A 144,179-nucleotide genomic window follows, 5' to 3' on the forward strand; every position below is an offset into this window, starting at 1 on the left:
GCACCTATAAACAGTCTTGCCACAACATTCTGGACTAGTTACAGCTTCCAGATAAGATGCAATTACAGCCCCACATAAGACTCAGCTACATTAGTAAAAATGAAACGTCATAAATGTATTATAACACCGTGACACCAGATGGCACTATAGAGATGGAAATGGGAAATCAGTGGAATTTTCCATTGTGAGGTTTAAAACATTTTTTCCGAGAATCTTCAGAGCATTTTTTTTTATAGTTGTGTAGATTCAGCCTTAAAGTGTGCCCATACCTTCCAACATTTCTCCCATGAAAATAGGGATGTCCTATTCCATACCCTCCAACATTTCTCCAATGGACATTGGGATGTCCTAAGGAAAAGTGGGACATTCCAGGATCAAATCAGAAACTGGGATGCCTTCTGTAAATCGGGGACTGTCCCTGGAAAATTGAAGAAACATAAAAATGGGTGGCATGATGAATCAGCATACAGTGTTCTGGGCCTCCCCTCCCCCCAAAATACAGTGTTCTGAGCCCCCAAAATTCCTCTTGGGGCACCCCTGCTCCCCCTCCTGCAATATATGAATGCATGCATCTCGGAGGCCAAAGGCACAGTTGTGCATCAGGGAACCTTGTAAAAGAAAGGTTGTGTGAAGTGCTGCCAACTCATGCATACACATTGCAGATATTCCCACAAACATCACTATTTCTAAAACTTAGTTTCTGACTAATGGATTTCTCAACTTTTAGGTGTTCAACTCCAAAAACAAATGAAGTTTCTAAGTCCATTTAGTTCCTTCTGATTGTATCAGCACTGATATAAAAGGTTGCTCTGTATTTTATCTTCCTGGTTGTTCTAAAGATTTTTTTCCCCTCTGCTGCTTGAACAGATGAAACTACATTTATATAGGGGATCATTTCAAGGATATATGAATTGCTTTGGAAACGTGTTATATGGATGTAAAAGCCAAATTACACCATGGTATTCTCACCTGGAACAAACTGAAGCTTATAGTCTGTGAATCTCCTGGCAAATCACCAGTTCTTCAATGTTAAAATGTTAACAATTGTTTCTGTTGTACATTTAATTTTGTTCCTCTACTCCTGAGCAGTTTTTATTTAGAATGGACAGGTTTTAGTTTCCTATCAGGTAGAAACTCACATGCCTTCCAACATTTCTTTGATGAAAACAGGGACAGCCTATTCCATCATCATCATCATCATCATCATCATCATCATCATCATTATTATTATTATTTTATTATTTATACCACACCTATCTGACTGGATTACCCCAGCCACTCTGGGCAGCTTCCAACATATCTAAAAACTTAATAAAACATCAAAAAACCTCCATATACAGGGCTGCTTTCAGATGTCTCCTATAGGTTTTAAAGTTCCTTATCTCCTTGACTCAGGGGTCACATAACTTCATACCCACCAACATTGCTCTGATAAAAAATAGGGATATCCTATTTGCACCCCCAGTTGCAAGTATTTACATTTGAGCAAATCTAGGTGTGATTGTTGGAGCTAGAAGCAGTTAACTATATGTACCAAAATACACATTTTAAATAAGTTAATACAAACTGATTTGTTTGAGGGAAGGCTATACAACGTTGCATCAAGCAATTTGACCCCACATTTCCCAGTGCAATTCCACATCACTTTGGTTATTGCAAGAAATCCTTTGGGGGAGGGGTGTGGTGTGTGTGTGTGTGTGTGTGTGTGTGTGTGTGTGTAGTGGGTTTTTTGCCCATCGGCATCAAATCAACTTTAATCATGCAACATAAATCTGCCAGTCAATGAGTAAATCTGTCAGTCAATGAGTAAATCCCATCCGAAAACAGTGACGGTCTGGAAGCACTCTCAGTTTTCTTCAGAGACCACAGGTGGGATCACATGCTGATCACAAGCTTGCAGACAGTGGATTTTGTTTCTGGACCGATCTTTAAACAAAATACTTGCAATTAGTGACTGACCTTTTTTTGTACCTGGCTGAGTTGCCAACTTCATTGCCAATGTTCTCACCTTGAATCATCAGGAATGGAGAACCACGGTGTCCCTTCCATTTGTCTATTGTTTTTAGCCCTCCAGATGTTACTGGAGCAATTTCCATAAGTTCTAGCCCGAATGGCCAATGGCCTGGTGTGATGGATGTTATAGTCAGCAACATCCACAGGGCCACAGGTTAGCTACCTCCAACTTAATTTGTTTTCCCATTGCAGGCAGGTCTCTAATCCTGTTGCTATCAGATCCTTCATAGGACTCAGTTAAATTCGTAAAGAAAAAATGTTTTATGTGTGTTGTACATGCAGGATAACACTATGACACCAGATAGCACTGTGGAGTCCCATCTTTCCCTACTGGATTTCCCTGTATCAGTTTACAATGCTCTTCACTGAATCGCTTCTTTGGCGTGTCTAGATCCAGCTATAGTTTGGCTTGGATACAATCTTAAAATGCTAATCTATCACAATGGACAGCAAACTGTGCATTAACCTTTATCAGTTGTTTGAGATAAGGTACGTGGAGGTCTATCCTTCACAGTATTCCTTTGGCAATCACTGCTGTTGCATGAGCTCATACTGATCTTCTAGGAATTCATCCCACAGTTTGAATGTTTACAACAGCTCGAGTCAAGGTGAAATAAGATGTGCCCTAAAAACTAAGAGCATCTCACAGAGTTACAACAGAAGAAAGCTGTCAGGGTTTTGTCTGTGCACATGCTCGAAATAGTAATAGGCGCTGCCAAGCCTGCTTCTTCTCTGAAATACAGCCATATGATTCAGAAATATGGAAACTGTTAAAGGCAAGTAAAAACTCTAATGATGCTAAGGGAATTGTGATGGTTGCATAAACAATATGGGTCTACATTTGTTGTTTTTTTTTAAAAAAAACGCACAGAGAATGGCATATGAGGAGTTGTCTGTATTAGCTGAATCTTGCTGAGGATTGAAGTACAGTGGTACCTCAGGTTAAGTACTTAATTCGTTCTGGAGGTCCGTTCTTAACCTGAAACTGTTCTTAACCTGAAGCACCACTTTAGCTAACGGGGCCTCCCGCTGCCGCCGTGCCGCCGGAGCACAATTTCTGTTCTCATCCTGAAGCAAAGTTCTTAACCTGAAGCACTATTTCTGGGTTAGCGGAGTCTGTAACCTGAAGCGTATGTAACCTGAAGCATATGCAACCCGAGGTACGGTTGTACTTCAAAACTTGGCAACTGGCAATGGTGTAAAAGTCTTGGGAAACAAGTAGCCAGGGGTGCCAACATGAATAAAATATTTTGGGGGGTGGGGCAGGCAAGCGCCGCCCTGCATAATCAATCACAAGTCATGGTGCACACACACAATTTGAATGGCAATGCCCATCAACTTGGGGGGAGCCTGACTCCCTAAAAAAATATATTGGGGGGGGCTGAAGGGACCTCAGTCCCTAGGAGTTGGCTCCTATGCAAGTAGCTGTAGGGTGCCATTTCAGATTTGGATTCAGGGTGGCTTGAGAGCACCTTTTTTGGGGGAGCAAAGGCAGCACAACATCTGAAGCAAAATCCTATAGTCAGAGTTCTGTGCATTAAAGTCCTTTACCTGGGCAATTCAATGTTTGCAGCAAGAGAAGTTGGCATCTGAAACCTGTCCACATCATGCCAGTGTGGGGAATTTGCATACTATAATAATAATAATAATAATAATAATAATAATAATAATAATAATAATAATTTATTTATACCCCACCCATCTGGGCATATACTTTGTTCTTTAGCATAAGTTGTTTTGATTTTATACTATTTTGCATGACTGTTACAAGAGGACAAACTCCCTCATCATATGAAACTTAAAACTCCATAACCGAAAAGGAGAAGATCTGATGCAGAAAGGGCATATATAAGCGGAGAAAAGGAGGAAGAATAAAAAGAAGGGAAAGCTGGAATGGAAAGATGAGGCAAGTATAGAGAAGGATAACATGGTCATTAATGTGGTTACCGATGTACAAAATACATTTATCGACAGCTTTGGGTTCATTTATTCTAGACATGTGTAGGATTAGATATAAGGATTTTGTCCGAAGCTCTTTCAACATTTTTGAGAAATGTAACTTGAAATGAATGTAACTTTACCAGGTGGTGGTGTATGTCTACATTTAAAGTACTTGCTACATTCGAATCCATTGAGCAATTTTGCTTAGGGACAGACAGCTGCTGCTCAACTTGTCTCATGGGAAGGGCCAACCCTGGCCCTGAAACGACTACTAGGACCTCTCTCTGGTGTGAGGCTGAAATGGCAGCAAAATGTTTTTTGCCACTGCTGAAGTTCGTCTAATATTAACATAAGCCTCTTCTGCCTTTGCATCACCATCATCATCAGAATACGTTCAGCTTGGAGTTCTTTTCTTCAAACTTGAAACGCTCTCCATTGGTACAGTTAGAATGGCCATAAATGTATGTCATAGATCAGATATGACCAGTGCTATTCTTCTAGAAAAGGAGGTGCTGAAACTCACCATGAATGCCTCCTTCTTTCTCTTAGAATGGCAATGGCACCCACCTGAGAACTGCTGGAACTCACCTGAAAGGTTCCAGAACCCACCTGAGAGGTGCCGGAACTGAGTTCTGGTGAGTTCCCTCTGAAAAAAAGCCCTGGGTATGATCTGTTTCTCCTGCCAACCTAGCAGTTCGAAAGCACGTCAAAGTGCAAGTAGATAAATAGGTACCGCTCCGGCGGGAAGGTAAAAGGTGTTTCCGTGTGCTGCTCTGGTTCGCCAGAAGCGGCTTAGTCATGCTGGCCACATGACCTGGAAGCTGTACATCGCCTCAGCCAATAAAGTGAGATGAGTGCCACAACCCCAGAGTCGGTCACGACTGGACCTAATGGTCAGGGGTCCCTTTACCTTTTATTCTCCAACTGGAGCACTCGCAAGTCAGTGTTTCCCAGTTGTAAGGGTTTATACTACAGATTTGCCCACTATACACTGGACCAAGGAGGTGATTTCTTACCCTACCACCTGTACAGGAAAGATGCCTTTTCCTGGCAGAGAAGGCCCTATGGCTTCTTAGTGATGTAAACATTTCAGTGATTCACAAATTAGCCCTTTTTTGCTCTGGCAGCCGAAAAGATCAGAAAGAAGACCCTGGACAAAATAGCATTGAACTGCAAGGGAGATGCAGAGATCTACTACAGAGGTGAGTAGAAACCAACTCAAACCCTCAATTTCAGGGTATTAGCACTCATCCACCCCATGATTGTATTTGGCGTTTTGAATCTTATTTGGCCTTTTATGATCTGTTTATCATCATTGGGTCATATACTAGAACAGGGTTTGTGATGGCCATCTTTCCATGACATTTGTTGGAGAGGTTTGAGGCAAAATGGGGCAAAGCGATAACTGTAGGTTTTACCTTTTGTACAGTAATAATAATAATAATAATAATAATAATAATAATAATAATATATTATTTATACCCCATCCATCTGGCTGGGTTTCCCCAGCTACTCTGAGTGGCTTCCAGCAGAATATTAAAATACAATGATTCATCCAGTATTAAAAGCTTCCCTAAACAGGGCTGCCTTCTGGTTAATTTCTACACACATGGAGAAACACAAGCACATCTTCATCTTCCAAGCAAGCAAGATGCATTGCCAGAGTTCAAGTACACCTTCCCTCCAGGCAAGTTGGGGCATGAAGCAGCAGGACCAGTGAGAGATGTAGGAGAGGGAAAGTTTTGAGGGCCAGAAAGAAAGACATGGAGGATAACATTTTAGTCCCTGGGCAGAGGTTTGCCATCCCTGCTCTAGCTTATCAGTCTATCCAACTTCCCCCCTTTCCTCAACCCAAGCTAGTTTACAATATCAAACCATTAACAATCTAACCATCTGGTTTTAAAGCAGTGAATCCATAACAACAGGTGACTAAGGCTGGATCTACACTGATGTATTTAACATTATTTCCCTCTATTAGAACAATACTACATATGTCATTCGGGACACAGGTGGCGCTGTGGGTTAAACCACAGAGCCTAGGACTTGCCGATCAGAGGGTCGGCGGTTCGAATCCCTGCGACAGGGTGAGCTCGGTCCCTGCTCCTGCCAACCTAGCAGTTTGAAAGCATGTCAAAGTGCAAGTAGATAAATAGGTACCGCTCCGGCGGGAAGGTAAACGGCGTTTCTGTGTGCTGCTCTGGTTCGCCAGAAGCAGCTTGGTCATGCTGGCCACATGACCCGGAAGCTGTATGCCGGCTCCCTCGGCCAATAAAGCGATATGAGCGCCGCAACCCCAGAGTCGGTCACGACTGGACCTAATGGTCAGGGGTCCCTTTACCTTTTTACATATATCATTCTAAAATGTCACAGGGCATACTTGTTAATGAAAACTTTTTTACCTTGGTTTCTTTCATCAAATGTAAGCAATACCCAGCCACGCCATTTTCCAAAATGCTGTTTCTTTCCCTGCTGCAGTTCACTGGAGTCAGCATGGTTTAGTGGTTAAGAGCGGTGGACTTGTAATCTGGTGAACCGGGTTCGCTTCCCCGCTCCTCCACATGCAGTTGCTGGGTGACCTTGGGCTAGTCACACTGCTCTGAAGTCTCTCAGCCTCACTCACCTGACAGTGTTTGTTCTGAGGGAGGAAGGGAAAAGGAGATTGTTAGCCACTTTCAGACTCCTTAAGGGGAGTGAAAGGCGGGATATCAAGTCCAAACTCCTCTTCTTCTGGTTGTTCTGCTCTTTCCTCTGGTGTCATGTTTTAATTCTTCCTCCCTCCCTCCCTGAACACTACCCCTTGAATACCATTGGAGTTTGAATGCAGTAAAAAAAAGTAAAACACTACATAGGGACATATGAGCAGTGGTTCACCTATATAGTAGCATAAAACGATTAAAAATTAATTGGGAAAAATGACAGGGTAATAACGCATTATGGACGTAAAAAGTAGGATGTTATGTGTCCATCTACTTTGACGTTAAAAACCATGAGTGTATATCGGCCCCAAGTAAAACAAAGAAATCTTAATAACAACTCTAGATCTCAACCATCAGATTGTGCATACCCGCTTTACAGATGATATCTTTCATTGGAGCCAATCCAGTGCTCTTTTGCTTGAAAAGCAGCTTTAAAATGCAAAGTTTCTCCTGAAGAATAGCCAGTGCTGTTTCACAGGTTTAAGGGAGGGGTAAATATTGTATTACATGTGAATTATTCATTCTTTCAATTTTGCATTCTCATAGATGGCTACCATCTCCTTGCTATGAAAACAAAATGTGGTTTCTGGGCAGAAGGCATGCATTGGATTAGAGTTCAATTAATAAATAGCTTCTCTGGGCTCATTTAGCGGTTGCTAGAAGCAACTTTTAATAAGTAAAGAATGGTTTGTCGATTAGTCCTGGGCAGAGGCTTTGGAAACCTGCAATGCAAATGTGAATTAAATGACTGTGGTGTTGATCAAGAACGTGAGAGACTTGGGCTTAGCAAAGGCTTAGCAACTTGGGACCAGTTTTAGAACATCTGAATATTGGCTCTGGAAAAGGTCCATTTGTTAAGTCCAAAACTGGCCGAAACACACGAGCCAAGGTGGAAGAGATTGGCTTCCATAATAAAATGGCATAGAAATGAAGTTATACTTGGCATAGTACACCTAACATTTAGGTTAATAACATTTTTGTAATAGTGAGGATACCATGCAAATAGATTTTGCATTCCCCTGCCAGCTTGTCCAAACACCATTAGAGCCAGTGATTTTAATGGATTTTGGTTCAAATCCTAATTAAACATAAAACTTATACCAGTAATTAGTCTGCATGTTTTTCATATTAGTGAAGCCGTTTGCAGCAATGAGGAGATAAAGCATTTTAACTTCAGCAGCTTAGACATTAGGTGGAAGTATAAAGAAATAATTTAGGAGAGCTCAATTATAACTTTTGGTTACAAACTTTCCTGAAGTTTCATTATAATCCTGCTTTTGAAAAGTTGATTCAGAGCCCCTCCGGATTGGTGCTAGTTAATAATAATGATGATGATGATGATGATGATGATGATGATGATGATGATGATAGGTGTTATTCTGCAACATGATGCAATAATATGCATCAATGGTAGATTTATCCTAGACAGTCCTCAGCCTTATAAGTTGTTCTGTGATGCTTCCCATGTTATTGCCATCTTCAGGGATCTTGTATATCCAAGGTTAAGGGGTGGCCAAGAATGCTTTCTATCAGCTCCACTGGACAAAAAGACTTTTAAATCTCATATGCAGACTGCTTGCCATTTATTAATTCAAGTCTGCATTACTAGAACACACTTTAGGAGAGGCTGTCATTGCTTGGTGTTCTACAAAAATGCAAACGCAACACGCTGGCTGATCTGGCTGATCGGCGAAGAATTGATGCTTTTGAATTATGATGCTGCAGGAGACTCTTGAGAGTCCCATGGACTGCAAGGAGATCAAACGTATCCATTCTTAAGGAAATCAGCCCTGAGTGCTCACTGGAAGGACAGATTGTGAAGCTGAGGCTCCAATACTTTGGCCACCTTATGAGAAGAGAAGACTCCCTGGAAAAGACCCTGATATTGGGAAAGATTGAGGGCACAAGAAGAAGGGGGTGACAGAGGATGAGAAGGTTGGACAGTGTTCTCGAAGCTACAAACATGAGTCTGACCAAACTGCGGGAGGTAGTGGAAGACAGGAGTGCCTGGCGTGCTCTGGTCCATGAGGTCATGAAGAGTCGGACACGACTAAATGACTAAACAACAACAACATGCTGGCTAATAACTGCCAGTCAATATATAATCGATTATGATGTCATTCAAAATATATGAATAAGCCACTTCAAAATAATGTATATATCATACAACACATCTCACAAAATATACAAGTAACTACAAATTGTTATATGCATCAGAGTCAAACAAAGAATCAAATCAATGAATAGCGAGGAACGCCAAGCCGTCTCTCAAAGGAAGACGTCTCACAAAAGTCGCAAAAGAAGACGTCTCTCCCTGAAGAAGTCTCAAAAGGACAGCATTTACTGTATTTATATTCAGTGTTAGCCGCCCCGAGCCTGGTCTTGGCCGGGGAGGGCGGGGTATAAATAATAATAATAATAATAATAATAATAATAATAATAATATAATAATATAATAATAATAATAATAATAATAATAATAATAATAATAATTGGTGTTCAGCAGCTTCCACTCACTTGACAACATTGACCCTATGAGAAGTGGGTCAATGGGAATGCTTTATATTTTGCACTCAGAAAAAGAGTGTTTCCTGAATTTCAGGGGGTCATACTAGATGTCCCTTCGGGTGTCTTCCAACTCTACAATTCTGTGAATCTGTGTCATCCATTTTGTCCACATGATCAGAATTATCTGGATCTACTGGAGTGGCCTTAGATGCAGCCAGAAGCAAGCAACAACTGAGTAACATAATTAAAAACAGCCCAAAGCCCAATGAATTATGTATGAATTTTGAAAGCTTTCTCCCAGTATTTTAAATAGTTTGTTCAATAAAGGATCTTACTTGATCTCTGCTTCTTCTTCTCTGGGACCAACACAGCTATCAATACTTTCATGCAAGAATGGCTAATGACAGATTAATTTACTTTAAACATGAAAACACTCTTGACAAGAGATGTTACCATATCCTGTAGCTTTAGATGAATGGGATGTAACAAAGTACTGTTTGGAAGGGGGAAAGAGGTGAGGAGTTCTTAATTTTATTGAAGTCTTTAGTAATTAATTAGGAGGCACATAATGAGTACAATTCTTAAGTTGTAACGGAATAATAGACTTGCCTTTTCATCTTGGAACATCAGAAATCTGTAAGCAGAGACAAGTAAGCATAGAGTAACTAGCTGAATCTCTGGGAGGCAGAGGGAGGGGGAATGACTGGCTGAATCAGTGCCTGCGTTCTTTCAAGATATTTTGACAATACTTAAGATGAAGGCTTTGAACAATTCTGCATTCAAAGCACAAAATGCCTTTTACAAGACTAGGTGCGACGCCTTTACCATCTGGGCAGAATTCTAATGCTATCTTACATTCTTGTTCCATGGGACCCTCACATTTCTGTCATTTCAGTTGTCAGCGGCAGTCCTTATTATTGGAAAACATTCACACTTGTCATACAATTGCCAGTGGAATTCCATAATAGTAGACAAACTCAAACATGGTCTCCTTGACCTAGTGAAGTGGTTTATACTATGGTTTTGTGGTTTGGATAGCTTTTGACAACCGCATGCTTCATCAAAAGCCGTTGTTGCTATGGTGGCGGTGGTATGTTCTTCAGTTGGTTAGTTAGTTTCGCAAGGCCATGCCTTACGGAAGGCAGTATCAGGTGATGGTGAACAGGACAATCCAAGGAAAAGCGTCTTGCTTCTCATCAGTAGGATTGCTGTGCTTACAGGGAGGACAATGTGGCAGGAATGTCCACGTGGCGCAGGAGCGGTGGTAGGAGCACAGAAATGGCTCTGCCACTGAACTTGTGCTGATCTCCCTGCCATTGTACTTCTCCTCCTTCTACTAAGTGCGGTGGGAAGCCAGCTGACCATGGAAAAAATTACGGAGAAGGAAATGGGGAGTAAGCATAAAGGCTCTGAGTTCGGCTGGTAGGAGAATCAATTTTTGAACCAGCCCTTGCATTGTCATAGTGTAATTGCCATAGTTCCCCCTTCTATGAAAATTGTTACATAACACTTTCGGCAGGCCAAGCTGCCCTTAAAGGACATGGCACAGCAAATGGAGGTTAATCAGACACTCCGCTGATCTGCCTTTCAATCTTCAGGTGCCTCTTGTGCTGATGTATCCACAATTCTCTATGCTGGGCACTTGTCGTGATGAGGCAATCAGTGATGGGGGAGTCATTTGTTGGTTTATATTTTAATGTGGCCTTATAAATTTTCACTTTCTGAACCAGTAATGAATGGAAACACAGCTCTTCTTTGAAATCCACCTCTTTGAATTTTGCAGTGCAGTCCTCCAACCAAAGTGTGCATATTAGGGTTTTTTTAAAAAAAAAAAGAAAAAGAAAAAGAAAAAAAATGCCCAGAGATTTATTTTCACTAATAAACATATCTTCACTAAATTAAGCGTTTTCACTATTATACTTTTTTGCACTAATATATACTTATTTGCACTAATATGCATACAGAAGTCCATTCTATAAGGCGGCGGGGGGGGGGGGATTGCCTGTGCAGGAAAACTGTATAAAGAAATGTGCATTTTAGGAGAAATGCATACAAAAAAATAAGTCCAATTTCCTGAGCAGGCTTTACGAAAGAAAAAGGTTGGACCAAACTGGAAACTATGAGAAACTAAAATTGACAGATTAGCCCATCCTTAAGAGAAGATGGGGACTGGTGTCCTTTTTCTACAATGCACTTAAACATTCACTTAAAGTTAGTTACGGAATTGAAGCAGCCCGCTGAGTGTTTTAAAACATCATTCACTGTTAACAGTTATTGGAGCAACAGAGTTAGAATCATAGAATCATAGAATCATAGAATCATAGAGTTGGAAGAGACCACAAGGGTCATCGAGTCCAACCCCCTGCCAAGCAGGAAACACCATCAGAGCACTCCTGACATATGGTTGTCAAGCCTCTGCTTAAAGACCTCCAAAGAAGGAGACTCCACCACACTCCTTGGCAGCAAATTCCACTGTCAAACAGCTCTTACTGTCAGGAAGTTCTTCCTAATGTTTAGGTGGAATCTTCTTTCTTGTAGTTTGGATCCATTGCTCCGTGTCCGCTTCTCTGGAGCAGCAGAAAACAACCTTTCTCCCTCCTCTATGTGACATCCTTTTATATATTTGAACATGGCTATCGTATCACCCCTTAACCTCCTCTTCTCCAGGCTAAACATGCCCAGCTCCCTTAGCCGTTCCTCATAAGGCATCGTTTCCAGGCCTTTGACCATTTTGGTTGCCCTCCTCTGGACACGTTCCAGTTTGTCAGTGTCCTTCTTGAACTGTGGTGCCCAGAACTGGACACAGTACTCCAGGTGAGGTCTGACCAGAGCAGAATACAGTGGCACTATTACTTCCCTTGATCTAGATGCTATACTCCTATTGATGCAGCCCAGAATTGCATTGGCTTTTTTAGCTGCCGCGTCACACTGTTGGCTCATGTCAAGTTTGTGGTCAACCAAGACTCCTAGATCCTTTTCACATGTACTGCTTTTCACATGTACTGAGTTGGGGCAAAGCAATGCTGCTCGTCATTTATTCTTTCCATGAAGGCCAGATCCTTTTGAGCGATGACTGAAAGATTGTTAACTGTGAGAACCGTGCTACTCAGGGCCAAGGAAATGTCCATAGTCCTGTTGCTTCAGAACACTGAAGTCTCCAGGAAACAGGCCTTTGGACCAGCAGTTCCAGCACTGGTCCTGCCCATGTAATGTCCCAGTTTGAAGCCATACTATGGTTACTGCTGATGAAAACACCATCGGTGGCTGTATCTGCTCCATACTTTCAACAGTCACAGTGGGGTCCTGAGTATCAGCAGAGTCATTCTCCCCCTCTTTTGGTGGAGTCCGGTGGAAGGACTGCTCCACAGGGTCCTAACCTCCCACCAACATCACATACTGGAGATTAGGATGGCTCTGTGTGTGCTGTGTTTTAAAGTAGATGTCAGCTTTAGGTAATTGATATTGTAAAAGGAAAGGAGATTCATATTTAGGAGATGTGTCACCATGGTTGATTTCTAATGGTGGCTGTGTCCATTACTTGCCATTGTTATTTATCCCAAAATATAGGAAAGTGTTTATACTAATTTGCAGTTACTTATTTGTCCTTTGTGCCATTTGCAGGAAAGTCTCTAGAGTAGTATTCCAAACTATATATGCACGCAAATCGGTCGCAAAGTTTGCATTCCAAACTATAAAGATTTGCAGACAACTACCGAATTGTTAAGGGGTGCTGCTTGTTTAATTTTTGTTCTATCTCTGCTTTCTTTTTAAATAACGAAAATGCATTGTTTGTGAATTTTCTTGATTTTGGAGTTCTCTGCTTCATTGTGTGGAATCAAATATATGTGTGAGGAATCTGAAGGTCTTTGGACAATTAATAAATCTAAAGCAAAGAAACTGTCCTTGCTATTGTCCCAGAACATTTGTCCTTTGCTTCCTACTCCTGCCAATAGAGAAAAAAATAATTTATTAAATTTAAAGCGAATGACCATTTCTTCACTGGCAAAGATTCTCTCTATCAACTTATTTCAACACACTCCTATATGAGGATATTGCCAAGAGGTTTTCAAGGGCATTTTTGGTGCTGTCTACCATTTCCTTTTATTCCTACTGCCAACTCCAAATACTACTACTACTACTACTACTACTACTAATAATAATAATAATAATAATTTATTTGTATGCCGCCCATCTGACTGGGTTACCACAGCCCTCTGGGCAGCTCTCAACAAAGAACAGTAAAAACACAACTTCCCTGAACAGGGCTGCCTTCAAATGTCTTTTAAAAATCACCTAGCTGAATATAATTATATAAATATGGTTATAAAATGATAATCGCATATGGAAAGACATATTGACGCAGTTTGTGTGTTCAAATATACATGCTTGCTTGCATGTATGTGCAAAAACAGCACTAGAATTTGCACATGCATTTCAACATAGCTTCTCCAGTGTGGTGGAAGCCAGAAGTAGAACGTGGAAATGCAAGGGGGAGAGAGAAGGTCTGAGACTAAACCTGCTTTGTCACCTGAGACTCATATCAGCCACTTTCACACCTTACCCCAAGCTACACGTACATTACTCATTTCTTCAATACAACTATTTTGTATTACAATTGGAAAACTGCTTAGATGCAACAATAAAAGAGGATTATTTTCCCCAACCCAGCAATGATATTATTTCCAGGTTATCAGGACAAATTAGTAAGGAAGACTTTCATAAGTAGTTTTTTGTCCATTTTCCAATCAGGTAGAGGAAGACCTGGAGGGAATTTTAGCATTTGTGGAACATCACATTGGTGGACTAAGATCATGGTCCTGAAAGAACGTCAACACTGAAAGTATGCACTGTTTGGCATGGAGGTCAAAGAAATCCCACTCCTAGTATAAAATCAATATTTTAACCATAACATTTAGAAATAAGAATCAGCCATGAAATTCAACCATGACATTATGGTGCAGGAAGAGCAACACCTGCATATATTATCTCCACTGTGATAGAACAAGCCTTGCAATTCTGCTGATGAGGCATTTAAAGAAAGTCCAGCTCTAAGGTAACTCTTCTAATTAGCCTCCCGCAGGCAGAGTGTTACAAGGCAATGCAGGATACTTTTAACTATTTCTCAGAAGTGCATGTGTGTGACCCATACCTTGTGGCAGATGAGGTACTTTAAGCATTGCTTTTGATCTGTATGTCACTCTTCCCTACATAATTGTGTCTCTAGAGGAACTCTGGGGGGAAATGAAGATGCAGTGAAAGATAATGATGATATCAGATAAAGAGAATACAGTTGCTTCAACCTTTCTATGCATGACAGATTTGTCTTGGTTCGTATAAAGCTTCTCAACTTTCCTCTACCCCTGTAGGTTAAACTTTTTTTTCCCCTCCAGAGGGTTCTGACAACTTCCTGTGGATTTTCTTCAGTACTGTGTGTGAGGATGTGATTTAGCCAAAGTTAAGCACTTGAAAGCCTGGCTGATTTAAGCAGGGGAACTCAGCATATTCTGATGACACTCAGCTCTCCTTCTCCTTTAGGTGAGGCAGTAGAAAAGCTGGATCGGCGTCTTGCCTCAATAATGGACTGGATGAGAGCCAACAAACTGAAACACAATCTACATTAGATTGAGGCACTGTTAGTGGGTGGTTCCCTAGACCAGATAGCTGGGAGGTTGCCTGCTCTTGGTGGGGTTCCACTTCCTCTGACGGAGCAGGTTCGTAGCTTGGGGATAATCCTGGATCCTTTACTGTCACTGGAGTGCCTTCCATCAGCTTCAGCTGCTGGCCCAGCTGTGCCCTTATCTGGACAGGGATAGCCTAACTTCTGTCATCTATGCTTTGGCAACCTCAAGTTTAGATTACTTCGATGGGTTGCTTAGGATACAAGCTGCCTCTGAAGACAGTTCAGAAATTTCAGCTAGTGCAAAATTCAGTGGCCAGGTTGCTCACCAGGGCAAGACGGTTTGAGCATGTTACACCGATCCTATTCTGGCTGCACTGGCTACCAAGTAGTTTCCAGGCCCAATTCAAAGTGCTGGTTTTGACCTCTAAAGTCTTAAATGGCTCAGGACTGCAATACCCGAAGGACCGCCACTCATATTGGGGAGCAAAGATAGTGAACAGCAAGTAAGAAAATGCTCAGAAATGAGAGCGGCTGGGGGAAAGTGAAAGAGGAGAGTGGCTGATGGATGGATGGATGGATGGATGGATGGATGGATGGATGGAGGGATGGATGGATGGGTGTGTACATGAAAAAATGTGCTGAGCATGAATGGGATGGATGAATGGATCAGTGTGAATGGCCTTGCCCATCACTGTCTTTGGTCCTGACCTCTCCTGGCATGCAGCACTGAAATTATGACCCAAATCAGAATGTGGGCCTCTGACTGGAAAAAGTTCCCCACTTCGGCCCTAACCTTTGAAAGTTATTTAAAACCAGAACTTTGAGTTGAGTCCAGTAGCAGTTCTGCTTGCTTCATTTTTCATGTTCTTAAAAAATAAAAAATAAAATCAAACACACTTCACTTAAATTGAGACAGGAACATTTTTTGCAGGACAAAGCAGAAACCTCAGCAACGGGAAATGTTTTTTCTTAGAACGGGTATTCAGCCACCAGCCAGCCTAAAAAGGCAAGGTAAAAGAAGACTGAGTAGCTTAGGTTAAAGCACTTCCCTTTGGCTGCTATTTCAGTGCACACCAAGTCTCGCAACAGAAGCTAACAGACAGGATAAAGCCCCCTGAGGCTCTTAAACAGCATCCAAATCAGTGTCCAGAATGAAGATAAATACCACACAATTTAACATTAGCTTCTCTCCCCACCAGCACCCCAGTCTCCTGCATCAAAACATTGCAGTACACAGTGCAATATAAGCGCTTAGCATATCCCAGGGCATTTTCTTGCAATAAAATCATTATGGAAAGATCGACCTTAAAAGGACAATTGAAAGTCAGCAATAGGGTAAATTAAAAGGGTAAAAAATTAGCCTTGCACATAAATATACCAAGGGGGAGCCGGAGCGCCTCAGGCAGAGTGAACAAAATAGCATAGAATTAAAATAAGAAGGCCTTGCAGTCTTGGAATTTGAATAGATATATGAAACCAGCAGAGAATACTAGTACCTCGGCAAGCTTTTACAAATCCCGAAAAGTAGCTTTAAACAAATAAAAAGATCTTCAAGCAAACTTTTGTTAAAAGTAGCAATTTTATATATGTATGTATCCATCTGAGATTTACAGCCCATGAAAAGGCTAATAGGATTAAGCTAATAGGACTTATTTATCTCATCTAAAACAGTCAATAGTCTTCTCTTCCTTGTTCCTGAAAAAGAAAATTTGGGGATGAAACGGCTGTAAATGAGTTCAACTGAGATGTTACAAATTTGTGTCCGGTTTTCTAAGAAGAGCTGCAACCAAAATGTTCAGCCATTGAAGAGAATGTAAGATTTCCTGCACAGGTAGAGATGGAAGCTTCTTTCAATACGAGTTCTTTCTGTTTCTCATTTTTCTGTTCTTAATAGAATATATACTATATAATAAGAGAATGCATTTTTGTATGCTGTTTTCATGCATACTTTCCCCTAAAATGTGCATTTTTGTAAATATTATTAGGTTGGAAAATCGCACTGCCAGATTTGGGTGTGTGAGTTTCAAAGGTTAGTCCATGTGTGTTCGGGGCAGTTTGCCCCTAGCAAGCTTCCCACTTATGCATACTGGTGCAAATGGCGTTGGGCAGGATCAACGTAGCAAAGGAGGCCCCCATGGGAAGGCTGGCAGGGAGAGAGATTGGCCATGGCATGCCTTAAACATGGATTAAGATTTCTGCATGGTTGATAACCTTCACCACAGACACCCAATGGCACCCTGTGTGCCTAGCTTGAACCACACCAGGGCTCAAGACAGGGTAATCCCCATGGGGTTGGGGCATTTTCCAACCCTCAGCATTTTCCAACCCAACAGCAAGAGCTGTTGGAATGTGCAATGGGACCTTTGTCCTACTGCTATGCCAACCCTGCTTTCAAAAAGATTTGGCTTGATTTTTTACCCAACGCTGCGTGTTCTCTGACCGTTTCACCACTGCCCCGAGACCCCAAATTGTCCCTGCCTGTCAGGCAGCAGAGGAACCAACCCCCACGGCAGGTTGCCAGGAATGGATAAGACAAGGAAAAGTCCTAATCATCTGCTTTTTATTCAACATTCACAGAGAGAGGCTTGGGAATGCAGACTTTAAACAATAGACTAGAATAATGGCGTTGTCCCGAGTGAGTTTCCACCCCCTCTGTCTCTCCCACTTTTTCATGCGTCATTGCTACAGGTGCTGAAAAGTGCCCTCTGCCTTTGAGCTTTTTGCTCTGTTACTTTCAAGGCTCGTCGGGTTCCGGGAGAGGAGGGTTCTGGAATGCTTTCTAAAGACACTGTGTCCATCAGCTGTCTCTCCCCTGATGCTTCTTTTTCTTCCTCCTCCTCTCCCATTATTTTCCAGCTTTCCCCCTCATCTGCCTCTGAGCTGTGATCTCCTTCCAACCCCTGTTGTAATTCTGAACTGTCCTCTTCTTCCCTGGAAGAGTCAGGCTGGGGAGGTGCTCTCCACAATTCCTCCTCTGCCAGTCCCTGACATCGCCAGGGCAAAGCTTCTTTTCCTTCCTTCTTTATTTGTTTGCTCTTATCACTCTGAATGTAGGGACACGGGTGGCGCTGTGGTCTAAACCACTGAGCCTCATGGGCTTGCAGATCAGAAGGTTGGCGGTTCGAATCCCCGCGGCAGTGTGCGCTCCCGTTGCTCAGTCCCAGCTCCTGCTAACATAGCACTTCGAAAGCATGCCAAAAAGTGCAACTTGATAAATAGATACCGCTCCGTCAGGAAGGTAAACGGCGTTTCCGTGCGCTGCTCTGGTTTTGGTGTTCCATTGCGCCAGAAGTGGCTTAGTCATGCTGGCTACATGACCTGGAAAAACTGTCTGTGGACAAATGCCAGCTCCCTCAGTCTGTAAAGCAAGATGACGCTGCAACCCCAGAGTCATCTGCGACTGGACTTAACTGTCAGGGGTCCTTTACCTTTTTATCACTCTGAATAATTTGGCATCCACAGCAAACTTGTCCATCTTACTACTCCAGCTCATTTATGAACAAATTAAACACACACAAACACACAAACATTTCCCAACAGGGACCCTGGAGGCAGAAGGCGAGTGGAGTGCAGCTGCTTTGCTAGTGTGCTGGTCCCGGGGGGCTACTGTGTGGCGTGGTCCAAGTCCAGTCCGAGGTCAAGGGTGTGGTATGGAGGCTGTCTGTCAAGGCTGAAGTGGGGTCCAAGGCAAGGAGTCGGGTGTGGTCAGGAACTCTGGAAGAAGAGCAGGACAGGGTGCCAGCAGGAACAGGTTACCAACAATGTTGCTCCCGCAACCTGGGACTGGGCTGGCTGGCTTTTATCTGACCCAAGGCATAGGGCGGTCCCAGTCCACAGGTGACTTGCCTCTCCTGGCCTGGAGGCGAGCACTCCTCCTGCGAGAACTTAGTTCCCTCCGCCTCTCTGCCCTGAGCCTCTGCAGCTCAGGAGAGGCTGGAGGGTTACTGGACTCAGAGGCAACCTCTCCTTCCCCTGATGGGGCTGAGAGTGGAGCACCTGCAGGCAATGGGTCCTCAATCACCTCCGGAGCCAGAGCAGATTCAGCTGGTGTCTGCTCCTGAGGATCCAGCACAGGTGAGGACCCTTCAGGCTCATGCCCCAGTCCCAGCTCAGCTGGTCCTGGAGGCAGGGACTCCTGTGCAGGCTGGGATTCCTCAGGTTCAGCCACTGAATCCGATTCCCAGGCTATCACAGCTAGCTTCCCAGTAGCTGAGTCACTGCGGTTCTGGGAGAGGGGTCAGGAATGCTTTCAAGGGACACTGAGTCTGTTAGCTGTCTCTCCCCTGGTGCTTCTTCTTCCTGCTGCTCTCCCAATATTTCCCAGCTTCTACCCTCTGAACTATGACCTTCTGCAAACCACTGTTCTTACTCTATACTGTCCATTCCTCCTCAGTCCAGCCCCTGACGCTTGATAAACAGTAGGAGCCCACTTCCTGAGAAGCTAACACAGTGGCTCCACCCCAAATGGTGAGCCACCTCAGTAACCTCACTTCTTGCAAGCTTCCATTGTGAGAACTGTCTATTTATTATTTTCTCTGCTTACTGGCTGGGAAAGGTTCTGGAGAGGCACTTCTGGATAAATAAAATGGCACCAGAACAGATAAACAATGTGCTGAGTATACAAAGCAGCTTCATTTATTCATGTGGTGGGGAGAATTGCTCTTGACACTTTGCTGCTTGAGAAATGTTGTTGAAATGAGCATAAACAGCAATTAATGCATATGTGGCTCAAGGGGGATGTCACCTCACCCAATCCTTGGGGAATTTTTTTTTAAATTTTTTTTTAAGCTCTGATCTTTTTCATGTGACTAAACAGCAGGAATGCTAACTGCATAATACTTGGGGTCATTTTTGCTTGGAAATTAATTATATGAGTGTATAAACTATGCTAAAATGTAGGTGAGTAATTTCTCTCAATTAAATGGAAGATTATTCAGGGACATGTGAGAACTTGGACCAAGTCCTACATTCTATATTTTTGCAAGATACCAAGATACATTTAAAGTTTCACTATATTTGTTTCTCTAGCAGGCAACAGTGGAGAGCTTTAACTTTGGAAAACTTACAGCGCATTGCAGAAGTCTTATAAAGCTAAATGCAAGCATATGTATTTCAAAGTTCACATAGCTCTAGGGTAATATGTTATGCAGTTCTATTTACTGCCATAAGATAGTAGTTTATTATGGGTGATTGCTTTTTTCATTTCGTTCAGTTGTTATGAAACAGAACGACAGCCGTATAAACTTCCCATAAATCTTCACAATCTGTTTCTTAAGGGAATGTCTGAAGGGAGCGTCACTTACCCAGATGTAAGTGAAGGGGGGGGGGGCACGAAAGAAGAGAACGTTTTGTGTGAGTGACTACTTGAGGAATGCTTTCACCACACAATGCAAAACTTGTGAATAGCAAATATAGACTTTAAACAATAGACCAGAAAGATGTGGAAGTAGAACAGTCGCAAAATGTTATTTTGTAAGAAAGGTAAACATTGCTGTCTTTATTTTTTCCTAGGCAGATAACATTTCCTGAATACAAAATCAATTCTGCCGAATTTCTGGTTTTTTTATGGGAAGCTTGAAGTCATTAGGATTCCACACTTCAGAATGCTGGAATGTTATGCTGAATCTTTTGATAATACAATATGTTATATTGTATTGTATTTCAAACATTAGCTACTTTGCTGTAATTAAAGCTGCTCCTCCCACAATGATTTAGTGCAGAAATTTGGTAAGGAAAGCACAGGGGATCTGCAGAAATAATGCAAGCTGCATGGGAACTATCACAAACAGGAGTCACCTAGAACCCACCCCTACTTAATGGGAAGAGAAATCCAATCTCCCAATTCAACATACTGGAGGGGGCTTGGATAAGGCAGATGTGTCCCTCCCCCCAGTTCTGCAGGGGAAGATCCTACTTCTATGGAGGTTCTCACTTCATGCACTGAAAATGTGGACAGGAAGAAGCTGCTACCAGAACTATCTTAACCCATGGCATCCAGTGTAAAATGCTGAAACAGGGCATTTTGAAAGTGGAGAGGAGGCAGAACTGGGGTGGCCAAGCATCTGCTAGGTCACGGTAGCTCAGCATATGGCCCAAGAGCTGCATGTGGCTCTCAAGATATTTTTGGTGGCCCTCAGCAACATTTGAACACTCCAGAAGGCAGGCAAGGGCCCACAGCCTAGCTCACTAGCTGGCCAGGTCGGGCTCGCTAGTTCTGGGAGGAGGTATATGATTCCCCAGCTGGAATAGGCTGGGAGCAGGTGTGGGTCACATGCATCATCAATCCCAGCAGGCATAGCATAAGAGGGCAGCAGAGCTGAGGTGATGTGTTTGTTCACTTGCCCATGTCGAAGGACCTTAACGTGGATAGTCAAGGACCTCCATGCAACTGTACTTTGGGCTTAAAGCTGGACTGCATCCTGACTTCAGACTTGGATTGACCCTGAACCTCATTTCCTGACCTTTGGCCTCTGGAGTTTGAATTTTGGACTTTGCTGGTGCTGATTGACCCTTGAATTTTGAACTTGGACTTGGCACAGTGTCTGGTTACCAGGTTGGCCAGGATCAGGACATTCAGCAAGAATGGCTACAGTTGAAATAGTAATACATTACATCACATTATTTTGAGTAAGATTGTGATTAGGGGACTTGTGTGGCTGCTCTGCTACTGATGAGCAACTTTGTTTAGAACATACAGATGTGGACCAGACAGACCTTCAAGTAGAGGACTCATTCAAACAGAACTAGCTGTACCTTCTGGTGTTGTAGGAGGCCCCAACTGAGAAACCTTCCCCAAGCCCCAAGGCTTTTGGTATGTGAACCAGACACGCATCAAATCAGCTCCTTCCCCTGCTATCTGGCCATTCAACAACTGGATAAACCTACAGTGAAACACAGAATGGGTAGGTAGGTGCCATAACCAGAAGCCAAGATGCTAGCACGTATGCCAAACGTATGGTGGCTCTGACATTAATATACAATTGACTCTTAACTTGAGCCACATTATGTTCCAACAAGGGCCTAAGGAGGCAGAGAATCTCTGGGATTTCCTTTTCAGAAGCTTTCTGAAAACTCAGAAAAGACACTGCAGAAATAGAGTATTATTAAATTAATCAGCTTATACTTAATTTAATCATGCTAGTAAATTTTAACGTGTGTTTTATTGTGGGGAAAATTATTTGACTGCGTTCTTGGCAGCCAATATAATTAAAACTAAAAGTATATCATTGAGACACAGCTCAGACCAGAGACGAGTGGTTCCTAAAATAAAACCAAGGGCATTTTGTTTCCACGTCTCATTGCAAATGCATTGGCAAATTTATAGTCACAGGCACACAAAAATGTTATACTCAGGACTTTAACTTCCTTAAAAAAAAAAAAAAGCCCCATTAGTTCTGGTTTTTTAACTCAGAAGCTGGGAGATGGGAAAATAAAATTAGATTCCATCTTCTTCAAATTACCTATTGATTTAATGTGTCACATTATCAAAAGGAACTAAAAATAAAAGTGCATTGCAAAAATTACTGCACTGAGTACATAAGGGGGGGAAGCCTAGGCTGTTCCAAAAAGGGGTTCACAGCAACTCCAGAACTGAAGTCGCGGCTTCCAAATATTCCTTCTGTTCTGAGTTGATAAGGCACATCTACTAATTCATAGAAGTTCCTGTAGTCTTGCCTCCTCCTTCCCCTCTGTTTTCTCCCCTGCAACCCCTCTTAATAGAATCTTTCATCACACACAGCAGCTGTAGGGACTTCTTCAAAACCCCAACATTTAAAAATTAGATTACATGCCAAAATCTTATTTCAGCATTGTTTTTCTTGCCAGAATTCCTGGGTCTTATACCAGCAGGAACACTTCAAGAAATGAATGGCTGTTATAACAGGCAAATATGGCAAGAAAAACCCATGCTCATTTTTAAAAGCCCCCAAAAGAGATGTATAAAATAATTGCCCCAATCCAGCTAAGGAGATTTACAGGTTAAAAGCAGGCTTTTAGGAGCATATCATTCCTGGATTGAGAAGTATAGATATTAAGTAAATGGGCACTGAGATACACTGCCAAATGTGCATCCAAGTAGAGATTGATCCTGAGGAAAATTCCAGTGGGCACCTCCTATTCACATTCTTGCACATTGAGTCACACGCCCATGCCATATTTACAGATGACTAGATTCAGATGACTAGATTCATTTGTGAAATCTATTAGGGGATGCAAGAATGCCCCTTTAGTTAAGGCGAATAGCAGCTGCATGCTTCGGCTGTTCTAAGTTTCAAACTTCTGTTGCTTTATAAAAAATGGCACCTGCTGAGAAAAAACACACACATTTGGAATGCATGACGTATACCCGGACAAAAAATCTCAACGTTTGTTTCCGGATTTTCACTTTTTGAAATGTGGCAACCCTATCTGAGGGAGAGCTATGAATGTGCCAAATTTCAAATACAGTCGTACCTTGGGTTAAGTACTTAATTTGTTCCGGAGGTCCGTTCTTAACCTGAAGCTGTTCTTAACCTGAAGCACCACTTTAGCTAATGGGGCCGCCAGAGCACAATTTCTGTTCTCACCCTGAAGCAAAGTTCTTAACCCGAGGTACTATTTCTGGGTTAGCGGAGTCTGTAACCTGAAGCGAATGTAACCCGAGGTACCAGTGTATATGCAGTAAAAATTGCCACAATTAAAGCAATTAAACGGCCTCAGCCTAGTATACCCGAAGGAGCATCTCCACCCCCATCATTTAAGGAACCACAGAAAGAGGGGGAAGGAAGACAAGTTTTGAAATGTCAAAATGATTGTAAACTTTGTGAAATGTATAAACTTGAAAAGTAGAAATAAAAAAAGAGAAACTCAAAAAGGAAGGAAGGAAGGAAGGAAGGAAGGAAGGAAGGAAGGAAGGAAGGAAGGAAGGAAGAAATGGGTGTGGATCAAATCACCAGATAATTCCTCTAGTAATACCATAAGGCTCACATGCTTCATAAGGCAATACAAGCCCAGGATAATGTGTGGCATATTTGCTGGTCCCAAGCCCTCCATCCTCCCCATGTGGATTTGGGCTTCAAATATGAAAGGTGGGAGTGCTTGGAGGCTTACAACTTAGCTTACATGCACCCACACTTTCCCTCCATCTTTCAGACCCACTTCCTCTGCCTGGGACCAGCACATATGTCCCATCTTTCCTGGGCTTCTTGCATTGCCTTATGAAATGTTGACAGACACAATTTGTGACATTGACATTGTGCATTATCAGCGCTGATCACAAAGCATGTCTATTAAGGCATCAGTCTTATCTTCCAGTTTCCTGGCTTTGTGGTTCGTCATACAATACTAGAAAGCCTAACTCTGATCTTAAATTGGCTTCTTCTCCTTCTCCTTCTCCATTGAATTTAGTGGACAACCCTATGCCTACTCAGTTGGAAACAAGAGTCATTGAACACAATGGGCCAACTAGATGGAGGGACGGGTGGACAGAGGGAGCATTTTTTTCTTTTAGTTTCGTGAAATGCAATCGGAGAAGGACAGATAATTGGAAACTTGACAATGCTAACCATCTATTTAGCAAAAGATATGGAGCAGGAGGCAGTATCCTTTCCCCAGGGCATTTTTAGAACAGCAGTCCATGCACTTAAGCCTTCTTCTGCACAGGAAATATCCTTACTAGAATACCTGAATTAGCCCAACTGCTTTCCAAGATAACCTCTCTATATGCAAATATTTTGTCATTACTACTTTCCGTGAAAGCGGCGTTCCTTGATATTTCTTCCATCAAAGCACAGAAGAGGAGAGCTGGGCTTCATAATTCTAACCATGTACTCTGAGATACTCACCATTTAATAACCACTGGATTTAAGGGGCTTTTGAGCATGCAGCTATTTGAAATGTTGTCGATGTTTACACGCAGAATAGTTTGTGAAAAGGTGATGTGAAAATTCATTGAGCATTGGAGAGTGGCGCTGAATAGCAATATGTTTGTTAGCACACATACAAAGACGTATGATGGAAACAAACACAAGCTATTAGTATTTGCATTGTATTAACTCCCCCCCCCCCATAATGATATATAGGTATGTAAATCAGGATAGTCTCTCATACTGATTTTGAGGTAAAAAGTAGTGCTTCTGTGTAAGTGATTTCCCCTTCCCTAAAAAATATATATGCTTATTTGGCACAATAGTTATAATTTTATAGCACTACTTCCTTCTATTGCCCCCCTTTTAATGCCTTTGTACTATGTTTGTTCTAATTGCTAATTATTTATTTACTTAAGGTAAAGGTAAAGGGACCCCTGACCATTAGTCCAGTCGTGGCTGACTCTGGGCTTGCGGCGCTCATCTCACTTTATTCGCCGAGAGAGCTGGCGTACAGCTTCCGGGTCATGTGGCCAGCATGACTAAGCCGCTTCTAGCGAACCAGAGCAGTGCACGAAAACGCCGTTTACCTTCCTGCCAGAGCGGTACCTATTTATCTACTTGCACTTTGATGTGCTTTCGAACTGCTAGGTTGGCAGGAGCAGGGACCGAGCAACGGGAACTCACCCTATCGCGGGGATTCAAACCGCCGACCTTCTGATTGACAAGTCCTAGGCTCTGTGGTTTAACCCACAGGGCCACCCACGTCCCTTATTTATTTACTTATTTTACAGCTAATTTCACATAGCAAATAAGGTGATGTCACAACACAATGTGGTCAGCTGGTTTTAGCTACATTTTAATATCACTGAGGGCAAATTCAAAAGCAGTGCTTACTGACTAGACAATTACTTTAGCCGCAATCTCACAGAATCTGCAAAAAAGGAGAGTGCTTTTTTGAAGCTGTCAGAAGCGTTCATGAAAAACAATGCATACTTTCAATCCTAAGAATAAACATGTCAAAACCTACCGTACCTCTTATTACCTAATGACTTTTTCCAATATTTTCAAAATGTGAATAATGTTCCAAATCTAATTGGGTTAACAAAAACTCAGTTTTGTTATTGTGTGTGTGTGTGCATGTTCAATCTAAAACCCCTTTCCGAGAAATATAAGGATCGGAGCACAATCCCACAAAATGGGCATGATCCAACCCAAACGAAGAATGTTTGCATCCAGTAAAAGTCAAATAAATCTCTCTCAGATCAACAGGACTGAAATGTGCTTACCTTTGGCTGGTTTGTGCCCATGTTGTGTACAGTTAAGGACATTTGAGCTCCAAAGAAGTCATCTTTTCACTGGGAAGAAAGAACATTTGTCCATTTAGAAGGAGAAGTTTCTCTTTCTTTGAGGATACCTTTGCCAGCTTAAATGAGTAATCTATTTGTTCTTCCATTGTTGGAAGTAAATTCAATATGCATTTGAATGATTAAATGCTATAATGGGAGTAAACATAATTCATGCTGATCTTATTTACATACAAGTTTCAAACTAGTCTCAGGTCCAGGAGATAAAAGGGTTCCCATTAAAGATTTATTGAAGATTTAAACAAATGTGACTACCTTGAGGCCAGTCAGAAAATCTATTAAAACAATGCAAATTAAAATATGGAACCACGCAGATTGAAAGGAATAATTGAGGAGCAATGCAACTGCTAAAGAATATTTGCTGCACATTGGGTGTGGCAACAACTTCCCAAGCCAATATGATCCTACAACAACAACAACAACAACAGTCTTTCCTCAGACACTGGGTTACAATATTTAAGTTCAAAAGGGCATAAGTGTACAGTTGGATTAAAAAAAAATCATTAGTAAAGAAGGGGACAGAAAAAGAAAGAAATCCATTAATGCACCTTGGATTTCACCATTAATAATAACAGTACAGTTCATACAGCTCCTTGTGAAGTACAGTGCAATTCTATATATGTCTTCTTAGAAGTAAGCCCTATTTTGTTCACTGCCAGGTAGGTGAGCATAGGACTGCAGAGCAGTGGCGTAGCGTGGGTTGTCAGCACCCGGGGCAAGGCAAGTAATTTGCGCCCCCTAACCCGTGGATTTGCGCCCCCTAACCCATGGATTTGCCCTAACCCCAGATGTTGCGCCCGGTGCGGCCGGCCCCCCCTGCACCCCCCACGCTACGCCACTGCTGCAGAGTTAGTGACAGAGGAAGCGGAACAAAAGTAATAAATCATAATGAATTACAGGAAAAACCTGTATGACCACAGAAATTGTATATGAATTGGTTAACCCCATTTCAATGTACATATCAGAAGGGCCAAAAAAGTGGAGGTGCCTCATTTTAATGCCTTACTGATGAGCTTCCAGCCAATTCCTTTTAGATTGGATTAGCACCTTTGAGTCCAAATCTATCTTGAAGACCTTGGGTGGTGCGGCAGACATATTTGTCCATCCTACTTATGATAGCGTTGAATGAAATGATATGGAAAACCAATTTTGAGTGAAATGATACAGAAAACTTATTAAAGTGAATCTGTGAATAATAATGCCACTTTCATGTTATATTTCAATATTTAGTCCGATATATTTAGCAACAGAAAATGCATGCTTTCATAGCTCAGGATGAAGAGCATGAGACTCTTAATCTCAGGGTTGTGGGTTTGAGCTCCACATTGGGCAAAAATATCCCTGCATTGGAGGGAGTTGGACTAGGTGACGCTCATGGTCCCTTCCAACTCTATGATTCTATGATTTGCATTCTGATACCTTCCTAATGCTGGAACATAGATGGTGAAATGATGTGGACAGCATTTGGAGACAAATTTATTTATGGCATGAGAAGTTCAAGTCTCATATCTGCATCTTTTTCTTCCCATGCACTTATTCATTGGATATACCATTGTATTACAATGGATGGAACTCACTGAAGTGAGTTAGGTTTCAGGGAATCCGTTGTGCAGCTGATCAGGAAGGTTCTGTAGTTCCTCAAAGTCCAATGAAACACATACTTCTGTGGGATATAATCCATTGGTACAGTCAACGTTCCTTATTTGCCTAGAGTCGGCACATGCAGGGGGACATCCAGTTCGTTTTCCACTGCTCTGGAGCTTCCTCCCCCTGCATGTGATCTGGGAGATGGGCGTGGCTCTGGCTGACTCCATAAAAGAGCTGATTCATGCAGCCATTTTCTCAGTTCGTCTTGATAATGTTATTGTCTTGTTGCTGTTCTTTTGCAGCCATTTTGTATTCTTAATGCAATTTTGCTGTCTGCTGGCTCTCAGCTAGTAGCACATGAGTTCATTCTCCCTATGAGATGAACTTACAGTTTCTTTGTGTAACTACCAAGTAAAGTCTGCCTTTCAGGGATCAAATCGCAAACTGAAATATGAGTAAACTTTTTGTTACTTTGCTCAGAAAGACTCTTGTGTCTTTATTCTTTTAGGAGGGATCAAAGGGGACACCAGGAATAAACTTAACTAAGAGAGTCAAATGAATCTGAAAACTAACTTCCAGCTATATTGAGGGGAATCTGCTCTGCTGTATCGCATACTAGCGTGAGTGAAGGAAGGATAATACTTATTCAGTATATCCTTTCCTACTATCCTTAACATTCCCACAACTGCAATGAATCAACAAGTAAGGAGGAAGGTTTAGATAGCAGACTTCAGCAAGGGCATGTAATATTGCAGAGCCACGAGACAGAAATAGATTTATGTATGCACAAAGGACAGCCAGCTGCAGGAGCAGCACCTTAGAGACAGTGATCTCATCTTATTGTCTAGATACAGCCTGGGCAGGAAAGAACTGGGAATTCAGCTCCTTAGCTTGGGATCACTTACTGCAGGGAAGAATTAGAAGTTCACACCTGTTTGGAGCACCATTTTCTACAACAGGTAACATGGGTTGTCTTCCTCCTGCAGCCCCTTCCTCTGGCACTCTTTTTCTTGCCAATAATGGGAGTCTATATCAAGAGAAATGACGCTCTGGGGTTGAAAATTAGTTCTATAGAAGAGCAGATGTCCAGTTCCTATCACCTCCATCTCCATTTGGCTCCTAATATCACAACCTTGCCAATACCTTGCTATTGGGGCCACAGGGTCTTTCACCATCAGAGACAAAGCAACCTGCTCTGGTACCTGGAGTGGAGCTCGTCCCAGGGGGCATGGCGTGCATCCCAGGGGGCATGGTGTGCTGCCCACAGGGGCCATGGTGCATGTCCTGGGGGCATGGCACCCCCCTTTGGAATGGCACCTGGAGCAGCCCATCCCCCGCCCCCCTTGGAATGCCCCTTGTCCCCATCATTAGTAGTTTGAGTCTCATGTGTTACTAGAGTGTTTCAGTTTTGTTTTCTCTCCACTTCTCATTCATCCAGGCTCCAATCCGGTTTGCCACATTTCTGCATTGCTTTGTGAATTGTTTTAAGAAGTCAGCATACATGTTAGCATCTATAGACATTACACTGTTCACATGAGTTGAGCTGTGTGAGAAGCGATTTGCACATATTGGAACCAATTCGTAGTATATGTATCAGTCTTCCTCCCAGTTACAGACAGAAGGTACCTATGCACAGAAGTTACTGCCTCTGTGGTTTCTCCCATAGTGGTCTAGGTCAGGGGTCTGCAACCCGTGGCTCCGGAGCAGCATGTGGCTCTTTTACACCTTTGCCGCGGCTCCGGGGCGGATACTAGCGAGGGGAGGAGGCGCATTGTGTGCCCTGACACTCCCCACTGTGGCGGGCGCTGTACTGGCTGTGACGTCGCATGGGGGCGGTGCGTGCGTTAGTCATGCACCGTCCCAACGTCACCTTCCCGCCCACCCACCTGCTACATTGTAAGGGGCATGTACGCTGGTCACTGCACTGAAAGGGGGCATGTACGCTGGTCACTGTTTTGAAGGGGAGTGAAGAACACACACACAAAAAAGGTAACTTGTTAATTTAACGTTTATTTCTATGAGGAGGAGTAATTCTGAGGGGTCAAACAAAGAAATAATAAAAAAGTGACAAAAAAGTTATTTTTATAATGACGAGTTTTGCAGCTCCCAGTTTTTTTTTCTTCGGAAACGGGTCCAAGTGGCTCTTTTTGTCTTAAAGGTTGCAGACCCCTGGTCTAGGTATATATATATTAAAGCTTGCACTTGTGCTTTTCATTCTGATATCATGAAAGCAAGGCTTTTTGGAGCTCCACCACTTGTGAGATATGCAAGCAACATGTCAAAATAAGTCACCAGGAAGATTTTGCTTATGAGTTGTATGCAACTTGGTGCTAAGGTGGATGTGTTTTCTTGTACAAAGGAATATTCTCCCCTTCTCCTTCCCCAGGCTTAATCTGTGCTGGGGCTTCTCCCACCCTCCAGAATGCTAGTGCTGATCTTTGTGTTAGTGCAATTATTTAGTTGCATTCTGCCCTATATTTGGATTAGCAAATATACCCACTTCACGTTCACGAGGTCCTCTTTGTGGTACTGGGTCTTCAACACTGAAAGTACAGTGGGTGGGTGTGAGAGAGAGCCTTTTCAGCTGAGAGGTCCAAATTGTTAAATTGCCCTCAAAGGGAATTTCATCATTTGTCCCCACCTTTTAACTGCTTCTAAATGGGCTCTCAAGCCTGTTTTATTCATGCAGGCATTCATTATTGTTATTTTTGCTTAGAGCCTATAATGTTTTAGCTGCACACTGAGATGCTTTGTGATGTTGATGCTGCTATTATATTTGTGTTTTTCATGGTTATGATTGTATTATAATTTGCATTGTATTGTGCATTGTTTTGCTTTGAAAGCCACTGTTGTGTGCATTTGTCACAGAAAGGCAGGGTGAAAATGCTAGTATAAATAAAGAAAACAACAGCAGAGACACTTGTGCAACCAAAGGTAGATGAAAAGGATGGTCTAAAATGCTAGAAAAGCTGCTAGTTAGATTTTAATCAACTTCAGCTTTTGGCCATGTTATATCCTCTGTTGTTGTTTAGTCTCCGCCCCCATCGTTCTGCCCGGATGCTGAGGTCCAGCGCCGAGGGCCTTCTGGCGGTTCCCTCATTGCGAGAAGCAAAGCTACAGGGAACCAGGCAGAGGGCCTTCTCGGTAGTGGCGCCCGCCCTGTGGAATGCCTTTCCAGCAGATGTCAAAGCGATAAACAACTACCTGGCATTCAGAAGACATCTTAAGGCAGCCCTGTTCAGGGAAGTTTTTAACGTGTGATATTTTAGTGTATTTTTGGTTTCTATGGAAGCTGCCCAGAGTGGCTGGGGAGGCCCAGCCAGATGGGCGGGGTATAAATAATAAATTATATTATTATTATTATTATTATTATAGTCGTTTAGTAGTGTCCAACTCTTTGTGACCCCATGGCCCAGAGCACGCCAGGCACTCCTGTCTTCCACTGCCTCCCACAGTTTGGTCAGACTCATGTTTGTAGCTTCGAGAACACTGTCCAACCGCCTCGTCCTCTGCCGTCCCCTTCTCCTTGTGCCCTCCATCTTTCCCAACATCAGGGTCTTTTCCAGGGAGTCTTCTCTTCTCATGAGGTGGCCAAAGTACTGGAGCCTCAGCTTCAGGGTCTGTCCTTCCAGTGAGCACTCAGGGCTGAATTCCTTAAGAATGGATCAGTTTGATCTTCTTGCAGTCCATGGGACTCTCAAGAGTCTCCTCCAGCACCATAATTCAAAAGCATCAATTCTTCGGCGATCAGCCTTCTTCATGGTCCAGCTCTCACTTCCATACATCACTACTGGGAAAACCATAGCTTTAACTATACCTCTAGCTCCAAACAATAGAAACATAAAATTGTAGAGTTGGAAAAGACGTTGAGGGTCATCTAGTCCTGCAATGCAGGAATCTCAACTAAAGCATCTATGACAGACGGTCGTCCAACCTCTGCTTAAAAACATCCAAAGAAGGAGAGTCCACCACCTTCCAAAGGAGTCCATTCCACTGAATTAAAATCTATTACATACTTTTCTTTCCTCTTGGTGTGTTAATGAGCAATCTATTTCCCCAAACCAATTTGTGCAACACAGTGCCCTCTTTTTACAGAATAAAAACAACAACACAGCACAGGTATATCCCCAGAGGACTAGTACATGCATTCCCTTCATTGATTACATTGTACTGTATTGATAATTACATCGTGTTACATCACTTAGCAGAATGATAACATTAACAGCAGAATGAGAATACATCATACACTGGATAAAAAGGCAACGAATCCAGTAATTAAGAGCAGGACACTTTATCAGAGGAAAAAACGCAATCAAACTTGATTACCTGACCAGCTTAAGAATTCCAAAACTATGTACCATCTTTCAACCCAAAGATGTATCAGAAACCAAGTTTCTGTTTCACCCAGCAACATTGACTGTCAAAGTTACATGTTCTTAATGTGAGCCCCCCAACACACTGTATTTGCTTATTTAGTGACAAATTAGAAAAGATACTGTGAGATCAAAGCTGTTGTCCATCCTCCCATCATGTACATCTGGAGGGGATTAGAGCTGGTGGAATCTGTCTATCCCTTATCCTCTGTACTGTTTTGCTGAAAGAGTGCCCCACGCTCAAAACAATACAAATGGCAGCTTCAATGATTATTGGGAGAATGGGTGGTATTGAGGAATGATCCAACGTCCCCATTCCCAGCACCATTCTTCCAACTCTACCCTTCCTGATAGTTGGATCTGCTTTGAATTTATAGATATATATGAAGCAGCTGACCATGTAAAATTAACAGCTGATCACACTGGCTGTTGTACTTTATCATGTCATGTTATATTCCGATAGCATGTGTTCAGCTATTGTAATGGGTTCATTTCATGGATGAATCTGCCAGTTTTGGTTTCTCCAGGATTCTCATTTTTTTCCAGTCTTAAGTTCAGTCTGCTATGATTCCTTGCCAGTTTGTGCAAGTCCTCACCCAGTTTGTGCAAGTCCTCACCCAAAACTGCAAGCCTTTCAGTGGTACCTTGGTTCTCAAACTTAATCTGTTCTGGAAGTCTGTTCCAAAACCAAAGCGTTCCAAAACCAAAGCACACTTTCCCATAGAAAATAATGCAGAATGGATTAATCTGCTCCAGACTTTTAAAAACAACCCCTAAAACAGCAATTTAACATGAATTTTACTATCTAACAAGACCATTGATCCATAAAATGAAAGCAATAATCAATGTAGTGTACTATAAAATAAATAAAACAGTATTGTAGATGATAAAAATAAAAATAATTATTTTTTCTTACCTGCACTGATGATAGTCATTGTTTGCATGGGGGGCTTTTATCCATTTCCGCAGTCACACAATCAATCAATCAATCAATCAATCAGTAGTTGAACTAGGATCCACACAGTCACAAAAACAAATTAACTGAAAAAGCCTCAAAACAAAAAACGCAAAATAAATAGCAAAAACCAAAGCAGCAAATATAACCTGCAAATATCACCTCAGAACACTGCAGTCGGAAACGGAAGGCTTGAATTACAATGAGGGGGCGCAAATTAGCAGCGTAACAGGAAACACAGGGGGACTGAAAATGGAGCACGTTCGGCTTCCGAAAAATGTTCAAAAACCAGAACACCTACTTCTGGTTTTGCAGCGTTCGTGTTCCAAGTTGTTCGTGAACTAAGCTGTTCGAAAACTGAGGTACCACTGTATTATTGTACACATATTTTGTCTGACTGTGCTGGTCCCGGGGGGAGGTTACCATGAGGCATGGTCAGAGTCTGGTCCTGGGTCGAGGGTCTGGAGACTGCCCACCAAGGACGAAGCGGGGTCCAAAGCGAGGAGCCGGGCAAGGTCGGGAACTCTGGAAGAACAGGTCTGGGTGCTGGCAGAAACAGGTTTCCAACGATGTTGTTCCCGCAACCTGGGACCGGGCTGACTGGCCTTTATCTTCTCTGAGGCCAGGGGCGGTCCCGGCCCACAGGTGACCCGCCTCTCCTGGCCTTAAGGCGAGCACTCCTCTTGAGAGAACCCAGTTCCCTCCGCCTCTCTGCCCTGAGCCTCTGCAGCTCAGGAGAGGCTGGAGGGTTACTGGACCCAGGGGGAGGCTCACCCTCCCCTGACAGGGCTGGGAGAGGTGCACCTGTAGGCAATGGGTCCTCAATCACCTCCGGAGCCAGAGTGGATTCATCTGGTGTCTGCTCCTGAGGATCCGGCATAGGTGCAGGCACTTCAGATTCAAGGCCCTGCCCCGGCTCAGCCGGCCCTGGAGGCGGGGACTCCTGTGCAGGCTGGGATTCCTCCGGTTCAGCCTCTGAATCAGATTCCCAGGCCATCACACTGACGAACTTAACCACAAAATTGGGAGAAGTGTGAATTTTGAAGGATAGTTGTGTTTTGGCTCATGTTATTTTGGGTAGGTTCATATTGAAATGCAAACCAAACCAAACCTCTCTCTGATCCCATCCTCCTGTCCTTGGCTTGCCAATCGCAAAATTGCAAACCATTGCAAATACAAAAAACAGCCATCTGTGAGAATGTAGGGAAGTACCAGAACAACCCAAAGGTCTGTCTAGCATTTCACCACCATTCAAATAACACCCACCCAGCGAGATTTCTCTAGAAGCTCATCAGCAGTGTGTGATGAACCCCTATCCCTTCTGGTTTGTTACAAACATCTCATATACTCCATGCAAACCTGGAGCGTCCAAGCAACTACCATGGATTATAGTAACTAGTAAATGGTAGACCATTTTTTCCTGATTTTATCTAGCAGTTTTTAAAAAGTCACAAAAGCTCATAGTCATCACCACAGCTTTTGAAAGTGGATTCCATACATTCACTGTTTGTATGTATTTCCTTTCGCATCAAATAAATTCAACATTGAGTTATGTCTGGTGGGAGAAATGTTCTCCTTTTCTTCCTCACATTCAAGAGAAGCCATTGTTTTGTCTGTATAACAGTAATTACACGAGTAGGTGACATTGTCTGTGCTTCAACCAGAAGAAGATGAAACTTTAAAAATTTCTAATTAAGCCCCAGGCCTACACAGTTTGGTAGAAATTAGAGGAGAGAGCCTTTTAACTAGTTCTGAAAGATGCTCTGAGTTTCTGAAGAGAACTCCGAAAGTAGGATAATGAGCTATCGGAATCTGAATTGGTACTTTTATAAATAAACTTTCCCATTTTGAAGAATATTTCCCAGCCTACTGTAATGTTGGAGAATTATAACACTCTTGTTTAAACTAGAGGAAAACTTATCAAAAGCTTTCTCACACTGAGAGGGAAATGACATTTTTTGTGTTATTAAAATGTAATGTATGCTAATAATTAGGTTTGAATTATTTAAAATCACAAAACTACTCATAGACCAAAGCCACAATGAAAATTCTGTAGGAATCAACATAAACAACTTTGATTAGTCAAACAATCATGTGTTGTCAATACATTAATTAAATGCAATTTTTATAACTGGGTGCCCAGAAATGTGGCTTATATTTAAGCAGTATCAGCACAGTGTGATAAATTAAGCATTTGCAGTGGGATGGAAAAGAAAGGAGACAAAGACAGAGGTGATGGCTGGAAATGGGATTAAAAAGAAGACCATCGGTTTATAAAAAGGACAGGGTATAGTACCCAGGGCCATCTTAAGCATATCCGGTGCTGTGGTGCAAAGATCCCTCCGGCGCCCCTTTCCCAGCATTTTCGACCTTTTTTTAGGGCTGGAGGAGGCGGGCAGCAGCTGGAGGGTGGCTCCTCTGGCGGGGAAGAGGCGGAGGCTGGACGTGGCACCTCCTGGCTCAGCTGGCCGCTTTGTGCTGCGGTGACCACGGCAGGCAGCAAACCGAGCAAGCGGGCCTGTGTCGAGTGAGCGAGGGCGCATGCGCCGCTCCCGCCAAGTGTCGGCTCGGTTTTTTCCCTTTTAGCCTTCTGGCACCCTGCAGAATTCGGTGCCTTCAGCGTAAAGGGAAAAAATCAAGCCGGCGCTCGGTGGGAGCAGCGCACGCACCGTCGTTCACACAGCCTGCTAGTTCGGTGTTCCCCGGACTCTCGCCTGGTGCCCTCCAGAACTTGGCGCCATGGCGGCCAGCACCACTAGCATCTATGGGTAAGACGGGCCTGATAGTACCATAGATAATAAGATAATAAGACAGGTCTGGAGGGGTTGATCCCATCTGTAACACCTAAGGGAACTAGAGAAGTCCCCTTGGCGTAACTCTATGAACCAAGGAGCTAACTAGGGGAAAACAACTATTGTGTCATGCCTTTGGTATCATAGATCAGAGGTTTTCAACTAGTGTACTGTGGCAGCCTGGGGTACCTTGAATGATGGTCAAGGGTGCTGCAGGCAACACTGGCCTCTTTCATTGTGGTTCCTGCGCAATGTTTGCCATCTTGCCAAAGGTTGCAGGCAGCTTTACCTGCAGCAATTGCATGTTGATTGCCCTCTTAAAAGACAAAGTCCAGCAACTGGAGGAACGTGTAGCTACGCTCCAAAGAATTAGAGAGTTGGAGCTCTTCTTGGAAGCAACAGAGCACACCGTCTCCACCAAGGAGGAGACAGGGGACTCCCCTGAGAAGGAGGCTAGTTCACCAACACAGGAGCCAGATATATGGAGAAACGTGACTCAAAGAAGTAGGAGGCCCAGGGTTCGCTCTGATTGTTTAGAAATACACAATCGCTTTGAGGTCCTCTCCCCTAGCATGGAAGACGAAGAGCAGACTCCATTTGAGGATCTCTCCCTCATTACAGTCGATCAGGTATATGAAGACGAGCAGCAAAGTCAGCCCTCAGGGAATGTGCAGGCGACCTTGGAACGGACAGCTCACGGAAGAACCCCGACCAGACCTAAGAGGAGGCGTGTAGTGGTGATAGGGGATTCCCTACTGAGGGGAACAGAAGCAGTGATCTGTGGGCCTGACAAGATGTCTCGGGAAGTGTGCTGTCTCCCCGGGGCTAAGATCCAAGATGTAACTGAACGACTGCAAGGAATCATAAAACCCACTGACAAATACCCCTTCCTCTTGGTTCATGTGGGAACCAATGACACTGCAAGCAATAGCCTCCAGAAGATCAAAAGAGATTACGAGGCTCTGGGCAGGAAATTGAAGCAATTAAATGCACAAATTGTCATCTCATCTGTCCTCCCAGTTGAACGACGTGGCCCAGGGAGAGAGGGAAAAATAGTGGAAGTGAACAACTGGCTTCGCAAATGGTGTAAACAGGAACGGTTTGGATTCTTAGATCACGGAATGCAGTTTCTTGAAGATGGACTTCTGGCAAGCGATGGGCTGCACCTCACAACGGTTGGGAGGAATGTTTTTGCAAAAAATCTCAGAAACCTCATCAGGAGGGCTTTAAACTGACTAATGTGGGGGAGGGAGACAGTGGTCCTGAAGGTAGGAGTCTATCAATTGATGAAGATGATCATCCAAATGTCATAGACCGAATGGAGCAAACAGCACGCAGACCTAGTGGTGGGAGGAAAAAATCCTTAAATAAGAGACACGGGGGAATGATTAATGGACTTCAATGTCTGTACACTAATGCGCAAAGCATGGGAAATAAACAAGATGAGCTTGAGCTCTTGGTGCAGCAAACTAAATATGACATAATAGGAATCACTGAAACCTGGTGGGATAAGTCCCACGATTGGAATGTAATAATGGAGGGATACAATCTATTTCAGAGAAACAGACCAGACAAGAAAGGAGGAGGAGTGGCGTTATATGTCAGGGATGTGTATACCTGTGAAGAGATCCAAGATTTAGAACCTCAAAGCCAAAGTGAGAGCATTTGGGTCAAAATTAAGGGAGAGAAGAATAACAGTGACCTCATTGTGGGAGTTTACTATAGATCCCCAAGCCAAACGGAGGACATAGATGATGCCTTCCTGGAACAGATGGCCAAGCATGCAAAAGGAAGGGAGATAGTAGTAATGGGGGACTTCAATTACCCGGATATTTGTTGGATGTCAAACTCAGCCAAGAGCATAAGGTCAAACAGATTCCTCACTGGCCTTGCAGACAACTTCATTGTCCAGAAAGTGGGAGAAGCAACAAGAGGAACAGCCATTTTAGATCTGGTCCTAACCAATGTTGATGACCTGGTTAGTGGGGTAGAAGTGGAAGGATCATTAGGCGCGAGTGATCATGCTCTTCTGAAGTTTACTATACAGCGGAAAGGAGCAGCCAAGCATACTAGGACACAATTTCTCGACTTTAAGAAAGCCGACTTCATAAAACTTAGGGAAATGCTGGGTGAGATCCCATGGACAGTAATACTAAAAGGAAAGGGAGTTCATGATGGTTGGGAGTTTGTTAAGAGGGAGATAGTAAAAGCACAACTTCAGGCAATACCAATGAGACGGAAACATGGAAGGTACCTAAAGAAGCCAGGGTGGCTATCTAAAGAACTTTTAACTGAGTTAAGATTAAAAAAGGATGTGTACAAAAAATGGAAAAGGGGGGAAACCACCAAAGAGGAATTCAAACAAATAGCCAGCACGTGTAGACACAAAGTCAGAAAAGCTAAAGCACAGAATGAACTCAGGCTTGCTAGAGAGGTTAAAAGCAACAAAAAAGGCTTTTATGGGTATGTTCGTAGCAAAAGGAAGAACAAAGAAACAGTGGGGTCACTCAGAGGAGAAGATGGTGAAATGCAAACAGGGGACACAGAAAGGGCTGAACTCCTCAATGCCTTCTTTGCCTCAGTCTTCTCCGATAAAGAAAACAATGCCCGACCTGAAGAATTTGGAGCAAATGATTCAGCAGAGGAAACACAGCCCAGAATAACTAAGGAGATAGTACAAGAATACTTGGCTAGTCTAGATGTACTCAAGTCTCCAGGGCCAGATGAACTGCATCCAAGAGTATTAAAAGAACTGGCAGATGTGATTTCAGAACCACTGGCAGTCATCTTTGAGAATTCCTGGAGAACAGGCGAAGTCCCGGCAGACTGGAGGAGGGCAAATGTTGTCCCTATTTTCAAAAAGGGGAAAAGAGAGGACCCAAATAATTACCGCCCAGTCAGTCTGACATCAATACCAGGGAAGATTCTGGAGCAGATCATTAAGCAAACAGTCTGTGAGCACCTAGAAAGGAATGCTGTGATCACCAATAGTCAGCATGGATTTCTGAAAAATAAGTCATGTCAGACGAACCTGATTTCGTTTTTTGACAGAATTACAAGCCTGGTAGATGAAGGGAACGCAGTGGATGTAGCCTACCTTGATTTCAGCAAGGCATTTGACAAGGTGCCCCATGATATTCTTGTAAAGAAGCTGGTAAAATGCGGTCTTGACTATGCTACCACTCAGTGGATTTGTAACTGGCTGACTGACCGAACCCAAAGGGTGCTCATCAATGGTTCCTCTTCATCCTGGAGAAGAGTGACTAGTGGGGTGCCACAGGGTTCTGTCTTGGGCCCTGTCTTATTCAACATCTTTATCAACGACTTGGATGATGGACTCAAGGGCATCCTGATCAAATTTGCAGATGACACCAAACTGGGAGGGGTGGCTAACACCCCAGAGGACAGGATCACACTTCAAAACGACCTTGACAGATTAGAGAACTGGGCCAAAACAAACAAGATGAATTTTAACAGGGAGAAATGTAAAGTATTGCACTTGGGCAAAAAAAATGAGAGGCACAAATACAAGATGGGTGACACCTGGCTTGAGAGCAGTACATGTGAAAAGGATCTAGGAGTCTTGGTTGACCACAAACTTGACATGAGCCAACAGTGTGACGCGGCAGCTAAAAAAGCCAATGCAATTCTGGGCTGCATCAATAGGAGTATAGCATCTAGATCAAGGGAAGTAATAGTGCCACTGTATTCTGCTCTGGTCAGACCTCACCTGGAGTACTGTGTCCAGTTCTGGGCACCACAGTTCAAGAAGGACACTGACAAACTGGAACGTGTCCAGAGGAGGGCAACCAAAATGGTCAAAGGCCTGGAAACGATGCCTTATGAGGAACGGCTAAGGGAGCTGGGCATGTTTAGCCTGGAGAAGAGGAGGTTAAGGGGTGATATGATAGCCATGTTCAAATATATAAAAGGATGTCACATAGAGGAGGGAGAAAGGTTGTTTTCTGCTGCTCCAGAGAAGCGGACACGGAGCAATGGATCCAAACTACAAGAAAGAAGATTCCACCTAAACATTAGGAAGAACTTCCTGACAGTAAGAGCTGTTCGACAGTGGAATTTGCTGCCAAGGAGTGTGGTGGAGTCTCCTTCTTTGGAGGTCTTTAAGCAGAGGCTTGACAACCATATGTCAGGAGTGCTCTGATGGTGTTTCCTGCTTGGCAGGGGGTTGGACTCGATGGCCCTTGTGGTCTCTTCCAACTCTATGATTCTATGATTCTATGATTGTCTCCCTCCTCTGATACCTTTTCATTTCTCAGACTCCCAAAGGCTTGCACGGCTGCTTGTTACAATAGCTTTGGCTACAAGCTCTGCAGGCGAATGGTGCCTCTGGGGCTGCCCAGAAGACTCCCAAGGAGAGGGGAGAGGAGACTAAGGGAACACTTCATAAGGGAAGGTGTTTGAAAAGGAGTGAGGGGCTGTTGGCTCTGCAAACAAAGGGTGATATAACTGGGATATGAGGTTCGGAGCACATTTCCCCACAGGGGAACCACAGAAGGAATGTAGTTGGTCAAGGGAGCCATGGACTCAAAAAGGTCGAAAGCCTCTGTCGTAGATAGCAGTTCCATTATTGACTGCTTAGACTTCTGAATCCCCTGCCACCAGCCATCTTGGCTGTCAGGACACCTTCACATCAATTCATGAACTCTGAAGTCACAGGATTAGCCTTGTATCTGTAGCCTTGTTTCTGGATCCAATTTGACTTGTTTCCAATTTGACTTGTTATTTGGGTCCAAATCAGGTTAAACTCAAAGTAACCAAATAATTAAATTTTGCTTCACACCCCCTAATTTCAGGTATTCTTAACCTGCTAAAATGAGCCAAATATACCTGGAAAATAGAACATCAGATTACACCCAGTAAAACAGCTCTTACCAAGCAGTGTGACCCTAGCAAATGGTTTCCTCTACAACTGATCTCCAAGTCCCAAGGCATGCTTACTATTTGGCCATTTAAGGAGCTTTCCTAGAGAAAGCTCCATGCTTGACACAGGGAAAACCAGTGGGGACAACAAAATACACATGAGCACCTAATAAGAGTCATCAAGGTGAGGACCCCCTTGCAAATTGTACACACAGAATCCCATTAGCAGCCCAGCACCTTGCACTCAACACTCATGATAGAAAAGCTCAGATCCAACTAGTGACTTAAATTTAGCTTCTTCATCGTTTGATCCCAGCTCTTAGTCTGACACTCCCTTCTTCTTCTTCTTCTTCTTCTTCTTCTTCTTCTTCTTCTTCTTCTTCTTCTTCTTCTTCTTCTACTATCACTTGTAGCCAAGTAAGATTGTCTTCCACGAACATGGTTTTAACAATGAGTCTGTAAGTGACTGTGGAGGCCAATTCTGGATCCACATGTCCTTTCATAGTGGGGACATATGTTTCTGGGCAGGAATTGATCATGGTGAGAGTTTGCCATGTGTGCCTTCCTCTCAGCACATTTCTCCCTTTCGTCCTGAGTTTGAGCATCTTCAAAGCCCATGACACTTTTGGTAAAGGCTGTTCTCCAATTGAAGCACTTGCAGGCCAGTGTCACCCTGTTTATACTACTTTGGTTTTTTTTTTAGATTTGCCTTGAGAGATTCTTTAAACCTCTTTTGTTGACCACCAGCATTGTGCTTTCCATTTTTTAAGTTTGGAATAGAGTAGTTGCTTTGGAAGACAATAATCAGGCATCCACACAACATGACCAGTCCAACAAAGTTGATGTTGAAGAATCATTGCTTCAACACTGGTGATCTTTGCTTCTTCCAGTACCCTGGCATTAGTTCGCCTGTCTTCCCAAGTGATGCGTAAAATTTTTTTGAAGACACCGTTGATCAAATTTTTTGAGGAATTGGAGATGGTGTTTATAAGTGGTCCATGTTTAGTGGTTAGATGTTAAGTGGTTAGAGTCTGACACTCTAACCGCTACACTACAATGGCCCTCAAACTGGTTTATGAAAGTGAGTGAATGAATGGAAGAGATAATGAATGGATGAATGATGACTGAAGATGGGGAGGGAAAAGGGGGTATCCCCATTCATTGCTTTTGGCTTTGCCCCCACTACCCATTGTCAGCATTTGATCCCCTTACTAAAAGGTAAAGGTTAAGGACCCCTGGAAGGTTAAGTCCAGTCGCAGACAACTCTGGGGTTGTGGCGCTCATCTCGCTTTACAGGCCGATGGAGACTGTGTATGTCTGCAGACAGTTTTTCCGGGTCATGTGGCCAGCATGACTAAGCCGCTTCTAGTACAACGGAAAACCGAAACCAGAGCAGCACATGGAAACACTGTTTACCTTCCCACCGGAGTGGTACCTATTTATCTACTTGCAGTTTTTGGCATGCTTTTGAACTGCTAGGTTGGCAGGAGCTGGGACTGAGCAACAGGAGCTCACCCCATCATGAGGATTCGAACCGCCAACCTTCTGATCGGCAAGCCCAAGAGGCTCAGTGGTTTAGACCACAGTGCCACCTGCGTCCTAATCCCCTAACTACTAGCCACCAAAGGAATGTGGCTTTCAGTTTCAAAAAAATATTTGCTCACATCTGCCATAAGGGAAGCCTTCATGTATATGTGAAGGACTCCAATTCTGCAAATACCCACATCAGTGAGCTATGGAATTTCAGGAAGTTCTAGCTGTTAGGTGCTTGCTGGTTCAGCATACATGCCAGATTACTTCTGAGTAGAGATTAAGCCGATGATGAATACTACAGGTTTTTTTATATATATTTTTTCATATTTTTTTTAGTTATTTGATTACCTCACATTCATGAACAGTTGAACAACATGTTGCTTGTGGCATGGTGACAAATTGGCAAACTCTTGATGAATGCACTTGTTATTGAGAACCTCACTATTTAAAAATTAATCTGTAAAAGGTCCAAGATTAAACATCTGTTCATCCAACTCCTCCCTAAGAGAATAAGGTTGAAGAGGGATAAGGAAGCAATCCCTTTCCATCTGTGGGTTTTTGTTTTGTTTTGTTTTGTTTTTGCAACGATAAGCTCCTATAACAGATTTCCTTTCTACAAAAGATTTGCATTTGTCGCTTTGGCGAGGAATAAAATTTAATATGCTTGCAACAAATATTGAACTGATGGAAATGTTCAGTCCAATCCTTCAGAAGCCGAATATGTTGCACGGCTGTTAAAGAAACAATCTAAATAAAGAACCATTAAGATGAAATATTATCATTCCTGCTGTGGAAGAAGGAAAATCAGGTAGCTCAAGGCATGAAATGGGGAGTGAGGAATCCAGACTGAGATAGCAGAAGGAGTAATTAGCAACAGTTTGTGTAACAGAGGGGATATTATGTTGGTTTTTAATCCTTGCAGTTCCATGGTATTCCTAAGAGAAGCTTCCCACATTTTGGTCAATACCTTTGACAATAGCTTTATCCCAACACTTTCAGATTTTAGGGACACTCCTGCCAGGCATCAAAGGTGTGTGGAATTATCTGTCTTACTGGTACAATTATGGAACACTAATTTAGATTTTATATTATTAATATGAAAGTTCCCCTCACAGTTGGTTGGGACACTCACATTGCAGACCTTTTCACAAAGCTCTCCATGTGTACACAACGTGCGTATTGATTGATGCACAATCTAGGGAATAATTTCATAGGTGAAGTTGTGCCTCAGTTCCCCATCACTCCCTTTAAACCCAAATTCTGAGAACACAGACGTAGATTGTTCCTTGAATTTCTTTCAAGGGAAAGAAAGAACCAATAATTAAGGACTAATCTGCAACCACTCCAACAATATAAGTGGTCATATTAACTTACAGTTTGGTCCACAGTTGTGACTTGTTTATAAACCTGCTTTGCATAATTATAAGGATTAGTGTGCATAACGAGAGCGATGCAACAAACTGGATTTTGTGTGTACAAATTTTTTGATTACTCGGTTTGCCCAGGGCCGAGGGAGAGCTATGCTGTGTCTGCTGTAGCCCAGAGCAAGATAACCTCAAATAATAATTATTATAAATACATTGCTCACATAGAAGTTAGGAAATAGTGTGGGACTTGATAATCCTGTACACGTGTTATGTGGTGGCTGGAAAGCAAAACTGGAAGTTTAGAACATCATCTCTTTCTCTCCAATGCATTTTATTTCTCTGTAGGATTTTTAAATAGAAGTGGCTAAAAATGTGCCTGTGTGATAATTAGAATTATGCTGATTAGCTCAAAAGGATGAGTAATCTCATTTGCTTCCAGTGAGTGGAAGATAAACCACATAATATTTCTGCTGGCTCGAGTCCTGAACAGGCTTGTATGATTACCCAAAGTGTAGTTACACTAAAAAAATAAAAAAGTGAGAGATTGTGAGCTTCATAGTTGGAGCTAAACCGATCTCCATAATATGGAAAATAATGGTAAAGCCAGAAACAACAACAAAGTTATTTTGCCAGCTTGCATATTTGAAATATGAGCTTTGCAAGGAAAAATATTTGGAGCATACTGAACAGGATGTTGGTACTGGTTATTAAAACCATCATTAGAAGACATGACTCTTCTGAGGTAACATGTTTGACTACTAGGGATAAGGTCTTCTTGGTGGGGTTGCCTAAGGAACTCCCTTCTCTCTTCTTAGATCAGCTTACACCTGGGATAGGGAACCCGTGGCCCTTGAGATATTCCTGAACATAAACTTGCATCAGCTCCAGCCTGCATGGGTAATGGTTAAGTATGACAGGAGTTGTCAGGACTCAGACAAACCTAGCCAATTTGTCACCCATATTGCTAACTTTAGTTCAACCAATTTATAGACTGTGGCAGCTTTATGCGATTGGGGGGAAGTGTTTTATCTTAAATCCTCAAATTGCTGTTCAGCACTTCTGTGTTGTGGAGTTGTGGGCAGTAGTGGACAGTGTAATGGGATGGTATTGCTCACCTGATCTCCCATTGGTCACACTGCTGCTGATTAGCAGGAGGTAGAGAGGGAGGGGCAAGACAGCAGGGAGGTCACCATGGAGCAAATGAACCATGGTGCATTAACTTCCCTCCTTCCCTTCTCTCCCTCTGAGTATAAGGAACAGGAACATGAGTGACCAGAGGTCAGGTGAACAGCGGGGCTACACCAGGCTGTCTACTACTGGCTATTGGGCCATAGCACTGTGCCCTTACCATGAGATGAAAATGATTGGATATTGAAGGACACAGGACAGGAGAAAGTACCAAGCCAGCATTCTGAAAAAAAATAGAGATGAGAACAGGCTACAGTTTTGCTTGTTGACAAACAAGGAGAGAAATAATTATGAATGAATGAGGGAGAAGATTCAAGCTCCACACACTTTTGGGCAATGTAACATATGTTGGAGAAGCTGCTGGGTTCTTACTTCCTAGGAATCTTGGACGTCAAAAATCATCATTGGCTGGATTCAACCTGGGCCATAGCAGACCCAACGGGACTTCAGTTTGATCAGTAGCGACTGGTAGGGTGGAATGTGTGGGGCTCTGCTGCTCTCCTGGCTTCCCAACATCATGGGTTGCTGTCGCTTACCAAAAGGGAGAGGAGAGGAGCAAGGCACAGGGAACATAGCATGGTGTGGACTGTGGGGGCAGGAGACCAGGTAGACTTCATCTCACTTCACTGAGCTTCCTGCACATTGTGCCCCCTCCCTTTTGATAAGTAGCATCAATCTTCACAGCTGGGAAGCTGAGAATGCAAAAGAATCCCACCTGTGCTGCCTCACCAACTGCTACTGAACTAGGTTGTGACAAACAGGCTCCATTGAATTCAATGGGTATACTCTGCTTGAAGAATGTCTTAGTCCAAATGCATCCCAGTGCTTTGACTCAAGTTACAAGACTAAACATCAGGAAGAGCTTTCTGACAGTAAGATAATAATAATAATAATAATAATAATAATAATAATAATAATAATAATAATTTATTTATACCCTGCCCATCTGGCTGGGCTTCCCCAGCCACTCTGGGCAGCTTCCAAAAAAATATTAAAATACCGTAATACATCAAACATTAAAAGCTTCCCTAAACAGGGCTGCCTTCAGATGTCTTCTAAAAGTCTGGTAGTTGTTGTTCTCTTTGACATCTGGTGGGAGGGCGTTCCGCAGGGAGGGCGCCACTACCGAGAAGGCCCTCTGCCTGGTTCCCTGTAACTTGGCTTCTCGCAGTGAGGGTGCTGGACCTCAGTGTCTGGGTAGAATGATGGGGGTGGAGACGCTCCTTCAGATATACTGGTCCGAGGCCGTTTAGGGCTTTAAAGGTCAGCACCAACACTTTGAATTGTGCTTGGAAACGTACTGGGAGCCAATGTAGGTCTTTCAAGACCGGTGTTATTTTGTCTCGGCGGACACTCCCAGTCACCAATCTGGCTGCCGCGTTCTAGATTAGTTGTAGTTTCCGGGTCACCTTCAAAGGTAGCCCCACGTAGAGCGCATTGCAGTAGTCCAAGTGAGAGATAACTAGAGCATGCACCACTCTGGCGAGGCAGTCTGCAGGCAGATAGGGTCTCTGCCTGCGTACCAGATGGAGCTGGTAAACAATAAGAGCTGTTTAACAGTGGAATGGTCTCCCTCAGGAGACCGTGGGCTCTCCATCTTTGGATGTTTTTAAGCAGAGGTTGGACGGCCACCTGTCATGGATGCTTTAGCCGAGATTCCTGCATTGTGGTGGTTTGGACTAGATGAACCTTGGGGTCCCTTCCAACTCTCCAATTCTGTGATTCTATACATAAGAGTCATTGCAACTCACAGCCTTATCTAGAGTTATATGTGGCAGATAAACACACCTCACAGATATCTTACCCAAATATCAGAGCAAAGGTTGTCATTATAAATAGTGAAGGACTGGAGCCATTCAGCCTGTCAAGAGTCAGACTTTGATGTAAAGGCCTACAATTTATACTTCAAAATATGCCTTTTCCAAGTCACTTTAAAATTTATGGGCTTATGTAATAGTGGGCTGGTTTAAAAGGAATTTCTATTAATACCTGCCACCTTCATTCAAGGCTTTGTGTTAGGTCCTGAAAGCTGGAGCGCAGAAAGTGAAGTGGGTGTGCATATTGATGCCACCTTTGGTGGGAGGAATGATTTAATATTAAGTTTTCCTAATTGCGTGCTGAGGTCCCCCAAAACACCCCTACCCCAATAACTCACACATCACTCATAAATTTTTGTTTAAGGTTTTTGGCATAGTTTTGGCCACAACTTTATTAAACATACAAATTGTGAGTGGTTGCTTAGGCATTGGTTATGACTAGCTGTCCCCCCCGCCTTGGGGGACAGCACTGACTCCCGGATTCCAGCGAGAGCCAGTGTGGAGGAACAAGATCAGGGATAACTGGAGCTGCGACACAGACCCTCAGCTTCTCCCCGCATGCTCCCAGGAGCTTACGCGGCCCGCACCCGATTCCAGGGGTTTGGACGAGAGGATGGTAAGCCCCTGAATTCCTTTAACAGAATTTCCATGCAGCAGCAGCATTGGAGGGGCAGGCACAGCCAATCCATACCCCTCCACCAACCAATTTAAACCAATGCCTAACCGCCTTGCTTAGGCATTGGTTATGACTAGCTGTCCCCCCCGCCTTGGGGGACAGCACTGACTCCCGGATTCCAGCGAGAGCCAGTGTGGAGGAACAAGATCAGGGATAACTGGAGCTGCGACACAGACCCTCAGCTTCTCCCCGCATGCTCCCAGGAGCTTACGCGGCCCGCACCCGATTCCAGGGGTTTGGACGAGAGGATGGTAAGCCCCTGAATTCCTTTAACAGAATTTCCATGCAGCAGCAGCATTGGAGGGGCAGGCACAGCCAATCCATACCCCTCCACCAACCAATTTAAACCAATGCCTAACCGCCAACCTTACAAGTTGTGACGATTTGCTACGCAGTAGGCAAAAACCAAATGGCACACACTAATCAGCCAAATGGAAAAATTCCTACCAGGCCCCCGCACCAAGGCGGACGACCCCATGATAGGCATAGCAAGGTCAAAGCACAAGCCCAAAAGGGAGGGCGGGCGGGTGATCCGGTTCCCACATTGAAAGAGAAAGCAGCTTGCTGTAAACCTTGTTTAAATAACCTGTTCCCACCCCCAAATTGGCAACATCCATTTTATCCCAGCAACTCAAACAGCCAATCCTTGCCAGGCCCCTCTATCTTATACTGCCTGGCAACTATGGGGTGTCTTGCTAGGCCCCATCCGCAACACGTGCTCTCCTTTAGTGAGAACACGCTTTGCGTGCTGAGGTCCCCCAAAACACCCCTACCCCAATAACTCACACATCACTCATAAATTTTTGTTTAAGGTTTTTGGCATAGTTTTGGCCACAACTTTATTAAACATACAAATTGTGAGTGGTTGCTTAGGCATTGGTTATGACTAGCTGTCCCCCCCGCCTTGGGGGACAGCACTGACTCCCGGATTCCAGCGAGAGCCAGTGTGGAGGAACAAGATCAGGGATAACTGGAGCTGCGACACAGACCCTCAGCTTCTCCCCGCATGCTCCCAGGAGCTTACGCGGCCCGCACCCGATTCCAGGGGTTTGGACGAGAGGATGGTAAGCCCCTGAATTCCTTTAACAGAATTTCCATGCAGCAGCAGCATTGGAGGGGCAGGCACAGCCAATCCATACCCCTCCACCAACCAATTTAAACCAATGCCTAACCGCCTTGCTTAGGCATTGGTTATGACTAGCTGTCCCCCCCGCCTTGGGGGACAGCACTGACTCCCGGATTCCAGCGAGAGCCAGTGTGGAGGAACAAGATCAGGGATAACTGGAGCTGCGACACAGACCCTCAGCTTCTCCCCGCATGCTCCCAGGAGCTTACGCGGCCCGCACCCGATTCCAGGGGTTTGGACGAGAGGATGGTAAGCCCCTGAATTCCTTTAACAGAATTTCCATGCAGCAGCAGCATTGGAGGGGCAGGCACAGCCAATCCATACCCCTCCACCAACCAATTTAAACCAATGCCTAACCGCCACAGAGCCTTAGCTCACCGCCAAACCACTCACAAATGCAACCCTTCCTTCAATCCCAAAGCAACCGTAGCCAACCAGGTGTCGTTCCCCATAGGGGAAAGATGTACCCTAAAGGGGGCAGCAGCCTTGAAGGCAATCACAGGGTGCAAAATCACGGAACCACCTGAAGCAAGGACCTATTTTATTTTACTTTATTATTTATTTTATTTTATTTTATTTTCCACTGCCTTATTAACATGCTTTCCGGCCTCTTCGGTGGTAGTTTGTCTAGGCATTGGTTCCCGACTAGCTGCACCTGACCTCAGCAGGGCAGCACTGACGACTGGGCCCCACCATATCGTCAGTACAAGCAAACATTGTGGGGGAGCAATGAATCCCAAAGCAACCGCATCCAGCCAGGTGTTGTACCCCATAGGGGAAAGATGCACCCCATCTGCCCTAAAGAGGGCAACAGCCTTGAAGAAAAACAGCAGGGTGCAATATCACAGAGCCACCTAAAGCAAGGACCTATTTTATTTTATTTGTTATTTTATTTTATTTACTTTATTTATTTTATTTTATTTTCCACCGCCATATTAACATGCTTTCTGGCCTGCTCGGTGGTAGTTTGTTTTGGCATTGGTTCCCGACTAGCTGCACCTGACCTCAGCAGGGCAGCACTGACGACTGGGCCCCACCATATCGTCAGTACAAGCAAACATCGTTGGGGAGCAATGAACCAGGATCAGACTCAAGCTCACCCCAAATGCTCCCAAGGACTCTTGCGTGGCCCTACCCCTCGAAAGGGGTTGACAAAAGCATGGCAAATCCTTGGATTCCTTTAATGGAATATCTTTGCACATTGGAGGGGACAGGTGCTCAAACCCCCCCTCCAGATCACCTTGAACCAATGCCTTAAATTATTTTGAGTCCAGGGAGAGCTGCCATCAACTCGAACCAAGCCCTCTTGCATGCAGGAATGCAAACTTATGCTGGAGGAAGACGGCAAATCATTCTCGCCTAGCTGTACCACCAGCACTGCGGGAGGACCTGCACAGGTCACACTTGACCGCACCAAAGGAAGGATCTCCTCCCAAAGCATTCCCCATCTGGACATCCAGTATATGTTCACATGGGCAGGAAGACTGAGATGGCGCCCCAGTCCAGACTCGTCAGCGCGCTTGCCAGCCGAGTGTATGCTATGGCCCAAATGCGCACAGCTGCTCCTATGAAAAAAGGAAGTAACAGACAAGCATCAGCACAGACATCATTGTGACACTTCCTGATATAACCCTTGTCAGCGTCAGACTTCCAATGACCCGTATTCACAATCCTGTCTACTGACAGGCCCCCAGTGTGCAGCCTTTGCAGCAGCCCTATTCAGAAGGAATGAGGCGTGTTCAGCGGTAGGCAAGCCGCAGGCCGTAATAACTGGTGCACGACGTAAGCACATTGATGCCTGGCTAACAGGAACCCATTTTCATGCACTAGGAGCGGGCCAGCCCCCAGGGGAATGAAAAGCCAAATATTTCTGGTATCCATAACTGGGCAAGGGCCCTCCTCACCTGTAACGGGAAGCCTGATTGTGGCACTCCTGCCCACTAAGTCTGTTTTAGAGTTCCCAACTCTAATGACAAGCTCCAAAGCAGATAAGGAAAAGTCCTGAAGCAATAAGCCTCCAGACTCTCAGCCCCGTGCTGGCTCCAACAACCATTTCCCCAACCCTCAGTGCACCAAAATGCAATGGAATACTGAAAGGAATCTCGCCTTGATCTTTTACCAGCAGATAAGCTTTAGCTTGTTGCAGATACTGCATAGGTAAAATTGACCGACTTCCTGCCCACTGTCCTATGAGGTTGGAGCCTATTCCAACCTTCCAAGGCCCTGCGCACTACAAACTTTATACAAGGGTCTCTGAAAATTAAAGCTTCAGTATAACAGACATTGCAGCGGACTGAATTCTTATAGTTATAACAGCATGCCCAATCTGCAGCAGGTGGACCAAATACTGCAGGATCTGCTCAGAGGATGGGGGCCAGTTCATCGGAATGGCCAAGGACTGCCAGCTTAGGGCTAAGAAATCCATCCAGGCCTTCCCATAAGAGCTAAAAGCAGAAAGGGAAATGGAAGCTGCTGCTCTCTGTAATTACTAATTGTTGTCAAAATGCCACAGGTGGTCTGGAAAAGTCTGGCAGTAGCTGAGTGTCTGGAGCCCAGGATCCGAAGCACTCCATCTGAAAATGGGATAGAGTGTCAGTGACATCATTAGAGGATCCCGTAATCAGGAGAGCAGAAAGCACAATATTAAACCTTAAGCGGCGCAGCTCAAAAGCGTGAGCGGAGGGGCGGAGACTCTGCTGGAGCGTGAGGACTGTTTTGCCAAGACGCTCACCACTACCTGGTTATCAGACCAAAAGCAGATCTGATGTTCACTGAACTCCTCGGGCCACATGTGAACTGCTACTACAATGGGGAAAACTCAAGAAAAGTTAGGTCACATGATTGCCTCACCATACCGGGCTTGAGGCCATGGCTTTGCACACCAGCAGCCCCTGAAATAAAAACCAAAGGGCAAAGATCCAGCAGCATCAGCATGAACCTGAAAATCCCTGTGCAAGTTCCAGGTATCCTGCCATGGCCAACTACTATTGCATACATTTAGGAATTGCAACCATTGCATGAGATCCCATTGCATGTATGAGAAAGGTAAGGGGACCTCAGGCCGCAGGCAGCCTGGCCTAGTGGAAAGGGAAGGGGCGGCCTGGGGCAACCACTCTGCATGCAAGATTAATTAAGTGACCCAGCAAGATCGGATCTGATGAAGCATCACTTGCTACAGAGGAAGTATTACAAAATAACTTCCTTCAAGGCAGACAGCTTCTCCATAGGCAAGTGGTATGTTTTAGCAAACGATATCCATCTGGATCCCTAAATAAAATGGGAATATGGGCAAAAGGTATTGAGGTATTGCTTGCCAGCTTCCAGCCCCTGCTTGGGCAGGGGGCATCTTGTGCTGCCATCATAATACGTAAATTTACAGGGCTGACGCTGGCCAGAACCCCTAAAGAAGTCCCGACAAAGCTGCTGCCGAGCCAGCTTCCTTTTCAGACACACACTCCGTTCAATGCAACTACACACTCCATGCAATGCAACTACACACTCCGTTCAATGCAACTACACACTCCGTGCAATGCAAAAACGCACTCTGTGCAATGCAACTACCCTCCATGCAATGCAACTATACTCCCTGCAATGCAACTACACGCTCCGTGCAATGGAACTACATACTCCGTTCAATGCAACTACACACTCCGTGCAATGCAACTACACACTCCGTTCAATGCAACTACACACTCTGTGCAATGCAACTACACACTCCGTGCAATGCACACACACTCTGTGCAATGCAAAAAACACACTCTGTGCAATGCAACTACACCCTCCGTGCAATGCACACACACTCTGTGCAATGCACACACACTCTGTGCAATGCAACTACACACTCCTTGCAATGCGCCCACAACCACACTCCGTGCAATGCAACAACACACTCCGTGCAATGCAACTACACTCCGTGCAATGCAACTACACTCCGTGCAATGCACACACACCCTTCATACAATGCGCACAACCTCCGTGCAATGCAAATGCAAATCTCTCATGCAATGCAATGCAAATGCAGCCCGTGCAGCGCTGTGCCCTGCAACGCACAGAGCAAACTGCAATGCGGGCACGCAAAGGTGCTTTCTCCCGCTTGCATATTGCAAACATGGCGCCTGTTACATCCCTCGCAGTGAGGGAACCACCAAAAGACCCTCGACACTGGACCTAAGTGTCCAGGTAGAGCAATGGGGGAGCATGCAGCTGTCCCATATAGGGACCAATCCTGCAACCTAGGCATTACCGGCAAAAGCCCTGTCATAGTCCGCAAAAACTAAACAATGTAAGGAACCGGTGAAACCAATGCTTCATGGACCACATGGGGACACTATTCAGGCCGGAAACGCTTCCAGGCCATCGAATTCTAGGGCAAAGCCCTAGGATCACGTGCTAGGCCAGGCATGAATGTGTCCATCGGAGACTTAAAAATTAACTGCTACCTGTAGCAGACTTAGGCTTGGAAGTTATGTGCAGGCCAAATAGGCCTCCCTGCCTCTGCTCTTGAGAATCTTAGTCTCATAGCAATATTAAAGGAACTCAATATAGTGCTCCCGCCCAAGGCTAGATTAAAATTTGGCCAACAGCGCTGCACACACTCAAATAAAGCCAACCTTCGGGGGTGCTATAAACGAAAGCGATTCCAGCTAAGCTGGGAACAGCCCTGACTAGCCCCACAATTTACAACAGGAGAAATGGGGGAAACCTTTTTTGCGAAAGAAAGCCCCTAACGGGGACTCTCTCCCTATTGGGAAAGGCAAGCCACAGATACAGGGAGAATCTTCCCACAGGGCAGGGTAAGGGATGGGGTGGGAAATCGAATAGGAAAGGGGAATTAAATTATTTAAGGGACTAAAGAGGATTAAAAGAAGGGGGAAATAAAGAAATGTAACCAGACAATGAGAAGATTGCATCACTGTCCTCCAGACAGTCCAAGTGCTCCACGTGATCCGGTTCCCACATTGAAAGAGAAAGCAGCTTGCTGTAAACCTTGTTTAAATAACCTGTTCCCACCCCCAAATTGGCAACATCCATTTTATCCCAGCAACTCAAACAGCCAATCCTTGCCAGGCCCCTCTATCTTATACTGCCTGGCAACTATGGGGTGTCTTGCTAGGCCCCATCCGCAACACGTGCTCTCCTTTAGTGAGAACACGCTTTATGAAAATACACCCACACACCTGTACAAAATTGCTTGGAACAAATCATTGCCTAAGGCCAAACTAGGAGTCCTACCTGGAGTGTTTATATTATCTTTCTCCCTCACTCCCTTGGTAAAAGTGCCACAAAAGCCTCTTAAAAACAGACTACAGAAAGCAGATGTTTATCCTGGAGGTAAAAAATCCACATATTCCATAAATTCCGAGTATGAAAAATGTAAGGTAAATATTAATCAAGGCGGAACTCCCCACAGACTCTCACAATACAATCCTACACATGTCAGCTCAGGCTGCTAACACACCATACTTTTAAAGCATGTGACCTCCCCCAGCAAATCCTTGGAACCATATTTCATTAAGGGTGCTGGGAATTACAGCTCTGTGAGGAGTGAACTGCAGTTCGAAGGATTCTTTGGGAAAAGCCATGTGCTTTAAATGTGTGGTTTGTTTGAAGCCTGTGACTCAAGGGACTCCTGAGTGGCAGGCTGAGTCCTGGTGTCACGGCCTGACTCTGAAGCACCTCTGCTATTTTCACTGCTTGTCTTTCTGACGCAGCTGATCCCTTCTCTCCTTGCATCGGAATCCTGCCTGCAAGTGCAATGCCTTTGATGCTCAAATATGCATTCTTTGCCTTGAAAATAAGTGCACTGGAAAACAGCCAGTATAGTCTTCAGACCACTTTCCCCACACTTCCTTAAAAGAAAGCCCAACAACCTCAAATTATTTATTTGTAACTAAATTTATAACTTGGGAAGCCATTTTATTTATTTATTTATTTATTATTGATACACCAAAAGAAAAGAAAAAACAAGAAAAACAAGAATACAAATGAAAATAGAGATAAACACAATATTAATTACAAGATTATAAAGCAAAAAATGGTCTTTGGACTATAGACCCGACCTCCTGTCTATTCTCTGTTTCAATTATATGTTGCCAGTACACACTTTTATCATAGATTGACTAATTCTTAGTTTATCTTAGATCTCGTATCTTTCTTAAAGCTACTACTGAATTTATTCAAATGCCATTTTTAATCAATCTCATTTATTTTTATTCAACAAGTTTTATATACAATTTAATCAACAAAACAATATGAAACTTTCATTAGAAAATACCTATAAAATTAAACGTTAAAAACAAATTGGTATATGATTGCTCAAAATATAATGAAACCAAGGGTTTTAAATTAAATGTGCATCGTTTAGTTTCACATTCAAAGGACATGTCTGAGTAGGTTGTTTCAACAAAATGCTTTTAATAGGTACCAAATAAAATACAGTGAAAATGCCTGCCTAATGTTAATGAGTGGCCACCACACTGAGTGGCTGATTCCTTACAAATAAAGAACTGATATTATGTGGTACATATAAAAGTCCCAGTTGTGCGGTTTGAAGCAGTCAAATAGGTAGAATAATAGAATTGTAGAGTTGGAAGGGACCCCAAGTTTCACCGAGTCCAACCTCCTACAATGCAGGAATCTCCACTAGCACATCCATGACAGATGGCCATCTGACCTCTGCTTAAAAAGATGAACTCACTACCTCCCAAGTCCCAAGGGAGTCTATTCCACTGTGTAACAGCTCTTACAGTCAGATAAGTGCTTCTTGATGTTTAGTTGGAATCTCCTTTCTTGTAACTTGAAGTCGTTTCTCCAAGGCAGGAGAAAATAAGCTTGCTCCATCTTCCATGTGACAGTTCTTTAGATTTTGGAGGTGGCTATCATATTTCCTCTCAGTCTCCTCTTTCCCAGGCTAAACATATCAAACTCCCTCAACTGTTGCTCATAAGGCTGGGTTTCCAGACTCTTTATCATGTTGGTTACCCTCACTTGTCTTCCCTCTCACTTATACTGATGGTTATATCTAAGTCACAAAGTGTATTATGATTCTGTATCTGTTGGTGAATAAGTTTTTGTGTGACAAACTTTCTCGTACGTGTTTGACTTAGAAGGAGCATTTCATGGGAAATAAGGCCACGGTATTCAAGACATCAGGAGTGTTCAGTGTGCTGAAGCAAGTGTGGGAAACTTTGGCTTTCCAAATGTTGCTGAACTACAACTCCCATCAGCCCCAGCAAGCATTGCCAATATCCAGGGGTTATAGAAGTTGTAGTTCAGCAAGATCTGGTAGGCTAAAGGTTCCCCACAACTGTGCTAAAGCAATATGGACATATTCATCTGCCCCTATCATGTAATTGTCATACATAACCTGTCTTTCAATGAACTCCAGAGATTAGCAATGCTTTCAATAGATTCTCCTCCATTGAACTAATTTTAAAGATAGTTCATTCTAGGAAGAGCAGGCAAGAAAGTAGAAGAGTTGGCTTGCTTCAGACACTCCAGATTCTGGTCTACTTACTATTTCTTCTTCTTGAGCAAGGAAGACACCTCCAACTCAGAATCTAAACATTAATTAGCCTGAAGCAGTCGATTCCGCCAACAGAGAAGGGATACAATTTTCCTGCCTCAAGCTCAAGTTCTCTGTATCCGTAGACAGGTAGATAGATATGAGCACTTGTCCACAAGGGGTAAATATTCTTGACCTTTCACCTCAGGTGTAAACACACACAAACACACACACACAAACACACCAGTTGGCTCAGCTTAACATTAAATACCACACATAGTAGTGCAAGAGAAAATAAATACACAAAGTAGCATTCCAGAAAATAAATGCGATGTGTGTGTCTCTGTGAAGTAACTTAGGGCAAAGAACTGAATATGGAATGAAGAGTTGAAGACATAAATAAAAGCAAGCTTAGCAATGTGGTCTATTTCAGTATGCACAGCAATCATATATAGGTCATAACAGATTCTGCATATAACCAAAAGATACATTTAAAATGAGGGCAACATTTTCTCTCACAAAAAGTTGCTGTAATTTTATTTTAGAGTTTATAAAATGTGCTGGTGGGGAGCATTTTGTAACAGAAGGTCATTATAGCAACCTGGGGCAACATGCCATAGTCTCTAACTGGTCCCCAAATGCTGGGACTCTCCCAAAAACCCGTATGCCACCACAGTTTCTCACATTGCCACATTAATTTACTCTTAAAAACATTGCACCAAAGAGCACCTATACCACTATAAATGGTGGGCAATAGCTCAGTGGGAGGGTATTGGGTTTGCATGCCAAACATCCAAGGTTCAATTTCCAGAATTTCCAAGTAGAAGAGGGGCCAGTCTGAACACCTGGAAAGCTGTTATTAGTCAGTATAAATAGAGACCTAGGTGGATCAAGGCTCTTACTCTGTATACATCAGCTTCTTGTGTTCCTATGGTCAGCCATCTCTCCTTGCCCTCCCAGCCCCTGCAGCCCATGTTCATTGTGAGATACCTCAAAGCATCCTTCCATGGTGGCGTTGATGGGGGCAAATGGTCCTTTCTGGAAATGCTGCCATGACCTGGAGCAACAGCAAAACTGTACTTGGTATTTTAATTCTTTTTAGAAGGAAAGGAAGGGAGAAAATCATCTGCCACCAGCAGTTTGGAATGTATGTTTCCCAGCCAACCCCAACAATGAAGATGGTTTGTGATGGTGCAGAATCACTTCAGGCTTAGCTTTGTAAAATGGACACTTGTAAGAAAAAAGGCTGGCCTTGCCCTTCAGTTTAGAAGTATGCATATCTGCCGAAAGCTTTCCTGGTGTTGCAACAGTATGCTCTTTGCAGAAACAAGGTTGTTCCAAATTCTATCTGGAAGCATTTTAAATTATCCTCATCCACTTGCCTTCTGAGGACTGTGCATAGGGTGGAATACCAAATCGCCGGCAAATGAACTGAACTGTTAAACAAGTATTGTGTTTCCCTTGCATTTGTATTCCTCACTGCAAACAGGGGCTAAAATGTATTGCTCCCGTTTAAACGTATCAGCTTGGATCTCCTTGACGTCTTTCATAGCTGCTGCTTCTATACCAGAAGTGGCTTGCGGAGTGGGGTGCAGCAGCTGCACTTGCTTCCCAGAAGGTATGTTGCTGTTGCCTATTGGGAGGGAAGCCATGAGGTGGTCAGCTTGGTGAAAGCATGCAAGGAGCTAATCCAGAGTCCCAAGTAGAGGTGGTCTCTTTGAAGGTATTGTCAGAGGCAGAGGCATAGCAACCTGCTCCGGTACCCACAGTGGCACTCATCCCAGGGAACATGGCACATGTCCCAGAGGGCATGGCACGTGTCCTAGGGGGGGTGTGGCTAGCAGCGCATGCCCCGGGGGTGCCGCCAATCAGGGATCAGCATTTTGTCACCCCCCTTTGGTATGGTACCCAGGGCGGACCATGCCTCACCCGCCTCAGAACGCCCCTGGTCAGAGGCAGGGATGAGGAACATGTGGCGCTCCAGATGTTGCTGGATGCAAACTCCCATCTGCTCTACTAGCCAGTATGGCCTGTGGTAAAGGAATTATGGGAGTTGTAGTCCAAAACCATCTTTGGAAGGTCACAGGTTCTTCAACCCTGGTCTGTGGCAAAACAGCATTTGTAAGAGGCATCCTGAAGTGAAGCAGAGACCCTTGCAAGGTTTTGTGTTGGCCTGGCATTTCAGACATCCAAAAATGATGCAGACATGTGTCTTCAAAAGTACAGCTAATGTCTCTAAGCTTACCAGATAAGGAAATTGCCAGATTGGGGAAGAGAAGGGACAGCAAATTCCAGGGTGGTGAAAGGAGGGGAAGAAGAGCTCTGTTATGACTGACATGTCAAGCTTGTAATAAGAAGAAATGGTGTTTCTCTCCAATCCCAGTGCTTTGGGAGAAAGATGTTGTAATACAGTGGTACCTCGGGTTACATATGCTTCAGGTTACAAACGCTTCAGGTTACAGACTCCGCTAAACCAGAAATATTACCTCAGGTTAAGAACTTTGCTTCAGGATGAGAACAGAAATCGCGCAGCAGCGGCGCAGCAGCAGGCCCCATTAGCTAAAGTGGTGCTTCAGGTTAAGAACAGTTTCAGGTTAAGTATGGACCTCCGGAACGAATTAAGTTCTTAACCCGAGGTACCATTGTAAACTGCAGGGCACTTACAATGCAATTGAATGGAGGAGGTGTATTCATGTACATTTGTATCATGTATGCCCCCATCACATTAATGTCAAATGCATGGCTACTTGGGAAATGGTCAATAGACGCAGTGGGATTCCCTCCCACATGGGTTTGCTAAACGCATGGAGTTAACACACCTATACATGAATTAACCTTCTAACACATTGCCCATTCTTTGAGCTCCCTCTGGATCTGATTTACCCAATTCCAATAAGGGTCTAATTCTTACCATAATGTCGAGTGTCTTTTGAAAATGGGAAAATATTGTTGAAGAGTCATTGTTTTGACACTGAGAGTAGACTATATCGGAAAGAATAAATATTATTGACTCAACAGTGGCATTTTTATCCTTATATAGGGTGTTATATAAATTCAATTAATAATAATAATAATAATAATAATAATAATAATAATAATAATAATAATTTCAAGTAATTGTGTGGACATTAAACCAGGAGTAGCTGACACATTGCCTGCCAGATGTTCTTGGTCTACAACTCCTGTCATTCCTGACTATTAATCATGCTGGCTGAGGTTGATGGACATTATGGTCCAAAAACATCTGGAGGGCAGCAGATTGGTTATCTCTGCTTTAAACTATCAAGGCTTAAAGAGGTCAGCCATTTTAGTTGGGAAAACTCTTTGCATTTTCTGAATCTAGAACAGGGATGGGATGCAGGCAACTAAACTTTCAAAAGAAGAGTAAGGTTTTGCCAGTTATGGGAAAGTTAAGGGCCTCTCTACTAGGACTGCCAGCTTTAAGATTAATCACAATGATTAATCAGGGAAAAAATGTAGCAACTTTCTAAAAATTTGTCCTCAGTTAATTAGTGGGGCTGACAATAAGAGAAGATGCCAGGAGGTTGTCTCTTGAATGGTCTGTCACATTGTCAGCTGCAAAGAAACAGCAGTTTCCGGCTGCATTGCTAGGCTGAAAGCCCACCAAGCAAAATGTTTAAACTGCTCTATCAGGGGCATGCAAGTGCAAAGGGCCTGGATGGCAGACCAGAGTAGCAAAGATAGGCCATAAAGCTTTCAGCAGAGGTCTTGGGATTGCCACTTTGATAGATTACAATCTTAGGGAGGCCTTCATCCTTGGCACTACCCTGTTGAAATTTCAGCTGTCCATTAGGAGCCTGAATACACCCAGTGCTTGAGCCAAAGTCCACCTACAGTTGTAATCAACATAGTTGTGGCCAATGTTTACCCCAGATTGTCTGTTCCTCTACTCCTAACTATTGCTCTCTTACCTTCGGACTGGGGAGGGGGCGCTGTGACTGGGTCTGCAACACCATCTGGCATGGATTTAACACGCCTTTCTTTCTGTTAAGCTTATTGTTTTACATTCTCAGCCATATCCAGGGCTGTTTTTCAACTGGAACTCACTGGAACTCAGTTCTGGCACCTCTCAGGTGGACACCATTGCCATTCTAGGACAATGAGGGAGGCGTTCATGGTGAAATCCAGCACCTCTTTTTTTTATTATTTAATAGAAAAATAGCACTGGTATCCATACAAAAAAAAAAAAAAAAAAGGAATAAAAAACCAACAATGTGGATAGCTATATTTCTGGCATACCCTTCTTTTATCTAGACTTTTTAAAATAAATAAATAAAACCTTCTTAATCAATAATTAAAGATATGTGATGCTCCCTCTAAGCGATGTGCACCACACATCTTTAGCGCTGAGTGCTTTGACACCCAACTGTGTCTCTCTGAGGGAATTGTCCTTTTCTGTCCCCTTTTTTGATTAATGTTATGCTCTGCAGAAATGATGCATGGTGATAATGGTCGCTAAATAATCAGCCGTCAATACTGCATGGAAACTGGGGGGTGGGGACAGCAGAAGTATGCTTATCGCTATTGTTGCGAAACAATTAACAATGCAACATAACTGGAAGAATAAGTCATCTTCTGGCTGGAAGAGAAAGCAGAATGTGTAAGCACATGTGTCATGTGTGGTCCTGAGTATTGTCCAGGAAGGTTTGCCTCATCTATATAGGAGTTGGGCCACATGGTTCAATCGTGGTTCTTTTTTATAGTGGAAAGAGACAAAAGCTGCCTGGGTAGCTGAAAACTAGAGATTCACATGCACCCATGAACTGATCAGAGAGGTTCTGGGAACCTGGTGGAGGTGGGACAAAAGAGAGGGGACTTAGGCCGGATCCTAAGCTTGTTCATTTTGGTCACATGGCTTGGTATAAAACACAGTGTAAAGGCTTATTTTCTTTCTGCCAGGATTAGATAGAGCAGCAGCAGCAGCAGCAGCAGCAGCCCCATTGCTGAACTGGATTTGAATCTTTGACTGGACTTAACTGCCCAGTGTTCCTTTACCTTTACCTTTTACCTGTCTATACAACCCCTACGGCAGGAGTAGGAAACCTTTTACATTCTGAGCACTGCATTCTCTCTTGGACAGCTTTCTGAGGGCCACATGCCAGTGGTGATCAGGGCCAGAGGCAAAGCAAGGGGTGCAACCCTTGCTTTGCACAGTAGGCTACATTCTAGCCATGTGAAGCCAAATGTTTCTACTCACACGCCTACATTCTCCATCCAGGGAAGCAAGAGGCATGATCACAGTGCAAGGACACATTTAATGCAAGGAACAGCACTTCAAGAGGGGGCCAAGTTAGGTTGATGATGAGTGTGTCATATGGGTGTTGCCTGGGGAAAGTCCCAAAGGCCTGGCGGCACTTCAGTCATCCCCAGGCTTGAGGTTCTCCGCTCCAACCCTAGGTTGCCTGAAATGGCACCATCAGGTGAGTGCTGCCCTCCATGAGGGCATCCCTCTGTGCATTGCCGGCATGCTCATTTGGGTATCACCTTAAGTGTGTGACGCAGCCCATACACTTCATTTAAGAGAAGAGAAGAGAAGATGTGCCTGCAGTGAAGCTGCAATCTCCCTGCATATGCTGCGAAGAGCATTTTGCGTCTCAAATCAGCTAGCTATTTCCTGATTAGGCGTGACAGCTCAGTTGCTGACATTCTTAATTAACTTGTGGGATAAAATATTTCCTCCAGGGGATAAGAAACAATTTAATCTCCCAAGACTGGGATTTATCTGGGACAGAGAAGTTTACTTACTCTCTTACCCTTCAAAAATGGCTGTGTCAAGTTATTTTTGGCTTGCACTCATTTGATTATCCATTACTACTATGAAAGTCAATGTGGGGAACCCCTGCATTGCCAGGGGTTTATGAACTACAGCTCCCATCATCCATGGCTATTGGCCCTACTTGCTGGGACTGATGGGAATTATAGTCCAGCAAAATATGGAGGGCCAAAAGTTCCCCATGAGTGGACTCCCGTTCATTAAGAGGATGCTTTCAGCATTTCTAAGGTAGTAGAATTTTACATTTTTATTCTGTGCACATTTGTGCACATTTTGTATATATATATTGTTGACAGAGGAGTAGTTAGGGATGGGGGTTAAGCTTAGGTTTGGGGCTGGGGTTGGGGCTGGGGTCAGAGTTAGGCTTGGGTGGGCATTTTAGATAGTTAGCTAGTTTAGAGAGGAGGGTGGGAATTCTTTGTGAACAAAATGTGCAGACTGTAAGTAGGATTCCTTCGCTTTCTCTTGGTCTCCTGGGGGTGCGGGGTGAGTCCTGGGTTCCCCTGCACAGCCTTGGCTCTATGGAAATCAACCCGGCCAGTCTTCTCCAGAGAGCTTGGCTCCTCCACACTCTTTCCCTGCCTTCCTCTTTTCTCTCCCCTCTCATAATTTACATTTATTAGGCCATTCCTAGCCCACTTTCCTCCCAGAAGCTCAAGGTGGCCTTCATGGTTCTCCCTGCCACCAATTGTTATCTTCATAGCAGCCCTGCAAAGTAGGCTAGGTTGGCCCAAGGTCCACCAGGGAGCTTCATGGCTGAGTGGGGATTCAAACCCTGCTCCCCATGTCCTCCCAGTCCAGCCCTCCAACCACTACACCTCTGCCTGGCTCCATTGTGCGTTTCTCCAGCTGCCCTACGACTCTAGCCTTCTCCCCCTTCCTGGGGGTCTCTTTGGCTCCAAGGAAGACTCCACCACCTTCCTCATGTTCTGCTCCTCTTCTGGGACACCTTGATGCTTGGAGGACCCTCCTAGGGGTCTCCTCCCTCACCAGGAAGGGCAGGGCTGTCCTAAGAAGACGAGGCAGAGCAGCCTTTTAACAGCTGGCAATGCTTGTCTTTCCTTTGAGCTGGAGCTCTTGAACCCATAGCACTTGGGGCCTCCTTTCTCTCTCTGCCAGCCATTCGTGCTCTGGGCTGCCTCTTTCCAGCTCTGGCTCTGGTGATGCCCTTTCAGCAAAAATAAATATATTTTATTTTTTTTAAAAGCATTCATAAGAAATTCCCACCACGAGAAAAGGGTTATTAAGTGCTTATGCTCACAAAGTTAAGTAAATAAACCAGAAAATAACACTTGTAACTGTATCTTATTTTTCCTTCTTTTAATAATTTCAGGGGGGGGGGGTGACAAGAAATTTTCCACACCGGGTACCACCTGACCTTGCTACACCACTGGCTTCTTATGCATATTACTCCTTTAATACATAACAATATGTTCATTGGATACAGGCAGTGCATTTGGGGGGGGTGTACTTAAGGGTACACAATACCAGCACCTCTCCTCCACACACACACAAAAAGGTTAAAAGTGTGGCACTTATTTTAACAACTTCAAGATGAGTACGGCCACCTTTTTTTCTTTTTTCTTTGGTAACAGAAAAGCACTGAATATAGGGATTTATTTTCAATCCTCATTGCAGGGGGGGGGGGGAGAAGAGAAAAGAAAAGAAAGTAAAAAAGAACTTGCAATCAATACACGCACAAACACACATCTGATAAAATTCTATTGTTGGATCAATGGCTGCACAAAGGGTGGGAATTTCTCATTATTGAGAAAGTGCCACATCAATTGAGTGAAACAATGGACCTTGCTAATCCTGAAGACTTCCTTCTAACATGGAAGCATTTTCTAGCCTGCAGATGCAAATACGTTCTTTAGCTTCACAGCCCCTGTTACTTGGGAGGTATTTTGAGTGCTACAAAGGCACGCATTTCCTACAGCAGAGTTCCCCAAACTTTGGTCTGTGAGCTTCACTCAGGTGGCCTGCGGCATACCCATATTAAATATTCATATCGACATCTAATTGTATTCTTACTGCCCTTTTTATTTCTTATATTGTATTTTTTTTAATTACAATTTGGGTTTTATGGAATGTAAATTGTAACCCAAGAAAATGCAACGAGAGAAATAAAAGGAGCAATTAAAGCACAATTAAAAATCGTTCCACTCCTAGCACAGCACATGACAATTGCTGCAACAGGCAGGGGAATTATGGGGTCCTCTAAGGCCATCAGCAATTTTCAGGTCGTCCATGGGAACCACTGCCCTAAGAGGGGACAGGGAGTAGGACTTTTTCCCCACTCAGATTTTTCAGAATGCTGATGAGGCATTCTCTTTAGTGGCTGATTGCAATAAGAGAGAAAGGGGAAGGAGTGTTTTCCTAGTCATGGTTAGCCAATGAATAGAGTTCTGTCTGCATTGTTCTTCTTCTTCAGAAGAAGTGTTTGGACTTGATATCCCGCTTTATCACTACCTGAAGGAGTCTCAAAGCAGCTAACATTCTCCTTTCTCTTCCTTCCCCACAAGAAACATTCTGTGAGGTGAGTGGGGCTGAGAGACTTCAAAGAAGTGTGACCTACCCAAGGTCACTCAGCAGCTGCATGTGGAGGAGCGGAGACGCGAACCCGGTTCCCCAGATTACGAGACTACCGCTCTTAACCACTACACCACACTGGCTCTCGTGATCTGCATGACCGTCTCGTGTGTTTAATGTGATAGTGGCTCAGATCTGAATGCATATGTGTAAAATGGGTGGAGAACCTAGCCCTTGAGTCATCCTGGACCACACACCATCCCAAGCCACAAGGACCAGCCCTCTTTTACAGTTTCCTTGATAGTGTTTTCTTTTGTCCTAACTGGAATTCATTTTCCATTATCAGAGGCATAGAGATGAACATGAAGCAAGCCTACTCAATAAAAGGTAAAAGTCCCCATCTTTGCCTATGGCCCTGCCTACCACTAATATGTGGGCCCCTAGAAGGCTATCCCGAATAGAGTGTGCCCCCCCAGGCTATAAGATGTCCCCCAGCTTGGTGCAAAAGAAGAAAAGTCTTTTCCTTTTCCTTTCTTCTTCCCTGCTATTTAGCATAATATAACTAATCCACTTTATTCTCTACCAGTCTCCAAAATCCACATTAGTAGCCTCATTTCCATTGATCAAATAAGTGCAAATTCCTGTTTGGAATTCATCTAATGTGGCTGAATCCATTTAAGGCTTCTTTAATAGTGTTAAATAGATTTAGCAATTTGGATACGATCAGTGCTTTCTCCTAAATTACAGATTTTCCTCCCTTCTCACATTGTCCCAGATTTTCCTTTAATTCACATCCAGAGTGTTCTTTCCAATAATGCAGCATATGATTACTCTTTAATTAAAGTAAAATGAAAAATCCACTGTGAAGAAAATGGCCGGGACAAAATCTCACGTCTTTGTTCTGTACTATTTTTTACAGTGAAGGAAATCAGCATTGCTTTGAAATGGGGGGAGGGGGGGACAGCCTACATTTTGCATTTATCACATGGGGACAACTCAGACATATCTATATTACCTAGCCTCTGAAATGTATGTACCTGGTCACAACTTTTTTTCTTCCTCATCACAAGATACATTTCCACACCACTGTCACCCACGGCATGTAGGTTTTTGCCAGTGGACAGCAAAAGAGGTTTAAAGAAGCTCTCAAGTCAAATCTTTGAAAATGACAACTGGGAAACATTGGCCTGCAAGCGCTCCAGTTGGAGAATAGCCTCTACCAAAGGTGTCATGGACTTCAAAGAAGCACAAACTCAGGATGAAAGGGAGACTGAGCTAAGTGGAAGGCACATTTGAAAAATCCTCACCGTGATCATCTCCTGCTCTGAAACCTATGTCCCCACTGTGGAAGGACGTGTAGATCCAGAATTGGCCTCCACTGTCACTTATGGACTCATTGTTAAAACCATGTTTATGGAAGACAATCTTACTCGGCTACGAGTGATCGAAAAAGAAAGAAAGAAAGAAAGAAAGAAAGAAAGAAAGAAAGAAAGATGTCTGCATATGCTCCATATATGGAGAATATATGGAAGAATATATGTCACTATATGTTTTTGTATTGTGGCAGCCAGATTAGCAATATCTAAACATTGGATAAATTTTTTTATTAAATGTTCAAATTAAAAAAAATATTTTAAGCAACACTCAGAACAAATCTCTCTCTTTTTTAAAAAAAGAAATATTTATTAAGATTTTACAAAGACAAATATACAAAAACACATAATAATAAAAAATAAAATAAAATAAAAAATAAAAAGATAAGTAAAACATACAGAAAAAACATGAAAAATTAAAAATTAAAAACAGTTGTTTTTCATAACATAAGACTCATTTGCTTGTTTCTTTGACTTCCTCGCACCTCCCCTTCTTGTATTCCCATTTAAATAATCAAATCAGCAAATCCTTACACTTTCATTTATCTTATCTCTATAACTTAACATTTTATAACTCAGTATTTTCATCCATTATCAATTCATTTTTGCATATTCTTATTAACTTTGTTGCCAATACCACTTATTTCCAATCCAACACCATTTTAGTTATTTTTTTACCTAATTATACCCTTCTTCCATATTCTTAAAGCATTACAGCTGGAAACCACTTAATTTCTATCCAACATCATTCTAACATTCATTAATTTTGCACTCAGAACAAATCTCTCATATCCATTGACTTTCCCTCCATGGTGCTCTTTCCTTACTATATAAACCTGCTCTATTACTTATATTTTACCCATTATATACATTGATTCTAACCTATTAAATGTTGCTATGCTTCAAATCCTACATACGTTTTGACATAACCATGATTCCCCCCCCCCCAAATATCTAAACCTTGGAGGACTTCATGTGGGGACCTGATTCTTGAATGAACCTCTCAGATTTGGTCTTTAACTTTGATGCAGAAGTTGGCATATGAAGTACATGCAAGAAGAAAGAACTGCACAATAGATACATTTTGTTATGTTTGGCCAGACTTCATTTCTTCTTGCTCTAGTTGTCTCCTGCTTGGACTACTGCAATGTGCTCTACGTGGGGCTACCTTTGAAGGTGACCCGGAAACTACAACTAATCCAGAATGCGGCAGCTAGACTGGTGACTGGGAGCAGCCGCCGAGACCATATAACACCGGTCCTGAAAGTCCTACGTTGGCTTCCAGTACGCTTCTGAGCAAAATTCAAAGAGTAGGTGCTGACCTTTAAAGCCCTAAACAGCCTCGGCCCAGTATACCTGAAGGTGCGTCTCCATCCCCATCGTTCAGCCCTGACACTGAGGTCCAGCGCCGAGGGCCTTCTGGCAGTTCCCTCACTGCAATAAGCAAAGCTACAGGGAACCAGGCAGAGGGCCTTCTTGGTAATGGCGCCTGCCCTGTGGAACGCCCTCCCATCAGATGTCAAAGAGACAAACAACTACCTGACATTTAGAAGGATCTGAAGGCAGTCCGGTTTAGGGAAGTTTTTAATGTGCAACATTTTAATGTATTTTTAATCTTTGTTGGAAGCTGCCCAGAGTGGCTGGGGAGGCCCAGCCAGATGGGCAAGGTACAAATAAATTATTATTATTATTATTATTATTATTATTATTATTATTATTAGTGTGTGTATCAATGACTAACAAAACATGCATTTTAAATTCCTATTGCAAATTGCTTCAGCATCTGCCGTCATCAGTTGCTCTGATAACAATGATGTCATTTCAAAGGTGGCAGTTATAGATCTTTGAGGACAGAATGCTCAGGAGACCTTCATTCTCTGAAGCTAAGCAATCCTGGTGCTCTCCCCTGTGTTGAAGCCATGCAGTGTTAATGTGTCTGGCATGTACATCTAAAGGTTCTCCCTTTCTGCTAACATTTTTGGATCTGTTGGCAGCTCCAGAGCAATTACTGCCGGGCTGCGGTTCTGAGAATTCAAATGTTTACCACCAGGCATATATTAGCCATATGCATGCTCCTAATAGTTAAATCTGTTTTTTTATTTTTAAGAGAGCTATTGTATGTCAGAAGAAAGCATGTTAAGCCTACAGCTACAGCTGAGACCCATGGCTGTAAAAATCCTGCACTCTCTCTGCACAACTGGGAGTACCGCTCCACATGACCGTTTCCATTCACTTCAATAGAGGGACCGCTCTCCTGCACATTTTTGGTGAGTATTAGTTGACTGCTATGTGAATGCTTTATGGTGATGGGTGTCCACAGGAGGGGCCAATGGTTAAATGCTTGAGCCAATGCTGTACTTGCCTCATGAGGTTGCTATGAGGAGGATTAAGCAAAAGACCCAATTCCAGAGAATACAGGCATTGTTTTCCAAATGCAACAATGATATACAGCAACTACGAACCCATGCTAACGATTTTCCAATCATGCTTTAGCTAAACATTCCTGAGGGGCTGTTCTGTTGTTCTCATTTATTTGTTTTACCCCATAATTGCCTTCCATCTTTGTCTGCTTAAGACAACGAGGGATAAAAAGGCACTCATAATTGAATTCAAGGAAGAAATGATACCATGCGGATTGATGCCAACCTTCCCCTGAGATAATAACATGGTGAACACAAGAATACAGCTGAAGGATCATGTATTTTATTATGAGAAGCATCATTCAAAGCAACTGGGAAATTAGTAAGAATCACCACATTTCAGTATACTAACATGGTGGTGCAGTTCAATGAGTTATGCATAATAGTAATTTTGTGAAGAACATTGCAGAATTACAAAGCCTTTAAGGAGTAACAGATAACTTAAATGTGTCTAAGTAATGGAGAATGATATTGGCTTCACTTTAAGGAGAAAGTGAAGCTCTTTATGGATATGATTAGTTGTTCTTGTGGTGCTGGAGGAGACTCTTGAGAGTCCCGTGGTCTGCAAGAAGATCAAACCTATCCATTCTTAAGGAAATCAGCCCTGAGTGCTCACTGGAAGGACAGATCCTGAAGCTGAGGCTCCAATACTTTGGCCACCTCATGAGAAGAGAAGACTCCCTGGAAAAGACCCTGATGTTGAGAAAGATGGAGGGCCTAAGGAGAAGGGGACAACAAAGGACGAGATGGTTGGACAGTGTTCTCGAAGCTACCAGCATGAGTTTGACCAAACTGTGGGAGGCAGTCTGGAAGACAGAAGTGCCTAGCGTGCTCTGGTCCATGGGGTCACGAAGAGTTGGACACGACTAAATGACTAAACAACAACAAAGTTGTTCTTGAACATGGCATAGATTCATAGATTGAAGCATTTGTGTCTCACGGTCCTGCATCAGTTATTACTGTTTAAGAGAAATGTTCAGCTGCACTTTAGTCCATCTTCACATGAAGAAGAAGAAGAAGAAGAAGAAGAAGAAGAAGAAGAAGAAGAAGAAGAAGAAGAAGAATTCAAGTTATTTGGACAAATTGTAAACATTTCACAGAGATCTGAAAGTGTCTGTGTGAGAGCCTCAGCTGATTTGTAGGCTTGCCTGTATTAGGTCCTAATTTCCAGCAATTTTAGTTAAAGAATCTTGGGTAGCAAGGTTGAAAAATGCATTTACTTGTGTTTCTGGTGCCAGTCAGACTTGACAGTACAGTGGTACCTCAGGTTACATACGCTTCAGGTTACACACTCCACTAACCCAGAAATAGTGCTTCAGGTTATGAACTTTGCTTCAGGATGAGAACAGAAATCGTGCTCTGGCGGCACGGCAGCAGCAGGAGGCCCCATTAGCTAAAGTGGTGCTTCAGGTTAAGAATAGTTTCAGGTTAAGTACGGACCTTCGGAATGAATTAAATACTTAACCCGAGGTGCCACTGTACTGAGGTGGATGGACCAGTGTTGTGACTTGGTTTCAAGTAGATTCATATGTTCATGAACCTCTGTGTAGGCTATATCACTGCAGGTGGGAGCTCATGGCACTGAATGCTCTACCCTTCAAAAAAAACCCTACATCCTGCTCAGCTGGCCAGAGGGACACTGCAAGGAGTTGACAAACTGAGTTTTATCGTTCCCCTGCAGAACTCACTTCAACATTGACCCCATTCAATAAATGCCATGTTTGCCTTTTCATGCTTCCTTGAGGGCTCAAAGATAGAAATCCCCTGCTTTGTTACTCATCTCAGCTGACTCCATGATGGGAAATAGTGGACAGTGAGTTTTCCAGGATGGTAGTCTGGGCGAAGGGTCTGCATATTGCTCATGGTGCTTGGATGAAATAAATGGGAGACCCCAAACAACTCAGTGACACCTCAGTACCTCTACAGTTTCTGCTGATATACTGTGTCAAACAAAGGGAGAAACTTGTTAGGTTGATGAATGAGCAAACACTGGACCTAGGACCATCTGTCTACTTTGTACTTTACCACTAGGGAATAGTCCTACAGTAGGCCTCTTTAGTTTGGATATGGCTATATTGCTATTCTCTTTGGAGGTTGAAACACAGGATGAAGTAGAAGGTAGTGTTCCACAGGCCAAGCACCCAAGACGCAACAGACAATTCATTAGTCTACCTCCCATCTGCTGCTTTGGCTGTGGGGTTAGGGAGTGACATTGCATAGTGAGAATTTAGGGCTTTTGACCCGCTGCTCATATTTCTATTTGGCATCCTTGGCAAAAACACCCACTGACTTCCATCACAGCTATAAGGCAGCTTGTGGTGCTGGCCTGTGAGCTTTTTCTTGTGATATATGCCATCCTTATTCATCAAGCTGACATCTTGTTCCTCCACACAGGGGGCACTAAACAGAGCAGAGTTTAGTAGGAGCTTTGGATCCATAGCAGAATCTGAACCATGATTCTGGAAGCTCCATGAGATTTCCACACCTTCTTCTTACCTAATGGACGTGAAGCTTGATGTATGCTGTTCTTGTAATGGTAGTCCTTTGTACTCTGTCTGGAGTGTTAGCTATTTGCATGCTGTCTGTTTTTCTGCTGCTAGGGGACATGAGCTCCTACCTGCAGAAGTCCCTGACGTCTGTGGTTTGTCCATTGCTGTTTGCCTTCCTACCCATTCCACCGTGGTAGCCTGCACTGGAAAGGAGCACCTTCTTGTACTGTACATTGCTTGTACTGCACATTGTATATACATGAAGGTTCATGACACAATGACAATGCTATTCATTGATTGGTGTCTCCATACATGTCCAATATAGAAGGCATCACCAGCTGGTGTTGGTGTGTCTGTCAGGGTTGCTGTTGGCCCCTTGTTTCTGTAACTGTTGTGGTGCTTCTGACTTCAATCATGATTCCATTATGCCAGGATTCCATTCAGAGCCATGGTTCCTGACCTAGACTGTTGTTTAAAAATAAATTGTAACTTAGAAATAACAACAGTAGTCACTTACAAACAACCCAGTTCTCACAAAATATCCAACAGTTTGGGAAAGCATATAATTAAGATTGTCTCCAAAACTTCAGCTAAACTATTTCAAGTAATTAATCACTTGTACTCATTTTTTTGTTATGTATTCAAAGTTTGATATGCCTTTAAACAAGTTTTTTTATAGACTGTTAGCTTCCCTACTGTTGCAATTTCCCACATCTTCAGGAGCTATTCATCTTTGGCCAGTGAGCTATTTGCTGAGTGTTTTGAAAAAACAAGTCTAGCAATCAGATTACATATTACTTCCTGATTACTTTTTGATGCACATATAAACTAATATGTCGAGACTACTTTCTACACTTTTGAGATATCAAAGCTGTGAAGGTTGAACATTACTGAATAATCCAAGTGCCCAATTCAGAATGCCAAAGATTTTTCAAAATATAGCAACTGTAATTCCAATTTCTTTGGAGCTGTAACAACACCGAGGCTATGTTTTGTAGCATCTTTTGATCAAATCCCACTGGGACTTACTTTTGAGTAGACACATAAAGTATTGTGCTGTGATTCTCTTTTCAACAGTGGCAGCAATGAAGCCTGTGCAAAACAGTAAAATGATAAACATGGATCAGGGTCTATCTCCACCATTGTTGTTCCTCACTGAAACCATTGAAAATCATTCCCACTCATTGATGTCCCTTCTACCCATTCATACAGATCTTAGTTGGGCTTTAGCTGTTCACATCCATGATTTGTAGTACACTGCTGGGATCACAATCTGGGTCTACCTCTCCTGTCTTGGAAAGGACTTTATCATCGCCCCCTGGACCTTTTTTGCTACCATGGAAAAATGAGACCCCACAACACACCACCTCTCTCTGTCTCACTCCAAATGTTTGTCTGAGAGCCTTTCACTTGTCTTGTTATTCCCTGCAGCTGGTTTCCTTACTTCACACCACTTCTGATACACAGACATGTCACTTTCCACAAGACAGCTGGAGCTTTGGCGGTGAGGACTGCTGTTTCAAGTCTTTCATTACATGTAAAATCTGGCCAGTAGGACACAAAGCTCTTTGGCAATGGTAATTTGACAGGGTTTCTATAATTCCTGGGGACCTCCCTGCTCAAGCTAGAGACCAGCTGGATCTTGCTCGTCCTGGTGGGTCTTGCCATAAATTGTTCCCTAAGCATACTTAGGAACTGTGCTGCCTGTCTATTGCTGATGCATGAACCTGCCTCCACATTTTGTGTTGTAATTTTCTTTGGAAAGAAAGAAAAGGAAGGAAGGAAGGAAGGAAGGAAGGAAGGAAGGAAGGAAGGAAGGAAGGAAGGAAGGAAGAGTCTGGGTAGCTGGGGGTATAACCCCCTTTCTGTACCCTATTTTCGGTTACCTATATGAAAGTGCTGTCTGCAGCACGTCTCTAATCATTTCATAAGTTCATAGGTGAACCAGTCTCCAGTTTTGGGGTGGCAATATATCTCTTTCCTCTTTCCACTATTAAAAAGGAACTGCACTTAAGCTTAGTGGTCCAGTTCATATATGGGAGAAGCAAATCTTCCTTGGCATTACTCAGGACCGCATATGGCAAATATGCCTACACATCACATTTCCTATTCTAACCAGGTAAAGGTAAAGGGACCCCTGAGCATTAAGTCCAGTCGCGGATGACTCTGGGATTGCGGCACTCATCTTGCTTTACTGGCTGAGGGAGCCAGTGTTTGTCCACAGACAGCTTCCGGGTCATGTGGCCAGCATGACTAAGCCACTTCTGGCGAACCAGAGCAGCACACGGAAACGCCGTTTACCTTCCCGCCGGAGTGGTATCTATTTATCTACTTGCACTTTGATGTGCTTTCAAACTGCTAGGTTGGCAGAGCTGGGACCCAACAACGGGAGCTCGCCCCATCGTGGGGATTTGAACCACCGACCTTCTGATCAGCAAGCCCTAGGCTCAGTGGTTTAGACCACAGCGCCACCCACCAGAGGGTGGCCAATTTCCCAGGCTATGTTACAGTGTCAAGTATATTTCACAACACTAATAGCAATAAGTATGCTTCTGCTATGTTTCCCCCCAGTATCCATGCAGTGTTGAAGGCTGATTATTTAGCGACCATTATCACCGTGCATCATTTCTATGGCAAACAACATTAATCAAAGGAGAGACAGAAGAGGACAACTCCCGCAGAGAGACACAGTTGGGCGTCAAAGCTCTCAGTGCTAAAGATGTGTGGTGTGCATAGCTTAGAGAGAGCATCTCATTTAATTATTGATTAAGAAAACTCGATTAATGAAAATAAGTCTAGGTAAAAAGAAGGTATGCCAGTAATATAACTATCTGCATTGGGGGGGGAGGGGTCTTTTTAATTGGAAATGGCTGAGAATGTAAAACAAAAGGCTTAGCAGAAAGAAAGGTATTTGAAATCTATGACAAATGTTGTTTTACAATCAAGACAGGATTGAGAATTGATCCATGGTTTCAACAAATCACATTCCTTTCACAACACAGCAATCTTCAATGTGCATACAGAGCAGCCTTTACCAACCTGTGCTTTGGACTACAACTCCCATAAGCCCTAGCAGTAGAACAAAAAGGTAAAGGTAAAGGACCCCTGGACAGTTAAGTCCAGTCAAAGGTGACTATGGGGTTGCAACGCTCATCTTGCTTTCAGGCCAAGGGAGCTGGCGTTTGTCCACAGACAGCTTTCTGGGTCATGTGGCCAGCATGACTAAACTGCTTCTGGCACAATGGAACACTGGGCCGGAAACCAGAGTGCACGGAAATGCCGTTTACCTTCCCACCACAGCGGTACCTATTTAACTACTTGCACTGGCATGTTTTCAAACTGCTAGGTTGGCAGGAGCTGGGACAGAGCAACGGGAGCTCACCCCGTCATGGGAATTCGAACCACTGACCTTCTGAAGGCAAGCCCAAGAGGCTCAATGGTTTAGACCACAGCGCCACCCGCGTCCTAGCCCCAGCAGTATTGCAGGTTTGCGAAGGGAAGGCTGACCTAAGAGACAGTATGTTTGAATATACCTCTCCCACAAAATCTCCCTGGATGGGTAAGCTATGTGCGCATCTGATGCAGTGATACTCCTGCCCTTCTGCTTCAGTGAAAACACGTGGTCTGCATCCAATACTTAGACTTTTCAGAGGAATTTTTTAAAGCATCCATCAGCTTTGAAAACCAAGAAAATAAAGGCAAGGGGAGGGCTTTGTGGCAATATATAGTCTCTGCCTAAGCTTCAGCTTATGTGGGTCAGAGAGCTTTGGTGTGTTTTGTCAAACAAGCTCAGATATTACACAGCTCCCTTGTTCCCAAATCTTTGAAGCATCCCTGGGTTTACCCATAGCTCTCTGAAGCCTTAGAAGATCACCCATTGGGGGCTTTTGCATGGCTCAGTCTGAGCTGTGATTAATGTCCAAGACTTGTTCAAGAAACATGGACTTTTTTGAGGGGCAGTTAATAAAGCAGTGTGTTAAGGTTGCCAGCACTATAAGCTGGGACAGATCTTTTTATTATTACTTTGGGAGAGGGTTAAACTTTTTCTTTCGGAGTTTTCTGAGAAAGCTCATGAATACCAAGCCAGAAATAAATTAAATGGGTGTGAGGGAGAGATGCAGTACTATGAGGATTCTACAAGGCGACCTTCTCCAATGGGGGCTCAGATATTTGTATTGTGGAATAAGTGACAACTGTGACTTACAAGTAATTGAATACTGCTCAAAGTTACACAGGTTTCTATAGAAGCTTTGGGTTTCATAAAGCAGAAAAATTAAGTGCCAACTGGGATGGGGAGGGGAATTCAGTTTGCATTCTAATGGAAACCTTTGCATTCTGAAACAATACGCAAACTGAAACCCAGCTTTCCTTCCACAATTCACACTTCTGCAATTATCCCAAAAATGTGTACAAAATGTATGTCTCAAGGGAAGGCATGCATAAAAATGCATATATCTGTGAAACCAACACACAGCTTTTTATTGGGGATGTTGCTTGAAAAGGGTAAATATTAAGCAAAATTAAATACCAAAATGTACCTAGAATGCTGCAAATTTTCATGAGTGTTTCCTAAAAAAAATGAATAATCAGTAAGTGATACATAAATATTGCAAACTGAACCTAAGGCTGAAAAACTGAGGAAAAACCACAGCTGCTTGATTCCTCCATCCTTGTTTCCAGCACTGCTAAACTGGTACCTACAACTGCACTAGGCTTTAAAGAAGCAATCCTATGCACACAAAGCTGGCATAAAGCAAGCCAGTATAAGTTAAACCTGTGTACAATTTCACCAGATCTAAATCCCGCTCAGCAGTGGGGCTGCTGCTGGTCTATCTCAGCCTGGCAGAGAGAAAAGCAGCCTTTAAAACAGTGTTTTAACCTGGGTTGCCAGCTAACATGGCCAAGCTGAACAGGCTCAGAATCCCTGCCTCTGGTCCTGCCATGCTTTCAGAGTGCCCCTTTTGCAGGCAGTTGCTTTGGCAAGACCAAGGAGCTATCGCTGCTGCTTTTTATTTTTATTTGCACCCTAAAAAAGCTCAACAACTTTGGCCTGCCCCCAATTTTTTTTTTTTGGGGGGGGGTGCTGGGCAGATCTTTTCACCCCACCAGCGCATATACTAAAGATGGCCTTGGCTGGACATCCCAATGGATCTTGCTCCCTTAAGTCTAGTTTTTTACTTTTCCATCCTTACAGTATAGGAAAGAGTGTGCTTCCTTCCACTATGCAGAGAACATGTAATGGGAAATCGGGTCCTCCCTTAAAGAGGGCATGTATTGCAGTGAGATCTGGAAACTGACACCCTGTGTTGTGGGGGGTACAATTGGTCAGCCACAACACCCGATTGGTAGGTCCCTCGTAGCTGGGTGCAATCTGGCCAATGGGATGCAGTCCAAACGGTTTGAGGAACCTATTTATACCAATGCACGTGACCCAGAGCTTCCTCTTTCAGTGCGTGCATTCGGAACACCTGCCCACCTCTCCCTACTTTTAGGGCTTTGCGCCTGACCTTGCTATGCCATTGTGTGTCATCTGTCATTGGGACAGGGGCACAGCCAGAATTTTACCCACTTGGCTGATTGGCTGTTGCCATTTGGGTTTCGGCTGTCGCATAGCAAATCGTCACAACTTGTAAGTTTGTGGATAGGCTCTGGTTCAGGTGATAGGGATGGGAGAACACTCTTGCCATGCCTATGTGAAGGGTATTTCGTTAAAGGAATCCAGGAAATTGTTGGTTTGGTCAACCCCTGAGAGGGGGTTGTGCCCGTGCCTGAGTCCAGGAGGACATTTGGGTGGTGGAGATAGCCTGTTCCCACTTTCAGCTTATCCAGGTGTTCACCCTTGGCTGACCTATGCTGGAACCCTGGGTCAGTGCTGCCTGCTAGTCGAACCAGAGCCTATGCAACCATTCACTTTCTGTAATCAATAAAGTTGTGGCCTAAATTCTGCCAAAAACCAAAACCAAAATTTGAGTGAATTTATTTAGGGGGGAGGTTTCTGGGTCTGAACACGCGAAAGCCTTTTATTGTTGGCAGGTCAGGCAGAGGGAGAGAACCTTGTAAACCAGATCCCTGCATGACTGATCCCGATTTTACTGGGATATCACTGATGGACAGCAGCTTCTTATGTCAATCTGTGATGTCCTGCTTCCTCTGCAGGGTCCTCACCAAGGCCTGGAGGTCTGCCACAGTCACTGACATGCTTCAGGAAGCTGGGCCGCACTTCCAGAAGCGCACTTTCTCTCCTCTCCCAATCTGAGCACTCAGCAGAGGCTTTTCAGAGATGGTGAGACTTCTGGTGGAGGGATGGATTGTGAGGTTGCACAGGGTAGTGGTGGCAGTGACAGACCTGAGTCGGTGGGGGGCAGCGGCATGGATTTCGGTTAGAATAAGTTGGAGGGTGTGGCGATCACACAGGGTCCCCAGACGTTTAACTGTCTATTGATCCCTGTGCCTCCACTGTGCTCGCTTCCCTGCTGCCACCAACCAGTTACTCTCTGGTAAAACACTGAGTCCAGTCAGATGTCAAAAGTGAACCAACCCCCCCCCCCCAAGATTATTTTACAAACATTAACAAGTTTATGGTTTCTCAGATAATATTCCTGTCAGTATCTTAACTTTAGTTTCTTTACCAGCCTATAATACCCTCCTAATACCTTCTGACTGATTATCTCAACTGTTTGACTGACTCCTCTTAACAAATTCTCTCACTCTCTCACACCAGACTAGCCCAACCAACAGACTCATCCTCTCTGTCTCTTCTAACACCAGACTGTCTTCTCAACAACTCTAACTAACTAAAAAAACCTCTGTGCTTAAACCTTATACCCAGTTAACTCTGCCCCCTGGGTTCCCATTCATTAGTCATTTTACAATTGGTTAACCCTTTCCCTATGAACCCAGTATGATGTCACACACATAGGGGGGCAAACTCCACAGAGGGTTTGCCCTGGATGGCATCTCTGTGCTGAAAGAGAGGGCAGCGATCCTGCTCATCTAGCATGCAAGAAAGTGACCACACTGTCAAATGTATGAAGCTGAAAAGCAAAAGGAAAGAAAAAAGGCACCAGTGAAATGGAGAAAAGGAGGGAGATGGAATCTGAAGGGTGTGCTTTTGAAGTAAGCCTGGGGCAGGGGGACTGCATTTTGCTATGGTCAGTAAAACTTGGTGCACATTTGAGAATTAATATCCCCCCCTTTCCCTCTTTTTAAATGTATGAAGGAGGTTGCAAGACTCTGAAATTCAACAACTCTTCTTATATATAGCAATAGCAGCAGAAAATATGATTAATTGGCGGCCTGATTTCTGAGCAGTAGAAGAAAGGTAGAGTGCGAATGTAATGAAGAAGAAATGATACACGTCACACAACCCAACTTTCTAAAATGCTTCCAAACTCCAAACCATTCTGGATGCCCAAATTCAGAACACAGAGGGGAATTTCTCTGGTCAGCATGTTTAAACAGTGAATCAGACAGCCGAGGTTTTATTGATCTGGCATGGATTTTACCAAAAGGGGTCAAACCTGAAATACTGTAGGTTAAATATTGTGGGGGATGTTTCTCTTTTGTGAAAACATATTTCGCTTCAGGCAAAACTGGTAGCTCTACACTTTGTGTTTGAAAACACAGTTTGTGTGACACTAATAAAGGGAGACTATGACTCAGACACCTTATTTATGCCACAACATGCTAGAAATATAATTCAATGAGTATCCTCACCTGGCAATAGCTATATATGTGCGCTGAAGAATTTTGCGGTATTGTCTGAAAGAACATGTTATATATCAAATAAAGAGAAGACCCTGAAACTTCAGGATTTTCTCCCCTCCCCACCCCCCAAGCAGACAGTGGGTGACATTTCAATTTTGCCTCTACTTACCTTTACCCTGTATGGGATAGCGGTGACTTCTTTAGCATAGAATTGTAGATTTGGAATTAATATAAAATTGCATAGTTGGAAGGGACCACCAGGGTCATCTAGTCTAACTCTCTGCAACGCAGGAATCTTTTGCCCCAGGTGGGGCTCAAATCCACACTCAAAATAGTCAGTCTTGGCTTTTTATTTGCATTGAATGTTATTTAAGCTAAAGCTTTCGATTTATTGCCATCTGTCTTTGAAAGCTAATCCTACACTTTCAAATGTTATCAAAAAGGATCTCTGCTGGGTTTTTTTTAAAAAGACTGGAGTTCTGATTTTTTAATTTCATATTTTTTTTGCTCACTTTGACTCATCTCTTTGAACATAAAATTGCAAGGGTGAAGTAATCTAACAATTTTATATGCATTTTAAGCAAGTTGGTGGGGGAGTATCACAGTACTTTTGGAATACAGAATGTGAAACTTCTTTTTTTTTAAGTACTGTGGTAAACATTTTATTTCCGTGGTTTTATTTTGAATTGTGTTTTAAGATGCTCTAAGTATTTCACATGTATTGGTTCTGTGTTAGCTTTGCATCAGGTTTCAAAGATAGGGCATTTTTAGCTGTACATTTCCCCCATCCTTATTATTCTCATGGATCATAATGATCTTGCAACAGTTCAAAAATATACTTAGCATACATTGCTGTTTACCCATATTTCTCAGATGTTTCAGAAATGGGAGACCTGGAATGGAATCAGCTGTTATGAAGGATCTGAAAATCAAATCCATGTGGCACAGATCTAAAATGCAGAGCAGATCACTATGGATGTCTGTCTTGCTAGTGTCTTCAAATCCTGAATGGAATGGATCTCATGTACTTTGCATCATCTTAACTTACAATGGGCTTGTTTTACAGCAGCTTCTTGTGTATACGATTTAACAGGATTGTTAAAATCTCCTTACTTTTAGAATACATGACAACTTTCATCAGAGCATCTAAAGGCATACAACTGCAACACACACACACACACACACACACACACATTCTTATTGCAAAATCTAAACTGTCAGTATAATATATGTAAGATATATTTTGGATGGACAAAACAATGGTGTGAATACAGTAGTCAAAAGTGAACTTTTAAAATTGCTTAAACTCAGCCAGTGAGCATCCCAGGGGAGTGGGGCGGTGATCCCCCCCCCAGGGATGACACCCAGGGCAGACCACACTCACTGCACCCCCCTTCCTCTGCCAGTGAACTCAGCTATTCTTCGTTTCCTGCTTGGCAGGGGGTTGGACTCGATGGCCCTTGTGGTCTCTTCCAACTCTATGATTCTATGATTCTATGATTCATGACTTCCCTGAAATCTGGTTAGATCACCTCTCAACAGATTCTCCATTCCAAATTCCATTGGTTGCAAGGTCACAATCAATACATAATCAGAATGAATTGTGTTTGTTTTTAGTGCCTTGGGTGGCACTATTATTGCCACTGTTATTATTATTGCCACTGTTATTTTATTCGCCACTTAATACCAAAATAGGATTCCATTTTGGTAACAGCACATCAGAAGCATCCCTTGCACCCCCATTAAGGAGCTGCATCTGCACACACACCAGAAATAGAAATAGCCACATTAGAAATTACTACCTTTTACACGTCTCAAATACTTGAAGCATCCAGAGTGAAGGCAAGGCAAGGAGGAAGGGTGAGCAAATTTGCATGCCTTTGTGCCGCAGTGTGTGAAGGATGAGAAGCTTCTCCTATGTTTGATCTCTCAATAACAGTAGCATTGTGTCACCACACACATATGTATCAGACACTCCATAGTCTGATTTTTGCACCCCACTGGGCATGCACCCTTGCCAGGGGCAAGATTCACCAACCCCTAGGGGCGCCTCTGCACCACATGCTTCTAGATCTTCTTGTTTATCATTATTATTGGTTTTCCATCTGACAAGGCTTATCGCTGGCTATTCCACTGGTGATAGGTTTTTTTTTTTAAGCCCTTTATTAGAAAAGTTGCCATTGTATATAACTGACCTCCAATAGTAGCAAGGGTCAGTTCATTAGGGGAAACTGGTCGCAAGTTTCTATGAACATTCTGTTCTCATACTGCCCATTAGCAGTTGCTAATGTATATTAATGATTGAATGTGCATTAATGAGCCATTGATTTTTTTTTAAAAAAAGGAATTAAACAGCGCTCTTAAATTATATCAAGGGAAATGGTCTGTTAGTATGATGCAAATTAATGCTTACCACTTCCCCCCAAAGAGGGAAAAGAAAGTGGAACATTAAGACCAGGCTGTTTGGTATCTTTCAGAGCCCTACCCTGGCAAGAGGCACAGAGAGAAAGAGAGAAAGAGAGAAAGAGAGAAAGAGAGAAAGAAAGAAAGAAAGAAAGAAAGAAAGAAAGAAAGAAAGAAAGAGAGAGACATCAAAAGTGCAATGTCACCATCTCAACGTGCTATCAGACTGAGCAGAAGCTAACTGCAGCTTTGATCATATTGCCGCCTCAGCCTTAAACTTAGTGCAGAATAAGGGAGAAGGGGATGATGCTGTCAGAAATTCCTTTTAATCTTTGAAAGAAGAAAGGAAAGAAACTGTAACTGCAGCAGTAGTAAATCAAAGTTAGACTCCCAGATAAGAACTGTTAGCTGATAGATTCAGAATTATTAAGTGAATTGTAAGATAGGATGGGGTGTTGTGCATTTTCTTCATGTATATCAAACCGGCAGTGTAATGTTCTTAACATTAATATGTTTTTAAACCATGCAATAAGGTTCAGTGGGGCATTCCATGGTAACTGAGCATAGGATAGCAGCCTTAATTATCTGTCTTTGTTTCTTGGTTCCTGTATGATAATAAATAAAACAAATAAATGTGATCCAAAAAGTTTAGTGGCACTCAAAATCACCCCTGAGCATTATTTCCTAAGAAATAAGTTTGACTGGTTTTAATGGAATTTACTTCCAAGTTAGCACACAGAGGTTCTCGGCATAACGCTGCGGCCTTCAGGTAGCTTAAACCAGTTGATTTCTATTGACTTTAACTGAACTCAGAACAATTTAGCATGGACGCTTCCAGTGGTTTGTTTGTTTTTTGTCAGCACAATAACCTCGTAATAAGGAAATGTAATCATCATGTTTCATTCTGCCTGTCTTAGACTTCCAAAAAGGAGAGTCATCCAAAGCCCTTAACCTGATCAGGCCAATATAAGCAGCAGTAACTGTCCTGTTCCACGTACACCCTCATGCAGGAAACTCGTATGTAACTAGGGATGCATGCATTCGTCCATTTTGGCTCTCTAAAGGAGCAAGCCAACACAAGGGAAGGTAGAAAAAGTTATATTGGTATGCCAAATCCAAACTCCATTCAGGAGTGGGGCTACAGCTGACTGAGCCAGTCAAAGCCTGGCAGAAGGAAAATAAGCCTTTAAATTGTTTGACTTACAGCACATCTTTTGAGCTCCGAGCCAACCAAGCCCTTCCCCCAAGTAAATAACTTCACACTGACACGTATTTTTGGTTTAAGTTGTTGGGTAAAATTTAGGCCACAACTTTACTGATTACAACAAAGTGAGTGGTATTGGCTTAGGCATTGGCAACTGACTATAACTGACTCCTCCCTCTCTGGCAGGTAGTCTGGAAGGGTAAACAAACAAGGGAGCCACATCAATGAAGACCAACCGAAGCTCACCCTGTGGTCCTGGCATGGCCCTAGCCCCTCAAGTGGACTTCGGATGAGATCTAGGACCCCCCAGATTCCTTTACCGGAATACCCTATTCATGGAGGGGCAGGTGATGGCCGCACCTCCCCTCCCACACACCTCACTAACCCAATGCCTAACTGCCAAACCTTACAAAGTTGTGACAATTCCTAAGGGGGTAGGCGAAAACCAAGTGGCTAGTACCAATTTGCCAAAAGGACAAAATTCCTACCCGGCCCCTGTTCCAAAACAGGCGACCAACTAACATTCAAAGCAAGGCCAATGCAGCAACCTATAAATAGGGATGGGAGGGCAGGTGTTCAGCAGCGTGAAGCAATTGTCTTGGCCATGTCACGCTGCCGCTTTTAAAGCCCCCCCCCAATCACACCACCTGCCTCGGATTGGCTCAAATGGCCTGGTGTGATTGTGGGGCCATAATGACAGGCCTGGGACATGCCCAACACCTACCACCTAGTGAGGTGTGGGTGTGGGTGTGTCTCAGGGGTCTGAGCACAACCAGGACCCTCATTAAGGAGGATCCCCTTTGCCAGCTTATTTTACATTGGGTTGCCACATCGTGTGACCAAGATGAAGGAGCTTAGGATCCAGCCTAAGTCTCCACCACCACCACCACTTTCTGGTCCTCCTGTCATTCCTGTGGAACACATTGAGCTTGGCTCAGTGTGTTGGATTCTGGCTGAGAATGGGGGAGAGATGCTGAACATTCTGTGGCTGAGTCAGGGGTGAAGGAGTTAAGACAGCATAGCCTGGGTTCACCAGATAAGAAACTGGCTGACAAGTCCTCAGCAAAACTTTCTCTCAGTGTAATCGAACTTACATGGTTGAGAGAATAAAATGGGTAGCCCACATCTGCTACCTGAACACATTGAAAGGAAGGGTGGCGTGCAAATGGTTTTAACCAAGCAAATGGATCAATTATTCATTTAAAAACAATAGATTTTGCTAATTAAAAACCTTTCGAAAGTTGACTGAGAAATCCATTATAAAGCTAATATAGTCTGAGGAAATGGTTTCTACAGCTATCCCACAGTGATTAACTGGACACATTCTTATCTGTCACTTAAAAGGAGACTTGGCAATCACGGTGTCTGATTTTGACTCTTTATGAAAAGAATAAAATATAACATATGGTTTGTTTATTTCTCTTTCTCTTGGTGGTTGAGAAGGCAGATGCTTAATGGCAAGACTTTGAGAAAGAGCCTTTCTAAAAGTCACTTTTAGAGTTATCTGTCAATTTGATTTGAGAATGTAAGATGGCCATTCTTCTTAGTATGAAGCCCAATATTATGATAGAATGAATGCAATTTCTGACATAAGCATTTACATCATTACCTCGGCTTCTTCATAGCTATAGCATATTAGTCAACCAGAAGTCTTGGGAAGATAAATCACTGTCAGCATAGGAGGGAGATGTGATTTATATTCCACTTCCATGTATTTATTTAGAATGGAACTATGAGATTAAACAAAAAGCTAAATTGGCTGTTGACTCAACAAGGGGAAAAATGGACACTTGTAAATAAATTGTGCTTCACAGACCAGTACTTGGGACATTAAATGTAAGCTCTGCCCCTTTCTCTCCAGCAACTAACTGCCAAACAGCATGTAGAAAATAAATTATGAAGGGGGGGGGGGAATCACAATTTGCTAATGTTCTCCAAAGGGCTGTGCCAAGTTATGAATAGAGGTTATACCGGTAATTCTTGTGGCTTGATTTGGCAATAATATGGGAAGTGATGTTTTGCTTAAGATGCAGTCTGATAAAAATGTTGACTGGGTTGCTCTGTTGTTTTTCTTTTTAAATGCATCCTGTTTTCAAAAACACGGGACTGCTATCATATTTCTGGGAATATTCAGTCATTCATCTGTGTATGCAAGAAAAAATTGTTTACTAGGGCCATGTGTTAGAAGGTCTATGCCAGACCTTCCCAGTCATGCAGCAAAACACAGTTCATCAGAATTTCCTGTTTCTACCTCCTGGCTATGTATGTAAGAACCAGGAAATTGCCAAGTACCAAGTAGGTTAGTGAAATGGGTTTTCCTTGTTGATCAAACGGTGTATGGGGCTGCTCTTTGGTAATCATATAATTTTCAATTAATAAATATATTTTTATAGAGGTATAATCTAGAATTCCCATGCTGTTTCTGAGTCTGCCCTGAAAAACTCAGACACACCTAATAAATCATGACAATAACATCACCTAGCCTGGTAAAAGCATGGAATACATTGAACTCAGTTTCCTCCTGTACTGGACTCTAGATACAAATAATTTACTAAGACAACTGAAGCTATTCAGCTCCATAGTCAAATTAACAAAGCTGATGTTAGGGAGGAAAAATATAATTTGTGGTTATCATGATCTTTCTCCCCAGGAGCGGAGACAGCTTCAGGCTTAACAACATAAACAGAGCCCTCCGGATCAGACCAGTGGCTCATCTACAGTAGTCCAGCATCCTGTTTTCACAGGGGCCTACCAGGTGCTTATGGGAAGCCCACAAGCAGAAACTGAGGTCAACAGTATTCCTGTGGTTTCCAGCAAGTAGTATTCAGAAGCTTACTGCCTCTGTCAGTGGATTCTTGATGTAGTGTTCTGTTCTGAGCCATATTCTATTCCAGTGCTTTCTCTAAATGTGGAATTCCATGGTGGCACCATTGCAGAATTGCTTGCTCATTGTGAGCTGTCCAGGGTGCTGAATGACCCTATTTCTCTCTCCATACATTGATTCGTGATCCTGAACGGGACCTGCAACTCTTATCTCTGCATGGCAGGCTTGCATTTAGAGTGCGAACCTGTGCACTTACTTGTGAGTAAGGCACACTGAACTTTCATTTTTGATAGGCTTGGTGTGTTGGACAGGCAAGCTGGTAAACAGCCTGTTTTCATTTGAGGGACCAAACCTGGAGAGCAATTGGATTAATCCTGGAGCCTTTGGTGGACACAGGTTATATCATTTCCAAAAAACAAAAAAAACCAATCATGCCAAGTACTATACAGCACAGGGTACAGGTTATTTGCCTGATGTGACATTCCATACAATTTGCTGTTTATTAGGACTTGAGCTAGGGAGAGCTAAATACTCTAGGTAGGTAAAATCTATTAGATGTACTGCAGCAGCTACCCCCTGTCAATAAGATTGTGCTGCTCAACTGGTGGAGACCATTTGTAGCTAATAAGAATCAGTGCATCAAATTGTGTTAAGACTATGATTTGATAAGTCAAATACACCATCAGTGTATCAAACACCTAGCAGACCAAAAAGAAAAACGTAGGTGTTCTTATTGGGGTGAACCTTAAATTCTACAGCTAAGTCAAGACTGAGAGAAAGGAAGGGGGAAAGAGTTAAGGAAACATGAAACAGAGAAAGTAATAGCTAATATCAGTAGCTATTAGCTGTGGTGACTAAATGAAACATCTCTTTTCAGAGGCAGTATAGCATACAGCCCAACTAAACCTGTGGGGTGGGGTGGCAAGAGGTGGAGAGGGGGCTTAATCTGTTCCCTTCATGCTGTTTCTTTCTCTCCACATAGCTTGTGGAAGGCAATTTGTAGTAGAAAAGCAGCAGGAGGAGAGCGCGTTAAGTCCCGCTTTCCCCTCTCCACGTCAGTCTTCATTTTAGTTTGCAGTGTTCAGTTGTGCATTTCGAAAAACAAAACCCACCAAAGTCAGGGTTCAGATCCCTGCGGCTAAGCTTCATGTATAGCCTGACCTTCAGGGTCAATTGCTCAAGAACATCGGATTGGGTCTCATTTTCATGCCCTGTTTCACCTTCCAGAAGCATCTTGCTGGCACCTGTATGCAGCCAGATGCAGAAAGGCGGACCTTTGACCCGATCCATCAGGGCTCTTCTTTTGTTCCCAAGCTCTTATTCAGGGTTTGATAAGGGGCTTAAAGGATGAAATAATCTAGCCACAACTAAATTGTGAAGTTACTGCCTTCTTGTGAGAACCTATGCTTCCCCATAGCATTGTGAAGCACTGGTGGCTTGCCAAATAATCTCTTGATTTGCTATCAGTTCATTCACGTATCTTTAAACATCACACCCTTGTTGTTATACAGAATGGGGCACCTCGTTCCTTGCTTACATTATTCAAATAATAAAAACATTGCTGCTTTGCTTTCTTCAGTAGTCCTTCTTCCACAAACATCTTAAACGGTTATAACAAGCAACTATTGCCAATTCACCAGAAAGAAGATTTGAGAGCCTATGATTGTGGGTAAACAGGTTAAACTTATAATGAATTAATTATTTAGAATAACTGGAAGAGTACAGGGTGGAGCTGACAAACAGCCTAATTTCTTCCTCTTTCCCATTGGATGATGACATTGTCACTTTTTCTTTCTTTTTAGTCTTTTTTGCATTTAAAAAAAATTTACAAAGAAAGCATATATTAAATACTACATCCAAATATTCAAAACTAAAAAGAAAAAAAATACAAAAGCAAAAATATATATAACGGGAAGGGGGGGATTTTTTTAAAATGAAAAATTGATGAAGTACACCAAATTATTCAAAGGATACAAACATTGATTTGATTATTCTATATGGCAAGTTACCAGAAAGAGATTGCATTTGTACTCCTTTCTTTCTTTCTTTCTTTCTTTCTTTCTTTCTTTCTTTCTTTCTTTCTTTCTGTCACTTTCTTTCTGTACCGGAGAACTGGTTTGAATCCCTTCTATGTTGGTTGACTTCCCTCTACCTCTGTGCAGTTTCAATACTTTTCTTAAGTAACGACTATTCTGTAGTCATTTATTAAAATCAGTTTTCTCCATATCACTGTGAAATTAATCTAAGCACAACCAAGTATTATTTTTGGAACCATATTTTATCAGGTAGTTTTTGAAGCAATCCCATTCTTTTTTTACCTTATCACCTGAGTGGTTTCTTATTAGGTCAGTCATTTTGGCTAGTTCGAGTTACTCGCACAACTTTAATTGCCACTCATCTTTTGTTGGCGTTAACTCACTTTTCCAATATTTCACTATTAGCACTCTGGCCACTGTTGTCGCACAGAGAAACGCTTTTATTTTCGTTGACATTGTCGCTTTCTTTGCCCAGCTAAACAAACTCTCCTCTTTTTTTCCAGGTGAGGAAGATATGGCAAAGGAGATCACCATCTGAGGCCATTCTTCATGTGCCTCCTCCATGAGAGGTCCAGAGGGTGACAACACAAGAATGGACCTTTTCTGAAGTGGCTCCCTGTTTGTAGAATGCTCTTCCCAGGGAAGTTCGCCTGGCCCCTTCGTTATACGCCTTTATTTTTTTTTTTTTTTAAATAATATTTATTGAAGTTTCCAAAATACAGAAAGAGAAGAAAAGAAATTATGAAGATACATTCAGAACCTTATTTTCAAACATCCACTTTCTGGGACTCCCCCCTTCCCCCACCCCTACCGTATTCCCCTTTCATATTGTTGTTTCCACAAGTTCTGTTTCTGATTTAAAGCACAATTTATATACCCCATTGTTCAAATTTAAATTTATACAAACCTTATGCAACACCCTTGATAAAAAAAAGCAAAAGATCTCTCCCCATAGCCCACCCCCTTTTCTTTCCACAATGTCCCCCTTTTTTCCCATTAAAGTAAAAGCACACAGAATAAAAGTATAAAAAAATAAGAAATATATTAGAAAAAAGAAAACCAATTCAGAAAATAGTTGCAAGCCTTTGGATTCTAATTCTCCCTCCCCTTCCCCGGTTTAATTTCCCTTATCCTCCAATCTATGTTTCCAGCCTGGAAGTCTTAAGTCCATCAATCCCATTTTTCCCCCAACTCCTTGCAGAATTATTTCCCATTTTTAGGATTACTTTTTAAAAATTAATTCCTAAATCTTTAAAAATGTCAAATTATAAAATTCCCCCCATTGTTCTTTCAAGGTTATAGTCCAACTTCCTCTTGTTCCGCTGCTAAAACTTTCTTATTCAGAAGTTTAGTAACTCTACATGGGTTGCTGTTATTCAGGAACAAAAACTTGCGTTCAGTCCCTTCCTTCTTCAGTAAAGTATTCTGTTGTCTCCTTTTAGTCTAAACACCCTGTAGACGAGATTCAGTTTCAGTTTTGCAGCTTTCCCAGGAGATAACCAGTTCTGTGAAATTCCGAAGTGTTGTATTTTTCCCGGCTTACGCCCATCTTTGTAATGTCCCGAAGCTCCTCTAGGGGGGTTGTTGTAACTTTGTTTCCAAAAATCCGATTGTTCTCCGTATTTTCGCCATTTTGTATTCAAGTCTTAACAAATTATATCAAGTTGTAACAAATTTGACCAGCAAGGTCCTTGTAATAAAATCCTCTTTAAAATTCCGACTTTGACAGCTACTTTGACAGCTGTCAAAATCACCGGCTCTTTTCACCAGGCTCACTCCTCAATCGCCCCGGTTCCCAGGGAGGGGGGTGCATTTTCCTTCTCCTTCAATTCTTCCTCCAGCACAATTCTTGTACTTCCCCATCATGGAATTCTTGATTTTAGCAAAGATACCGTTCTTTTTGGGCCTTGGCTTCCCAATCCTTGTTTTAAAATGTCTACAATAGGGAGGGGGACTGACTTCCTTTTTAGATCCCCCCCCGCTCGTCTCAAATCCAAAAAATTTTTCTTCTTTTAAACCCGATTTCCAATTTACTCACGGGTTGTTGTTAAAAGTCCAAATTCTCAATGGAAGAAGTCAGCGCTCTCCGCCGGATGGCATGCGGCTTCGCTCGGCAGGGATGGCAGAGGACTCAAAGCACCACGCTTCTCCCCGGCACCCGATCCGTAGCCTTTAAAAAGGCTCCTTCACGAGTCGGGAGGGCGCTAGCGGTGCTAGCCGAGTCTCCAAGTCCACGGCCCCCGTGGCCGTGGTTTCTAAGGGTCCCCGCATCGCCGGTGCGGTAAAACCCAGCCCCTGCCGAGCCGGCTCCCTCCGGAGCTCGGAGGGAGTCCGCCATTCGGCGATGGCGCCAACCCGGAAGCCCCCGTTATACGCCTTTAGGTGCCAAGCAAAAATGTAGTTCAGATTGTAATAGTAATAATAATCCTGCTCTAGAGTAAATGCTTAGTGGATTGTAGCAAAACAAAGCAAACAAAACACCAACCTCAATTTTGTATTAATTCTCATTTTTTGAATGAGCCCAATACACTAATTCATTTTTCTAAAAGTGCCAGGCCCGACAAAGCTGATTTGTGTATGTGTTGCTATTTTACAAATAACCAAATTAAGCTTCTTAATTATAATTAAAACAGTATCACATAGATGCTTATTAATTTCAAGTGAACCATATTTAAATATTGCAGATGATAAGGGCAATGTTTTCTAAATGTTTCAGTTTCCTTTTATGGTTTTTAACAGATGCATTTTAATATTTTCTACTTGAAACAGCTATTTAATTCTTTTAAATAAATGTTTACTATAAATATATTTGGAGTTGAAATATGCATTCTGCTATTTAAGACCCATCAGCTACTCTTCAGAAATATCTCAACATTCTCATGGCATCAATTATGTCCCCATACATTATCATATTGCAGTAATAGTGCATTCAATTCAGTGAATAGCATGAAAACAATCCGTTAGTTCTACTGCAGGCTACACCATATGCACTACTTATTCTGTACCTTAACAAATAGATACACTTCATAAAATGTCCATATTATATAGGGAATCCTTGCAACAGCACTGACTGTTTGCATGGCTGGTGATAGTGATATGCATCACAAATCCAATAACAGTAGACACAAATTCAAATGTCAGTTAATAAGGCAGTGTAGGCTCTCAGTATCTTCTACCTAGAGTTCCTTGAAGAAATATTGAAATTTATTTTAATTGCCTTGTCACTTGTTTTTCCAAGAGGATATTGGAAGTATTTATGCCTTTCCTGCAAACAAATGTCCTTAAACAGTTTGAAAAATAATATTCCAACTGTTTAGATGCAGCCTCTGCTCCCTCTGATGCACCATTGCCAGCACACACACAAAAAGGACCTAAGATGCAAAAATTAAGCGCTAAATTATGGTTATATTTATTAAATGTAGCAAAATCAGAATATCTGGAAAACCAACAAACCAGATTTAATCAAATCATGGAAGTCTGGTCAGGTGAGTATATGTAATAAGGAAATATATAATCCCTCCCATCTCCTGAGCATGTTTACAGTTGCAACCTGTGGCCATGGGATCAAGGTTTGGGAAAAAATTCTGTCTCCTTGCTACGTGAACCTTGTGTATATGAACCTAGCATTGCCCCTCGGTATTAGGGACTGGGCAGAGGAGGAATGGTGGAGACCGCCTCCCCATCCTGACCCTTCCAGCGAGGAGGACCATTTAGATTTATGGTCTTGAGGGAGATTTGTGGTTTGAGGGAGGTAGCAGCTCAGAGGCAGATGAAGGAAAACCTGGAAAATCATGGGAGAGCCAGAACAAAACCCAGCTGATACGTTGTGATTAGAAAGCATTCCAGACCCTCCATCTCCCAGAACCTGGAGAGCCTTAAAAGTAGAAGAGCAAAGAGCTCAAAGACAGAGGGCATGCAGCAGCACCCATTAGAGGAGATGATGAGAATGGCGAATGAGGAAGTGGGAGAGACAGGGGTGGAGATTCACTCGGGACAATACCATTATCAAAGAGGCTGTGGTATGTAAAACTGCAGTCAAGTACAACATTCCTACAGTGGACATATTAAGGGATGTTTTGTACCACTCAGGAGAAGACTTTCTGTTTCCTCCTGAGCTGGGACAGACTTCCACTACATGTGACTTGAAGAGGGTGTGGTCCATTGCACTAGCATGGAGGAGCACACGGCCTCCATGCTCTGATCAGTGTGTGTTTTCCATTCTGTATGTTGCTGTGTGTTTGGAGACTAACTTGGGACTAACTTATTTATGGAATAGTTTTAGTTGTTATATAAGCTAAGCCTGCCTTCAGGGATATGCCTGTGAACCCTAATGAATCTGTGAGTAAACTACTTTTATATTAACGTTAATCATATTCTTCTGTTTATTCTTTTTAAGAGGGATTAGAAGGGATTTTACCAGGAAGGAATCTTTAATAGTAAGACTCAGATGAGTCAGCAACAAGCTGATCGCTGCGTAATTTAAAAGGGGGGATGTTTGGAACTCTGCTAGAATATGGAACTTGCTAGTGCAAGTTAGGAAGGATATGATTAAATAATATATCCTCTCCTGCCTCTCTAATCATCCCGACAGAGGCTGAATTCTATAGCCACTCTCTGTAAAGATTGAAATAAAAATGGACGGTTAGAAACTTTTCCTTGTCTTTATACTTTCCTGGGCAACCAGCCAGGAGCCGCTGACAGCATCCAGACACTGACAGCATCCAGACACTGAGTGAACATCGCATAGCATTAGTGCTTATTTTCCTCGGGGGACGCAGGGGTATGCATACACCTAAACATTTTGTGAATCTTTGTACTTTTGTCCATATACTGTATCTATTTTTCCCGATTTGAACTATAAAATGGTGAATTTCTTGAGTCAAAATGGAGTACCCCTAAACATTTTTTATAGAAAAAAGCACTGGATAGCATATTCTAAAGGACACCCCCAAGGGTACCCTAAGCCAGTGACAATGAGAGGTGACTAAAGAACATTCCTCACCTTTAACTCAATAGTGCCTCAGGTGTTCAACAACCCATTTCTTAAAATTCCCTCATCAAATGGCCAAATAACAAATACCCACATATGCCACTCTTCTTGATCAATTAGAATCACCCAGCAGTGCGAAGGAGGTGAAAAAGAAGAATTCCAAAGGCCAATGAGGGATTCCTTGCAAACTTCCAATGAGTCAACTAGCAAAGCCCACATAGTGAGGGGATAGTGCTGCAGGAAGAAAGAAGAGCTGGGGGCAGGAAGAGCTGGCTTCAGAAGGCTAACGCCACTCCTTCTTATTTATCTAGCCAGCCTTATATGTCTCTAGGGAACTCCTCCCCTTGGAGTAACCACTTGAGTCTTCTCTGTAAGAGGAATGCGCGTGGCACAATTTGAGAGTGGGAGTTGCACTTTTGGCGTGCTGTGCTCTGGAAATGTCTAAACTTTAAAACACTGTTGAGTTAGCAGCCTCACTGAACCTACCATGCACGTTCAAGTACACATAGAAAACTCCTCCTTGGGGAGGGGGGGAAAACAAGTAGTTTCATCCCATACACAAACAGCAAAATTTGGCATTGTGTGATAGGAGTTACTTGGGTGGGAAAGGTTCATGCCTCCTTGGTGGGGGGGGGGGTAGTTTATAAATAAAAATTGAAATGGGTCTACTTATTTCACAAAAGCTATTTTTGCTTCCTTGGTATCACAGCAGCTCGTGGCTTCCACAACATGTCAACATGAGGGCAATTTCCTTGTACATAGATAAATTTCTAATAGTGGATGATGATGATGTTGATTTTCTAAAATTGCAAACTGCTTTGCAACTGCTTTGGATGTGCATTATTTATTTGATACATCTGACTCATAATTAGATCTTTAACACCCATGACTCAAGTTTCTTGGAGCAGGGTGAGGATTTCACAGTGTAAGCGGAGCCTTTCTGCCTTGCCAAAAGGGGACTTGGGATGCATGCTGCATCATACTGTTTTGATTTCGTTCCAGCCCAAGCCATATTTACACAGTTCTGTCAATTTGTTAATATTGTTTGTGCCACAAGACAATCACCCTTGATTTCCAGATACGTGCAATTTTCGCTGAGGCTGCGATAATAAAAATTGTGTAATTTGGACAGTGTTCTCAAGCTGTTCTTCTCTTTCCTCCTTCCAGTTATTGAATGGGATCCCTGTGCTGTCTTGGAATGGCAGAACAGCAAAGCTTAAACTAGAATATACTGCTGCCATAACCAGGTTGTAAGGCAGAGGATTGTAGCCAGTGTTAGCTTCCATTTCAATGTACACCCATTAAAATTAATAGGCAAGACTATGTCATTGATCCCAGATGTGTCCTATTTAGACATTTAACAGAGAACCAGAAGAAGAACCAGGAAAAAGTCATTTTTAACAAGTTGTGAACAGTGTGAATTATGTTTTTGAAGGAAATGTTTTGAGAGACTATCCATGATCTTGGAGCCTGTGCTGGAAAAACACGAACTCAAACTTGCTAAGTAAACTTGAATTCCTGAATGGTGAGAGTAGCCAGAGATATAAGCTCAAGAGGAAGGAGAGAGAGGAGTGTTGATATAGAGACCAAGGGAGCAATCCTATACACAAGAAGCTGGCATAAAGTAAAGGTAAAGGGATCCCTGACCATTAGGTCCAGTCATGACTGACTCTGGGGCTGCAGTGCTCATCTCGCTTTATTGGCCGAGGGAGCCGGTGTACAGCTTCCGGGTCATGTGGCCAGCATGACTAAGCCGCTTCTGGCGAACCAGAGCAGCGCATGGAAACGCCGTTTACCTTCCCGCTGGAGCGGTACCTATTTATCTACTTCCACTTTTACGTGCTATCGAACTGCTAGGTTGGCAGGAGCAGGGACCGAGCAACGGAAGCTCACTCCGTTGCAGGGATTCGAACTGCCGACCTTCTGATCGGCAAGCCCTAGGCTCTGTTTTACTGTGGGTTTAACCCACAGCATCACCCGCATCCCTAGGCATAAAGTAAGGTGGTGTAAATTAAAAAGGAATAAAATTACACCAGATCCAAACTCCATTCAGCAATAGGGCTAACTGCTAGCTGAGCCAGCCTAAGCCTGGTAGAGGGAAATAAGCCTTTAAAATTGTGTCTGGGTTAATTTATGTCTAGTTGCTAGGTTACATGACCAGAAAAGACTTAGGAGCCAGCTTCAGTCCTACCTCTCTGGTAGTGCCCCCATGCCTCCAGAATGTCCCCTTTCAGGGCTTTAAAAAGGTAAAGGACCCCTGACAGTTAAGTCCAGTCATGAACGACTCTGGAGTTGTGGCGCTAATCTCGCTTTACTGGCTGAGGGAGCCGACGTTTGTCTGCAGACAGTTTTTCCGGGTCATGCGGCCAGCATGACTAAGCCACTTCTGGTGAACCAGAGCAGCGCATGGAAATGCTGTTTACCTTCCTTCCGGAGTACCTATTTAACTACTTGCACTTTGACGTGTTTTTCAACTGCTAGGTTGGCAGGAGCAGGGACCGAACAACGGGAGCTCACCCATCATGGGGATTTGGACCACCCACCTTCCAATTGGCAAGCCCTAGGCTCAGTGGTTTAGACCACAGCGCTACCCACGTCCCTGAGGACTTTCAGGGCTTTGGCTAGGTTAAAATTCACCGGGCTTGATGCAGACAACTGGGTCCTGGCTGAGCTGGCATGGGGGAGAGCTATCGTGGTATATATTTGGCTGAGCTCAGGAAGAGGCTGTTAATTCTTCATAGGCCAGATGAGTCAGGAACCTCCTAATCCAGTCAGAGTTCTGCTGAATCTGAACTTGCATATACTGGTTAATTTTGCTTTAGAATTGCTCTCTGAGATGGGAAGTTGGGGGATCACAGATTTATTTATTTTTTGCATTGATATTATGATTGGGACAAAGAGGAGGGGAATTAAGCAATTAATTAAGTATATTAAAATAGAATCTCACCTTTGCATCTGTCTTTACTTATTTTACCTGTTCTAATCACTCCTGTTCTTTTCTTTTTTCTTTGTCAAAGTAGGGCTCTCTTCTGGTATGGCTCACTTGAAACTAGTTGCCTTCTTGTCCCTGGGAAAGTTGAGTCTTGTAACACTGCTGGGAATCCCAAATTCTAAGGAATGGCTGTTACTCAGGTAAGGCCTTTCAATCTCTGACATTAATCAGGCAGGGGATTAAAGGATTTCTTACCCATTAATTTCAAATACCTATCTTTTTATAGTAAGTAGAATAAGGATAAAAATAATTGGCTTCTCTCTCTCCCCCCCCCCCTTAAATGCAGAGGTTGATCATGCTAGCAGGACCAAAGCAGTGTTGTGGACAAGAGTTTCAGGGAGCGGAAATGGGAAATTTATGTTCAGGTGCCATCAAACCACATGATGTCGTCGGGCAAATCAATATACTGCAACTGAACCTAATTATGAAGACAAAGGGGATATGAATTGAAAATTTTGTACATGGAAAGCTGTCACTGAAGCAATCGATACACTTGCCATTTAACAGATTCTATTTATTTATTTTTAAAAATGGAGAGTTTCAACCCCCACTTACAAAACAAAATAAAATAAGTGTAAGCTACACAAGGCTGTAATGGCTTTGGGTCAACAGATAATAATTAGTCCCAGAATTATTGTTTCCCGTGTTGGGAATATCTGTAAGGGAATACAGTATTTGGATTTGTGTGAGAGAGAGATCTGAAGTTTATATTATAGGGTTTTTGGTTGAATGAAAATTCACTTAAAGCAAAAATTCAAGGTGCATTTTGTAATCCTTTTGGGAGCATATGAGAATTTTCACAGCATTTCACAAGAGGGTTTTTGTTTTTTGGGTTTGTTTTTTGATCCTGCAAAATTGTGTAGAAACCAAACTTAAAATGGTTGGAGGGATTCAACTGACAGAGTTGACAGATTTATCCACACAGATGTCTTCAATTAACCATATTCTTATGTACTTTCTGTTGTCTGCAGTATGTATCACTGTGGGCTTAGAGTCATCACTAAAATGGCTCCTAAAGCTACATCCGGAGTTAATTTGAGGTATGTATTCAGAAGGAATGCTTGATGAATTTGGTGAGAGGGCAAAATAATGTTGCTATGGATGGGGTGGTGGATCTGTGCATCCCTAGGCAGTCACCAGATCATGCATGAAATAAATTTGAAATAAATTTGGATCTTTGGCTGAACATCTGTTAAACTGTGACCAAAAAAAGTTTAATAGGCTATGGAATTTCTCAGGGAGGTTTCACACGCTTCTGCATGTGAACTATCCACTACAAAACAGGCTTATTTTCTTTAGTTTGGCACTTTGTGTGTGCACACATCTCTGAATTTTAATAATAGGTTCATTAACTGTTTCATTAAGCATAAACAAGAAAAGGCAAAGAAGCAGAATGTCCAATTGTGATTTTGTGGATACAGCATTAATGTCAGATACTATAATATCATCTTAGTGTGCATGATGTAAACATATTGTTTCCCCTCTGAAACAGCTTTCTTCAAATTTTTCATGTCCGCTCAACACATAAATCAAACTTTGCGGTTTATCCATGCCAATATTTAATTATTTTGTGCCTTTGTAGTCTTCAATCTGCTTAATCACATATTATTGGTAAATTGATAGGAAATGAACATTTTGCAAATGTAGAATAGAAATCAGATCTAGTAATGGAATATTGTACTTATCACTCAAATGTCAAAAGCCACCGTGCTTGTCGTTTAAGTAGTGTATGACAAGTGGAAGGAATTCAGGAATGACATCTGTCATTTGGTTGAGCCATCTGGATCTGTTTTACCAATGCAGAAACTCCAACACATTTCTTGTGATGTACAACAGCAGACCTAGATAATACATCTGTTGCTGGACTGCTATACAGAGAGAGATTCAGATCCTATATCTGAATATTGGGGGCGGTGGGGAATTCACTGCGGTATATGCTTTAACATGCTTAACTAGGAACTGAGAGATCTGGGTTGAAAGCCTCTCTTGGCCATAAAACTCACTGGGTGAACTTGGGCTTTTCAATCATACATGTCTTTAGGCATGAGGTGAAAACATTCCTCTTTACTCAAGCCTATCACTATTAAGCAATCTATGGCCTGTGAAAGAAACAAACAAACCATCAAACAAACATCTCAACCGCAATTAAACCAAACTTCATAACATTGTTAAGTGACTTCGTCATATCCCCCTGGTTGAATTTCAGTGTATATCATTTTAACGGTTTTCCAAAACCTAAATTCTTAAAAAATTAACTTAATCACTTAGCATCTTTCTTTCTTTACAATTCAATTTTAAACATGTTGGTTCATCACATTACGTATTTAAATCCTAAGCCTATCTGCTGCTTTCCAATTAAGTTAATTTGACATATTTAACTAAATAGTCTTTAAATTTCGTCCATTCTTCCTGGTAATCCTCCTCCTTCTGGTGGCGGACTCTTCCAGTCAGGTCGGCTAGCTCCGAAAAGTCCATCATCTTCATCTGCCAATCTTCCACTGTTGGTACTTCTTGCATTTTCCAGTTCTTAGCTAGCAAAATACGAGCAGCAGTTGTGGCATACAAAAATAATTTAACATCTTTCTTGGGCAATTCCAGACCTGTTATTCCAAGAATAAGCCTCTGGTTTCTTAATAAATGTATATTTCAACATTTTTTTCAATTCATTATAAATCTTCTCCCAGAAGTCTTTCACCTTGGGGGAGAGAGGACTGTTATTAACTATTTTATTATTTGTCTGTCAGATTGCTTTTTATTATGTTCTTATTATGTTTTTATTATTGATGTTCTGTAATGTGTTTTTAATGTTGCACACCACCATGGGATCTTTTGATAAAGGGTGGTATATAATTTGGAAAATAATAATAATAATAATAATAATAATAATAATAATAATAATAATAATAATAATTATCAGTGGTTTAACTATAGGCTTCCTGACTGCTTTCCTAATCTATTTTTAAAATATTGTGCTGCCTTTTAGTTATTGTCCCTCTTCTAATTCTTATTATTTGTAATATTTATGTTGTAACTGTTTTTATTGCAATTTTATGTAAACTGCAGGGTGACTAAGACCGATTCATTTCCGAAGGGGTTCTGAACCCAGGGTGAAATAAGTCTGGGTTATCAGTTTCCTCCAGGAATACTTATGGTTGCATCTTTCACAGAGGTGGCATTCATGAAATAAATTATTAAACTTCTCAAGGGAGAATGCAGAAGATTATCGCATTCCATCGCTGTGACACAGGTTACACTAGGCGACAATAATGTGTCCAAGGTAGCTTGTTTCTGAATGAGGATTTGAATTCAGATCCACCTGAGTCCAAAGTCGAACACTCTGCCACTATACCATACAAACTGTGGAATGTGAGATGGTGAATGGAATTCTGTACCCCAGGAGGTATGTTTTGAGCATGCATGCTTAAATGCCCATAGCCTTTCAGTTGTAAAACAAATCTAAACTGGATTACCTCATAAACAGAAATATTATGTGGTTTTAGGCATTTTCCATCTGCCTATCTGAAGCCTTCAAAATGATTCTTCTTATCTCATTTTCCTTGATATAGATCTAGATAGCAGAGGTGTTGTATCAACTGAATTGCTTGTACAGATTTCTAAGCCACTCTGAAATCATAGTTTTGTTTACTCTATTCCACTATCTTAGAGATTTCCGGAGACTATGTTTCCTGGGAACCACTCAGGAAAAATTCAGCTGCAGTATCTTTGTATCTGCTACATTCACCATGAAGCAATTGTCTGAGATGGAAGGAAAATGAATCAGGATGGAAGGAAGACAAGAATGGAAGAGATCAAAAGGTCAGGGGATACTTTTCAATTGAAGTCAGACACGTCCGGAATAGGATATTGCAACTATAAATTAAAATTGTTGAGTAAACCTTATCATTTTTTTATGATGCAACTAATTGTGTTGTGTTGTTGTTTTTTGAAGACAACTAATCCATGTGCTTTGCTGCCCCAGTTTGTATTGAGGCAAAGGGAATCAATTAATAAGGTGAAAATCCCTTTATTCACTGATATGTTTGAAAGCTTTTAGCAATATTGCATTAACCTTGACTTTCAATCTATGCTTTCCTGACACCAGTCTCCTCGAACTGACTTTTAATCAAAGGGGAGGGAAGTTATGCTGCCTAAACCAACAAGAAGAGGCTCATAAGCATAGCAATGGTATATCAAGGTGGATTTTCAGAGCGCAGTGCGCACTTTTTACTAATTAAGTATTAAAAGACTATTAAATATTAATTACAATTAAAAGCTTGGCTGCACCAGCAGCCATTTTTAAGCCATATTCAGTCTACACAAGAAAGAGGATGGAAGAAGCTGCCATATCTGGAGCAAAAAATTCAAATTGTGCAATATTGCATTGAATTCTTCCACTTTTTAAAAAATGAAACAATTACAATACAAAACAAGAGTACATAAAATAAATCAGATTTCACCCATGGACAGATTTGCAAATTGAAGAAACTTTTGTAAACACCACACAAAGAAACTTAACATAGATTGCAACATATTATATGGGTTATGATAGAGTGCTTCTTACAAACCTACTTTCTTCAAGGGAAGAGAGCTCTGTGGCAATAAAGGCCTCTAAGGGGACATTTGTGCCTATGGATGTCATGTCAACAGTGTCATGGGACAAAGGTTCTTGAGAGCAGAAGAAGCAGTAAGGCCTACAAGGTCTACACAATCATTCAAACCTAAGTCTACTAACTGTTAACTGTTAACAGCAAACTGCTAAGTCACTGTGACTTGTGACTCATCTTGGGTGAGTCATTCTCCCTATAAAAAGCAGCTAGTGTCTCTATGGGCCTCAGTTAGTGCCTGTGTGTCTCATCCAGTGTGTGTGTTGTGTTGTTGCAGACAGAGTGGCTCCAGGACTCTAGTAAATCAGTAACTAAGACTATGCCTCTGTGAAGAGTCAGATAGCTGCTATGAGCTCTCTTTGTATGCTCTTTGACTAAGCTGCCTATGAACAAGTTTATTTTCTTCAGTAAAGCTTTATTAAGTTTATGAAGAAGACTCTGCTTGATTAATTTACCGCTACGTGATAAGCAGCCCCTGATACACCTCATTCCTTATATTTCCAAATTATGGAGTGAATGGCAATGCTTATGTAGCCAAAATGGCAGCAGATTGAGACAAAAACCACCCCAGGTTTGCATAAGTAAAGAAAAGGTAAAAACGAAAAAAACCTACATATCCCAAACCCAAAGGAAGCCAACTCCTCCTTCTCCCTGCTGCTAAAAAACAAAATAAAACAATAATCAAAACTGTGTATGTGTATGACTAAGTCACCCAAGTTTGCTACTATAAAAATCTGTTGGAATCAGAGCTCACATGGCAGACCTCCAAAATCCATTAGGCAGGCACCTGACGGAGTGAGTTAGTAGATCTTGATATATGTGGGGGGGGGGCATTGGACTAATTAATTAATCCATGCAACATCAACAAATTTTTGTTCTTCTATCAGATATCCATGTTTGCTACCAGCATATTCATACACAGAACCAGAGTGTTAGAAGAATCCAAAGGCCATTGGACCTGGAATCCTATGCCCAATGACCTGGGAGGAAACTCCATGAAACTCAATAACTTACTTCTGAGTAGACATGCATAGGTTTACACTACTGATCACATCTCATCATATGAGATATGGGTTTGTAAACTGGTTTGTTGAGGAAGAGGGGAAAGTTGATGGATGAGTGTCAATAAGATGTAGTTGAGATGTTTCCCTTGTCTATTCACTGATAGGTTTAAAGGCCAACACTTGAGAGGGGATGTTGGGGAATTCCGACGGAAACGGAAGTGGAAGCTGCAATAACCTTTACACTGAACTGAATGGTGTGAAATAACACAATGATATCATAATTAATTAGGCAAAAATCCACCTCAGCAGACAGCAAGATGAACAGCATAGGTTTTGTTGAAGGCTGAACTGCAGAGGAAGGGAAACAGTGCTACGTGGGTCCAAATGGAAATGGCTGCCATCTTACATCCCAACTCTTGAGTGCACTCAAGACTACATTGCACAGATGCAACGATAAGAGCATCTTTTACTACTTTGCCATTGGCATACATTACAACCCCCACCCCACCCCCAAAACCCCACAGTCTGTTGGCCAGAAATAAAAGAGGCCTTCAGGGAAAAAACCAAACACATGTGTGAAGAAACTATGGGCTTGGGAACCACAGCAGTGTGGCTCCTTCCCATGCCATGAAGGCCACCTAGAGGGAGCCCATGGTACAGTTTATGAAATGGGCAATGTTTGAATAGCAAAGAATGGCAGTCAGGGACTACATTTGGGTGGCTTGGAGCTTCTGATGTGTCGATTGCAGCATGGGGAGAAGCCACAATCCAGTGGCTCCTTCCCATGTTGTGAAGGCATACCCTCCAACATTTCTCTGATGAAAATAGGGACATCCTATTCCATAATGATAATTTTATTCTTTATACCCCACACATCTTACTGGGCTGCCCCAGTTCCTCTGGGCAGCTTCCAACATATATAAAAACATAATACAACATTAAACAAAACACTTTCCCTATACAGGATTGCCTTCAGACAGCTCAGGAGTCGAATAACTCCATACCTTCCAACATTTCTCCAATGAAAATAAGGAAAAGCGGGACATTCCAGGATCAAATCAGAAACTGGGATGGCTTCCCTAAATCAGGGACATCCATGGAAAATAGGGACACTTGGAGGGTCTGTGAAGGGGTCCAGAGATGGGTGGTGGTGATAGGCATGCCCTCCTTAAATAGCATTTTTGTGCAGTACAGGACATAATCCTCACTGGGATAGAACATGGAATACAAAAGCAGTCATATTACAACCGATGTGATTATGTTGCACCACTTAAATGAGGCGAGCGCTGTGCTCAAGAAATCCAATATGCTGCAGCTTTTCTTTTCATTTAAATATTGTATAGACCATTAAAAATGAGAGGGCAGGAAATTAAGAAAATGAGGCTGATGGGGAGAGCTGAACTTTGATCTTGCAAAGGTAGGGATTTATTTTTTGCTTTCTTTGCCAGCCCTACGTCCTGCAACTCAGCAGCTTGTCTGCTTTCTCAATCAGCACTTCTCTGATAACTGCTTTAAAGTGTATGTTTGCTGCACATTCTTTCCCCACGGGACTGTGAGTTCAGAGGGGAAATTCAACCTAAAGAGACTGGGCAAAGCAGCTAAAATGAAAACAATGTGACAAATAGGCAGCAAGCAATTGTCTAACACTGAACTGTGTGTTTGAGCCCACAGAGCAAAGTGTTGATTAGGCCTGCCCTAACTCAGATTTCAAGAATCAGAAGGCATTTATTTGTTATACTGGTAGATGTATTTATATGTTTTATACACACACACACACACACACAATGCACACAAACATACAATTTATCTCCAACTTTTCTCCAAGGAGGTTAAGATAGCACACATTGGTCTCCCGCTCCCCATTTTATCTTCACAACAACCAAGGTCACCACATGAGCTTAATGGCAGAGCCTCCAAGTATCCCTATTTTCCAGGGACAGTCCTAGATTTACAGAAGCCATTGTGGTTTCTGATTTGATCCTGGAATGTCCCATTTTCCCTTAGGACGTCCCTATTTTCATGAGATAGATGTTGGAGGATGTGGAGTTATGCAATCCCTAAGCCAAGGAGATAAATAAGTATACAGCCTTTAGAAGACATCTAAAAGCAGCCCTGTATAGGGAAATGGTTTTTTTAAAAAAATGTTTAATGTTTTATTATATTTTTATATGTTTTGGAAGCTGCCCAGAGTGGCTGGGGCAACCCAGTCAAATGGGCAGGATTTAAATAATAAAATTATTATTATTATTGAATAAGACGTCTCTCGTTTCAGTGGAGAAATGTTGGAGGGTATGTAATGGCCAAGTTAAGATAGACTGACAATAGAAGATAGGTAGTGTTTCAAGAGTGTACATGGACTCACATGTGTGTAGCTAGCGCTCATGAATGTTCATAAATACAGTGGACGCTTGGGTTGTGAACGTGATCCATGCGGGATGCACGTTCGCAATCCACAACCTGCAGCGTCAACAACCCACAGCATTGCGTCTGCGAACGTGCAGGTTGTGATTTGGCGCTTCTGTGCATGTGTGTCCACAAAAACCCAGAAGGAACCCGTTCTGGTACTTCCGGGATTCGGAGGTCCACAACCCAAAAAAACGCAACCTGAAGCGTCTGTAACCCGAGGTATGACAGTACACTGCTGAGATGTTTAGGATATTTTGCTGGAGCTATGGTGTGTGCTTTTTAGGGATGTGTGCTAATCCTTAGCCTTATGCCCACAAGAAGCTCTCACAGAAAGAAATGAAGACAGTTAGGTGTATTATATGAAATTGTTGTTTAGTCGTTTAGTCGTGTCCGACTCTTCATGACCCCATGGACCAGAGCACACCAGGCACTCCTGTCTTCCACTGCCTCCCGCAGTTTGGTCAAACTCATGCTGGTAGCTTCGAGAACACTATCCAACCATCTCATCCTCTGTCGTCCCCTTCTCCTTGTGCCCTCCATCTTTCCCAACATCAGGGTCTTTTCCAGGGAGTCTTCTCTTCTCATGAGGTGGCCAAAGTACTGGAGTCTCAGCTTCACGATCTGTCCTTCCAGTGAGCACTCAGGGCTGATTTCCTTAAGAATGGAGAGGTTTGATCTTCTTGCAGTCCATGGGACTCTCAAGAGTCTCCTCCAGCACCATAATTCAAATGAAATAGGAGTGACATAATATATAAAAATGCTGCTTCAGACAGCAAAGTTGCGATCTAAAAGGGTAGCAAATTTTACAATACATACGCATCTTGATTAAAGGGTAAAAGATACCCTATTTTAGCCATCCACCTGAATCGAAGAGAAAGAGGGAGGCGGGGACACATTTATTTGACCTGCACCGGAACCAGGGGCAACCCCCAAACCAGCTAGGAAGACAGTATGCTGTAGTTTTTTGCACCTCCACTAACAAAATCAAGGGAGGAGAACTCTCCGGAGACAGACTGAGTGGGAATATATCCGCCTACACACCCATGAGTAGCAACAGATGGAAGCTTTCAAACCCTTTATTTGCACTCTCAAAAGCTACCCTAAAACCACTTTTCAAATCCTCTACCCTGATAGAATTCTAAAGAAGCCCACTGTGTTGATTGTTCCCATTATAAATATATTTTTAAAAGATCTCTGGAATGTTTTCATAGCAGCGGCAATTTACCATGGACATGGTTTTTTGTTTTTTTGTTTTTTGGTAGACCACCTACCTTTTTTTATTCATGATGACTTAACTAACACCCTTCTGTGGCTTTACAATATCCCCAAAACAATGGTAGAAATTGCTTGCATGGAGAGACAGAGAAAAAAGGGAAATGTAAAGAAAGCATCTAATATGCTTTTCTTTGCATTATGAAGCCATTTAGTTACAGGAAATAGGAAGGAACAGCAGTAATCGAAAAACTCTCCACAGACCAGTAGCAAATGCTCTGTGAATTAATGCTTAGGAGCCAATACATGGGCTATTTGTCTCCTTCTTAGGAAGAGGTTTACTGGAATAATTGAGGTTAAAATTGTGTGTGTGTGTGTGTGTGTGTGCATGCCAGGGTCCATTACAGTATGTGTGTGTGTGTATTTATATATATGCAAATGACCAAATGCTACAGCTGCCCATTAGCATTGGCTAAATTGCAAGAAGCGAATTCCTGTGGGTGAAAATTGTTTTTCATGTTGGACCGAAATAGCTTGTCGACACTGACCACATCCAACAAATTCCAGGATTTGCTTATTATTTAAGCACGAAACCTCACATTGTATCCAAAAATGTTCATGCCGTTCATGTAGCAAACAGCTAACAATGCACGGGTAGCTAGGCATGGACTAATAATTTTAAATATCAGTAAAGAATGGAGAGCCGGTTCCCATGTTTGATGTTTGGGGACAACAACTATAAGTGAGCTTCTGCAGGGCTGGCCTGCCCATGAGGTGAAGCCGGGGTCACATTTTGCTGTGGTGGTGGCTTCCAGGGAATATTTTTTTTAAATTAGTTTTTATTAAAGTTTTACAAAAAGACTTTAATTTTAAAAATAAAATAAAGGAGCAAAATGTTAACAATAAAGGTGTGCTGCTTGACAGTAAAGTTACCTACGTCTTGATTAATTTTTGCTGTTGTATATATATATATATATATATATATATATATATATATATATATATATATAGTATTACCTGGTAGGCAGGGGAGAGACTATGAAGAAATTTCCCCACTTGACAGTCAAAGTAGATGGATTTGTTTCATTGCATTGCATTTTGGAAAATGATATAGAGCATCTGAGAGGATTCTATTTATATGTGTGTGTGAATGATATTCATTGACAGAATTAATTTGCCACAAGTGTCAAGTGCGAAAATTTATAAATGTTGCTGTAAATGTCAGAAACTTGGTGAATGTTGACATTTGCGAATAATTCTTAAGAGTTTAGGAGGCCAGTGGGGGAAGTGAGAAATGGCCATTGGACAGGAAGCTTCCAGCTCATGAAGCTCTGAGGGGAATCTAAATTTCAGTTTTGCAAAGGAGTTGGGCATAAATTAAGAACACGAAAGACCTCAAGAGATTGTCTTCATAAGACAATAGAAGACAGGCTGCTTCTGAATTACTCAGTAAATTACGTATTTCCAATTAACCTGGTAGAACTGATGATTTGTTCTACTTGGATCTACCTCAATTTATAGCTGTAATTTGGTGCTGTTGAAAGAGACCAGGAGGTCGAAACATGTCTGCAGCTGTGCTATTTTTACACAAACATTTTTGTGTGGGGTAGAAGCTGGGCACTGACAATTTCATATGTATTCTCATGTAGGTTGACAGATGTGTGTTTTATTACCAATGCACAATGGGAGTTGTGTTTCGTCAATTCAGGAATGGCCTAGTTCTTGAAAGATGAAATATCTTTCAACATTATAGTTCATATATTTGATATTAATGGATGGTCTTTATACAATGTGTGGTGATCTTGAATAAGTCCATTTTGTGTAGTTTTGTATACTCTCAAGTATATTACTGGGAAAGGAAGACATTCCCCATGGCAATAGGTATGCCGTCTAAATATACGTAAGCTCCTATTTTATTGTTGTTGTTACTCGGATAAAATTCTGACATCATTCCAAAGCCTGGTGTGAGTGTATTCACAGGTCATAGAACTGTAGAATTGGAAGGGAGCATCCCCTTTCAATGCAAGAATCTTTGGTCCAATGTGGGACTTGAACCCACAACCTTGAGATTAAGAGTCTCATGCTCTGTCGCCTGAGCTATCTGTCCACCTGAGTAAATCAACTGTCAGGGAACTGTCATCGGAAGAACCGGTGGTGCAAGGGCTCCCAGAGGTTGAGAGAGACTTATCAGCGGAGGAGGGAACCAGCAGGGGGAGAGAAAGAGCTCCAAGGGAAAGCGAGTCAGAAGAATGGCTCAGAGACAATTCCAGCGAGAACAGCGAGGAGGTTTCAGGACCTCCTATAGGGACACCCACTCCTCGCCGGAAATTGTCACGTAGAGAGTCCAGAAGACGTGTTTCCGTTAAGGAGCTGTTATGCTGGAAGAAATTCCGTAAACGCCCACTGTCGGATTCTGCCAGTGACTGACGGAGCCATGCTTATGGAGCTCCGTTACAGACAGTGGTTTGTGGACTTAGCCAAACACTGAGGGACTAGGAACTTTACGCACAAGCAGCTCAACATCCCATCACAGCAATCCGACAGTCCCTGAAAGCCGCTTGTGCAGAGAGGCATCATGAGCAACCCAGCCGGAACCGGAGAAGCAGGAGGAGCTGGAGCCGGTCCAAGCCTGGAAGAAAGATACCGGGTGTTGGAGGTCCAGCTAGCGCTGCAAACGGCGAGGCTCGATGAGAGGAGGGCTCAGGATGCAGAAAAGGCAAAGCCCCCCCCCCACAAGCAAGAAAGATGCCAGGATTGGTGCAGAAGTTTGGGGGGATCCCAGGAACTATCAAGCCTTTAGGACAGAGATGCAGTATGCTCTTAATCTGCAGTTTGATGACTTTCCCGACGAGGAATCGCGAGTGGCGTTTGTGGTTAGCCATCTCGAAGGGGGGGCGAGAGACTGGGTTAGACCCCTGATAGCAGGGCATAATGAAGTCTTGAAAGACGCACGGAAGTTTTTTCGCGCCATGGACCTGATGTTTTCCAGCGACATTGAACAGGGAGTGGTGCGCAGACAGTTGATGGCTTGTAAACAGGGGAGCCGATCTGTCCGTGAGTACTGGACTGAGTTTACTATGTTGATACACAAATTGGGGTGGGATCTGTCAGCGGAACCCATTCAAATGCTTTTTGAAGAGGGACTTTCTTCGGCTGTGAAAGACGAACTTTCCCGGGTGCCCAGGGCGGAGTCTATGGACCAGCTGACCAAATCAGCGCTGACCATTGGAGCACGCCAGGAGGCTAGAGCCTTGGAGAAGCGGGAAGGGAAAGGGGAGCGTTGGAGGGATTTCCGCATTCCAGAGATTCTGGAGCCAACTTTCCCGCCCGCAGAGCCGATGGAAGTTGGAACAGCGCGCGCGCGGGCAGTTTCAAATCCCAGTGAAGGGCGGAAGAAGGAGGGGAAGAGCCCCAAGAAATGTTATCTCTGCCAGCAGCCAGGTCATTTTGCCAGAGTCTGTCCACAAAGAAAGGAATGGCAAGGGATGGCAGGAGCTGTTGGGGGGAAGGAGGAGGAAGGGCAGGACCAAGTAAAAGCCAACGCCTGACTGCCACCATCAGGGCACAGCAGTCAGGCCAAGGAGCAGTAAAAGTGCCCACGCCGGAACCTCCGAGACCAGCCCTAGTGATAGAGGTGTTGCTAGAGCTGCCAAACGGACATCCCTTAAAGATAAGGGCGCTATTGGACTCAGGCAGCTCCTGTAATTTTATGAGCAAGGAGTTTGCAGCAGAACACCAGATACAGACAATCCCTTTAAGCAACCCCTTGCAGGTGACCACGATCGATGGGAGAGAGCTGTTGGGAGGAGAAGTCAGCTTACAGACCATCCCAATGGTAATGAGGGTAGCCAGGCACACCGAAAGAATAGCGTTCAATGTGGCCACCTTGGGAGGGGCTCCCATTATTTTGGGGATGAGCTGGCTAGCGTTGCATGATCCGCTAGTGGGTTGGCATCAGAGAGTGGTCTCCTTTGGGTCAGCACATTGCCTAGAACATTGCAAAGAGGGCAAGGCTCCAGAAGGGGCAATGGCCTTTCTAGCAGGAACAGAAGTAACGGACAAAGGAAAGGTGCCCAAACAATACGCTGACCTGAGCAATGTCTTCAGCGAAAGGGAAGCAGACAAACTACCACCGCATAGACCCTTTGACTGCCAGATCAATCTAGTCCCTGGAGCCCAGCTCCCTGTGGGCAAGCTGTATGCCATGTCAGACAGGGAAATGCAGGAGTTGAGGGAGTTTATTGACAAAAACCTGAAGAGAGGTTTCATCAGAGAGTCCAGAGCGGTGGGGGGCAGCCCAGTGTTTTTTGTGGACAAAAAAACACACGGATAAACCTAGACTTGTAGTGGACTTCCGGAGCATAAATGCAGTGTCGGAACCAGTGGCTTTCCCCATGCCCAGGATTGATGACATTTTGACCCGGGTGAGGAAGGGAAACATTTTCACTAAACTGGACCTAAGGGGGGCATACAACCTGATACAGATAAGGAAGGGGGATGAATGGAAGACAACAATGTTCACCCCTCTAGGGGCTTTCGAATATCTCGTTATGCCCTTTGGATTACAAGCAGGCTCAGCATGTTTTCAATCGTTCATGAACCACGTCCTGGGACCTCTGCTCTACAAGAATTGTGTGGCCTTCCTAGATGACGTATTAGTCTATTCAGAGAATGAGGAGCAGCATGTAAAGGACGTCAGAGAAGTGTTGAGCCGACTGCAAGCAAACCAACTGTGGGTGAAATTAGAGAAGTGTCAGTTTCACACCAAGGAGGTGGAATTCCTGGGGTACCGCTTGTCAGACAAGGGATTAGCCATGGATCCAGGCAAGGTCCAGGCAGTACTGGAATGGAAGACACCGAAAACGAAAAAAGATGTGCAAAGATTCTTAGGGTTTGGGAACTTTTATCGGAAGTTCATCAAGAACTTTGCCCATTTAACGGCTCCCATCACGGACTGTCTCAGCAGCAAGAAGAAATTTGTTTGGACGGCAGAAGCGGAGCAAGCATTCGAAGAATTGAAAAAGGCCTTCGCTTCGGAAGAACAGCTCCTGCACGTGGATTTACAAAAACCCATGAGAGTGGAAACTGACGCATCAGACCGGGCGGTGGGGACGGTGCTTCTTCAGCCGGGGAAGGATAAGTCGGAGTGGAGACCGTGTGCCTTCTTCTCGCGGAAGTTAAACAAATCCGAGAGGAACTACACGGTATATGACCGAGAACTACTCGCCATTCACGAAGCGTTCCGGAAATGGAGACACTTACTAAATGGTGCACAACACAAGGTGCAAGTATGCACGGACCACAAGAATTTAGAGTACTGGAGAACGGCACGAGTGCTCAACCAACGGCAAGTGAGATGGGCACAGGAGTTCTCCAAATTTTATTTTGAAATTTGCTATGTGCCAGGCCCAGAAAACGGCAGGGCGGACGCTCTCTCACGCAAACCAGAGTATTTGGAGGGGGAGGGAGCACCCGAAGAGAGACATATCATCCCAGAGGACCGCTGGGTGTGTGGGGCAGCGTTGGTGGGGCAAAGGGAACTGGTAGAGGAGACGCAGAATGATGAATATGCCCAGAATAAGCTCCAAGGTCTAAGGAGGGAGGGAGAAAACTCCAGAGGTTTTGAAGAAAGAAACGGGGCATTGTATTACAAAGGGGCACTATATATACCCGAAGGGGAATTGAGAGGGAGAGTACTCAAACAGCTGCACGACAGCCCTACAGCAGGGCATTTTGGGCAACACAAAACCATGTGGTTGGTTACCAGGGAATTTTAGTGGCCCAGGGTGAGGGAAGATGTAAGGGAGTATGTAAGAGGGTGTGACCAATGCCAGCGAGCCAAGGGAGAAAGGCGGGCGCCGGCAGGGTTGTTAGAACTGTTGCCCACACCAGAGAGGCCATGGGAGGCGGTATCGATAGATTTTATGACTGATCTGCCGAAATCCAAGGGGAAAACCGCCATACTGGTAGTAGTAGACCTGTTAACTAAGATGGGCCACTTTGTAGCTTGCTCACATGCAGTCACGGCGGAAGAGACAGCTAAATTGTTTGTAGAACATATTTTTAGACTGCATGGCGCCCCCTTGAGGGTGGTCTCAGACCGGGGCAAACAATTCACATCCAGGTTCTGGAGGAAGCTCATGAGCTTACTGCACGTGGAGGTCAATTTTTCGACTGCCCGGCACCCAGAAACCAACGGGCAGGCGGAAAGAGCAAACGGTATCCTCCAACAATACCTGAGGTGTTATATCAATGACAGAGAGAACGATTGGGTGGAAAAGTTGGCGCTGGCGGAATTTGCCTACAATAATGCGGAGAATGTGTCCACCGGGATGAGCCCCTTTTTGGCTAATTATGGGTGCCACCCCAGGGCATTTCCAGGGGGAGGAGGGGAGAGATGGAGCGTCCCAGCCGCAGAACTTTTTGTAGAAGAAATGGAAGCGATCCATCGTCAACTCCAACTCAACTTAGAAAGGGCCAAAGAACAATATAAGAAGCAGGCAGACAAGAACAGAAGGGAAGGTGAAACCATAAGGGTGGGGGATCAGGTGTGGCTGTCCACCCAAGGACTGCCGTTCAAGGGGGGTTGCAAGAAATTGAAACCCAAAAGATTGGGACCATTTGAGGTCATTCAACAGGTTAACCCCGTAGCTTTCAGACTCCGGTTACCGAACCACATGAAACTGCACCCAGTATTCCACAGGTCATTACTGTCACCGTATAGGGGGGGAAAAGAAGGGGTTTCCCCACAGGGACCAGTCTTAGAAGAGAGGGAAAGCAGCAACCATGTGGCGGAAATCCTCGACTCCAGGTGGAAGGGTAATCAGGTGGAGTATTTGGTAGCGTGGGAAGGGGAACCGGAGTCAGAAAACACCTGGGTAACGGCAGAGGAAGTCAATGACGAGGTCTTGATCGAAGCGTTCCATCAAAGGTTCCCCAGGAAACCTCAGTCAGTAGCGAGGTTCTGGAGGGAGTACTTTGGCACCACCGACGAGGAGGAGGAATTGGAAGGATTCACGGGGTCTGAGTGGGAAGAAGGAATAGATTCCGAGGAGGAGGAGTACTTAGAAACCCGAAACAGCAACCGGTGGAGGAAAATGTTCGAGACTTCGGAAGATGAGGGAAGTTCTTTCAGGGGTTTTGCTCCCTCGCCTCCAGCAGAGGAAGGGAGGGGAGGGGGTGGAGGGGGCCCTGGAGGGGTGGTGGATGTCAGGGAACTGTCATCGGAAGAACCGGTGGTGCAAGGGCTCCCAGAGGTTGAGAGAGACTTATCAGCGGAGGAGGGAACCAGCAGGGGGAGAGAAAGAGCTCCAAGGGAAAGCGAGTCAGAAGAATGGCTCAGAGACAATTCCAGCGAGAACAGCGAGGAGGTTTCAGGACCTCCTATAGGGACACCCACTCCTCGCCGGAAATTGTCACGTAGAGAGTCCAGAAGACGTGTTTCCGTTAAGGAGCTGTTATGCTGGAAGAAATTCCGTAAACGCCCACTGTCGGATTCTGCCAGCGACTGACGGAGCCATGCTTATGGAGCTCCGTTACAGACAGTGGTTTGTGGACTTAGCCAAACACTGAGGGACTAGGAACTTTACGCACAAGCAGCTCAACATCCCATCACATCAACCATCCATTTCAAGTAAACCATTACTAGGTGTTACTATTTTTAAATAGTTTATAAAAAATGGTTTATAAAATAATCCCACATCCAGTAGTACCTCGGTTTAAGAACTTAATCCATTCCGGAAGTCGGTTCTTAAACCGAAACCGTTCTTAGACCAAGGTGCACTTTCCCTAATGAGGTCTCCCACCGCTGGTGCCGTTCCACCATTAGGATTCCGTTTTTAGACCGAGGTAAAGTTCTCAAACCAAGACACTATTTCTGGTTTTGCGGAGTTTGTAAACCAAATCGTTCTTCAACCGGACTCTTCGTAAACCGAGGTACCACTGTACTAAGATATGAAAAATTCTAGCAATTGGATACACACACACACACACACACACACACACACATGCATATGCTTCTGTTGCTATTAGTAGAAGAACCTTTCAATGATATTTATTGTGTGGGTCTCAGTGAAAATGATGGTTATGATTTTTAGCAATTGAGGTGAGCATTTCATAAGCATTTTGTGGCTTCCATATACTGTAGCTAGAAGAGACTCTTCACATTTGAGAAATTGAGCTGTGTTTGTACAACACAGTGGTACCTTGGGTTATAGATGCTTCAGCTTACAGAAGCTTCAGGTTACAGACTCCGCTAACCCAGAAATAGTACCTCAGGTTAAAAACTTTGCTTCAGGATGAGAACAGAAATTGCAGTGGCGGCTGCACAGCGGCAGCAGGAGGCCCCATTAGCTAACGTGGTACCTCAGGTTAAGAACAGTTTCAGGTTAAGAACGGACCTCCAGAACGAATTAAGTTCTTAACCTGAGGTACCACTGTACTCAGATATCTAACCAGCCACCATGAAGCCCCTTGAAGGTTGGGTCAATTTTCTGTTATGATGCAGTAAAGAATGAGGCTATTTTAAAGAAAAACACTTTGAGATCATTCCTATGCACATAAAAAATGGTGTAAAACAAGTCCAATATAAATTAAGCCAGAGTAAAGGATACCAGATGTGTTCAGGTGTGGGCTATTGCTGTCTGAGGTGGCCTAAGTCTGGCAGAGGGACAATAAGCCTTTAAAATAGTGATTGAGTTACACAAACCTTTTTGCTAGCTGAATTTGAATTTATGATTGGATGCCTGGTCACATGATGAAGCTGAATGGGTTTAGGATTCAACCAAAGTCTTACCTCTCTAGTCCTAGCCCAGCCCTGCCTCTGGAACACCTTTTTTTCAGGGCTTACACTGGTTGGGTCCTGTCTGACCAACATGGAAGAGTTATGCTGCCATTTCACTGTCTGAGCTGAGGGTGAGGTAGTTAAAACAGCACAGCCTGGCTACACCAGAAACCTAAAATGAATGGCACCATTTTTACAGAAGCACAGTTCATCTATCCATAAAACAGTGAGAACAACTTTAGTTTTAGATACAAACGTGTTATAGGAACGCAAAGCATCGTTGCCTGCTTTGAGTTGTTTGCCTTATCCTTAATCCAGGGTTACAGCACTCATTTTTGCCAGTAAAAATGTATGGATGTTGAAGACTTGCTACCCTACTGTGCAGCAGATGGGAACATAAAATCTTTATTGAATAAAAATACATCACTATGCATATTTTATGTGTTGATTTCTTGGCACTCCTTGCTAATAGTAATAAGAGATGAGAAATGCAAGCTTTTGCCACTTGCCTACATGAGTCCATTTGACGTGTTCATCACAGAATAGTAGAATTTCAGATCTGGAAGGGATACCAAGGGTCATCTAGTCCAACCCCCTGCTATGCAGGTTTTTGTTCCAGCATCCTCTTTCCAGCTAGGCCAGGGCTGGATCTAGACACATCAAAAGAACGTTTCAGGAAAACACGTTGTAAAGCTTGTAATGCGAAATCATGTTGCTGAAGGATAAAACTCTACAGCGCCATCTGGTGTCACAAACTAATGCAGCTGAGTCCCAGGTGGCTCAGGGACATTTCTAAGGAACTCCAATGTCTGATTCAGAGGCATACCGGACCTGCCCAAAGCTGGCAATGGGTAGCTCAAGAGTTCCCCAATAATGCTGCATAAGGTAATGGGTAATGGGACCCCTGACCATTAGGTCCAGTTGTGACCAACTCTGGGGTTGCAGTGCTCATCTCGCTTTATTGGCCAAGGGAGCCGGTGTACAGCTTCCGGGTCATGTGGCCAGCATGACTAAGCCGCTTCTGGCGAACCAGAGCAGTGCACGGAAACTCCGTTTACCTTCCCGCCGGAGTGGTACCTATTTATCTACTTGCACTTTGACGTGCTTTCGAACTGCTAGGTTGGCAGGAGCTGGGACCAAGCAACGGAAGCTCAACCCGTCATGGGGATTCGAACCGCTGACCTTCTGATCTGCAAGTCCTAGGCTCTGTGGTTTAAACCACAGCGCCACCCCAAAAAACATTTGGCGAAACACTCTCCTGCCTGGACTAACAGCCAATCACTCAATCAATCAGAAAACACACCACTCCAGAACAAGAAAACTCCCAGCAATATGGAGTAGGCAAAAAGAAGAGTCCTTGAGCCAATTTGGGGCTCTCCCAAAATTCCTACACAGCTCCCCAAAACAGGTGAATAGCAAAACTGATACTGGATTGGTGCAAAATTGGATCAAAGTGAGGCGCCCTGTAATAAACTACAGCTAACTCCCACACAGGATTGGCCTATTAGGACCCGTCTGTCATTTCCCACTCCTCTCCTGAGTAATAGTACCGAGTCTTCTTTTTTTCAGTGAGACCAGGGTGTGGCAAAGTTGCCCCCATTAAGCTGGATGTAATAGCACTGTGCAATAAGAGTGGGACAGAACCAAAGGAATCCTATCAAGGTTTTTAATCATCCATGCAAAATACTTTGAACTCACGGCTGTGTTCTCATAAAACTCTTTCTACTCCTCCTACCTAAGATATTCATTAAAAAAGCGGAAGGTTGGTCTAAAATTTATGGGACCACAAGGGAGTGTCTGCTGTGAGTGAATAATAAGAACTTTACTATGGATAGCAAGATGTAATAAAAATATAAGATATTGAATTCATTAAGACCCTTGTAGTTAAAATTACTCAACAAGGTTAAGGGCTTTAACAAAGATTTCACGAGGGAAAGTAAGGTGAGTACGAAACCAAGCCCATAAGTAAACTGAGGGAAGAAAACAAAATCAACGATGATTTTAAAATGGATGAGCTGCTCAACTGCTTTATGAAATCAATATTTAACAAGAACAAAAAAAAGGAAAGGAAAGGGGTATGTAGAATTACAAAGTAATAAAGACCTTGTCAATATTGATGTTGATGAAAAGCTGGTAAGGGGATACAGTGGTTGTAAAAACAATGCTATACAAATCACCACAGTCTGGATATGATCTGTGACACGAAAATGAATTGTATCTTGTATGTTGCCCAACTGTTAGTAGATTGCAAAATGCCACCATCCATGTCTTGGGCTAGAACCATAAATTACTGGAGGAAAAATCAGCATGGATGGTTCTCTTTGTCACATACAGTGATTAAAATGATAATTGTGATCTCCATGCTAAATTGAGAATATAACTGTTTTGCATTAGACAAGCTATTCAGATCATGGGCTTAAGAGTGGAATTTCAATTTGCCTAGGGACGTGGGTGGCGCTGTGGGTTAAACCACAGAGCCTAGGACTTGCCGATCAGGTCGGCGGTTCAAATCCCTGCTACGGGGTGGGCTCCCATTACTCGGTCCCTGCTCCTGCCAACCTAGCAGTTCAAAAGCACATCAAAGTGCAAATAGATAAATAGGTACCACTCCGGTGGGAAGGTAAACGGCATTTCCATGTGTTGCTCTGGTTCGCCAGAAGCGGCTTAGTCATGCTGGCCACATGACCACATGGCCGGTTCCCTCGGCCAATAAAGCAAGATGAGTGCCGCAATCCCAGAGTTGGCCACGACTGGACCTAATGGTCAGGGGTCCCTTTACCTTTACTTTACTGATTTTAAGTAGATATGGTAGAATACAAGAAACTCCTTTATACCGAGTCAGATCATTTGTCCATCTAGCTCAATGGGCCAGAGTTTGGGTTGCCTCATCCCTTGTGGGCTATTTTGACAGGTTTGCAGAGCTCATCTACCTGGCAACCACTGTTTTGTCAGGAGGCCTATTTTTTTCCTTTTAAGCTGAATTAGAAAGGAAGTCCAAGCCTAGCAAACCAGTGCTTGAAGTTACTGCCAATCAGCTTTCTGCAGAGGACTTCTTTATCATACCAGATGCCATAGAACATTAAATAAAATATTAAGTATCAGTTTTCTGCGCATTGTAAGCGACATCAAAGACGACGTCACCAAAATTCACTGGAATGAATGCCACATTTCAAAATGTATTATATGTATGCCTTACATCCTGACATGTATGGAATCAGTCTTCAGTTGCCTAATCTCAATAAAGATCAATGAATTAGCACGTGCCAGCCCAAGTTAGGCATGCTTAAGTGCCATTGATTTTCAGTGGCTGAAATCAATTTGTTAACTTTGGCTGGGTTGTTCCTAATATTTGTATTCCTTGGTACTTACTTGGTGTAATCTCAGATATAGCAAAACTGAAATAAAGTTAAGATCTGATACCTTGGAGGGAAAGGATATAGAAATATATAACTTCTGGTTTTATATCGGCTCTGCCTTGAAGTCTCATGGAGAGATTTTTGCTTGACCTGTTACTTGCAGTCTTTTATCTAGGGGTTGGACCTGGGACATTCTACACACAAATCTTGTTCTCTGTAGCTTAGTTTCAGCAGGAATTGCTATTTTGGTTGAGAGAGAGAGAGAGAGAGAGAGAGAGAGAGAGAGAGAGAGAGGGAGAAATATATATATTTCAATAAACCAAAATAGGTTAGGTTGTGAGGATTTCGTATATACAAAATCCTCACAACCTAACAAAGGTAGGCATATTTGTTACAAAGGGAAACAGCTAAAAACTAAGATTTCCAAAGTAATAGTTTTCTCAAGGTGTTTTATCTACATGGAAAAAATGCTAATCTTCTACTGATCTCAGGAACTACTCACACCGTTGTTTTTTAAAAGATTTTGGTGGGCACGTCTTAGTGTCATTTTACATCTATAATTCAGGGTCAGGGGACAGCCACCCGTATATATGCATGTTTGCCCCTCAATAAGAGTTACAGCCAAGCTCTTTTCAGGTGTTCTCATCTTCTACATGAGTAGAATCATAGGTGAGAAACTGGAAATAGGTCTTTTACCCACAAAGAGGCAGATGTCTTCAGTGGGTAGCCTACTTTACTCATGACCTCTCCAAGCACAATTCAAAACCTTGGGAGACTTAGAAAGGCACCCGGCTTGAGAAGTTGACGAGGATGGTGAAGGAGAGTGGAGCCAGTGTGCTTGTCCCTGATTTCCTGCATTGTGAGAGTGTTCAGATCTGGACTTGAGTGATTACTCACATGTGTGAAACACCAACAATAAGCGCTTCTATTTTTATTTTTGCAGATCAATTTCCTCACGGGTAAAACCACACACTTCACAACAATGAAGTGCTGTAGCCAGACATGCAGGCTTTGTTTAGCAGACCTGTTACTGCTATTTATGAAGGTCGTAGGGGAGAAAAACTCTCACTCATACCATTCTCCAAGATCGTACCACGATTATGTGATGAAACCCTTAGATGTGAGCAGTCTGGTAACTAAGCATATTAAGGCCACAAGATGTGATGATGACCGCCAGCTTAAATGGCTTTAAAAGAGAATTAGGCAAATTCATGGAGTATAAGGCTATATTAATGGCTATGAGCTCAGAATCAGAGACAAGCATACCACTGAACGTCAGTTGCTTGGGACCAAAAATGAAAGACAGAGATTGTGCAGCTTGTGGGCTTCCGAGAAACATCTAGCTTGCCACTGGATGTTAGACTAGTTCGGCTCTTGGTCTGAACAAGCAGGGCACTTTTTACGGCCATCTTTCTGAACACTAACCTGCCCATCTCATTACAACCAACACTCAAGTTTTTGAACACAGCATATATTGCTCCATAATGAGATCCTTACTATTTATTGTGACACATTGTCAGTGGAGTCAAAACAACGAAGGCAAACTTTATACCTTCATCCCAAGTGGCTACACAGATGAGCACCTGACAATGTGAAAACATTATTATGATTTTTTGAAGGGCAAAGTAATTGAATGCTCATTAGTCATCTGCAGGGATATAACAATGTGAAGTGCTCAAGTAATTAATGTTATGACTTAACTTATAACACAAAGCCATGGTTCAAATTTATCGCCATTTTATTACCATATTAACACCTCCATATTGTTCTGAGTGATTATTTAAATTAATTCAGGGTCCTTTTCCAGCTAACTACTGTATGCATATAATTTGTCCCATGAGTCCAGTAATAGTTGCTGTAATTCACAAAAGATACATGCCTTGGAGGGGGACAGAGTTCCCCTTCTTTGAAATGAAGACTTTGTCACTTTCTTCTTTAAGTCTTGGAAGATTTGGAATTAAAAAAAAATACATATTATATATTTTAGTATAATGTATTAAACATAAGTCTTCTTCCTTCAACTGGGGAACATGAGTGCCATTAATGAATATGAGTCATGGAAATACACCCTTGTGTGTATTTGTTACAGCAAATGCCCAAAATCCGGTGAAGGAAATATTCACATATTAATGTTGACTATTCAGAAATAATTTTGTGAATCTGTGGTGTATACTCTCTATTGTTAGAAATATGTCAGTGAATGTGGACAGTCACATTTTTTTGGAGATTGTCAGCATTCATTGGGGTAACTCATATTTTGTTTGGTGGGGGACTGTCCACTCATATTTTTGCTGTGGGTTGTCATTATTTGTATGTGAGCGTCCATGTTCACTAATCACTACAATACACATATTCCAGAAATGCTATGGAACAGGGTGGTTCAACTTTTCATACCAAGTGGGCAACAAGAATACAACACAGAACTCACAGGCCACACGCTGCCTTACTGTGCAGGTGGGGAGCAAGGCCAATATTTGGCACATACCTGCGCTCAGCTCTCACACTGCTGTCCCAAAACTATGGAGTGCTTCACCTAGAGTCCTTCCACCTCCTTTCCAAAGTGGAGAAAGCACTAACTAGGCATTGGACCACCTTGCTGTAGAAGATTCATCTGAGCTGAACGATTTCTGAAAGCTTTCTTGTAGCCTCAGATTATCTGCTGGGGAGAAATACACTAACACTGGCCCAAGGAGTGTCACAACACCCTGAATCATCTTTCTTACAAGTTTCATAATAACTATTGGGTGATGAAATGGCACTCCTTCCACCATCCCAAGCATCTTTGTTGCTTACGTCCTTGTGCAGAAAGCACCACCTGCTTCTGATTTAATCTAACAGTGTATTTTAACCTTTTTTTGAACTGCAGTCTTGGGCACCTCTGTGATCAATTTGTTTTAAAGTTTGGATTGCTATCTTAATTAAAATATTATCCATCTGGCTTCCAGGGGCAGGTTAATTGCTTCTGCAGCACTTCGAAGTAGGCAGGTTAACAGCTCCTTGAACCACTGAGATGAATGCTGTACCACACAAGAGACCAAGGAGCACACAAGCGGCATGAGATTTGGATTTTATGGATGCTGTCTAGGCTTACTTATTTGGAACATGGGTTAGTGGGACTTCTGAGTACACAGGATTAGGTTTTAAGCAATACCCATTCTTTCACCCCAGGCTCGCTTTTTCTGATCCATGAAGACAAACTGTCCCCTCCTTTTCAAGGAATTGTATGAATCAGGAGACCCTAGGTCATCAATGACTACCGGCATAGTAGAAGAAAGGGAGCGTACCAGTGCTTCAAATATGTGGTTAGTGTGAGCTGAATGATGATGAGAATGCCTGAACTGGACCCCTATAAACAGAGTAAGACAAGCTGTATCTCAAAGCGATCTGCGAAATATAAGGAACAGTAAATCTGAAAGCTTGACTTCTAGGAAATGGACCGCCTAGAACAATGCACAAGAATGGTTAGTATTATCTGTTTATTTTCATTTAAGTGATGGTTATTATTATTTCTTGATTATTATTTATTTAATTTATACCCGGAGGTCTCACATTTGGCCAAGTCTTTAGGAACTGATGAAATAATAATAATAATAATAATAATAATAATAATAATAATAATAATAATATTATACCCCGCCCATCTGCCTGGGCTTCTCCAGCCACTCTGGGTGGCTCCCAACAAAATATTAAAATACAGTAATGCATCAAACATTAAAAGCTTCCCTAAACAGAGCTGCCTTCAGATGTTTTCTAAAAGTCTGGTAGTTGTTGTTCTCTTTGATGTCTGGTGGGAGGGTGTTCCACAGGACGGGTGCCACTACCGAGAAGGCCCTCTGCCTGGTTCCCTGTAACTTGGCTTCTCGCAGTGAGGGAACTGCCAGAAGGCCATCAGCGCTGGACTTCAGTGTCCAGGTAGAACAATGGGGGTGGAGATGCTCCTTCAGATATGAAAGAGCAAAGGAAACAATATGAAGTTGGAAAAAGAGAGAGATAGTTCCACCTACTTGTAGCAAGTAACAGAAGTGCCTAGTGTGCTCTGCTCCATGGGGTCACGAAGAGTCGGACACAACTAAACAACTAAACAACAACAACAACAACTTGTAGCAATGGTTTCCAAACTTTCTGCCTTCTTGGATCTTTTCCACATTGACTAAACTTCTAAGGAGCTTCAGCGGATTCTAGGGCACACATATTCACTTGACCTCACCAACTACAGTGGTACCTCAGGTTAAGTACTTAATTCGTTCCAGAGGTCCGTTCTTAACCTGAAACTGTTCTTAACCTGAAGCACCACTTTAGCTAATGGGGCCTCCTGCTGCTGCTGTGCCACCGGAGCACGGTTTCTGTTCTTATCCTGAAGCAAAGTTCTTAACCCGAGGTAATATTTCTGGGTTAGCAGAGTATGTAACCTGAAGCGTCTGTAACCTGAAGCGTATGTAACCTGAGGTACCACTGTACCTTGCATTCACAGAATGTGTTGTGAAACACTTGCTACTGCAGGTGCACTTTGTAGGTTGTCTCATGGACATTTTACTGTGGTCTCGAATACAATTCATCTCCCACATTCTCTCCACCATGGAGCTGCACACAACCCTGTTAATAAACCATTTTGTTTCAACAAAGTCTTAGCTCTTTAACAGGATTCGCAGATAACACACATGAGAAAAATGGTAATAGATGACAAGGTAACTACTCCAGAAGCTTATCGGGTGCTCCTCAGGGAAAATATCAGTAATATCAGATAAGCTACCTTGGAACTGAAACACAAGATTTGAGAACCACTGTTCTATTGTTTTTAATTGTCCTTTTCATATAGCTTACATTGGGAAATGTGCCATAGGCAGACCTTTTGGCTGTACCCTCCATCAGGGTCCAAAACCTGTCAACAAAATCTATGGCATGTGCAGGTTAATGCACATGCAAATCTAACATGAGCACAAGTTGAATACCTGTAGTCTCTTTCAACCTGTGAACATCTGGATTGGATGCAGGATCATTGGGACTAATTCCATTATCTGCCCTGTCCACATATTTATTCCATCATACGTTATTCCATTAGGGGACACGGGTGGCGCTGTGGGTTAAACCACAGAGCCTAGGACTTGCTGATCAGAAGGTCGGCGTTTCGAATCCCCACGACGGGGTGAGCTCCCGTTGCTCGGTCCCTGCTCCTGCCAACCTAGCAGTTCGAAAGCACGTCAAAGTACAAGTAGATAAATAGGTACCACTCTGGCGGGAAGGTAAACGGCGTTTCCGTGTGCTGCTCTGGTTCGCCAGAAGCGGCTTAGTCATGCTGGCCACATGACCTGGAAGCTGTACGCTGGCTCCCTCGGCCAATAAAGCGAGATGAGCGCCGCAACCCCAGAGTCGGTCATGACTGGACCTAATGGCCAGGGGTCCCTTTACCTTTACCTTTTATGTTATTCCATTAGGCTCAAAGCAGTGTAGGGAAGAGAAGCTAGCTTCATCGAGCTTCTCCCTCCAGCAACTGCCACCTCACAGCAACCATACCATCAAGGTGCAACAGAGAAGGGAAGCAGGGCAACTCTATCAGCTCAGCCAAGATCAGTGAGTTTTGGTTTCTCATTTTGTTTCCATTTCAGTATGTTATAGGAACTTTATAACCAAGTGTCTGAATCTGGATCCCCCCCCCCAATCTTCCTGCCCAATCCCCTCTCCTATTATGACTCCCTTTTTAATATGCAAGCCTGATGGCAGAGTCTGCCTTACTATTGATCTTTGGAAGTCTTCTTTTCCAGTTGAAGGCTGGGATAAAAATGCTTTAAATAAATAAGGGATTTGCCTGAATAGTGCTGCAGTTAGTTAATATGAAAGAAGACCATATTGAGCATCAAGATGTTCCCAATTTCAACCTGCACAGATGGGAACGGTAAGTGCCTTAAAATCTCACATGCAATATACTGCCTCAAGTAGACATTACAATTGGATGTCATGGTGTCCTTCAGCGCTCCAGATAAAATAGGAATGACACAAAGTTATTCACTGAATGCTTGCATTTTATATGCCACTCTATAAGTAGTACTATTATAATTTATCAGAGCTGCTATAAGAGCAACTATAAATTCACAATGAATTGCACAGGATATTTTCTACTCACTGTAAGGCAGATGGCAGTGCAGAACTGGAAGGCAAGGGTGATGATTACCGGCTCAAGTAGCTCATGAGTCATAAAGTTAACCTTTCTCTCGAAAAACTATCTTGACTCCATTGATGTTATGATTTCTCATTTGTCTCATTTGATGAATAACGTAAAGAGTTACAGACCTTGCTTACTTCTCTGACTCATTTGTCCCTAGTGCATTGAGGGGAAACCTTAGGCTTACGTAAACAACCAAAGAAGACTAACTCTGAGTGCATGCACTATAACTTTTGAAGCAGCAATTAATCAACCATTCAAAAAGTAGACAGTGTAAGGATGTACAGTTCCTTCACTTGGGATCTGGCAAATACTCTGCTTAGCCAAAAGAGCTTTCAGCTGAATCTCATTCTTCACCTTGATATCCTGCTGCAGACTGAACCGGCAGAGTTACCAGGGGCTACAAGAATTGAGATAAGCATTGGTTGGCTTCACAGTCTTCCCCACATTGTGACTTAATGCATCACACACACCCACACACCCATGATTCATGATATATTGCCAAAATTCAAAATTATGAAATTGATATCACAATATGGACTTCAGACCAGTTTTGGATGATATAGCGATATATCATCCAACCCTATTCTCCAACCTGGCTTAGCTAAAGATATGCTGCTCTCAGTTGCTCATCCCAGCTAAGCTGATGCTGGTTGAATTGAGCAGCAGCTGCCCACTGTTGAATGGAGTTTGGATCTGGTGTAATTTTATGCTAGTTTAGCTCATCATGGCTTGCTGTACACCAGCCTCTTGTGCATAGGATTGCTCCCTAAAAGAAGAAGAAGAGTCTGGATTTGATATCCCACTTTATCACTACCAAAGGAGTCTCAAAGTGGCTAACATTCTCCTTTCCCTTCCTCCCCCACAACAAACACTTTGTGAGGTGAGTGGGGCTGAGAGACTTCAAAGAAGTATGACTGGCCCAAGGTCACCCAGCAGCTGCATGTGAAGGAGCGGAGACGCAAACCTGGTTCCCCAGATTACTAGTCTATCGCTCTTAACCACTACACCACACTGGCACCAAAAGGCCTGGGGGGGGAACAGTATTTGGCAGTGAATTTGCTGCCCTAGATTTGCTGCCAGGTGAGCCTCTCTGCAAAAAGCGTTCTACATACATGGAACCACCACTGAAAAGGCCTTTTCTATCATAACCACCTACCCCACCACACTTTTTGAGGACACTCAAAGAGCCTCCAAAAATCTGTCAGGGTATAAAGGCTTATTGTGCTCTTGTCCTAGTTTACCAGGATTTGGGCCATGGGAGAAGTGATGGGGGAGCCACAGTTACACAAACTTGCTACTCAGTTGTTTCACCCCAGCCTGTACTTCCAAACCCTCCAAACATACAGGACTTCACTGTGAATTTTAACTAATAGCCTTAAGTTATGCTCCTCAAATGCTTATATTGCTGCTTGGCAGAAGTAAGGTTTAGTATGAGAACTGTTTTACTTCAAGAAAAGGAAAAGAAAAAGAAAAGAAAAGAAAAGAAAAGAAAAGAAAAGAAAAGAAAAGAAAAGAAAAGAAAAGAAAAGAAAAGAAAAGAAAAAAGATTGATGAGCTTGGCCTCAATTTCCCCATGAAAATTCACAAGGTTTACAGTAGGTCATTGCATTTTCTGTGCAGAGTTAGTGATAGCAAAGAAGTGGTATCTTTGTAAAAGGTTTTGATATCAAGCTATATCTGTCAGCAGTTAAGACCTGAGTGTATTGATTCATCTGGAAGAGACAGAATGCCTGTGTACATTTCTTTGATGGTGAATTAAGTTATAACCATGTTGTTTCTGCACAGAGGGAGAAGAAAGGGACAGAGAAAGAGCATCAGACAATATGAATCGTGGAATTTGGAAGTTTTATAGAGCAGGGAGGGGGAGGAAGAAGAGGTTGAAGTGCACCAGCTGAAAATGTGTGGCAAAGTGATACTTAGCGTTCTGCTTCAGTGAGCAGTGTGTTTATTTCAGTTAGAAAATCTGTCTAGATAAAAGAAAAATTTCATAAAAGGGCTCGCTTTTCTTCCTGCCCTCCTTTTAGATCTCGTACAACGTGTAGCACTGACCTTTGTAGAACCAGATGTATTGAGCAGCAATTTTGGTGTCTTACGTTTTTATAACCCGTCCTTCGTAGGTCTCAGGACTTCCAAGTTTCGGTAGACTTTTCAAATCAGCAGTGAGGCTTCTAAAAATGTATCCCTAGCTGAGTGAGGATCTAATAGATACACAGATTATGCTGTATATGGATGGGGGACCAATTCTATTGAATTTATATTTAACGACAAATCAACCCAATTTGCAATAACTGAAACAATAAATGAACTGCAACACAGCCACCCTTCCAAGGTCACACTTCTCTGAAATTTTGTTGTACGGTACTCTGGGCAAGTACCGCACCAAAAAATGCATGTACTGGGATAAAGCCTGCCCAAAATGCATATTAGTGAAAATTACAACATACAGAAATGCATTATATTAGGGGAAATACAAATATTAGGGAAATACGTTTTGCAAACATTAGTATATTAGTTAAAATTGCTTACAAAAATTGAACTAAAATGCTAATAAATTTTCATGAGGACTTTAAATATACATACATACATACATACATACATGCATACACATACATACAATCATACCTTGGAAGTTGAACGGAATCCGTTCCGGAAGTCCATTCAACTTCTGAAACGTTCGGAAACCAAGGTACAGCTTTTAATTGGTTTCTGATAGCGCAGGCATACTGGAAACAATAGCGGAAGCTGTCCCGGACATTCGGCTTCCAAAATAAGTTCAAAAACCGGAACACTCACTTCCGGTTTTCAATTGTTCGGGAGCCGGAACGTTCGACTCCCAAGGTGTTTGGGAGCCGAGGTACGATATCACAAACCAATGTAGAGAACTGAATTTAAGATTGTAAAAAATAGAAACAAAAAATGAGAGATTCACTCATCCCTTCTGCTATTTAGATTGTTTTTCCGTGACTAAAAAGCCCCATCCGACAGGGAGGAATTTATATCATATTTTAGGTGCTAGCACCAATCATCTATTTGCAAAGCTGGAAAAACGCGATTCAGACCCCTTCTTCCCTGTTCTGCTCCCAAGCAAGTGATTCTTTCTTTCTGATTATCTGAATAGTGCTGGCTGCTGTATGGGACTTTTAAGACCTGGGAACCACTTGCAGAGCTGCTAGCTACTATAAAATCATATGTAATTGGATTATGGCCAATGCGTTCTTCAGAATTATGACTCAAAGATACATTACAACAAATGTAATGCTGGAATATCTGAATTCGACGTTTTCCAATGTCACTTGTTTTCACTAATATTATCAGGAAGAGGACCATGAAATTGTTTTAAAGTGCAGTAGCAGTGATAAAAGAGAAGAGAGATGGATATAGTAACAACATATGAAGGCACAACCCATGGTTGCATTTGATCCATGACTTGCAGAGATGAAGAATCTTGGAGACAATTCAAAAAGAAACCCCTGCTTCTTCTTATTCATAAACAGTAAATAAGTTATTATGCATCTGAGCAAATAACAAAGCATTTTTGATTCACATCCCCTGGAAAATGTTCTATGGATAAACTATAACTGTTGCAGATTTGTTCTCCTTAGCCATGTCTGTAAGATGGTTACACTTAATGGTTCTAATCCATCAAATGCACCATATCTACGATGCATTTATTTCAATATATATACTCCAGAACACAAGACTTAACATTTAAACAAATAGCTTCTGTTTAAATAGATGGAAATAGATCTGGCAGGAGCAGCTTACCTAGTAGGCTGGTGCCACACTATTGCCCTCCCAACAGGAGGGGTGGGGCAGGGGAGGGCAGCTGCAGGGTTAGGGCTGTGCAGTGGCAGAATTAATCCAGAGTTCCTGTCATGTGCCACACAGTTCAGACCTCATTGCTACCCTGCCCCATGCATGCACCATCCTGGTAAACAGCAGCATGGTGGGGCAATAACACTGGCACATTTGTGCTTCTCTTTCATCTCAAATATCTGAAAGACCATAATAGTGGAATGGATGAAGTGAATCTTGTTTTTATCTAGCGCACAGATGAATAACAACAACAGAACCGGGCTCAGGGCGGCTAACACCAACAAAATTACAAATAAAATAGGAAAGAAAAAAAAACCAAAACCAAAACCAGTTAATTAAAATACGGGTTAAAATACAATTTAAAATGCAGCCTCATTTTAATAGTAGCCCATATGTTGCCTTATGTTGCCTAAGTATAAATCTGCCCTCTCATTTAAATTATCAGGATAGACTGTATATACAAGACTACTGTATACACCTATACACTTTCACATCTTATGTAAAAAATATGTAATTTCTATTAGATGAAAATGTTATTAACAAAAATTAGACTTACTTTCTTCTTCTTCTTCTTCTTCTTCTTCTTCTTCTTCTTCTTCTTCTTCTTCTTAATTTAGTAAATTCTTTACTTTCTGAATCTTTTTTTCTATCTTTTTCTTTTAAATTGTTCTTTCTTTCTTTCTTTCTTTCTTCCTTTCTTTCTTTCTTTCTTTCTCCCTCCTTCTCTATTTCTCTCCTCACCTTTCCATGTTTTTATTGTATCTGTTTAAAAGTTTTGGCTTGGTTAAAAAATAGGAAAGTAGATTAAGTTTTGCATTTTTCTCTATAAACCTTAATAAAATTCATTTTTTAAAAAATCCTTGTAATTAGGGATGGCCAGGAATGAAGGAGGAGTCTTCTTTCAATGAATTGTGGACTCTGCCAGCTGTCATACTTCTTTGTTTCTTGCCCACCCTGCCTTGTCACTCAGCTTTTAAAAGGGAAAGGAATGTGAAATTACCCTGCCAGTGAAAAACAGCCTCCAGTATAATTCAATAAGCCCTGTGTGGTACAACAGAATTATGCATGAACTTAGGGGTAAGCCCCAGTGTGGCATCACTAGGATTTCAGATGGACCCTCGCACCAAACAGAGAGGGAACACTAAACCTTTACAATAGCACTAGGGCCCTTATGTAGCTTATAGGATCATGTTGCAAAGTAATTTCCCCCTCAAATTTTCTTGCCATTGAAATATCTAAAATTAAACCAAATTATGTAGGAGCCAATGCAGCTAATCTTTCCTTTCAGCTGCAATACATTAGGAAGGATTTCTTCTTAAAAACAATGTTTGATTCAGTCCGGGGACATCTACAGAAACACTCATTTATTTAATTGTACTATAATTCTAGCTTCTTGAAATTGCATGAGTAAGAGTGTTCAGAATATAATTGGCTTGAAACTATAGAAATGTAGTGTATTTTCAAAAAGATTTTATGGACCTATCTAACTAAAAAAAGAAGAAGAAGGAATGAAGACAATTTGATCAGAAATGAACAACTAAACATATTGTGTGTCTAAGTAGAAATCTTTATGCATGGCACTACATCCATAACACACATGCTGTGTTAAAAATATAATAGCGATACATATACTCGAATCTCCAAATGAGCAACGGACACCAACAGAGAGGCAGGTGTACAAACAATTTCAAATATCAAACTACAGGACCAGAACCAGACACTTTTGGAAGAAAGTGATTTTCTAGATGCGTTTCAATTGTGGTTTAGGCCCCAGAATTGGAGTTTTGGCACAGAAACTGCTTTGGTTGCCCTGTGCGATGACCATTGTTGGGACAAAGACAGGGTAAATATGTCCTCCTTACTTCTCCTTGTCCTCTCAGTGCATTTTGTAACATTGACCAATGTATCCTTCTGGAGCAGCTGTCTGAGTTGGGTGTAGGCAGCAGTGCTTTGCAGACGTTCTGATCCTACTTGGAATTTTGTTTCCAGGGGGTGATGCTTGGGGACCATTCTTCAGCCCTGTGAAGCCTTCAATGTGAGATTCTTCAGGGTTTGATTTTATCCCACGCACTGCTCAAGATCTACATGAAAACACTGGAGACTTGGTGTACATTGATATGCTGATATATGCTGATAGGTAAAAAGGTAAAGGACCCCTGGATGGTTAAGTCCAGTCAAAGGCAACCATGGCATTGTGGTGCTCATCTTGCTTTCTGGCCAAGGGAGCCGGTGTTTGACCACAGACAGCTTTCCAGGTCCTGTGGCCAGCAGGACTAAACCACTTCTGGCTCAACAGAACACCGTGACGGAAGCCAGAGTACACAGAAACACTGTTTACCTTCCCACCACAGTGATACCTGTTTATCTACTTGCATTGGCATGCTTTTGAACTGCTAGGTTGGCAGGAGCTGGGACAGAGCAGCAGGAGCTCACTCCATCACGGGGATTTGAACCACCGACCTCCCTATCGGCAAGCCCAAGAGGCTCAGTGGTTTAGACCACAGCGCCACCCGTGTCCCAATATGCTGATGACATATAGCTGTACTTCTGTTTACATTGGCAGCTGTGGCCCTGGATATACAAGACAACTGTCTTGTTTTGGTAATGGACTGGATGAGACCCAATAAACTGAATCTCAACCAGATAAGACTGAAACACTGTTAGTGGGCAGTTCCCTAGACCAGATGCATAAGAGGTGGTTTGATCTTGAAGGGGTCACACACCCTCTGAGGGAGCAGGTACATAGATTTGGGTTGCTTCTAGATCCACGGCTGTCGCTTGAGGCTCAAATGGCCTTGGTGGCATAAAGTGCCTCAGCCAATGGCCAACAGTTAAGGATCATGGAAGCTGTAGTCCAGCAACATCTGCAGGGCCACAGCTTCCACACTGCTCTAAGCAGTGCTCTCTGTTGCTTGGGCTCCAAACTCATGTGGACCTCCCTGCTTCCTAAGAGAAATGCCAGGTCTACTTGTACAGCTATGAAGTATGGTTAACACCTTAGGATTTCTGAAACATTATAAAAGTGTTCCTCATTCTTAAGTATAAAACACAATCTATTTTTAAAAACATATTAAGTTATGAGGAATGTTTGCGGAAGAATGGATTCTATTTTCCCAGTACTGTTTCCTGCTCCGTGGTGTCAGGATTACATCACTTTCCTATATTAGCCATAAAGCAGAAATGAGCTTTCTTGACCCCAGATTTTCAGATATCACTCGGTGACATCTCAAATGCAATGATTCTCAGCAAACATGTCATTTTGCACATTGGGCTGTCAATCAAGTGTTGAATAATCAAATTATGAGAAAGCAAGTGGCGTATGTGAACCAGGCTTAAGAATGCAAGGATTTTCCCCCATTTCTCGCCTTCACTCTACCCTGAATATTTTTCCGCTGCTGATGCTATTTTTATCTGCATTGTTTTGACCTCTCCCAATATCCTAATTTAGTTTATTTTATACAGTGTCAGCTTAACTAGGAGAATTTCTAAAATTAATTCTGTAGCATGTGCAGATTGCTGCAGCTTTCAGCTGTTCCATTTCATTTCCATCTCTCTCCCTCCCTCCACCCTGTCTATTGCCATTGTGAATGGGTGCACAATATGCACTGATAAAACAATGTTGTTGTAATTATGACACATGTGATTGCATCAAAACAATTTCTGCTTGATGTTGTGCACACATGTGCTTCAGCAGAGTGGTTAAACACTATATGCAAAGATGCTGTTGCATGTATATTCACATCAGGAATGTTTTGGGATGTTTTTCCTTTATTTTTATTTTTTTTGCAATGATTTATTTGGCAACATGGAGTGGTAAGGAAGGCACAGAGGAACTGAAGGAGCTCAAAGCAGTAACAAACGACACCCGACACCTCCGTTGGGCTCTTTATAAATTTTAAAAAACTTTTTTTTTAATGCGACAATTGAAAAATTCTAATGCATCAGATGAGAATTGGAGATGTATCCTTATCCAGTCTCAATAATAATAATAATAATAATAATAATAATAATAATAATAATAATTTATTTATACTCCGCCCTCCCCGGCCAGGGCTGGGCTCAGGGCGGCTAACACCAAATATGAATTACAATAAAACATAATAGGAAACAACAACAACAACAACAACAAACAAACAGTTAATTAAAATACGGCTTAAAATACAGCTTAAAATGCAGCCTCATTTTAGTAGTAGCCCATAAATCAAGACCATAAAGGGAGGAAACATCAGATATTCACCCGAGCCAGCTATCCATGCTGGTCCTACATGGGCCAGCAAAAAAGCCAAGGGAAAATTTATATACCAAATCCCATATAAGGGGTCAGAGTGAGTCTAAGCCGAAGGCCAGGCGGAACAGCTCTGTCTTGCAAGTCCTGTGGAAAGATGTCAAATCCCGCAGGACCCTGGTCTCTTGTGACAGAGCGTTCCACCACATCGGGGCCAGTGCTGAAAAGCCCCTGGCCCTAGTTGAGACCAATATAATCTCCTTGAGGCTTGGGACCTCCAAAGTGTTGTTATTTATGGACCTTAAGGTCCTCTGTGGGACATACCAGGAGAGGCGGTCCTGTAGGTACGAGGGTCCTTTAAAGGTCATAACCAGCACCTTAAACCTGGCTCTGTACTCCTATTCATACTTATGGAGGAGAAAATCATATTGAACTCAGTGGAAGTTTCTTCCAAATGAGCATTCCTTCCAAGCTGCATGTGAAATAGAGGATAAGGTGCATTGACCGTTCTATTTTTATGTCCTTCGGTTAACATTTTAAAAGGAATTTGGTGATGCACCACCTCTAAGTACAGAAACAGCTTTCTCCTTTCTAACCCCCCCCCCAAAAAAAGAGGTTCCTTTTCCAAACATTTAATGGACCCATGCAAAAAATGGAGAATAACCCAGCCACGCTCCCTTCTCCGCACATCCAGGTATTGTGTTCAAATTGACCTTTAATTGCACTGAAGTGCAAAGAATGAAGGACAATTTCATGGGTTCTTTAAACAGTAAAATTGTGTGGGGGTTTTTGTTATTATTTTCAACCCAGGGAAAAAAAAGTTTCTCTTTCTGTATATTTTTCAGCCCTGACCTCATCTTTAGTAGTCAGTGAAGTGAAAATAGCTATCAGTGAGTGAGAAGAAAGAAATACCGCACGGTGGAAGGAAAATTTAAATAGTCTGTAGCCTTCACATTGTATCTCAAACAATTTCAAGCAATAGCAGGAATCTATCATATAAACCAATGTTATCCAAATACCCAAACAGAATGTGACATATCTTCGCAAAAGGTGAAGTTTTCTGTGTTGGATTTCATGACCCTTCATCTCAAAACATACAGAATGCCTTTGAACTGTCTGATATGGTTTGTAGTTCATTACTTTTTTGGTGTTGGTTTTAAGGGCATTTCCTTGTTATTGGAAGGAAATCTGAGGGCCCTACTGTGGATGATTCCTGGCTGAACCTCCCCCCCCCCCACACTTTTTATTGACATTCTAAACAAATACAGTGGTACCTCTGGTTACGAACTTAATTCATTCCAGACGTCCATTCTTAGCCTGTAACCGTTCTTAACCTGAGGTAGGTACCACTTTAGCTAATGGGGCCTCCCGCTGCCCCTGCGCTGCCGGCGTGTGATTTCTGTTCTTACCCTGATGTAAAGTTCTTAACCCGAGGTACTACTTCCGGGATAGCGGTGTCTGTAACCCAAAGTGTTTGTAAGTGTAACCTGAGGTACCACTGTATATTTTATAACCTTTTCTGATTTAGGGAGCAATCCAAACCCAATATTTTCTGGGATGAATGGAGTTTGGAGTGGCTTGCTCATCCCAGCTCAGCCAGAGATACCCCAGGGTAAGTCCTCAGCCACTTCAGCCAGGGTAAGGTAAAGGTAAAGGTACCCCTGACCGTTAGGTCCAGTCGCAGACGACTCTGGGGTTGGAGCGTTCATCTCGCTTTATAGGCCGAGGGATCTAGCGTTTGTCCACAGACAGCTTCCAGGTCATGTGGCCAGCATGACTAAGCCGCTTCTGGCGAACCAGAGCAGCACACGGAAATGCAGTTTACCTCCCTGCTGGAGTGGTACCTATTTATCTACTTGCACTTGACGTGCCTTTGAACTGCTAGGTGGGCAGAAGCTGGGACCGAACAACAGGCGTTCACCCTGTTGCGCAGATTCGAACTGCCGACCTTCCGATTGGCAGGTCCTAGGCTCTGTGGTTTAGACCACAGTGCCACCCTCGTCCCTTTCAGCCAGGGTAAGTTCCCCAAAAGGGGCATTCTGCTGGAGTGACGTGGGCATGGGATATGATAGGGTGAGATTTATTTCTCTTCCATGCCCCTCCCTTTCAGTTTTGTCATATGACCTAGCAACCCAAAAGAATTCACCGGCAAAAATGGTGCTGTATGATAAATTCCTCTTAACAGAGTTTGGAATAGGAGTAAATTACACTGGAATGGTTTGTCTTGACATAAATCACACTGGCTTTCTATAGTTTGGATTGGTTTCTTTTAACTGTCATGCAACATGCATATGTCGGTTGTAAATTCTCTTCCATCAAATTATAGGTAAATGTAAAGGGACCCCTGACCATTAGGTCCAGTCGTGGCCGACTCTGGGGTTGCGGTGCTCATCTCGCTTTATTGGCCGAGGAAGCCAGCGTACAGCTTCCAGGTCATGTGGCAAGCATGACTAAGCCACTTCTGGCAAACCAGAGCAGCGCACGGAAACACCGTTTACCTTCCTGCTGGAGTGGTACCTATTCGAACTGCTAGGTTGGCAGGAGCTGGGACCGAGCAATGGGAGCTCACCCCGTCGCGGGGATTCGAACGGCCAACCTTCTGATCGGCAAGTCCTAGGCTCTGTGGTTTAACCCACAGTGCCACCTGCGTCAAATTATAATTTAGTCTAAAACTGCTGAGTGGTTTAGCCAATGCTGGACAGCTCCACACACATAACAGGAACGAACTCATAGTGAGATCACCACAGGCTGCTTCAGACTTTAGGGTTGCTATTCAACCAGAATTTCCTGGACATATCTAGTATTCAGCCCTCGTAAACAGCGTCCAGGCGGAAATCACTTAAATGTATAGGAAAATCCAGACATTTTTAATTCCATTAAAAATAGCTCAACAACTTTGGGCAAAACTGAAAAAAGCTCAACATATTTTGTGTCCAGATTTTCACTTTTTGAAATATGGCAACCCTAAGATAGCTTTTAGTGATGTATGGAAGTGAGAGCTGGACCATAAAGAAGGCTGATCGCCGAAGAATTGATGCTTTTGAATTATGGTGCTGGAGGAGACTCTTGAGAGTCCCATGGACTGCAAGAAGATCAAACCTATCCAATCTTAAGGAAATCAACCCTGAGTGCTCACTGGAGTGAGGCTTTGTGAAGCTGTTATGTGAAGCTGAGGCTCCAGTACTTTGGCCACCTCATGAGAAGAGAAGACTCCCTGGAAAAGACCCTGATGTTGGGAAAAATGGAGGGCACAAGGAGAAGGGGACGACAGAGGATGAGATGGTTCGATAGTGTTCTCGAAGCTACCAGCATGAGTTTGACCAAACTGCGGGAGGCAGTGGAAGACAGAAGTGCCTGGCGTGCTCTGGTCCATGGGGTCACAAAGAGTCGGACACGACTAAACAACTAAACAGAAACGTTCTTTCCCCATGGTGCTTGAAACTGGACTCATGGGGAGTTGCTATCTGTACATATTCTAAGAAGAGGGAGAGGAATCCAGGCCATGGAGGACATATTGCAGGGATGCAGAACCTTGGGCTCTCCAAGGAGTTTTGTGAGACTCCTACTTCCAAGATCCCTCATCACTGGACATGCTGGCTGGGGCTGATGGGAGTTGCAGTCCAGCAACATTTATAAGGCCACATGTCCCTTCCCCTTAACATGATGGATAATACTTGGGGGAAAGTAGAAAGACTATGGAGGATAATGGATGCTTCTAGTTGGAGACACTCAGAACCAGGCATTATGCTGAACAAAATATCTATCTTGAATTTGCTCCCCACACCACGAACCTACCAATCCATTAGCAGCTCCTGGAATCCTTCAGCAGCTGCTGGTACCCCAGCATTCTGGAAAGGTATATTAGTGACACCTGCATTTGGGCTTTTGTTTAATTTGTATCCCAAGCTAGTCACTTCAAGTAGTACTTGGTGACTGCATCTAGCCCAGGATTGAAGTTCCCCACTGCTGCCCTGGAGCAATGCTGCTTTGGCAGACATTTGAAAAATCAAAATGGTCATAGGTGCCATCTTTGGAGCCAGGGCACCCACAAATTTTAATTGAAGGTGCTGCCCACCCCCCCAAAGTTCTATGCAGCAGCGTGCACACATCATGTGGCATGCCAACATCACACGCACACACTACATTGATGTGGCGCAGCCCTGCCCCCCCCCTCTGTTGCGGGAGCAAGGCAATGTGCCTGAAAATGGAGGGTAGCTAGGGGTGTGGAGAAGGGTAAAAAAAGCTGCAACTTTACAGGAAGTTACAAGTTCAGGGTGGCCTCCAAATTGGTAACTTCCTGGTTGGATGGCTGCAATATGCCTCTGTGGTTGTTCCAAAAGCTGCAGCAAGTGCAAAATGCAGTGGGCTGATTGCTTACTGGGGTAGACTAATGTCACCATGATACAGTAGTGATGGAATAATTGCACTGGTGGCCAAGGTGCTGATAGTAGTGTACAAAGTTGAATACAAGTAGGGACCAGGATAGCTACAATATTTTCTCATGGTTTTATAAAACCAGTTGTTCACTGATTTCTGTGGGGATGAATAGGGAGGCAGGAGAGGATATATTATTTAATGATATCCTTCCTAACTTGTACTAGCAAGTTCCATATTCTAGCAGAGTTCTGAACATCCCCCTTTTTAAATTACACTGCGGTTAGCTTGTTGCTGGCTCGCCTGAGCCTCACTGCTTATGATTCCTGGTAAGATCCCTTCTAATCCCTCTTAAAAAGAATAGACATGGGAATCTGATTAAACTTAATATAAAAGTACAGTGGTACTTCGGGTTAAGTACTTAATTCGTTCCGGAGGTCCGTTCTTAACCTGAAACTGTTCTTAACCTGAAGCACCATTTTAGCTAATGGGGCCTCCTGCTGCCCCCACGCCGCTGGGGCACGATTTCTGTTCTCATCCTGAAGCAAAGTTCTTAACCTGAAGCACTATTTCTGGGTTAGCAGAGTCTGTAACCTGAAGCGTATGTAACCTGAAGCGTATGTAACCTTGGGCACCACTGTAGTTTACTCACAGATTCATTCAGGTTCACAGATAGATCACTGAAGGCAGGCTTAGGTTACATAACTATATATCTACATGAACTGTCCCATAAGGAAATTAGTCCCAAGTGACTGTCACTTCTGCTAACACACAGGAGCACAAAATGGAGAACACACAGAACATGGAGGCCATGTGCTCCTCTACCAAGAACAGGCCACAACCATTTTGAGTCACATGCAGTGGAAGTCTGTCCCAGCCCAGGAGGAAGCAGAAAGTTTTCTCCTGAGAGGTAGAAAACATCCCCTAACATGTCCACTGTAGGAATGTTGTACTTGACTGCTATAAGTTTTACACCCCACAATTTCTGCACCAGAGGACCTTATCAGGAGACTCATTACATACAACATATGAATTAGGCATTTAGTATGGTGTCCACATGTCCTTTAGAATTCTTTCCTAATGCATATTAGACAGGTGCTGTCTATGTCCTCTTTTCTGCACTTACTGAAGACTTTATTCTTTCCACAAGGCTTTTAAGTGGAGATCTTTATCCATCTGTATTTTTAACTGCATTTATATATAGTTTTTAAAAAAGTAATGTTTTATATATGGAACTATATTTTATTCTTTTTGTTTTATAAATGTGTATTTCATTGTTGGGACATTATGGCTAAAGGACAGATAAGAAATCTCATCAATCAATAATACAGTCTGACACAATATATTAACCTTTGTATGTTATAATACAATTAAATATTACTCTTAGGGGAGAGTTTCTTTCCTGCAACTGGTTAATTGGGGACTAACATGGATGCATTTTTTCTGCCTTAGGAAATGTTTCTCCTTGAAAAAAATGTTTCTTATAAATCAAGGTAGGTACACTGAAAAACATCCAATAAAAGAAGAAAAAACCCAACAAAACATTATTCCACCTAACTATGTCACAGGTCAACCATGAAATATATACATAAATGAATTTCCCCATCTACAGTTTATGTAATTTAGTCATCCATTCAAATTTTAGAGCTCACCGCATTCAGTCTCCACGAAGATAAAAGTATATTAAAAAAGCAAATATAAAATGTCCCCTCTAAAATTAAAAATATATTTAATTAGGTAGTCCTCCAGGTTCAGTTTCTGATTTAGATGTTGTTCTGCTGGTGCAGACAATTATCTTGAACTTTCCTGTTGCCTGATTCAATCCAATTTATTTTCCACTGTGGGTGGTGATGGTAATTGGAGGTTTGATGTGCGAGGTATTGTGCGAGAGATGTGGAGAGGGAGAAAACTGAGTCTGGATGGTCATCAGTACACATATCTGAACGTAACACTGACTCTAATTGGGTTATATATTTTGATATTCATTTTGTCCATAACAAGAACAACTCATTGATCAGCATGCTGGTTCACAATCACAATGCCTATCCAGATTGGGGTGGGAGGGGCAACAACTGGAAATGCAAATGAGCAGTAATTATTCTTTTTTAAAAGTATGGATATTTAAGAAACTCTGTGGACTTTTCACAGATACTCCAAAAGCAAGGGCAAGCAAATAGGGAAAACTCTATACAAGTGAACAGTTCAGAACTTTGAAAATTAGACAGTCCTAATTTAGAGTCAACCTAGCAGTTTGAAAGCACGTCAAAGTGCAAGTAGATAAATAGGTACCGCTCCGGCGGGAAGGTAAACGGCGTTTCCGTGCACTGCTCTGGTTTGCCAGAAGCGGCTTAGTCATGCTGGCCACATGACCCGGAAAAACTATCTGCGGACAAACATTGGCTCCCTTGGCCAGTAAAGTGAGATGAGCGCTGCAACCCCAGAGTCGTCCCTTTACCTTTAATTTAGAGTCAAACTACACATTACATGCAAACACGTGTATCTGTAGCTGGGTGAGTACTTTAGAAAAGGAAATAATTGATTGTGTTGGTTTGGATTGGAAATATGGTAGCTTTTCCCTGTTGTTAACCATAATCATCAGATTATGGTTACATGGTGTTTTCCTACCTCATTTGTGCAGGAGTTTTCATAGTGCTGTTACCATGACATTTGCTGTGTACTTTAGCTCTTTGTTTCGGGTTCAGTGTCTCAGTGACTCTCTGGACTACTAAGCATACAAATGCCCCAGTTCATTTGTTACTTTGGCACAACGTATAATTCTGGAGTTCACATCCACAAGACATGGTGACGTCCTCAACTTACAAAGCTTTAAATGGGGATTAGACAAATTCATGGAGCGTAGTCATGATTGCTATACAGTTATAATGCTTTTAGGTTCTGAAATGCTATATGACTAAAGGCCAGTTGCTGGATTGCAACAGTAGGGGGGGAGTTTACCCACAGCTGTCAAGTGTCCCTTATTTGAAGGGACAGTCCCTTATTCCAGCGCCATGTCCTGCTGCTTTCCCTTATTGATAGATGTCCCTTAAATCTCCCTTAAATGATGTCCCTTAAATTTCAAAGGAAGCAGCTCCTCTCCCTCTCTCCCTGCCGGCCAGGAAGGAGGGAGGCTCCAACTGTGTTGCTTGGCTGTGTTGCTCACCCAATAAGAAGTCTAAGAACGACTGTGGGGTGGAGCTTGCATGCCTTGTGTGTGGCTAGTTAATGCAAGCTGAGGGGTTTTTTGAATGCTGGACGCCATTTTGTTGCACGTGCTGCTGCAAACTTTGCAGTGCAAAGCCAGGCCGGGGAGCCATCTTAAGCTGAGGCTGCATAGGCCTTGTGGTGCTTGTGATTCAGATTCTATTCAGTTGAACCTCTGGTTACAAAGTTGGTTGGACAGTGTTCTCGAAGCTACCAGCATGAGTTTGACCAGAGTGCAGGAGGACAGGAAGACTGCAGTGCCTGGAACAGGTGAGGCTGCAGGTCCCTTATTTTGGCTGCTGCTCCCTTATTTTCAAGGCTGCTGGTCCCTTACTTTCAAATCTGTAAGTTGACAGCTATGAGTTTACCCTCCCCAAAAGCATTGGGTGGGCAACTGTGAGAACAGATTGTTGGACAAGAGAGGCCTTTCTGATCCAGCCTGGCCCTTTTCATGTTCTTAGTTGCCCTTGTTTCTTATTTGACCAGGATTCGTCAATCAGTGAACACTTATTTTTCCCAGGATCTGACAGTGTGATCTAACAAAATCCACTTGATTGCCCTAATTTCTCTCATTGTTGTTTCCCCATACATTTGTGGCAATTTAGAAGCTGAAAATTGATAGAGGTGGCTACTTTTCCTTTGTATTGCAGGTTTATGCTTGACTCTATGTATCCCAACTTATCTAAATTTGTTCAAAATTAGCTTTTTGGCTGAATACATAAAATAAGAATAGTATTTCTTTCTTTTTTTTAAAAAAAGTATTGATTTCTTGCATTGCATCCTTCCATGCCACAGAGCTATCTTGGAAACCCGCTGAGAAATTTGTTGAAATTCAATCTCTGCTTTTAAAAACCTCCAAGAAGCATATTTGGAAGCTACATAATAGATATCCCTTTCAAGAAGACTCACAATCTTTGAAGAGGAAAAATTGAATGATGTATTATTACTATTCCTATAAGTTCCATTCAGAAGATAGTTTTGATCTGTCTAGTACTTTATATTTCCAGTAAGACGAGCTGAATATATCATAGTTCTGAAGACTCCATGATCAGAAAAAGTAGGTTACTTATATTGAGGATATGCTTGGAATGATATAAAGCCTCAGTTATGTGTCACCAATGATAGCCAAGTATTACAAATCATAATTTACCACAGCAGAGCCTTCCAATAAAATTCTAAGCTGAGACAGGATTTGTCAATGAGAATTAAGTCTCCAGTTATTAATGATTTAAGTAAAATATAAAACTCAGGGCTGACTTCTTCCTGCCCTGGCCCCTTCCAAAAGAGCTTAACGTGAGTCTGTAAGTGATTACACAATGGAAGGCTGCTGACAGAAGGATGTGGAAAATTCATTAAGGATACAAATAACTGAAAGGGAAGGGGACATCCAGTGAGGGTACACCTGGACTACAATCTTGTACTCTTCACACATAAGCAGCAGGATGCTGAGATGCTCAGATATAAGCATCACACAAGCTTGCTTTATGCCAGCTTCTTTTGCATAGATTTGCTTCCTTAGCCATGCCCACACATCAACCTCTATTTGAAGTTCTGATGTCAAGTAAATATATTTTTCTCTCCTTTATATATTTGCAGATGACTGAGTTTAAAAACCAATTTCTCTGCTGCTGGATTATTTGTTTAATGGTTTTGTGGTTTTCAAAGTTCTTTTCCAATTGCCTGCATTGCATTGCATTGCATTGCATTGCATTGCAATGCAATGCATAATGTCATTCTCTAGGAATGCAGGTGGCACTGTGGTCTAAAACACCAAGCCTCTCAGAAGGTCGGCGGTTCGAATCCCCATGATGGGGTGAGCTTCCATTGCTCTGTCCCAGCTCCTGCCAACCTTGCAGTTCAAAAGCACACCAGTGCAGTAGATAAATAGGTACCGCTGCGGCGGGAAGGTAAACTGTGTTTCTGTGCACTCTGGTTTCCATCACAGTGTTCCGTTGCGCCAGAAGCTGTTTAGTCATGCTGGCCACATGACCTGGAAAGCTGTCTGTGGACAAACGCTGGCTCCCTTGGCCTGAAAGTGAGATGAGCGCCACAACCCCATAGTCACCTTTGACTGGACTTCACCGTCCAAGGGTCCTTTACCTTTTTAATGTCATTCACCATCCTGGAAAACCTCAGGCAGATGGGTGCATTTTGAACGTTCAGCATAGCCTTCTGGGATACAATGCAGCAAAATAAAATAACAAAAGCTTATTGATAATGTCATTTTGTGAGGTGCCACCAGATAAAGCTCTCAGCTTATAAGGAGATATCTGAAGGCCATATCTCGCCTCTCAGTAATGGTCTCATTCCTACGTTCATTTCTCATAAAACATATTTTAGCAAGGTCTGACAGTAGATGCCTTGTCTCACTAAGAACATTTGGTTTTTATGAATTTCAATACAGAACCACATACAGATTTACAGACTGGATGAGGAGCAAGATCTGGATCTCAGGATTTGCCCGCCATCTCCATTACATATTGCTGCTGCCTCCTCCTAAACACAATTCTTCACCTCTGTTGCTACCTCCAGTTTTCTGTTCTCAGCCATGTAACCGAATTGCTCAGCATGAAAAGGAAGCCTGGCTCCAGGTATGGATGGGGGTATGAGGTGGGCAAGCTGCCTTGGTGCCCCTGACCGGCAACACCACTTTTTACTACCGTAGTTGGTGACAGATTGACCACCTGCTCATAATGATGGTGTATGCAGTACACTGAACAGACCTCCCTGCCCACGTCAGTGGTGTGGCTGGCACAATTGAGATGGCAGCACCAATGATTAATTACAAGGTAGGCATGCTGCGGGTAGCAGGGGCTGCTGGGAGAGGAGGCACCGCTTCCAGACTACTCACCTGTACTTTTTGAAGCATGCAGTCTTATATTTCACATGCACAAATTAGGAGTGTGCCTGGCATAATTCAGATGGCAATGCCATGAGTTCAAGCACGCAAGAACGCCACATGCTGGCACTGAACATGATGAATAAAATGGTGGTTTTGGGTCTTCCCCAAAACCATGATCCAAAGAAATGAGGCGGCAACAGCTCTATATGTCTCTTGGTTTGGACACAGCAGTTGCCAACTGCCAAGAGAAAAACCACAGCTTGGCTTTAAAATGGTGGCTTGCCTCTTCACCCATTGAAAAAGCTGCATTTCCCCATTAAGTTCTTCCATGAAGATGCACGTTACTAATTTCTATTGCAGCTCATAACCCATTTTCATCACTTTTATATAGGATGGCTGTTATTGAGATTTGGAAGGACAATGGAGAATTTTATTTTCGGGAACCAACTAATCACTGTGAAACATTGCCTGCACAGCTTAGAAAACTCATGAATAAAGATTATTTAATTGAGCATTCACCAATGGTTTATACATTTTGTTTAATGTAGCTCTGTGGTAAAATGCATGATATAATAACCAGTGTAAGGAATAAGTTATACATTTATACTACAGCACAGCACACACATGCCAGGGGGCATAAATGTCCCCACCCCAGTTTGTAATGCAAACATAGAATTTGACATAAACCTTCTAACTACTGTACAAAAACATTTTTTTAAAAAATGGACACCTTATGAGACATTTCAAACACATGTCCTAACTCAAGACCTTTAAAAGTATTAAACTTGTGATGGTTATCTTCTCTTCAGACAGCATTCTGTATTTATAGGTGGCAATTTGAAGTAATTAATTAATCATTAAAACCATTGCAGTGGTGACCAGGGGATGCATATTAACACATTATTTAGGATATTAAATTATAGTTGTATTCTTTACAATGGACACATTTATTAGTATGAAATGTTCCTCCAAAGTACCATCCAATAAATATTTCTTTTTTGCCAATCTTTCGTGTCTGACTGAGTTTTCCCCCCACAAAGTAGCTTATAGAATTACATGGTGAAATGACTCAAACCTAGAAGCTTCAATGAAATATTTTATAAATATGTTTATAAAATCCCATGACATGATCTGCCAGAATGAACAGCTTAGGCTCAGTCAGCTGTTTTCTGTTTCAGCTGGGTTCAGGTCACCAACCCCAGCTATGTCAAAGATCTATTAAGCATCTATTAACAAGACTTTTTACAGAGTGATCCTATGCATCTCCACCCAAATGTTAAGTTCCATAAAGTTCAATGGGATGGCCTTGTTCTCATGTAAGTGTGTATATGATCATCACAGTCTTAATGACTGTGGCATCAGTGGCCAGAACCATCAGCTACAAGAGAGTTGGAGTGACTCTTCCTAGCATTCTCAGGGCTCATCCACACTTAGAATAATAGAATTGTTGAGTTGGAAAGGACTACAAAGTTCATCTAGTACAATCTCCTGCAATTCTAAATATTTTGATAAAATGACCTGACCATGACAAGGGTGTCAAAGACCTCCAAATCACTATCTTCCTGGCCATGTAAGAATACTGAATCAAATGAATGGATGGATGAAATTTGGTTTAATTTGTTGTATCAAGACTAAAGCGACCACACTGAATTATTCTGGAAAATACATTGCTTGGGGTGGGGAGCCAACTCTATTTTTGTTCTCTCTCTCCTACTGGATTAGGAGAAACTATTTACTGTTTCTCTCTCATATCTTGAAACGATTGTGTTTCTGCAAGGTCATTTTTAAGCAGCATAATTAAAATACAAATTGGTTTTCAGCTACTGATCAGCACAGTGGCATACACCTAAGAAAATAATGCTAGCAGCTATGCTTCTTTTTAGCCGGTGCAGTAAAATTAGGAACAATTATAAGGGGGAAAGAAAGGTTTTCGCATTGCCTAAAGCAAAGGAAGCTAGTGAAAAGCTTGATGAAACCTTTCAGAGTGAGTGGAAATCATTTTTTTTTTTTTTTTTTGGCTTCCAAAAGACACATAGGGAAATCCAAGGTCAGCTCCCCATTCTAAATTAAAGGTGACTTGTAATGTTTAATGCTGAAAAGAAACACAAAGTTAATTGGTTTAACAATAAACCCTTTACAAGTAAAGCACAATAAGGCAATGTATTTTTTCCTGATATGTATAGCCTGTGAGAAATAGCAGTCCAAGACTTTAGAAATCTTTCAGACAGATCATTCCTAATGTAGTCCATTTGCCTGCTTATGGATGTAGTTTCCACTCGATTCTGACCAAACTAAGCCTCCTAAAGCAAAAGCCTCCTTGCATAGGCAATAAAATTTATCCCTGAGGAACTCCACTGGGGTGAAAAAAGCACTCCCTAAGCATCACCATCTGGGAATGACCATCCAAGTAGGACCAGAAGCACCACAAAGGAGTTGCCACCTACCCCTAACTCAGAAAGCCACTCTAGACTGATTCCATGGTTGATGGTATTGAAAACCAATGAGAGGTCAAGGAAGGAGAATTAACAAGGACATATTTCCCCTGTCACTCTCCTCAACAAAGGTCACCATGCAGGGTAACCAAGGCAGTTTCTGTCCTGGAACTAGGCCTAAACTGAAATGGATCTAGAAAATCAGTTTCCTCCAATAGCACCTGGATCTGGTCGAGGACCACCTGCTCTGGAACCTTGCCCAAGAAGGGAAGATTGGCAAATGGCCAGTATTTACTTAGATACCGTATTTTTCATCCCATAGGACGCTCCGTCCCATAGGACGCACCTAGTTTTTTTGGGGGGAAATAAAGGAAAATTTTTTTTCCTTTATTTCCCCCCAAAAAAGCAGGTCGGAGAAACCGAACCAGGTCGAGGAACAGCGGGATGGCGGCGCTGCGCCTCCCTGCTGTCCCCCGAGCTTGTGGGGCTGGCTGATGTCTGCCCAGCGCGAGGGGCGCTCTGATTCAGGGCACCCCGCCCGCTGGGCGGCAGGCTGCTATCCGCAGCGTGGGGAGCCCTGCGGGGAACTCCTGCAGGGCTCCCCACGCTGCGGATGTCTGTCCGGCGCGCGGGGCGCCCTGCTTCAGGGTGCCCTGCGTGCCGGGCGGCAGGCTGCTATCCGCAGTGTCGGGACCCTGCGGGGAACTCCTGCAGGGCTCCCCACGCTGTGGATGTGTTTCCGAAGCGCCGGGCGCTCTCCTTTCAGGGCGCCCGACGCTCCGGGAAGCAGGCTGCTATCCGCAGCCTGGACATCCCTGCGGGACCTCCCGCAGGGCTGCCTAGGCTGCGGGTGTCTTCCTGAAGCCTGGAGAGTGAGAGGGGTCGGTGCGCACCGACCCCACTCGCTCTCCAAGCTTCAGCGAAAGCCTGCATTCGCCCCATAGGACGCACCCAGATTTCCCCTTCATTTTTGGAGGGGAAAAGTTGCGTCCTATAGGGCGAAAAATATGGTAATTACTTAGATAGATAATTACTTAGATAGCATAAGTGGTTGCTCTGAACATTCTAAGCACCTTGTCTGCATCCTCAAGCCTTACTAATTGAAACTCATCCAATACAACAGGATGAGACTAAGCTCTGGACACCCTTTGAGATTCATCTACTGTAACAGCAGAGTCAAGATCTCTATGGACGCAAGCAATTTTATCCTCAAAA

The 144,179-nt window shown here is 42.9% G+C and overlaps 3 long non-coding RNA genes across 4 annotated transcripts; 2 read left to right on the plus strand and 1 right to left on the minus strand.

The window, feature by feature from the left end:
* Positions 1-12,893: 12,893 nt before the first annotated feature.
* LOC310761353 lies at positions 12,894-67,016 on the minus strand. Of its 2 annotated transcripts, none has more exons than XR_014547419.1 (4): positions 66,842-67,016; positions 56,667-56,843; positions 25,910-25,978; positions 12,894-13,101 (listed from the first exon to the last, which is right to left on the minus strand). It is a non-coding gene; the product is annotated as an uncharacterized lncRNA (long non-coding RNA). The 2 variants fall into 2 exon arrangements; XR_014547420.1 differs by lacking the exon at positions 12,894-13,101 and adding an exon at positions 25,462-25,554.
* Positions 67,017-67,123: 107 nt separating this feature from the next.
* Positions 67,124-81,168, plus strand: LOC310761277. The gene is made up of 2 exons (XR_014547302.1): positions 67,124-67,752; positions 80,579-81,168. It is a non-coding gene; the product is annotated as an uncharacterized lncRNA (long non-coding RNA).
* Positions 81,169-135,946: 54,778 nt separating this feature from the next.
* On the plus strand, positions 135,947-141,050 carry LOC310761388. The gene is made up of 3 exons (XR_014547457.1): positions 135,947-135,982; positions 140,095-140,281; positions 140,924-141,050. It is a non-coding gene; the product is annotated as an uncharacterized lncRNA (long non-coding RNA).
* Positions 141,051-144,179: the final 3,129 nt, after the last annotated feature.

This window comes from Podarcis filfolensis (assembly GCF_964270895.1).
Source record: "Podarcis filfolensis genome assembly, chromosome: 4".
Lineage (NCBI taxonomy): Eukaryota > Metazoa > Chordata > Lepidosauria > Squamata > Lacertidae > Podarcis > Podarcis filfolensis.